The sequence below is a fragment of the Artemia sp. Qi Xiang Cuo genome, chromosome 3 (genome assembly GCF_049724085.1).
Source record: "Artemia sp. Qi Xiang Cuo chromosome 3, ASM4972408v1, whole genome shotgun sequence".
Lineage (NCBI taxonomy): Eukaryota > Metazoa > Arthropoda > Branchiopoda > Anostraca > Artemiidae > Artemia > Artemia sp. Qi Xiang Cuo.
In genome coordinates this window covers 38,863,782-39,002,729 of record NC_142796.1, presented here as the reverse complement: position 1 = coordinate 39,002,729, position 138,948 = coordinate 38,863,782, and the positions used below count along the sequence as shown (strand labels likewise).

The following is a 138,948-nucleotide window of genomic DNA, read 5'->3' as shown; positions in this document are numbered from 1 at the left end:
TTTTTAAATATCTCTCTCACTATGACTGTGTTTCTGAGTGGTTGTGCTACCATCTATAACTGGTCTAACCTAAATTCAACGTAACGAAGCATGAAGTCAAAATGAATAGAACTTGGATTTTATGACTGTTACCTGATGTATCCGATAAAAACTTTGAAAACGAATTTATTCTTTCTGGTACTTAGATTTTGTCACTTTTATCCGATGTATCTGACATGTGATGTTGATAATGCATTTAAGGGATATTGATAAAGCATTTATTCACTCTTATACTTAGATTTTGTCGATTTTATCCCATGTATCTGAGAAAGGGATGTTGATAAAGCATTTATTCACTCTGATACTTAGATTTGTCAATTTTATCCCATGTATCCGAGAAAGGGATGTTGATATAGAATTTAATCACTCTGATACTTAGATTCTGTCAGTTTTATCCGACATATCCGACAAAGGATGTTGAAGATGAATTTATTCACTCTGATACTTAAGATTTTGTCAATTTTGTCCCATGTATCCGAGAAAGGGATGTTGATATAGAACTTAATAACTCTGATACTTAGATTCTGTCAATTTTATCCAACATATCCGACAAAGGATGTTGTTAAAGCATTTATTCATTCTGATATTTAGATTTTGTCAATTTTATTCAACATATCCGACAAAGGATGCTGAAAAGCATTTATTCACTCTGATATTTAGATTTTGTTAATCATAATTGTTTTAACTGATAAAAGATGTTGATAAAAAATAGACTATTCACTCTGATACTTATATTTTTCAATTTTATCCCATTTACCCGAGAAAGGGATGTTGATATAGGATATAATCAACCTGATACTTAGATTTTGTCAATTTTGTTCCATGTACCCAAAAAAGGGATGTTGATATAGAATTTAGTCTATCTGATGCTTATATTCTGTCAATTTTATCCGATATAGCCGACAAAAGATGTTGATAAAGAATTTATTCACTCTGATACTTATATTTTGTCAATTTTATCCCATGTATCCGAGAAAATGATGTTGATATGGAATTTAATCACTCTGATACTTAGATTTTATCAATTTTATCCGATGTAACTGGCAAAGGATGTTGATAAAAAAAGTATTCACTCTAACACTAAGATTTTGTCAATTCTAATCTATGTATTCGAGAAAAGGATGTTGATGTTGAATTTAATCACACTGATACTTAGATTTTGTCAATTTTATCCAACATATCCGATAAAGGATGTTGTTAAAGCATTTATTCATTCTGATATTTAGATTTTGTCAATTTTTATTCGATGTATCTGACAAAGGATGTTGATAAAAAAAAGCTTGTTTACTCTTACACTTATATTTGGTCAATTTTATTTGATATATCTGGCAAAGGATGCTGATAAGAAAATTATTCACTCTGATACTTAGATTTTGTCAATTTTATCTGACATATCTGACATAGGATGTTGATAATGAATTTATTCACCCTGATACTTAGATTCTGTCAATTTTATCCTATGTATCCGAGAAAAGGATGTTGATATAGGATTTAGTCACTCTGATACTTAGATTTTGTCAATTTTATTCGACATATCCGATAAAGGATGTTGTTAAAGCATTATTTCATTCTGAAACTTAGATTTTGTCAATTATATTTGATGTATCTGACAAAGGATGTTGATAAAAAAAATTATTCACTCTGATACTTATATTTTATCAATTTTATTCGATGTATCTGGCAAAGGATGTTGATAAAAAAAAAATTTCACTCTGATACTTATATTTTATCAATTTTATTCGATGTATCTGGCAAAGGATGTTGACAAAAAAAATTACTTGCTCTGATACTTAGATTTTGTTAATTTTATCCGACATATCCGACAAAGGATGTTGATAATGAATTTATTCATTCTGAAATTTAGATTTTGTCAATTTTATCCGATGTATCTGGCAAAAGATGTTGATAAAAAAATGTATTCACTCTAACACTTAGAATTTGTCAATTTTACCCTATGTATCTGAGAAAAGGATGTTGATATAGAATTAAGTCACTCTGATACTTAGATTTTGTCAATTTTATCCGACTTGTCCGATAAAGGATGTTGTTAAAGCATTTATTCATTCTGAAATTTAGATTTCGTCAATTTTATTTGATGTATCTGACAAAGGATGTTGATAAAAAAAATTTATTCACTCTGACACTTATATTTTATCAATTTTATTCGATGTATCTGGCAATGGATGTTGATAAAAAAATATTATTCACTCTGATACTTAGATTTTGTCAATTTTATCCGCCATATCCGACAAAGGATGTTGATAATGAATTTATTCATTCTGAAATTAAGATTTTTTCAATTTTATTCGATGTATCTGGTAAAGGATGTTGATAAAAAAAATTTATTCACTGTGACACTTAGATTCTGTCAATTTTATCCTATGTATCCGTGAAAAGGATGTTGATATAGAATTTAGTCACTCTGATACTTAGATTTTGTCAATTTTGTTAATTTTATCCGACATATCCGATAAAGGATGTTGTTAAAGCATTTATTCATCTGAAATTTAGATTTTGTCAATTTTATCTGATGTATCTGACAAAGGATGTTGATAAAAAAAATTTATTTATTGTAACACTTATAACTTGTCAATTTTATTCTATATATTTGACAAAATATGTTGTTAAAAAAAAAATTATTTCCTCGGATACTTATATTTTGTCAATTTTATCCAAAACATATCATTAAGTTTGCTGAAAAAACATTTATTCACTCCATTCCCTAGATTCTGTCAATTTTATAACGTTTATATGGCAAAGGATGCTGATAAAAAAACTTATTCACTCTAACACTTAGAATTTGTCAATTTTATCCTATGTATCCGAGAAAAGGATGTTGATGTAGAATTTAGTCACTCTGATAGTCAGATTTTGTCAATTTTATTCGACATATCCGATAAAGGATGTTGTTAAAGCATTTATTCATTCTAAAATTTAGATTTTGTTAATTTTATTTGATGTATCTGACAAAGGATGTTGATAAAAAAAAATTATTGACTCTGACACTTAGATTCTGTCAATTTTATCCGATGTATCTGACAAAAGATGTTGATAAAAAAAATGTATTCACTCTAACACTTAGATTTTGTCAACTTTTTCCTATGTCTCCGAGAAATGGATGTTGACATAGAATTTAATCACTCTTATACTTAGATTTTATGAAATTGCTATATTGTCTGTCTAGGAAGCGACTTCAATCGATAATGAATGTTAATAAAGAATTTTTTCATTTTTTTTTAATAATTTCCTGAATTAAATTTCTGTATTGTGTATCCAAGAGGTGAATTCAAGAAAGAGTTTGTTACTTACTTACTTACTTACTTACAATTTTTTTCATAATGATATATTCAACAAAAGATGTTGATAAAGAATTTATTCATTCTGATAGTATTTTCGTGTTTTTTGCAAGCCATTCGTACTGTACCTTAAACGCATTCAGATATTTCGTTGACAAACAAATTTTGTCCGACATATCTGACAAGTGATGTTGATAAAGAATTTGTTCAGTATGATACTTAGATTTTGTCAATTTTATCGGATGTATCTGCCAGAGGATGTTGATTAAAAATTTATTCACTCTAACACTTAGATTTTATCAATTATATTCGATGTATCTGACAAAAGATGTTGAGAAAAAAAATTAATCACTCTGACACTTAGATTTTGTCATTTTCATCCGACATGTCAATTTTAACTGACATATCCGACAAATGATGTTGATAATGCATTTATTCACTCTGCTACCTAGATTTTGTCACTTTTATCCGATATGGATGCCGACAAAGGATTCTTATAAGGCCTTTATGTACTCTGGTACTTAGATTTTGTCAATTATATTCGATGTAACTGAAAATATATGTTGAAATAAAAAAAATTATTCACTCTGAAGCTTAGATTTTTTCAATTTTATTCCATGTATTCGAGAAAGGGTTGTTGATATAGAATTTAATCAATCCGATACTTAGATTTTGTCAATTTTATCCCATGTATTCGAGAAAGGGTTGTTGATATAGAATTTAATCAATCTGATACTTAGATTTTGTCAATTTTATCCGATATACCCGAAAAATGATGTTGATAATGCATTTAGAGGAAGTTGATAAAGCAATTATTCACTCTGATACTTAGATTTTGTAAATTTTCTCCCATGTATCCGAGACAAGTATATTGATATCGAATTTAACCCATGTGATACTTGTATTGTATCTAAGATATCCAACAAAGAATGCTGATAAATCATTTATTCACTCTGATACAGATGTTTTGTCAGTTTTATCCATCGTATCTGATAAATGGTGTTGATACAGCACTTCTTCACTCTGGTACTTATACTTTGTAACTTTTATCAAGCAGATCCGACAAAGGATGCACATTTTGAATCCGTTCCATAAAATAGTTTACCATGTTCTTTATTAATATTATAGTTATTTTCTTCTCTTACTTCTTAATCAGTAGATTAATCATTATACCATTTTGAGTCATACACAATTTTTACTTGTGTGTCATCGAAAGACTCAATATGCTATTCTTCCTTAGTTTCTCTTGGTTCATTGACTTTTTGATCAATGGTAGTAACATTTGCTGGTCCTTTGTTTTTCACCTATTCAGCTTAATATTCCATGGTGATATTTTCTACCAATGCTCTTTTTATTTGTCTGGCAATTTTACTGTTTATTACCGGAATATTTTTACACCTGTAACAGTTTCGGAACGTAGACAAGATATGGTTTATGATATTAGTAGAAGAGTAGGCCTTTCTTTTTTTAATCTTCCGTTGAATGCTAATACCCGAGAGCTGACGATAGGATGTATCAGTAGGTAATGTGTTACCTGCAACAGTAGCAAGGGGTTGTCATCTATCATCAATGATTATTTCTATGTTGGCATTCTCTTTGAGTGCAATCATCTCTGGAGATCTCAATCTTGCATATCCACCAATATAAGAGTTGAATTTTTTCGGTACTCCAAAGAAATTTAATTCCTTACTGTCATGACAATGCATGCATACATTTCCAATAGTGCTACCACTTGTACTTGTTTCATTGTTTAAATACTTCTCCTTGTCGGCATCCAATGCTACAATAACATTGTCATGTGAACACACTTTATTAAAATGCTCCATCTTCACTTTTTTTAAAGATATGACTTATGTGTTTATCGTTCCATCGCGTAGAAAAATAATGATATAGTATATGCAATAAACTAGATAGTGTCGATAACCCGCCGTAAAGTACCAGTGGGAAAGCCGCATCGTGTCTCTGAGCAAGAGTAGAGTAAAATTTTTATAGCAGCAAACATATTTTGTAATTTTAAGATACGTAAAAAAAAGTTGAATAATTTTGAACTCCAAAAAATTTTTTTAGTCCAATGAAAAAAAGTGCTACTACAAACGTTATTTTTCTAATAGTAGATGTCATGACTAACATGTCTATACCGTTCTCATATTGAGTTTAGAAAATATTAAATGTGTTTTTTTTTGTTTTAAGTATGTTTCATCTCATTCGAAGACATGTAAAAAAAAGTTGAAAAAAATATCATGTTAAAAAATAATAAAAAAAAGTTAAAAAAATTCCAAAAAAAAATTAAAAAAAATTGGGGGAGGGGGCCAAAAAGTTGGAGGGGAGGGGGCGCCCTTCCAGTTGGGGGATAGGGGACCTTTAGGGGGTTGATGTTTCTGGTGGTTAGGGTCGTTGGTGCTTATGATCCTTAATTGTTCGTACTCACATACACCTTACCACTTGATTTACAAGGATTTCTAAGGATTGTTCTGAGTTTCATTATTAAAATTATTTTCTTACCATCTACATCTCTCTTAATATCAACTTTTTAATATACCATAACGTTAGACTCTATTTTAAATCGACAACACTGTTCAAATGTCACTTGTGTATTATACAGAATACATCGAAGAAGTAAAGCTAGGTCAAGTCATAAGACCATTTATCATCGTTAACCATTTCCATAGATTGATATTGTTCCAAATTTATAATAAATAAGCTATGAGTTAACATGCTCTTCGGGGTTAGCTTAACTGCTAATCAGTTTAACCCTTTTTCTCCATCTTCATACGATCCAATCACTAATTAGAATCATTCACGCTACTATTATTCAAACATTAATTAATATCGTTCATAGAGTCCAATTCGCAAATGCTGAACCCTTTTTTATTTTTTTTTTTGCAAATAGAGTTATTTTTTGGTAAATGATTCAACAGCATATGGCATCAATTCTAGAAATGCTGCATTCTTAATCAAACTCGATGAGAAGCCTTTAAGCTAGAGGTTATCAAACTCTTTGACAGGTTCTACACACTCTCTTTGAAAAGGTTGACAATTTCTAGTTTTCGATTTAAAAAAAAAAGATTATAACCAACTATAAACCGGTATTTCTAGAATGAGACCATTCTTTGATTACGCAATTTGACAGTTTCTAGTTTTCAGTAAAAAAAAAAGAAGTTATGATGAAAGTGCGTCAAAAACCAGTCTGCTTGCGCTATATAATCTCAACCATAGTTCCAAAACGTGTTTGTTCACTTTATAGGTATATAATATGAAAGGCTTGATCGCTTTTTGCAATGTGCACGTCAAACTGCACTGTATATTCTTGTGTAATTCCATGTATATTTGATATCTATTACTACGATACTACTTATAATAACATAAAAGAATATAGTAAATGGGGGGGGGGTGTTGAACCCCCCAAAAATGTCCTCCACCACGAAAAATACCCCTCCACTTAGAAATATCCTCTTGACGGTTCAATCCTGACGAAAATTTACCCGGGACAATTACCCTTAACATCTCCACGCGTAAAATTAATTCGGTAAAGGGAAAGCGAGACATATAAAGAAATTTCGTATATGAATTCTTGCAAATTCACGCATCGTAAAATTTCTTCTTAAAATTTCATCTCCTGGAAGCTATTTAAAATTCTCCCAGCCACTATATTCATTTATCTTATTTTACTTTGTTTATGGCCGTATATTTGGATTTAAAATACACTTATTTGTCTATCTATCTAATATTCATAATAATTTTACCAAACACATTTTGCATGCAGACCCGTTATGCTTACCCCCCCCCCCCGCCTAATTTGCAAATCTATAGCGCAAATTTATTTCTAAAGTAACGAAGAAACTAACAAAAAAAAGGTCTGTTCTCGAATTTTACACAGCGTAAGCTTGAGTGAATGGCGCATAATACACAAGTAACAAAATTCCATCCCCCTACGGAAGTTGAAAAAGTAAAACTCAAATAAAATTCTCAAACTTGGAAAACCGTATTTTCCACGGGGGTTTACCGGGGGGGGGGGGTTCCACGGGGGGTATTTTCCGGGGGGGGGTATTTTCCCGGGGAGTATTTTCCGCGGGGGGGGGGAGTATTTTACGGGGGGGGTATTTTTCGGAAGGGTATTCGTCCGGTGGGGGGGGGGGGGTTGTAAAAACCGGCCACCGCTTTTAAACTGTTAATGGATCTAAACCTACAACACCATATATATAGTAGGTCCATTTATGATGACTATAGAATTAGACACACCCTACTATGAGTATGCCACATATTTTTACCTAATTAGCTTATCAGTAGGGACCCATTATCCAATACAGGGCTAACAACAGGGTGAACAAGATCACGTGCCTCTTTCTAGGCCAATCAAAGAGCTAGAACACTGGGCTAAGTGAAAGCAGAGCAGATTTCTGGGAATATCAGCATTGGATTTATGTAACAGGATGTTGTCGAAACTGCGTATTATCTGTTGACACAATTTCACCTCATGAAGATTCTTTTATAATGTATGTGCTTCGAGCCTAAGATAGTAGTTCTTTACTTCTCGGCTATGTTCGTTATAATAGACAAGTACACAATATGGGATGTGGGCGATATAAAATATTGTTTTTGGCAATGGAGTTGGCTAAAAAAGTTGAAATTAATAGAGTCATCGGTGTCAAGATGACCTTGTGACTTGACCTAGCTTTACTTCTCGACTGTGTTCTGTATAATACACAAGTACCATTTAAGCAGTGGTGTCAATAAAAAATATGCTGTAGCATTTAGTATACCAAAAATTTGATACTAATAAAGATTTAGATGTCAAGAAAAGAATTGTAATAAAGAAATTCAGAACAATCCTTAGAAATGAACTAGTGAGACGATTAAGGGTATGAACCATCAAGGACCGCAACCAAAAATGACCATAGCCACAAAGGACCTCAACCTCCAACAGTCCCCTCTCCCCAACCTCCAAGGGGCCCCCCCTCCAACTTTTTGCCCCCCCCCCCCATTTTTTTCATATACTTTTTTTGAAGTTTTTTTTACTTTTCTTAATTTTTTTAACACGATAATTTTATTTCAACTTTTTCTTACATGTCTTAGAATGTTCTCATTTCCGGAAACGAAAACCCAACTTTATTAAAAAATCAAATATTATTAATGAAATCATATGTATTTTAAACGTCGAAGTTCGTATTTCTTGAAACTAAAACCCCAACCTTAGTATAAAAATCAAGTTTTATTTATAAAATAAGAAATGTCTTAAACATGGATGTTTTTTTTCTGAAAACTAAAACCCAACTTTATTAAAAAATCAAATATTATTAATAGAATCACATGTATTTTAACCGTAGGTGCTCTTACTTCCGAAAACTAAAACCCAACTTTATTAAAAAATAAAATATTATTAACAGAATCACATGTATTTTAAACGTGTGTGTTCTTACTTCTGAAAACTAAAACCCGACTTTATTTAAAAAATCAAGTAATATTATTAATAAAATCATATGTATTTTAAACGTGGATGTTCGTGTTTCTTGAAACTAAAACCCAACTTTTTAAAGAAAATCAAATGTTGTTAATAAAATCAGGTGTATTTTAAATGGGAATGTTCATATTTCTGATAACTAAAATCCAACTTTATTAAAAAAAATATTTAAAGATGAACACAATCTTTTAAAAAATCAAATAATATTAGTAAAATCAGATTTATTTTAAACGTGGACGTCCTTATTTTGAAAACTAAAACCCAGCTTTATTAAGAAAAAATCATATATTATTAATAAAATCACCAGTATTTTAAACGTGGGTGTTCTTATTTCTGAAAACTAAAACCCAACTTTACTAAAAAATCAATTTTTTAATTTTAATTTTTCTGAATTGATTCAGAGTTCAAAGTGAATGTATCTGTCATAAACTGGATATTTTGTTAACATTATCAAACTAGTAACCTTTTTTCAATGAATTATAATCTCAGTGAAGCTATTGGAGTTTGCAATATTTGTCAAAGAATCATAGTTCGTGAGCTATAATAAAACATTTACTTAATCTACTAACCTAGCTTCTGGACATTTATTAAGCAGTGTGATTTTAAATAAATAGGACATCTGATATTTAGAGGCATTTACGCTACAACTGAGGTGGGGAAAGAAAAGTGAGCAGAGGGGGGGTGGAGAGTTGTTAGCAAGAGCCGTGGTACCCGATGGGCTCGCCCCTAAAATTGCGGGGACAAGGTAGACAGCCTTCAACGCTTCACTTACTTTTCTTGCAAGGTAACCACCAGAAAAATATTAATATATAGTTCAACCCTTAAATATCTGCCTAGAATTCGATATTATTAATTATCAAAGAAATTAGTGAATGTATTTTGGACTTAATCCAGATTAATGAAATGAAAACTGTGCTGGTATTGAATCCAGTTTTAAACTTTGTATCTAGATGCATGACAAAGGGTATTAAGACTGATATGTTCGTTAACAAAGGAATAGAGTTTTTGATCATGCCAGCATTATGGAAGCCAAAAAACTGCTGTGGACTTACTATGAGGTTGAACTCGGATATGAAGAACGATTACGCGAATGCAAAAAAGACTGTGATAACTTGACGGATATCGTAAAAGCCATATGGCACTGTTCAAAGGACAGTAAAGAGCTCCCGACTTTCGTTATTCTCGAACCGGAGTCTGTTCCCACGTGTGGTGACGAAATTGCAGTCTGTATTACTACCAAAGTGAACGAAATGACGAGAAAAATGGACAGTGAGCTGCAACAGTTTTCCCGCAAGTTAGATACTCTGAACAATGGTTTGAAAATTATTGCTGATTCCAAGAATCAGCATACAGCCTCCTCGTCAGTATCTAAAACGCCAAATGTGGAAAAACAGCTATTCTCGGTTTGTCGTGAAGAATATGCCTCCTGAGTTAGACGATCCAGGAAAGCGTAAGGACTTATAACAAGCTTGGCACAGGGTGATACAACATTAGCGGATGCAGTGCTCAGGCGAAGAAATAAGGAATGGCAACTGTCAGTCTATTCGAAGCAGGCCGCCGAAAAAGTCTCGGCCGCCCTCAAAATTAGCCATAAAATTGACAATCGACTTGTTAATTCCCAGTTCATCGGTATAGTGAAACGTCTCCCCAGCAACGTGACGGAGGACCTTCTGAAAAATCTATCAAAAGACTGTGAAAAAGCAATCAAGTGTGGCAATTCGCAAGCGTTTAAAATGTATTACCCCTCTAAAAGTGCTTTGTCCGCTGCCTTAACGAACCCGATTAAAATTGGTTTCGAACTATTCCGTCTAAAAGAATTCTGCTTTTTGCCTCGAAGGTGTTATCGGTGTCATCATGTGTGGCACATAGTGGCGGACTGTAAGAAAGCTAAAACTTGTAGCCGCTGTGGAGAAACTGGCCACACAAGCTCCCCTGAGAACCCTTGTCAAAATCCTACTCGGTGCCTGAATTGCAATTTGACTAGGCACACATGTTATTACTATGCCTGTCCTGATAACAGAAAAAACTTGAAAGATGGATTACGCTCCCAAAATGTGTAATATTCTGTCTTGGAATATAAATGGGAAAGCACTTGAGAAAACAGTTCTGCTTGATACTATGAGCCTAACAAATGAAGTAATTTGTATACAAGAGCACCTGCTTTCCGAGGACAAATACTAACCTGCTCAAGTTCTCAAGTTCACTCCAGTGTTTTATTCGGCCAGCTGAACGTGTGAAATCCAGAGGTCTGCCATCTGGTGGTTTAGCCACTTTGGAGAGAAAGTCTCTTCAGGCTGAACTTTTAGCATCAAGTAAACACTTCCTCGCTGTTAAAGTTCGCGATACTGTGATAATAAACGTCTATCTTCCTACTAATTATAGATCTAGCCACTCGGACAGCAAGTTCACGGGTGCATGTACTCAGTTAAGCCGTTTCGTGAAGGCTCAAATTCCTGGGAACACAAAAGTTCCATTTATAGGGGACTTCAACTGTGACCTACTTAATACCGAATCTGAAAGGACTCAAATCGTTATAGGTTCCCTTCCTGATCAGTTAAATGTCGTTGATAAGGACAAAACTTACACATTTATCAGTGTTGCCAACACCGTCTCATATCTTGACCGTGTGTTAACGAGCTTCCCGGTGAGTGACGAAGTAAAAGTTGCAGCTGATGGTTCATACTCTGACCATTTGCCTTTGTCATTGTCAATAACACTGGACTGTCCAACGTTGTCGGGTCCGTGCAAATCTCAATGGAGAGCATACAGAGACTGGAAACAAGTGTCGAATGATCTCTTTGCGGCTACTTCTGGGGATATCCTGAGTAAAATAGAAGTTCCCTTCCATCTGCTGCAGAGAAATACAAACTCGTATTGCAGTGAAAGTGAAATACGTCTGCAGATAAACATGTACTGTGCAGAAATATCGCATGCTCTGAGGATCGCGGAGAGTGTAGCAGTTCCTGTGAAGCGTATCCGTAATAGATCACAGGTGAAAGGGTGGTCTAGAAATCCGGAGCTAGCGGTGGCTTGTGTGTCAGCGAAGCTATGGCTGAAAGTTTGGCATGATAGCGGGAAGCCACGAAGTGGAATAGTGAACGAGATTCGAATCCATACTAAACGAAAGTTCAATAAAGCGTTAGATGCCCACCGTGCAACCCTCAAAGAAAATTTTGTGCAAAAGCTCAGTAGGAATCCGAACCTTTTTTGGTCGCTTCGGTCTAAGCCTGAAGAAGTCAAGCCTAAGTCTAATATTTCTGCTAATCAGTGGAGTGCTTACTTTGAGTCCGAGTTCAAAGCGCCTGATCCAGTTCTGCAGTCTAATTACAAGAATGAGCTGGCTTCTATGTTTACCGACACCTTCGACGATTTCTCAGTGTCACCGGTCACAGTTTGCCAGGCCGTCAAAAAGCTGAAAAAGGTATACTCGAAAGGCTGCGATAGTATTTGTGCTCTACATATTTCTTTAGGAGGTTATGTTCTTTACCATCATATTGCCCTTCTGTTTCAGATGATTTTGACACAAGGGATAGTCCCGAGTTGCTTTAGTCTGGGTTTGGTTATGCCGATATTAAAGAAGGGGAAGCCAGCCGAACAGCCTTCTTCGTATTGGCCAGTAACAATATCTTCAGTATTTTGTAAACTATTCGAGATTGTTTTGTTTGATGAGATTTACGATAAGTGTGAGATGCCTCCACACCAGTTTGGTTTTCGAAAAGGCCTCGGGTGCACCCATGTACTTTATCTTCTTGCTAACATATTACTTGATGCTCTTCTCTCACGAGAAACTTTGATCTTAGGTCAGTATGATAGGAGAGCTTTTCACTCTGGGATTCATGCCCAGATTTTGGTTGAGCTGTGTAAGCAAGGCGTGTGTTCTTCTATTGTAAGGTCACTACGTGATATGTAAACGAACTTCAAGCTTCGTATTCATTTGCAAGATGGTGAGCTTAGTGGGGAGATATCCGTACGTAAGGAAATTAAGCAAGGGGCTATAACATCTCCTACTTTGTATAATAACAGTGTTAATGATGCACAACAGGTTATCTCTCCGAGTTATATTTGCAAGCATATTGACTTGTCACTTCTGGGTTTTGCAGATGATATTTTAAATCTGTCTCGGTTGCTTTCTTCATTAGAAAATAATTTCTCGCGTCTTGAAAAAAGTTATGCTGATGTTGGTTTGCAGTTTAATGTAGAAAAGTCTGCTGTTTTGTTTTTTAATTTACCTGAAGATAATGCTACAGTCAGGCTTGGTGGAATTACCGTAACACCGTCTAGTCATATTACGTACCTTGGCCTCCCGATTGGTCGTAATCTTCGAGAGACCCAGTCTTTGCTTATTGAACACCTTTCTAAAAAAGTGCGCATTGCTAATGCGGGTGTTGTCATTAGCCGTCGCGATTCAAGCCGTAAATATTTGGCTCGTCTTTATAATGCAGTAGCTTTGCCTCATGTCTTGTACCTGTCTCCTTATTGGAAGCTCCTGAGTACACGAAACAAGAAAGACATAAGGTAGGTATTTTTCAAGTATGCCCTATACCTTCTTCAAGTGCCGCCTTTTGTTAGAAACCGCCATATTGCTGCGAAATATGGAATTGTTGAGCCTCTGAGTGCCGTGGAGGAGGTAGTTCAGAATTACGTGAAAAAACTAGAGCTCGTGGATCACGAGTGGGCCCACCTTCTCAAATAGTTGTGTTATTATGTAGTTCTTTCTGTTTGTATTTGTTTTTCTTGCCAGTTTTTGCTTTTTCTTTCTCTTGTGCTCTGTCTTTTTCTGTTTATTGTAAGACAGGTTATTAATAAAATTCATTCATTCATTCATTATTAATAGAATCACATGTATTTTAAACGTGGTTTTCTTATTTCCGAAAACTAAAACCCAACTTTATTAAATATTAAATTTTATTAATAAAATCATGTGTATTTTAAAAGTGGATGTTCGTATTTCTTGAAACTAAAACCCAAATTTATTAAAAAAAATCAAATGTTATTAATAAAATCAGATGTATTTTGAACTGGGATATTCATATTTCTGAAAACTAAAACCCAAATTTATTGTAAAAAATTGGATCATCCCCCACCTCCCCAAAAAATTAAAGTTAATCATGGGTTTCATACAACATACACCTATGAACGGCTATGAAACCTAGCTCAGAAAAGCGCGAAATAGTAAACCAAGCATCCCAAATCATAGGTTTCAGACAACATACACCTACGAAAGGCTAGGAAATCTAGCTCAGAATAGTCCAAAATAGCAAACTAGACATCCCAAATCATAAGTTTCATGCAACACACACCTACGAAAGGATCAGAAACCTAGCTAAGAAAAGTCTAACATAATAAACCAAACACCCCAAATCATAGATTTCAGACAACACACACACGTACGACTGGCTAAGAAACCTAGGTCGGAAAAGTGCGAAATAGTAAACCAAGCACCCCAAATCATAGGTTTCAGACAACACACATCTCCAACACACAGGTCAGAAAATTGCGAAATAGTAAACCAAGCACCCCAAATCTTAGGTTTCAGACAACACACATCTACAAACGTTAAAAAATCTAGCTTAAATGTGAATTTTTTATGCTTTAAGTATGTTTTGTGTCATTCTAAGACATGTAGAAAAAGTTGAAGTGAAATTATCATGTCAAAAAAAATTAAAAAAAGTTAAAAAAAAGCTTCAAAAGAAAAGTATAACACATGGGGGGGGGGCCCAAAAAGTTGGAGGGGGGACCTTGGAGGTTCGGGAGCGGGGACCCTTGGAGGTTGAGGTCCCAACCTTATTGGAAAAGCAAATATTATTAATAAAACCAGATGCACTTTAAACATAGACGTTCTCATTTCTGAAAACTAAAACCCAACTTTATTTAAAAAAATCTAATATTATTAATAAAATCACATGTATTTTAAACGTGGGTGTTCTTATTTCTGAAAACTAAAACCCAACTTTATTAAAATATCAAATATTATTAATAAAATCAGATGCATTTTAAACGGGGATGTTCGTATTTCTGAAAACTAAAACCCAACATTATTAAAAAATATGCAAATGTTATTAATAAAATCAGATGTATTTTAAACGTGGATGTTCTTATTTCTGAAAACTAAAACCCAACTTTATTGAAATATCGAATATTATTAATAAAATCATACGTGTTTTAAACGTGGGTGTTCTTGTTTCCGAAGACTAAAACCCAACTTTATTAAAATATCAAATATTATTAATAATATGTGTTTTAAACGGGGATGTTCGTATTTCTTGAAACAAAAAACCAACTTTATTTAAAAAAATGCAAAAATGTACCCAATTAGGCCTTGGATCAGCCCCCACATTCCCAAACAATATTAAAATTAATCATTGGGTTTCATTCAATATACACCTATGAAAGGCTGTGAAACCTAACTAAGAAAAGAGCGAAATAGTAAACCAAGCATCCCAAATCATAGGTTTCAGACAACATACATCTACGAAAGGCTTGGAAATCTAACTCAGAAAAGTCTGAAGTTGCACACTAGTCGTCCCAAATCATAAGTTTCATGCAACACACACCTACGAAAGGTTAAGAAACCTAGCTAAGAAAAGTCTAAAATAGTAAACAAAACATCCCAAATCATAGATTTCAGACAACACACACCTACGACGGGCTAAGAAACCTAGATCAGAAATATATGAAAAAGTAAACCAAACATCCTAACTTATGGTTTTCAAATAACAAAAATCTGCATACATTAAGAAATCTTACCTATATATGAATTTTTTTTATGATTTAAGTATATTTAGTGTTATTCTAAAGCATGAAAAAAAATATTAAATAAAGCTATCATGTTAAAAAAAATAAAAAAAATTCAAAAAAACTTCAAAAAAGTAAATAAAAAATGGAGGGATGGACCCAAACAGTTGGAGGGAGGGGGCCCCTTGGAGGTTGGGGAGAGGGGGTCTTTGGAGGTTGAGTTCCTTGGTGGTTATGGTCATTGGTGGTTGCGGTCCTTGATGGTTCATACCCATAATCGTCTTACTAGTTCATTTCTAAGGATTGTTCTGAATATCTTTATTACAATTCTTTTCTTGACATCTAAATCTTTATTAGTATCAACTTTTTAGTATACTAGATTACTAAAGCATATTTTATATTGACAATACTGCTTAAATAGTACTTGAGTATTATACAGAACACAGTGGGGAAGTAAAGCTAGGTCAAGTCAAAAGGTAATTTTGATACTGATGGCTCTATTACTTTCAACTTTTTAGCATACTTCATAGCCAAACAATATTTTATATCGCCCATATCCCATGTTATGTATTTGTCAATTATAAAGAACATAGCAGAGAAGTAAAGAACTGCTATCTTAGGCCCGAAGCACATACATTATAAAAGAATGTTCACGAGGTGAAATTGTGTCAACAGATAATACACAGTTTCGACAACATCCTGTTACATAAATCCAATGCTGAAATTCCCAGAAATCTGTTGTGATGTCACTTAGCCCAGTATTCTAAATCGGTGATTGGCCTAGAAAGAGGTACGTGATCTTGTTCGCGCTGTTGTTAGCCCTGTATTGGATACTGGGTCCCTACTCTTATCTACATGCTTACATATTCATCCATATTTTGAATATTTATAAGCAGTGTTTACAATAACGCAGTTTACTATAATAGTAACGTAATTTTTGCAACTAGTTAATTTACATCGTAAGGCAACATCTCTTTCAGCCGCAAGTGAATTGTTCCAAGAAGAAGCCTACGAATTTATCACGAGAAAAGAAGAAAAATTCAAAGATTGGGATACATTGTCAACCCAACGCAGAAAGAAGAGGGGCAAATGGTCTGGTTTTTAGGACGCACGCCTCGATTGTTTACAGCTGATTGAACGTCATAATAAAAAGGTTTTAGAATCTAGTTAGAGTAGTTAGAACATGTGTTAATGCAAACTTCCGTAAGTGCAGTAAAACAAAAACAAAAAAATTATAGCCCATCTAGGGGAGGGCGATCCCCCTCTGGATCCGCCACTGGATAGAAATGAAAAAGAATTTTTGAAAATTCTCATCAGTAGAAATCTGAAAAAGCCACTGCCTATGTCAAATTCACTATAGAACGTTCCTGTCGATAAATTTTGTAAAATGCTAGAAGTTCGAGGGGTTATGAAGGCTGTGTCTTTCATGTTCTTATTGACTGTACGTAAATCAATTAAAAATCGAGTATTTTCCCTGTTCAGTGCCTTATTTTTACTGACAGAATGTTTCCTTATAAGGAAAATAGGAGAAGTAAAAGAAGACACCCTTACCTCTACTAAACCGGATTTTAGCATAGCTTGTATGTGTTCTTCAAGCGCTAAATTCATTTAATGATGGATTCTAAACTGCTTAGGTAGTTTAAATTCTGTTTCGAGGCTTAAAAACCGTTAAATCATTTTTACATTGGTCATACGCTTGTTTAGAAAATCCATTTTTACTGTCTAAGAGCGATTGAACTAGCTCTTGGAAAACTATTTTGGTACGGTAAAAGGTTAAACTTAGAAAGAAATTCTTCATCCTCCAAGGTAGTCTCCTGACTGCCCTCGATTTATTTTACCTCGACAAAAGAAGTTTCTGAAAATACTAATAATTTTTGTCCATTTCACTGGACAATACCAAAATAATCATGCAAAATCATGCAAAATAATATTGTCCATTTCACTGGACAATACCAAAATAATCATGCAAAAACTCTTCATATTCAGGTTTAGGACCTATAATTAGATTATTTTCTCCGATAAAAAAGACATATTCTATTGCACATTTTTTTTAAGGTCAACGCGTATATCTGACCTCACTAATACACCCATATATGCTAATCCATGATTACAACCTGCTTAATCCTTAACCTTGGTCCCAAATTCTAACTTCCTTTCACGAAAGTGAAAGGGACTGTCCAGGCTTTCCATATTGTTGAACCCTAGAATTACGGCGAAAGGCAAATTGTCAACTACCAAAAATCCCCGAAAAGACTAACTGTCTTATTTATAAGAGGTAGAAACCAGTGGTAACCTTGCAACGCCTTTTACAGGTAATTGATGTCCTGAAAGCGTCGCTGATAAAGATACCATCCCTAAACAAATAATATTAATTTCTTCATACAATCTAGCCCTTTGAAATACTTCTCTAATACTCTTTTTTTTGTGAATACATCTTCTGATATTCTCATGTAATTCTTGTTTAAATAATTGCTACTTTATAAATTAATTCCTGGAAGGAGGAATTCAATCCCCGGAAAATTCTTAACTAACAAGAATAGCTCTCAAATTCTGCATTAACACGCATAGAAAATCCTACGACCGGCTCATTATTTTCATGTCTAACTTGCATAATATGTTAAAGTTTTTTGACGGTGAAATTTTATCAAGAAAAGCAGAGCACAGGGATTCTTCAAGCCCAGAAAAATGTGTAGCAGTCACATATTTTTCTAAATACGAGTTATACGGTACATCAGACATTAAAAAAGCGTACCTCTCGATCATAACTGATTCCTTTAATCCTATTAATCTACAAACTCTCTGAAGGTCTTTAAACCAACTAGAAATTTGTTGTGGTTTAATAAACCTTTTTATAGTGGAAAATGGATCAATGGTGCTATAAGCTACATGTTGGAATACTGGAGCTGGTGTAGCTCCTGTATTAACATTAGAAGCTTGCCCAAGGACTGAAGCTTCCTGTTTATCATTTTCCCGAGGTAGGGACACTACTTACCAAAACTTAAGCAACCAAGTAATCCTGCTTGAGTGAACTGGAACTGGACCAAATGCCAATTACTTAACTTAATTGTGTCTCTTTACTTATTATATATTCTAAAAATTATATACTCTAAAAATTAGCCTAAGCATACCAGCGAGCAGTGAAGGAAAAGAAATTCTAAAGAAAAATGATTTATGAGAATACTTAAAAGAAAATTTTAAAGGAACACAATTTATTAGAAAATAAGTACCAGAAATTACGAAAAGGATTTATAATCGCATCGCGTTTTCGCTGCCATCATTTTGTAAGGGGGGAGGGGTTCTTGGCAATGACTTCGTGACCAAACTCAGTCATGAGACCCGAATACCCCTAATTAAGCCTCGAATGAAAGAAATGAACCAAGTGAGAGAGATATCTTGATAAAATACTATCATCGTAATAAAATAGAAAAGACAACACAGGTATAACAAAAACTAAGATTTTATTATCAAAGAAGAGAATTTTAATTAAGTACTTTAAGTTAGTTCAAGTTCAAGTTCATTTAATTTCTCATTAAATCACTACAAGACAAAATAAAACTTTCAAAATATAAATCGATGGAAAACAAAATATTTACAGAGGGTGCCTACACAGTGAGTTATACTCGAAAACAGGCACCCTAAAAAAAAAAGAAATAATAATAATAATAATAAAAAATGATGAAAAGAAATAATAATACACTAGATATACTCGGAAGAAAATGAGACACCACACTGAACCCACAGCCCACACCTCAAATGAATAAATTACCACATAATTAAAAATTTATCAACAATAGCACCGGCCTACATGACTTCAAATAAATAAATAATTACCTATAATTACTTATTAGATATAGTTTGAAGTTAGCTTTAGAAACTGGAATAGAAAAACGCGAATCTATATTACTTTCATAAATATTCCAGAACTTTATTATTGAATTTTTAGGAGAAAATCTGGATCTTTCATTTCGATTTCCAGGGCAAGGTAATTTGACTGAACTTCTTCTTGAACAATAACTATTCTGGACAAAAGAAACTAAAGAGAAGTTACTAGAATTTAAAGCCAATGGTAACAATTCTTTTATTTGTTTTAGTCTGAAAAGGACACAATGTATAGGAAAGATTAGATCAACTGGCAATATTCTTAAAAATGTATAAAGGCTATTAGTAGGGGATTTATCGGGGAGGGAAGATGGGGAAGGAAGGAGTGCTTTTAACGTACGAAGGGCATTATTTTGAAGACGTTGAAGGGGCTTAATTAGAGATTTGAAAGTATTTAAATAAGCAATCGGACAATAATTAAAATAAGAATGGATTAGAGAATAATTAACAAGATACTTACAAGACTCCTTCCTGGTTATTTCCTTATAATCGAAAATTTAACATTAAATGTTCACAGTTTCAGATATAAAAGATCAATTCTTGTTCTTGTATTGGCTAGAAGTGAAATTTCATTATTATTGAAGAAAAGCAAGCGTTCTAACTAATATGGTAAGGCTAACCTGTTCCTGCTTTGAAGAATCTAATAAGATAATCTAAGAACTGGCGTACACAAGCCTTTGCAAGGATTTAACATAATAAAAATAAGAAATAGGAAGTGCCATGTTAGACTTACATTCTATATGCGTGCAAGATACTTGAGAAAAGCTATAACCCCAATGGCTTGCCTTGTCAGTGTATCTCTATATTAAACATTCATTCCCCCTTATTTGCCAAACAAACGAAGCTAAATTCAAACGTTCTAAGAATGGGTGTGTACATGTTTGCAAATAAGTTTGTCGGGTTCAAATATACTTTCAAAGGTTATTGGCATGAACCTGATTCTAGCAAAATAACATAGCAAGTCGGTATTAATTCTGAAATTAGAAGGACACTTCTTACAGTAGCAGCAGTATTAATAGCAATAGTAACAGGTACTTTTTTTGTTTTGGTCAACTGAACATCCCACTCATGATGAACCTGAAGTTTCCTCTTGGTATGATAAGCCGTTACAAAAATATTGCTGATACGCCCGTAACAGCAATCTGAATACACATAGTATGTTCTGATTTAGTTCAAATTTTCCGTCAAAGTTTCGTCAGATACTTTTTTCAGTATCCTCGGCCTTAGTAGCACTCGCTACAGAAGTATTAGTTTTAATGAAAGTAGTAATAGTACTTGTGGTAGCAGTAGAAGCAGCAGAAGTTGTAGTAGTAGTCGCGTGCAAATATTGCCTTTTTTGGTCAATTAATCATCTCCCTTATCATTTCCCGAAAAATTCAAATTAATATACTCAGTCATTCCTCAGTTACACCCTTTTAACAACCCTTAAACACATAACATGTTATGATTTAATTCAACACTCCCCTCAGCATCATAGGCAGCGCGCTAGCGCTGCCTGAGTAAAGAACGATGTGGGCACAATGTGTTTTTTTTTCTCCATACCCGGGCACTTTGTATCGAAGGAGTTGTCGTAGAAACTTCGAATAGGGCTCATTCGATTGCAAATTGGAGTGGCTAGTGCCCTTTTTAATAGTTGAAAGTGATTGGAGGGCAACTAGTCCCCTCCCCACGCCCATCATTCCCCCGAACACATCCAATCAAAATTTTGAGATAGCCATTTTGTTCAGCGTAGTTTATTTCCAGATAGAAAACATATTTTTGAGGAGGACACTCCACCACTACCCTCAGGGCAAGGGTTTTAAGCTATGCCCTGGGGGCATATAAGGTTTTATAGAAGGCGTTGTCGTAGAAACTTCAAAACAGGCTCATTCAATTGGAAATTCGAAGGGCTCGTACCCTTTTTATAGTCAAAAATGATTAGAGGGCAACTAGCCCCCCCCCCACGGCCATCAGTCCCCCAAACACATTCAATCAAAATTTTGAGACAGCCATTTTGTTCAACGTAGTTGATTTCCAGATAGAAAATATTTTTTAGAGGAGGAAAGGCAAGGGTTTTAAGTTATGCCCTGTGGGAATATAATGTTTTTCTAGAAGGCTTTGTTTTAGAAACTTCAAAAAAGGGTCATTCTATTGAAAATTCAAAGGGCTAGTGCCGTTTTTAATAGTCGAAAGTGATTGGAGGGCAACTAGCCCCAACCCAAGCCCATCATTTCCCCAAACGCATCCAATCAAAATTTTGAGATAGCCATTTTGTTCAGCGTAGTTTATTTCCAGATAGAAAATAGGTTTTTGAGGAGGATAATCCCCCAGATCCCTCACGGCAAGGGTTTTAAGTTATGCCCTAGGGGCATATAAGGTTTTTAAAGAAGTCGTTGTCGTAGAAACTTCAAAAAAAGCTCATTCGATTGGGAATTCAAAGGGCTAGTGCCCTTTTTAATAATCGAAAGTGATTGGGGGGCAACTAGCCCCCCCCCCCCCACGCCCATCATTCCCCCAAACACATCCAATAAAAATTTTGAGATAGCCATTTTGTTCAACTTAATTAATTTTCGGATAGAAAAAATTTTTTCTGAGCAGACTCCTCCGCTAACCTTAGGACCAGCGCTATAACTAATGCTCTGGAGGCGTTCAAGGTTTTTTTATTCAAATCTTTGTCGTAGAAACTAGAAAAAGGACTCATTCGATTTGAAATGCAGAGGGCTGGTACCCTTTTTAATTGTCGAAAGTGATTTGGGGGCAAATAGCCCCCCTCTCACGCCCACCTTTTCCCCAAACACATCCAATCAAAATTTTTAGATAGCCATTTTATTGAACGTAGTTGAAAGTTTTGGAAATTAGTTCTTTAAGGATGGCAACCCCTCCCCCCACAGCCGTCAGGGCACGGGTTGTAATTTATGCCCTGGGGGCATATAAAGTTCTTATTGAAAGCGTTTTCGCAGAAGATTAAAAAGGACTCTTTTGATTGATAATTAAAAGAAATAGTTAATTTTTTCATAGTCCAAAGTGATTAGAGAGTGCCTAACGCACCACTCAAGCCCACTATTATCCAAAACACATCCAATCAAAATTTGGAGCTATCCATGGAAATTAGGTCTTTTAGGATGATAATCCCCTCAGAGCCCTTAGTGCAAGGGTTGTAAGTTATGCCCTGGGGCATATGAAGTTTTTATTGAAATCGTTGTCGTAGAAACTTCAAAAGGGCTCATTCAATTGGAAATTGAAAGGGCAAGTGCCTTTTTTAATAGTTGAAAGTGATTGGATAGCGACCAACGCCCCTCTCAAGCCCTCCGTTTTCCAAAACACATCCAATCGAAATTTTGAGATATCCGTTTTGTTCAACGTAGTTGAACGTTCTGGAAATTAGGTTTTTTAGGATGATAACCCCCTCAGAGCCCTCAGTGCAAGGGTTGTAAGTTATGCCCTGGGGGCATATAAGGTTTATATAGAAAGTTGTTGTATAAATCATATACAGCACGATCGCGCTGCCTAAGTAAAGAACGGGGACACTCGAGCATGAGACAAGAAACGGGGACTAAGTAAAGAAGAGGACAGTCCCCCACAACCCCCCAGGGCAAGAGTTTTAAGTTATGCCCTGGCGGCATATAAGAACGATGTTGGCACAATGTATTATTTATTAATTTTTTCCTTTGGAGCAGGGCACTTCGTATCGAAAATGTTGTCGTAGAAACTTCGAAAAGGGCTCATTCAATTGGAAATTAGAGTGGCTTGAGCCCTTTTTAATTGTCGAAAGTGATTGGAAGGCGACTGACACCCCTTCCACGACAACCATTTTCTGAAAAACAACCAGTCTAAATTTTGGGATAAGCATTTGGTTCAGCGTAGTTGATTTCCAGATATAAATTATGTTCTTGAGGACAGTCCCCCACAGCCCTTAGGGCAAGGGTTGTAAGTTATGCCCGGGGGCATATAAGCTTTTTTACAGAAGGCGTTGTCGTAGAAACTTTAAAAAATGCTCATTCGATTGGATATTCAAAGGGCTAGGGCCCTTTCTAATAGTCAAAAGTGATTGCACGGCAACTATCCCGCCTGTTACTTCGACCTTTTCCCCAAACACATCTAATGAGATTTTATTCAACGTAGTTTTAAGTTCTAGAAATTAGGTCTTTGAGGATGACAACCCCCCCCCAGCCCTCAGGGCAAGGGTAATAAATTACACCCAGGGGGCATATACAATTTTTATATAACGCGTTGTCGTAGAAACTTCAAAAAGGGCTCATTCGATTGGAAATTGAAATGGCTAGTGCCCTTTTTAATAGTCGGAAGTAATTGGAAAGCAACTAACACCCCTTCCACGCCCACAATTTCCCCAAGCACTTCCAATAAAGATTTTGAGATAGCCATTTTGTTCCACGCTGTTCAAAGTTCAGGAAATTATACATTTGAGCAGGACACTCCCCCCACAGTCTTCAGGGCAAGTGATGAAAGCTATTCCTTAGGAATTTTCCGGGTTTTAAATGATGTCTTTTTAATAGAAACTGGAAAAGTTGCTTTTTTAATTTAAAATGTGATAGGGTGGTGTCATTTTTAAATGTCAAAAGTTATTTGAATGTAACTGACCCCTTTTTCATGCCAGCCTTTTTTCCCAATACATCCAATCAATATTTTAGATAGCCATTTTATTCAACGTAGTTGGAAGTTTTGGAAATTAGGTCTTTAAGGATGGCAACCCCTTCTCCTCCAGCCCTCAGGGAAAGGTTTGTAAGTTATGCCCTGGGGGCGTATAAGGTTTTTATTGAAAGCGTAGAAACTTCAAAAGGGCTCATTCAATTGGAAATTGAAAGGGCTAGTGCCTTTTTTAATAGTTGAAAGGGATTGGAGAGCGACTAACGCCCCTCTCACGCCCACTATTTTCCCAAATATATCCAATCAAAATTTTGAGATATCCATTTTGTTCAACGTAGTTGAAAGTTCTTGAAATTAGATCTTTTAGGATAAAAGCCCCCCCAGAGCCCTCAGTGCAAGGGTTGTAAGTTATGCCCTGGGGGCATATAAAGTTTTTATAAAAAGCTGTTATAGAAATTTCAAAAAGGACTCATTTGATTGGAAATTGAAAATGCCTTTTTAATAGTCGAAAGTGAGTGAAGAGTAATTAACCCTCCTCTTACGCCCACCATTTCCCCAAAACATTCAATCAAAGTTTAGAGATAGCCATTTTGTTCAACGTAGTTGAAATTTCTAGAAATTATGAATTTAAGGATGACAAGCCCCACAGAGCCCCAAGGGCAAAGGTTGTACGTTCTGCCCTAAGGGCATATAAGGTTTTTATAGAGTTGTCATAAAACTTCAAAAGGGGCTTATTCAATTCGAAATTGAGAGGGCTAGTGCCATTTTTAATAGTCGAAAGGGATTGGAGGGTAACTAGCCCCCCCTCTCACGCCCACCATTCCTCCAAACACATCCAATAACAATTTTCAGATAGTCATTTTGTTCAACGTAGTTGAAAGTTCTGGAAATTAGGTTTTTGAGAATGACACCCCCCCCCCCAGCACTCAGGGCAAGGGTTGTAAGCTATGCCGGGGGGCATATAAGATTTTTATTGAAAGTTTTGTTGTAGAAACTTCAAAAGGGCTCTTATGATTGGAAATTGAAAGGGCTAGGGTCATTTTTAATAGTTGAATTGGAGAGCGACTACCGCCCCTCTCACGCCCACCATTTCCCCAAACGCATCCAATCAATCAGGTAAGGGTTGTAATTTATGCCCTGGGGGAATATAAGGTGCTTATAGAAAGCGTTGTCGTTTCCAAAAGGGCTCATTCGATTGAAAAGTGAAAGGCCTAGTGCCCTTTTTAATAGTCGAAAGTGATTTGAGGGCAACTAATCTCCCTTTCACTCCCACCCTCCCATTTCTGCTCTTAAAATTTAACCAAATCAAAATAGCGCAAGTTTATCCAAGCTATCAAAGAAAGTAAACAGATTTTTTTTGCGAATGGTATCAAGTTTTCCATTTCAGGCCAACTTGAGGAGATATGAAACTAAATTAAACAGTACTATTTGTGTCCAGATTTTTAAAAGGGTGTATGTTGTTAAAAATCGCTGAAAATTTTTCAACAGCATACATATAGCAGGCCAAACTATAAAGTCTAAAAAACGAAAAGATTTTAAGTATTATTTTCTTTTTCCCTGAAAAGACTATGTCAATATAAAACAAACAGAAATTAATTAAAAAACTTATTCCACAAAACAAGTTTTTCAAAGAAAAGTAAAGAACTCCATTAAACAAAAAATGAGCAAAAATAAAATCAAATAACTTACCAAGCGAGAAACTACCACAAATCAGCATCGATAAATAAATGAAACACAAAACGAACAGAAATTACAATAAATAACCGAGTCAAACTCAAAACGAGCAGAAATTAACATAAGTTGGGCGCATAAGTTGGACTCATCTTCAAAGACATAATTCTCAGACTTCTCAACTACGTTGAACAAAGTGGCTATATCAAAATTGTGATAGGAAGTGTTTGGAGAAATGATGGGCGTGGGGAGGGGATGCCCTCCGATAACATGCGACTATCAAAAGGGGCACTAGCCCTTTCAATGTCCAATCGAATGTGCCCCTTTTAAAGTTTCTACGACAATGCTTTCTATAAAAACCTTATATACCCCCACGGCATAAGTTACAACATTCGCCCTGAGGGCTGGGAGGGGGGGGGGGTCATCTTAAAAGACATACTTTCCAGACCTTTCAACTGCGTTGAACAAAATAACCATCTAAAAATGTTGATTGGATGTTTAGGGAAAGGGTGGACGTAGGAGGGGGGGGGTAGCTGCCCTTCAATCACTTTCGACTATCAAAAGGGCACTAGCCATTTCAATTTCCAATCGAAAGAGGTCTTTTTGAGGTTTCTACGACAATTCCTTCGATACGAAGTGCCCTGTCCTAAGACAAAAACATAAATAATACATTGTGCCAACACCGTTCTTTACTTAGGCAGCGCTGTTGCGCTGCCTATGATTAATCAAAAAAACTTTTTGCATAAAATAAGTTTTCCAAAACAAAGTAAAGAACTTTTGTCCATTAAACCAAAAATTAACAAAAATAGAATCAAATTATGTACCAAGGGTAACTACCACAGATCAGTATCAATAAATAAATGAAACCCAAAACGAACAGAAATTAAAATAAGTCAAACTCAAAACGAGCAGAAATTCATCTGTGTAGGGTTCTAAACCCTATGCTTTCTGAAAGCTAGAATACAATTTGTACTTTACTTAAAAAAAATTCAAATTAAAAAAATGAGCATGGTAAGTTTTATATAAATATGCTGATATTTATTCCTTAAAATCTTAATTAATTTTTGATTTCTTAAACTTATAAAAGTGAAAACATTTATAAGAACTTTAAAAACTTCCATATGAAGTGCCTCTGGAAAAAAAAAAAATAATAATAAAACATTGGAACCGTATGGCCTTTACTATAGGCAACGCTAAGCGTTGCCTATGATATGAACAAACTTTCTATAAAAACCCTACATGTCCCCAGGGCATAATTTACAACCCTTGCCCTGAGGGCTGGGGGGATTTGTTATCCTCAGACATAATTTCCAGACCTTTCTGATAGGTTTAACAAAATGACTATATCAAAATTTTGATTGGAAGTGTTTGGGGAAATGATAGGCGTGGAAGGAGACATTTGCCCTCTGATCACTTTCGACTAATAAAAAAGGCACTAGTCCTCTCAATTTCCAATCGAATGAGCCCTTTTTCAAGCTTATGCGGCAAAACTTTCTATAAAAACGTTATATGCCCCAAGGGCATAACTTACGACCCTTGTCATTAGGGCTTGTCACGTTGAACAAAATGGCTATATCAAAATGTTGATCCGAAATGTTTGGGGAAATGATCGGGTTGAGGGGATTCTCCCTCTGATTACTTTCGACTACTAAAAAGGGCAATAGCCCTCTCAATTTTCAATCGAAAGAGCCCTTTTCAAGTTTTACGACAACACTTTCTATATGCCATTATATGCCCCCAGGGTATAAACTACAACCTTAGCCCTAAGGACTGGGGTGTGTGTCATACTTAAAAACATAATTTCCGGACCCTTCAACTACGTTCAACAAAATTGATACATTAAAACGTTGATCCGAAGTGTTTGGGGAAATGATGGGTTTGGGGGGGGGGACATTTACCTTGTCATCGCTTTTGACTATTAATAAGGGCAATAGCCCTCTCAATTCCTAATTTAATGATTTATTTTTGAAGATTCAACGACAATAGCAAAGACCTAATTTCCAGAACTTTCAACTACATTGAACAAAATGTATATCTCAAACTTTTGATTGGATGTCTTTGAGGAAATGGTGGGCTTGAGAGAGGCGTTAGTTGCCCTCCAATCACTTTCGACTATTAAAAAGGGCACCGGTGCTTTCAGTTTCCAACCGAATTAGACCTTTTTGAAGTTTCTACAACAAAGCTTTCTAAAAAACCTTATATGACCCCAGGGAATAACTTACAACCCTTCTGTAAGTTATGCTGTATGTCATCCTCAAAGACATAATTTCCGGAATTTTCAACTACGTTGAACAAAATGGCTATCTCAAAATTTTTATTGGATGTTTTTGGGGAAATAATGGGCATGGGAGGGGTGTTAGTTTTCCTCCAATCACTTTTGACAATTAAATTTCCAATCGAATGAGCCCTTTTTGGAGTTTCTACAACAACTCTTTCTATAAAACCCTATATGCCCCCAGGGCATAACATAAAACCCTTACCATGAGGGCTGGGGGGGTTGTCATCCTCAAAGACCTAATTTCCAAAACTTTCAACTACGTTGAACAAAATGGATATCTCAAAATTTTGATTAAATGTGTTTGGGGAAATGGTGGGCGTGAGAGGGGGGTTAGTTGCCCTTCAATCACTTTTGACTATTAAATAGGGCACTAGCCCTTTAAATTTTCCAATCGAATGAGCCCTTTTTGAAGTGTTTACAACATCACTATCTATAAACACCTTATATGCCCCCAGGGCATAACTTACAACCCTGGCCCTGAGGACTCTGAGGGGGTTATCATCCTCAAAGACCTAATTTCCAAAACTTTTTGGAAACTAGGTCGAACAAAATGGCTATTGTTGGGGTTCCACCCCTGTTTCTTGTCCTTTCAGATAAATGACCTGTTTTCGTTTTCTTAATTACATTTGCTTATAGTATAATTTTAAAAGACAGGTTAAATTCTCGTTGCTAAGTTTGAGGCGTCGCAATAAGTAAGCTTTGAAGTAAGTTCTATTTTTGTACTTCCTGATTTGGAGTCATTGAAAGATAAAGCTAAGAGAGTAGAATTGGTTTTGAATGGGGATTGGGATGATTGGCTGGGCCAAGCGAATGTCCACCCCTAAACAGTGGTGAACAAATTATTATATTTTTTAGTCTGCGCTTAGACCCCGTTCGGGGAGATATATTTTTGTGTGATTATTGTGATCCTTTTGGATTAATACAAGTAAGGTATTTTCTACAAACTGTGTACTAGTTTCCGTAACAGGCAGAGTAGGAATAGAGCTACGAGGTACCGTCATTATTATATTGACAGGGAGGTTTGTTACCTCCAAGGAGAGAGTTAGAGATTTTCTAGCCGTAACCCAAGGTGGGTACACTTGGCTTTAGAAAGTGGCCATTTGACCACTCGATCGCGTTATCATACCCTGGGACAGGGTATACTGTAAATTGAGTAGTACCGAACCCGATATTTGCAGAACCGGTGTGGTAGACACGGGAATCGCATTATAATTTGGGGCCGGGGCTTTCCCCTCCAATAAGCGGTGACACCCGGATATTACCACGCCAGTGGCGTTGTGGCCTACCGGTATAACACTGTTGGCTAAATACCACAAACAGCTATCTAAAAATTTTTATTGGATGTGTTTGGGGAAATGGTGGGCATGAGAGGGGGGTTAGTTGCCCTCCAATCACTTTCGAATATTAAAAAGGGCACTAGCCCTTTGAATGTCCAATCAAATGAGCCCTTTTTCAAGTTTCTATAACAAAGCTTTCAATAAAAACCTTATATGCCAAAAGGGCATAACTTTCAAACCTTACCATGAGGGCTGTGGGGGAATCTCATCCTCAAAGACAAAATTTCTGGACTTTTCAACTACTTTGAACAAAATGGCTATCTCAAAATTTTTATTGGATGTGTTTGGATAAATGGTGGGCATGGAAGGGGTGTTCGTTGCCTTCCAAACACTTTTGACTATTAAAAAGGGCACTAGCCATTTCAATTACCAATCAAATGAGCCCTTTTTGGTTTTTACGACGACACTTTCTATAAAAACCTTATATGGCCCCAGGGCATAACTTACAACCCTTGCCCTGAGGGCTGTGGGGGGTTGTCATCCTCAAAGACCTAATTTCCAGAACTTTCAACTACGTTGAACAACATGACTATCTCAAAATTTTGATTGGATGTGTTTGGGGAAAAGGGGGGCGTGAGAGGGGGGTTAGTTGCCCTCCAGTGATTTTTGACTATGAAAAAGGGCACTAGCCCTTTGAATATCCAATCGAATGAGCCAATTTTGAAGTTTCTACGACATTGCTTTCTATAAAAACCTTATATTCCCCCAGGGCATAACTTAAAACGCGTTTCCTGAAAGCTGCGGGAGTGTCCATCCCAGAAAGGTAATGTTTGTCTGGAACTAAACTACGCTGAGCAAAATGGTTATATCAAAACTTTGATTGGATATTTTGGGGGAGATAGTGGGCGCGGAGGGGTATTACTTGCCGTCCAATCATTTTCGACTATTAAAAAGGGCACAAGCCACTCCAATTTCCAATCGAATGAACCCTTTTCGAAGTTTCTACGACAACTCCTTCGATACGAAGTGCCCTGGTCTAAAACGAAATAAAAAAAAAAAAACATTGTGCCAACATCGTTCATTACTTAGGCAGCGCGATTGCGCTGCCTATGATTAATGCAGGTTTGTCTTTAACTGAATAAAATTCTAGTATTATCGACGTAATTTGCATATTGTCTATACAATCCATCGTTTAACAACATCTTTTCTAGGGAAGAGGGGGGGGGGGAGGGTGTTGTCCTTACATATCTTCCCTAACTAAAATCCAACATAGTTCTTAGGCAAAGCAAGATTAAGGATTTATTAAGACTTACTTTTCTCGTGACCTAAAAGAAAGCAGTTAGTGACATTCTCTAAAAAAGAACACGTTTAGCTATAGATACACATTATTTATGGTAATTTTTTTTTTGAAATAACAGATGAAATGAACAAATGATAGACACTGGGAGCTGCCAGAAGTTTGCCTTGTAACATAATGTGACAGGCATGTAATATAATAATGACTAGAAGGTATAGAGCGCGTAACAGCTTAGAATTTAATTTGTGAAGTCAAAAAGTAATTCCAACAATTTTTTTTTATTATTATTCTATACATGAGGTGGGATGTCCCCTCCTCGATTCTTCGCTTTTCACGTAAAAAGTATACATTTTGTCCCAATTCTTTAAGATCAACTGCTGAAACATTAAGGCCTTTGAACTAGAATAAGATTTTTAGCACGACAGTTTATCGTAAAGAGCAAGAGGCTTGGAGGGGACATCCCTTCCCATATATGGGACAAATTCTGTTTGTTTCAAATTTTAGCGTTGCTTCTTACTCTAAGTTGAATTTTTTATGTTGTTGTTTCATTTAATCTCAATGTACCCTTACTCTGGATAGTACATAGGAATGTGGAGGGAACACATTTTGGGGAATACACAGGAAAGTTCAGAAAAATAATTGTCCAAGAGGTCCATTCTAATTTCATTCTTATTCCTTACACTATATCGATGTAAAAGAATATAACCTTGGATTCTCACCCATCCGATTTGTTAAACCCGGATTCAAGCTTTTTCTCGGGTTCCTTTAGGTATACTAATTTTCAGTATTATGTATTATTTTTATGCTGTTCAAAACCAACAAGAACAAATCAATACTTTAAATAAAACATTCCGAAAGGCCCAAATCAAAGGGTGGAGTTTTCAAGCCAGTGTTGACGCTCTGTAATATTGGCGCATTTTCTTGATTTTTAGACTTCGTTTTAGCATTTGCTGTCGGTTTTTCCCCTTCATTTCAAACTCTCTTACGCTTTTTTTGTGTGCTGAAGACCAACTATGGACATTGTTTTGAAATATATGCAATTTCTTTCACTGGTAATCGCCTTAACCATCCCCCTTTTTTCACTAATAATGTCAGATTTTTCTTATTCCTCGCAATCGACCAATCCTGTCTTAAAAACAGCCTACAATTATAATTATAAAAGAAAATTTAACACCTCCACCCCCACACAACCTGGGCTTATCTGAATTTGATCTTAGTCGTTCTTTCCTGAAACCAGCGATTTTGATAAATAAACCACTACATGAAAACTAAAATCATCCTAAATTCTGAAAAAATTATAAAAACGATGTTGCTAAATACTAGGCCATAGAAATAAAGAAAGGGCAGAGTTCAAAACCCGGATAATTACGAACCAAGATATGTAGTGTGTAGCCATGGGCGCCAAAACGAGGCAGCATCCCATCCCATAGGAACAAATAAAGAACATCACTTTGCGACTTAGGCCTCTATTTAGACCCCTTAGGCCTTTTGCAACTTAGAACCCCTATGTTATTTTCCTCCTTTCACCTTGAATCTACTTAAAACCAATTTCATTGTAACCTGGTTTACACCAATAACGCAATTACGTCTTGGGAAAGTATTGCCCCCTCCCCAAAAAAAAGAAAAGTTCTTATTCAGCCAAAGTTTACAGACAACAGCTGCTCAATGTTATTTCCTTCACGATTAGCTTCTGTCAAATGGCAACTTTAACTTAAAAATCTTTTTGTACAAAAAAGGGGCCTTTGAAAAGTGTATCAAACCAAAGGAAGTATTATAGTGCTTTATCATTACGCCGTAAAACATTTCACGCTAGCACAATTGAAAAATAAACGTTATGCTACGTAATCTTACGGAGCAAATTTTTACTGTAAGCTAGGCAGTTCTAACTAGTCCCAAGCTCCACACATGATTTTTCGGATCCGAAAAATCATTCGGAACGTCCGTTTATGTTACGTTCCATTACTGTATTTTACGTTATAGAGAAGTCAACATAGTAGGAACAAAATGGATTTCCTTAATAAGCAATTAATAAATTGCTTATTAAGTTGATCACGCGTGAAAAGCAAGCTTTTCAAGCGTGATCAAAGCTTGAATCTCGAGCTCCGTTTCAAATTTTAATTTTCAGCATTTTGCTTATGATGATGATTGTGATGATTTTAGACCATTATTATGAGGGTTTTATGAATTTTTACGTTATCCTGGTGTAAGAGTACTCAGCTAAGTGTGAAAAATATACTTAACGTAACGTAGCTGAACCACTCAACATAGAAAATTGCTTTCGAAGCAAGAAAACCCTTTAATCATGGAAATTTAGAAAAGGTACATCCAAATTTTAGTTACCAGCTTATTGCGTCTCTTCAAAAAACTAAAAGCACCAAAATATGAGAACACACCATATGCCACAAAAAAGACCGGATCTAGAGGGGAGGCTATCGAGTTTCAACCCCAACACCCATAATTTTTCTCCCGACTCGTCAAATCGTAATAAAATGTATCTAAACAAATTTTTGACACGTTTTTTTATGTCTGTCTCGGCATTCTCCCTAAAGAACAGGGTGACTAGCACGTCTTCTTTTGTTTCAATATCAGTGTTGCAATTCAATCTGATGTTCACTTTCGTTTTTTCCACCAGTAAGTTGGCCAATCCTTCCATCGTGCTCATTTAAATGGTGATGTATACAACCAAATTCGAAAAGATTTGACACAACAGCTGTTGAATTACCCTGCCCATTTATTTGATTGTCCTTGTTCTCGAGTACATTTAAAATACTATCGATCCTTCTGACGGGATTGATTTCAAGTACTTTTTTCTGTTCTCACAAGATATTAGCCTAATGTATTGACTATCCTGGGTTGACTGCTGACCTGGAAGGTAATAAAGTATTTTCAGAGCACTACAGCAACTGTTTCATTTTATCATCTAAAGCAAGTCTGGCATTTTCAAGGGTGCACCTTTAAAATTAGTTTTCCGTCTTGTTGGGGCACCAGTGCTTTGAAAACGAGAGAAAACGCACTTAGTTAAATTTAGTATTGAATCCTCTAGTAAACATACACGCATTTACAACAGAAAATGAAAACTCAACGAAACTGACACAAAAAATTAAGCAAGAATCGATCCATAATAACTTCTTCAGTCCAAATCAGCAACAAAATATTTTGGGAAACACCTGCCGTTTTACTCCTTTGAAATAAAGCCTTTCAAGAAACGACAGAAATGAGACTCACACCTTACTGCAGGTAAGCCAATTTTACCAAGATATAGAATTCGAATTTCTTCACCTAAAAAAGAAAGCAATCATTCAATCACAGAGATTAATAGGACTTATTAACGGGATTTTGAAAGTAGGTTTAATTCACAAAAGGATTAATATATTAATATTCATATTATCTAGGTCACTGTGAATTGCATTTATATAGCTAGCAGGGGCTTGTATATCATTCGATCTCACGAATATTCACCACCATTTCATTTTGAAATGAATTGGAGACATTTTTGATTGTCAACGTATGCCAGGGCTCAACTTGTGCCTTATGATATCGTACAACGGGCACACCTAATTGGCTTAAAAATTAGAAAACAATAAAACCCCATTTATGGTTATGAACCCTCAAACTGTACTTTTACTAATATTAGATAAAGTCCTTGCCTGGAAGGCTAAGAGGTTTATATATCTTGGCTACCCCCGATAGATTGCCACCCCCTATCTAGGATGGGTTGCCACCGATTTGGAATTATATATTCAACAAAGAGTACAAAAAGCTCAGGCCGTCTTCGTGTCTCTTCCCAAGTTTCTGTGGATTCACCACTAGATAAGCAGCCCGAAAAAAAAAAAATCCAAGTGTCTTTTTTTAATTATTTCTATTGATACCTATACCAGAAAAATGAAGGGTTTCGGGAAATCCCTCCCTATAAATAGAATTTATAAGTCATTAAGACACTAGAATTGCAATGAGCATTTCTGCATTGAGGGAGGACACACACCCCTCCAAAAAGAATTCTAAGACTCTGTTTAGCTTATTTTTATCCTGTTTTCTGGCCGTTGTAAAAGATATATCTCCCGTCACGATTTTTTTTTTATATCTCAGGTTAGAGAATACAGGGAGAAAATAGTCAACCACCCCTGCTAGTGAGGGGTTTTAAAACCCTCTTGACGAGCCTTAACCACCAACTCCCCCCACCGCTAATGTTCCAGGTAAAATCTTTTGACCCCATTTTCACTAGTACTGTAAAAAAATAACATACCAAGATTTGCACAAGGAACATATACCTAGACTAAAAGAAAACAAAGAGAAAGATCGACACATAAGTTTTAAATTAAACCACATATAATTTATTAAAAATTTTATTTATCATAACTTAAAAAAACCTAACCAACCAATTTTAGAAAATTTAAAATTTAATTCATTTATCAGTTGACCATTTTCATTTTTATGATTTTATACAATGATTATAGAAAGTTCCGAAGTCTAATTTGAATGCATATTGACATCTACATTCAATATACATAGTTGATTGATCAGTTGTGGTCATAGTTTATTGATCTGTTCGACGTGTTCTACAAGTCCTCTCAAGTTCGTTAGTTAATCTATGAATGAAGCAACAGCAACAACCTCATCAGCTTGGGACTTTTTCCAGAAAGATAAAAATACTGAATATATATTGCTGGTGATTCCCCTTTATTCAACCTTTCTTAAATTATAAAATGGGTATCGTCGAGAACATACTTCCTTTTTCTTCTCCTTTCCTTTTATTAGCAGTAAAATAAGGCATTATAAATCGAAAAAACAAAAAAAAAATCCAAGGCACGTGAAAAGTCCAGCTTACGAGCCCATGGTGCACTAAATATGTACCGAAAAAGAGATAAAAAAAAATTAAATAAAAACATGTTTTAAGAAACACGAATTAGCAGGCAAAATCATGTACCGAATTTACTTAATTTGTGTCATAAGAGGATTATACTGATGATCAAGTTTTGGTTACAGATATTACGTTTGTCCGATAACCGTCTAGCGAAGGCGGCTTACAATAAGATATTGAAATCTTCTAAAGAGGCGACATGAAAAAAAAAGAAGAAAAAAAAAATATTAAAGCCCTGCTGAACAATACTGGCTTTTCGTAAGCATGGAATAAGAGCGAGGGTCCCATTATAAACCTGATGATTTCCTTAGTATGTTGGATTCGCGCCTTAAGGACCAGGAGATTCAGGTTTAGCTTATAGGTGGTGAGAGGTTAAGTGCTCTAAGATTTTATAAGCAGATTAAAGTAGTGTCTTTAGGGGAATTTTACTTGAGACTGAACCTACCATGGAGGGTACTGAAGAGCTGGTTGCGAGCAAATTGTGTGACATTGCGTAGGGGACGCTGAGATTCTTATGATAAAAGATGGCCCAGAGGTGGGTGCCCTTGCCCCTTTTGTGTCTGGAACATTTTATGAATAATTACCAAAGTTTAGAGAATTTAAGGAATAGCTTTTTAGGGGTGGTGCACCACGTCTCCCAGGGAGCTAATTATTGCGGTGGAAGTATTTTTTTTATATAGAGAATGTTTTAGAGGCACGGAAGTTATAATTTAGAAGTGTTGAGTTCAATTGTTGGATTTGTTAGTTTTTTATATGCATTTTTTTGTGTATAGGGCCACTGGTTTTTAAATACACGTGTATGTACTGAGTTAAACTTACATACAACCAAACATAGTATATAAGGTCATATTCAATAAGCTCCGAAAGATACTCCTTATTTTAATAAAAAATGATTATATAGACTTAATCTTTAAATAAAATAAAATATAAATATTATTTTAAAATAAAAGTATTTAATATTAGCTGACGTATAAGCTGAATATACTCTGTATATTCTACAAATACCCTGTAAGCTCAGTCAGAGTCAACTCAGCTCTGAATGGCTACCTTGAGAAATCTAGGGGGAAAACACGGGAAGCGTTGGATGATTTGCCCCCAACCATGCATTGCACTCCCGGCCGAAGGCATTAAATCAGGAGATTGGTAACTGCACAGTGCAGACCATTGGTCATCATGCGGAAAAGTTTTTTTTTAGTTTAAGAAAGTTATAATCTGACGCGTGAATGTCTTCAATCTGAAATAAAATACAAAACAAAATGATTATATTAAACAAACTCAATTTAGAAAGGTTAAATAAATCAAACAAAACATGAAGAGGAAATAAATAATAATAATTAATTTTTAACCTAGTAAAAACAACAAGACAAAAGTGGAGAAAAGTATTTTTGAAGAAATAAAGAGACCAAATAAAACAATAAACAATCCACTAGGAAAAAAAGAAATGGAATAAAACCTTGAAATGGCAGAAACTTAGTAATAGCAAACTCGGCCAACTCTTTATGTAACAGGGCTAGTTCTGCCATTATATCTGGAGCATTAAAATTCTGCAGAATTGTTCTGTTCTTATACGATGCTGGCAGATAAAGTAAAAATTTCAAATAACGAAAATAGACTGAACGAAGAGCTCGGATATCTTTTTTGGGGAAAATTTTGAAACAAAGCAGATAAAGATAAGAGGTGGAGTAGAGTGGAGGTCGCAATGGGTCGAGTACAGTTTCACTAGTGTTTTACGTATATTTTTACTCCTGTTGGTAACGAATTTTGAATACCCGATCTGGAGCTTAAATTTAGCGCCAGAAACTGTGCACGAACAAAACGACCGTAATTTACTTGTAATCGAGTTTCCCAACCATTCAACGGATTCAACAAAAGGTATAAAAAAAATTGACAACTAAGTGGTGATCTAGAAGAAGCCTTAACAATAAAAGAGAGGAACTCACGCTTATCAACATTCAGAGAAAGTCTAATAGTGGAAAAATAAGAGGCAACAAAATTAACAGAATCACAAAGCCCCTTCCGTGTCGACTAATTAAAAGAATGTCATCCGAGTAAGCTAGGTATGGAACATTACGGTTGGCCGAAAAGGACAATCTTCGGCAATCTGTCATCCTTCATCCGCAGAACGTGCCCTAGCTTTAGAAAATGGGATTGAACCACGCTTTTCGTACCGCCTACTGTTTGAAATACGGTCAGTCATCCCGGTACCCAGAACAATCCGCAGGCAATTTCTCTGGAAAACATCTAGCAAATCTTTATCCACTTTTCGAAGCCCCCGTGCTTCAGAGCCATGTTTAACTGCTGTCATCACTTTAGCTCCCAATATTCTAATCTTGGTTTGCAGACTTATCTTCCTATTCTTCCAAATTTTTTTCAACTCTGAAAAAACGCCATGAGCCTTGGCTATTCTACTTTTAACATCTTCACTGATCTCACAGTCTTTACTAATAATTAAATTTAAAAAAAAACACGATTTTTAAACTGAAAGCAAGGAGCGACATTAAAACGAACAGAAGTTATTACGTGTATGAAGAGGATTTCTCCCTCCTCAACACCTGGCTCTTTACGCTAAAGTTTTTTAGTACTTTAAAAAAGCTTCTTATTGTTCTAATTAAGCCACCCGTGATTTAACTGTCGTTCTTAAAGAATTGGGACAAAATTCAAGCTTTAGCATGAAGAGCTAGGTGTTTACGAGGAGACAATCCCCATCATACACGTAATAATTTCTGTTCGTTTTAAGTTTTAATGTTGCTCCTTACTTTCAGTTGAAAAAACTTTTTTTGTATTTAATTTCTGATCGTTTTTTAAATAATCCCAGGAAATCTGGCCCCGCATCCACGGAGAAATCCTCCTTTCCACGTAAATATTCTCTAGACAATTCAATCCCGGTGAAAATTGACCCCTGACAATTACCCTTAACAATTCCATGCGTAAAATTGAGACGGTAAAGAGAAAGCAAGACAAAAAGAATTTTGTTTTGGAAAACTGGCAAATTCCCACAGTGTATAATTTCCCCTGACAAATTCCCCTGCAAATTTTATAACTTAGACCTTTCTCATGTGGCTGCGGGGGGTCACGTTATATCCAAAGGCATAGTTATACGGCCTTTCAACTATGACGAACAAAATGGCTATCTCAAAATTTTGATCGGACGATTTTGGGAAAAAGGGGGCAAACGCATCCACGGCCTAGTTGCCCTACAATCTTTTTGGTCACTTAAAAACAGCACCAAAACTTTTAATATCCGTTCGAATGAGCCCTATCACGATAATCTGGGACCACTGGGTTGATACAATCACCCCTGGGAAAAAAAACAAATAAAAACGTATCCACGTTCTTTTTTCTGGCAAAAAATGTAAAATTTCTCATTTTTGCAGATAGGAGCTTGAAGGGGGATAGAACACAACCCTGCTTAGCTCCTGATTTAATACAAAACCAGCTGCTAACCTCATTTCCCACCTTAACCGCAGCGGTGTTATTCTCGTATACAGCACTAATCACTTTAATTATTTGTCTGGTATACCATACAAGGATAAGACCTTCGCAAAAGCTCTTCTACCAACATAATCGAATGCTTGCTCACAATCCATAAAAAGGAGAACCAAAGGTGTTTTATAACTCAGACACTTCTCAATTATTAACCTAAGTGAAAATTTGGTCGACAGATCCTCTATCCTTTCTAAAACCGCACTGTTCTTCTCTTATAGCTTTGTCTACAGCATCTCTCGGTCTAAAGAGTATCATATTACTAAGTAATTTGCTACCTACAGGGACCAGACCAATGTCTTGGTAATTACCACATTCACTCTAATCACCTTTTTTATATAGTGGTTTAATTAGGCTTCTCCAAAAATCGCTATGTACTTCCCCCTTTTCGAAAATCATATTCAAAATCTTCAGTAACTTATTTCTAACCTCAAAGCCACCATATTTAAGAACCTCATTTACCACACTATCAGCAACTGGAGCCTTATTATTTTTCAATTCTTTTAGTACTGTCGCTAATTCTTCCTCATAAAACAAATCTTCCTTCACATCCTAGGTATCACAAACTTTTTCATTTTCCTCTATATCTTTTCCTCTACCTCTATATCTTTTCAGCAACTCTATCCCGGTTTAGCAAATTCTCAAAATCTTCTGCCCATCTCTCTTAACTCTTTCCTTATCACTAATTGTTGCCCTGTTCCTAACTAGGACGTAGCACAATATCCCTCATTATCAAGACGAATATCATCAGGGGCCATGGCAATCATCGCCGTTTCTTCTTCGAGAGTATCGACATACTCAACGACTCCACTAGCTACCAAGTCATTCCAGCTGCAATAGCAAGTGATGAGTCATCCCGTGAGCAACTTTAACTAGGACAAGTCCAGATTGATTATTCCCCCTCAATTTATCAACATGCCAGTTTAAAAATAGACGGGGATAAAACCCCACCGCGTCTCATACCTTGCCTTACGCGAGTTGGAGAATTTAAATAAGGACCATCACTTGTTTTAAGCCGGAGAAAAGAATTTCCATACCCATACTTTAAAAGATAAACAATAGAACACTTTGTACCATTTGAAACCAGAAAATAAAAAGCTTGAGTGTGGACAAATCAAGAGCACATATATACAGGCCATCATCTCTTTTCGAAGCTCCGACTAGAAGCGAAGACAGAACTCTGTGTGCCTGCTGACAACCGAAACCCTTCTAAAACCAAACTGGTTTGTCCAAAAATTAACACTAGAATTTGCAAAAGGCAGCAAAAGATACTCATGCACTTTGCTAAGGCTATGGTTATAAAGCGATATGAAGAATATGAAAACGTTCAACAAGGAAACGAAAAGGAAACATATTGGTCAGTTTATTGATCCGTCATAGTTTATTAATCAAAAGGAAGTGGTCAGTTGGAGCATTTCGTTTTTTTTCTGATTATAGAAAGTTCAGAAGTCTAATGTGAATGTATATTGATTTTTAAAGCAAAACATTTGGCTTTTAAGCAAATTTTACGTATTTGTCCCAAGCTACGTAGCATAGCTACTTCTATTACAACAATACATTAACTATTTACGTATTTTCAGTCTGATTTTTAACTTCTGTGTGTTAGTTTCACCATCTCGGCAGTAATTGTTTGGGCACCGTTTACTTTTCAACAATTTTTGCATTTCGCAACGCACTTTCAACAAGAACTACACAAGTGCAATCTTCGTACAGGTAAAACAAAATCACCAGAGTACACAGACTCCAAGAAACTTCCAAACTCTCAGAAGACAATACTCAGGGTAGATTGTAAAAGGAGTCAAATTTCGCTTTGTCAATCAGATTCTATACCACTCTGTGAAATAACTGTCTAAAGTGGGACAACATTAAATTTTCTTATATTTCCGATCAAAAGAAGATTAAAGGAAGATCAGAAGGAGATGGATATATTAAAGGGAGAGGGGGATGATAATCAGGGAGGGAGAGAGAAAAGGGACTAGGAAAAGAGGTAAAAACGTTTCCCTATCGATCCATTTGAAGTCCTTGGGCCAAGGAGAAGCTAATGCCCAAATAACTGTATCAAGACAGAGCCCCCCCCCCCAAAAAAAAATAGAACCCAGAACAGATAAATAAAATATTATTGTCACACCATTTTGAAACACAACATAAGTTTTTGTGTTAAAGAAACCCCAATACAGAAGGATTTGGCCAGACAAAGGAGAAAGGGGAAGAGAAAGGTTATTTTATTTTAGTCGCATCCAAGAAAAAATCGAGTCAGATTAAAATTCTAAGTAAACAGATGGATCTTTTAAAACTCTTATACGTTTCTGCCATTTTCACCTAAAAATAGCCGCGTGTTCATAGACTGTATAGGTAATCACTTGCTACTTTTTGAGGTAAGAAAACTTGTATTATGACCTGGCATAGCCTAGTAGAGGCTTATCCGTTTAAGAATCGGTTTCCGGCACATATGGCACGTTTTAAGGGTTTGTGCACAGCTTTCACAAGTTCCATGACCGCAAGAAAATGCGACATTTTTTCTTTTTTCTAAGCAAATTGGACACCTAGTGGCCTCTTCCATCTCAGCAACACGTTTTTCCAGGTACTGTAAACGTTCCACAGCCCGAGAGCTACTTCCAGCATTTAATGAAATGCCATCTAGAAAGAGGATAAAATAAATAAGTTCCGTCAATAATAAAATGAAACCTTGAATGGAAATCAGAGAACAAGAATAGTTTCTACATTATACTTGAAACATTACCAACTTAGCCGCCTTCCCCTCTCCAAAAAAAAAAAAAAAAAAAAAAAAAAAAAAAAAAAAAAAAAAACGGATTTCTTACTCAATTGGTTTCAGCAAAATTTATCTGAAGATAATTTTCGAGATCTCACAAAAAAAAAGGAAAAAAAGATATAAAAAAGGAATGATTAACTTAGTAAATAGCCAACAATTAAAAAAAAAAAAAAAAAAAAAAAAAAAAAAAAAAAAAAAAAAACATGTGCTTCCTTTATACATAGCAACAAAAATGTAGTCGAGGTGTGCCCGTATCTTAAACACCTTGATTGCCCAACCTTGAAAAAAAAAATGTAGCCAAAAAAGAAATATATATTCCGTAAAATGAGCAAAGAAGACACACACCATTATCAGAAAAGAAATGATATAGCCCCACATACAACGGAGAATTCCATTAAGAATATATGAAATTTCGAAACTAAAACACACGTGGATCAATTCGTCGCTTTTGGAAGGGAAGGGGGTTGGATACTGGAGTAAAGCAAATATATTGCAGCAAAGCCGATACGGGATGCAGTATGAGGGCAGGTTCCTTGTAAAGCTCAGAGTTTATTTTGTTTTCTTGTTCTTTCTTGATATCTTTATTTTTGTGTCGTTGACTGGTGTGATTTGGTTAATTAATTGAGCCACAGTGGACAGGTCATTTGGCCTTCTAGTAATGGCTATATTTACAGAACTGAGTAGTGTGTTAATTCTAAATTGACGAAAATAAAGAAACGTATCTATCTTGATACTGACTACTTAAAAGAAATAAATTGTTATGTGTACGAAGAGGCGGAATATTTAGAATACATCGGCAGCGCATACATATAAACAAGATACCCGGTACACAAACCCTTATTTAAAGTCGCTAAAAGTTAAATAGCTTAAATAAAATGGTTTAAAATTTCGAGTGAAAGTCGTCGATCAAATTCTGTATGTATGGCTAATTTTAAACGCAAAATTTAAAATTAGCATAAATGTTATTTTAAAGTCACCGTGAAATGACTTTCCGGTGAGTAGGGATGCGATTACTTCAGATAAATTGAATGGTAATACTAAAGCTAGTACTGGCTTTCCACCATCTACTTGGTATAAACACCCTTTATCAGTTTACCGACGATTTATTATTCAGTACATCCTTTGACCCTTTCATTCTACTCGCCCTTTTGCAACTCCATCACCTATATCTCTTTTTTTTGTTACAGGCCTACATGTTACAATAACTTTGTCTGGCATTTCTAGTCCCGAAGTCTTTAGGTCATTACAAATTCAAATTAGTTCAAATTAAATTTTACGGTTAAGATTACAATTAAATGAATTTAAATTTAAGGCATTTAAAAGAACTTTAAGTCTGCCATAATGAACTTTAATGGCATTTTTAAGTGTCATCTGGCAACTGCCTTCCTTGCGTCTCATTGTCCCTCGGGTAAGCGAATTGATGAGTAAAAAAAACTCACCTTTTTGTAATTTATGCTGAATCACCTCTTTACACGTTAAACATTTTTTCATCCTAATTGCACAATCTAAGCAAGCTATTTTATGTCCACACGGAATAAATTGTACTTGATCACGAATTTCACAACAGACTATACATTCTGAGGGTTCTTCCACTGCCTCTTCCAAGTTCAAACCAGACATCAACTTCGCAGCAGCATCAGGAGCTGAAGATGTTGATGGCTTGCACTCTTTAGCTTCTAATAAGGGAGATTGCCTGCAAAAGACAAATAGATAATACAAAATACAGAAGACAGCTTTTACAAAAACGCGTAGGCAGGTTTCTTTGTAGCCACGCTTCTAATTCCGTCTCCTAAAGAGATATCGGGCAAGTAATATGTCTTGTATTGAATCAACCTTTTGTCATCTCCTAATTCCGTACTCATCTCAATTTTAACTGAGATTTTACGATTTTTTTTTAAATGAATTTTCAGCAATTATATATGGGTTATAGATAATTATAGATGAACATATAGATTGCCAATAAATACGAAAGCATTAAAACGAAATAAAAAACATATGTAAATAAAAAATATATAAGTAATGAACAATAAATAAATAATATCAAGTGACATAACTGTATTCACGTGCTGACTTTAGTCTCTTTTCTCATTACTCTGCAGTTTTTCGTGTAAATCCGTGAATTTTATCCGTGTAAATCCGAAAATCTGTTTTTCCGTGTATTTGTAAAAGATGAGTTCATATCTACACCATTAGTTTCTATCATAGACTCCTGGTGAAAATCACCAGTTTTCAGTTATTCACTACTAGCGAAAAAATCATTCTAAGGTTTTACACTGTATATCATAAACTGTTGCACCGGAAACCGTGCACCATAAATTCATCATCCAACAGTTCTAAATTATATGAAATATTGCTAAAACCGCAATCCACAATATTTTGTAATGGTCTATATGCTTTTTTCCGTAAAAAGGAGATACTAAACTAGTTGGTATGATTTTTATTTTACCTGACTTGTTAAATTTTGCGCTTTTACCCGGTTTGTAAACATGTCTGGTTATCACCTATTTTATATTATTAATTACATACAAAAAAGAAGAAACAGATTTTCTTCACTTAAATTACTTAAATTCACTTCACTTCACTTAATTTCAGCATTAAACCATGAATATAGACAATAATTTAACAATTCCCTCTTTTATAGATTCCTCTACTGAGGATGTCCTATATATTCAGAAGGTCTTGAAAAAATCTACTGAGGTTCTCAATAATAGAGTCACCAAAATTAACAAATAGTAACTTTAGAGAAACAAATTCCGTAGGCAACTAAACTTGTATCGCTTAAGACTATACATTTTTTTCACGTTTTGTGCCACCAAAAATGATAGGCCGGTAGTTCTTTGTAGAGTTTAATCCCTAAGAATTGAAAGACGGCTTTGATGGAATATCCTCCACAATAGGGCCAGTTTCATTTGAGTGTGCAACACTGAAAAAAAAATTTTTTTAGTACTAGTTTAAGGTAACTCACCAGAAAAGATGTAGACAAACAGTTTAAGCTACAAGTTGGGTTAATCTGGTATGTGTGATTATATGACATTGCGCTTTATTAATTTTTGTATCAATTATTATTGTAGATTCCCCTCTATGCATGTCCTATACATTTAGTAGGTCCCAAAAATTCAATTGAGGTGCTCAATTTGAGAGCCAAAGATTTTCCGATTGAAAGAATTGAAAGATGGCTTTGATGAAATAGCCTCCACAATAAAGTATGCAACAGGTCCAAAAAAGTATGCAACACTGAGCATGACAATTTAAGTACTTCTAAGTAAACCCTCCAAATTAAAGCTACCAAAACAGAAGCACACCAACAGTTTAAGCTTCAAGCCTGAATAATGTGATTACATAACATTACGCTTTATTTATTTCTGCATCAATCATTGTCAGTATAGAGGTCAATCATTAAACAGACACTGGATCACTCTAAACAGACATATAGACATTATATACATACAGACATTAAAGATCACTATAATATTTACAAATCAATCATTTCAGGCGTAAAAGTATCACCATAACTCCTAAAGATTTGAACCTGGCATTTCCACTTTGTTGAGATAATTGCCAAAACCGTTTTCTAAGCTGTTCTCATAGGGAGCATCATCAGGGCAATGCAAGTAAAATCACAGTTTGATTCTCCTGATCTAATCTTGCGCTTCTAATCTTCACTTTTAGAATAGCTCGGAAAATATTTCCTGACAATTATCTCAGATCTGTGAAAATATCAGACGAGACCTTTAGACAGAATAGCAAAACTATACATATTACATTTTCTTGCAAAATAACAGTGGCGACGATAAGGGGGAGGGGCATAATACTGTGTCCCACCTAGATTTGAAAAAAAAGTTTGTTGGGATATTTTCAATGAAAAATAAAACATTTCATCGAAAAAGACTCCGATCTAAAAAAAAAAAAAAAAAAAAAAAATTAGGAATTGATTCTACACCAAGAGGAAGTCCTTAAAAAAATAAAATATACTTTGCTACAAAATAGCAGTGACGTCGGGGGTGGTGGCACGGGACCTGTATCCCACCTAGTTTTTGAAAAATACGTTTGTTGGAATATTTTCATAGAAAAATGAAACATTCCATCGACAAATCCCTCCCCCCCCCTAATTTTTCAGAATTGGCCCTACAGCAAAATGAAAACACCATATAAAAAACTAAAATAAAACATCATGTTAACAGTAATCCGAAAAAGCATTTTTTAGTGGTTCTAATTGAAATTTACTTAACAAGCTTCGAGTACATACTTTTTCGGCATGAAGGACCCAAGAATGATTTTGACTTCGTTTTCAAGAACAAAATCCAGAGGCAACTTCTTGGCTTTGTTTGGTTTTGATGAATCGGCTCCTTTCTCAATTAAATAGCAAGCAATTGCGAGGCCAATAGCATCTAATCGACCTTGTTCTCCTAAATCGCACCATATCTAGAATACAATCAAATTATTTTTAATTTTATAATTAAAATATATTTTTTAATTATATTAAATATTTCATTAAATTTTGTAATTGATATAATATATATATATATATATATATATATATATATATATATATATATATATATATATATATATATATATATATATATATATATATATATATATATATATATATATATATATATATATATATATATAATATAATATATATACATAAATTAATAATCTTTGGGCGAAGTATCGTAATCTACCAAGTGTAGCTAGCCTATGGACCTATGAAATTTATAAGAAATGCTTACGGTCAGTTCTCAGAAAAGCTAAAAGGGATTACTTTAATCAAAGGCTTGCCGAAAGTGGGAAGGATGGAAGCAAAGTGAGGAAGACACTTAATTCAGTGTTACGACCGAATAACCAACGGCCTGAACTACCATCCAGAATTACGCTTGATGGGGAAACCTTTACTGAACCAGCATAAGTTGCAAAAGCTCTTCTACCTTCTTGGCAAAAATTGGAGAAAAAACGGCTAACACAGTGCTACCCCCCAGAAATTCCAACAAGGATTTTTTGGGCCCAGCGTGTGTCAAGTCGATTGTACTCATTCCTGTAAATTCAACAGACCTTTCGATGATTGTCAAAGCTTTGAGGGGAGCATCTGCCTCTGGTTTCGACCGCATTCATTCTAAAGTGTTGAAAGCAGTATTGCCGTCCGTACTACAAACTTTAACACATTTGGTAAACCTCTCTTTAGACACGGGCGTATTTCCATCACTCCTCAAGAAGGCCAGAATAGTTCCCCTCCACAAAGGTGACCCTCAGGACGACCTTTCCAACTTTCGACCCATATCTATTCTTTCGGTATTTTCTAAAGTGTTTGAAAAACCTATGAAGTACCAACTTTACTCTTTTCTGGAAACTAAGGGATTTCTTAACCAACGGCAATTTGGATTCAGACCCGGACATTCGACGGAAGATGCTCTGGCATCACTGAGCTTATTCATTAATAAAGCACTTGATCTGGGACTTGTCCCGACTGCTATTTTGCTTGACATAAAAAAAGTGTTTGACAGTTATGGATTATGGGATTCTATCAGGTAAACTAGAGCACATTGGAGTTAGAGGAGAGGCTATACGATGGTTCCTGTCTTACCTTAGTAGCCGGCGTGTTTATATAGAAGAAGATCCGCTGAATGACACCATTGTCAACTTCGGTGTGCCGCAAGGCTCAATTTTAGGCCCACTGTTATTCCTGGTTCATGTGAATGACCTAAGTTGCGTTCTGAGCCTAACTCCAGGACTTCACGGTGCTGCAAATTATGTTGCGACCTAGAAATTTCGAGCAACGATAACATATCGGATGAACTTGTAGCGTTCGCGGATGACACTACAATGGCCTCCTGTGACACCGACATGTCAGCGCTCCGGAGTAAATTTGAGATATCTTAGAAGAAACTTACATTTGGATGGATGCCAATCGATTTGTAATAAATGTTAAAAAATCTTGCGTTCTCTTCTTCTCAAGGATTGGAAATTTTCGCCCAGAAGTATCGAGAATAAAGGCTTCTCAGAACAATCAGACGACCAAAAACTGGCTATGCCAGGTACCTAGGTGTACTCCTTGACGAAAACCTATCCTTCGTACATCACATCCACGCTGTGGAGCTGAAGCTCTCCCGTAATCTTGGGATTATCAGGAAACTGAAACACACATTCTCTCAAAAAACCCTTCGTTTACTTTATAATGGACTTATCAAGCCTCATCTGCAGTATTGTGCGTCAATTTGGCAGTCAACATTTACATCCCACCTGAAAAGGCTTAATTCAATCCACAAACGTGCCCTGAAAATAATCGGAAATATGGACAATTTTCTTTCCCGTGAATCACTTTATCATTTATCATGCTCAGTTATCGTTTTCAAATTTTTGTTCGGATTTCTTCCATCAGCACTCCACAGTCTATTCCAGTTGGTATCGGAACAATATCCTAAGAACGCGAGATCTACCTCAAACCTTTTGATGAGACGAACACCTACAGTACGGTAAGATTTTGCACCGGACGTGGCGTGCGCGAAAGTGTGGAGCGTGCTTCCACAAGAGGTGAGATGTAAGAGCTCCCTTGGGTCTTTTAAAAATAAATTGAAAAAATATCTTATTGAATTTCAAAAAAAGAGTCAATTAATGATTGAGATTTTTTTTGTTTTTGTTTTAAAAATTATTATCATTATTATATCGGTTTATTTTTAGTTTTTTATTTATTTATTATTATTTTGTAAGGTTAAGGTAGCTATGCTCTCGGGGAGAAAGGGGAGAATCTCTTAGATAATGAATTGTATGGATAAGGGATGTGGTTGTGTTGAGGAGTAAGGTGAGAGTCGTAAAGCTTGATTAGGAGGAATCGTTATTTTTTTAAGGGACTCAACGTGCATTTTTTGCATAGAGAAGTTTATTTATGTTTAGTTATTTCTATTTTTTTAATAAAACCCGATTGAATTGAATTGAATTAAAAAAAAAATTTAACCAGATGGAAATATAGGAATCATAAATGGAAATAGAAAAACACGGAGAGATTAAAATATTAAAAAACTATTTAAATTTTAGTTTTATATTTAAATTTATTTAAATTTTAGTTTAAACATTTATTTAAAACATTAAAAGTTTTTTCTATATTTTCATTTGTTTAATTTCGATAATATATATATATATATATATATATATATATATATATATATATATATATATATATATATATATATATATATATATATATATATATATATATATATATATATATATATATATATAAATTTGAAATCAAATTGTCTTTATTTCGAGTTCAGCTGGTAAATTGCCATATATACCAGTATTTAATTTTAGGGTTGTGTGTTTTAAATGTTTTACATTTATATATACATATATTACATATTACATTTATATTACATTTATATATAAATATATATATATATATATATATATATATATATATATATATATATATATATATATATATATATAATATATATATATATATATATATATATATATATATTAATATAAAAATGTAATATAAATGTAATATGTAATATATGTATATATAAATGTAAAACATTTAAAACACACAACCCTAAAATTAAATACTGGTATATATGGCAATTTACCAGCTGAACTCGAAATAAAGACAATTTGATTTCAAATTTACCAAAAACCAGAAAATAAATACCGTTTTAGAGTGTGCACGCTGGATTTTTGAAAATTTATAACGTCTTTGACACAACTGACACAATAGCAGCATCAAATTTTTATTAGTTTCGATGTAGACGACATTAATAAACCCCTTACCGGCGTCCAAACTACTGAAAATTTTACTTTTTGCCCAGAAAAAAGTAGCAGGCAAGTGGAGGGAATGCACACAAATAACATAGTGATGGTAAAAATGGTAGCATGTTAACAGTAATTTTCGTTGCAGATTTTTTAAACGGGGTCCGAAAAACGTTTGTTAAATAAAAATTTTTTTTTTCTAGATATTAAAAATTTGTTATACTTATTGATTTTTGATTCTCTAAAATAGGGAGTGTTGGGAGCAAATGCCTGGCCGAGTCCACCTTTCTGCGGGCACCCCTATATGTTCAAAACCATATTAGGTGTCAGGTATGCAACATTGTTTTGGATTTATATTCATTTAATGTGAAGTTTGTTTACCTTTTTTTTGTAATGTACTTTAAGAAAAAAGAATAAAAACAGGTACATTTATTTACGTGCTGTCATCCCTAGAATTTATTCACGACACATCGTCCAGTCCACCAAACCCTAGGCTCAACGCCGTATGCAGGGTGTGGTGATAGTTTCAGGTATTCAACCCAACCAAAATTGTTTGTCCAACCCGTAAAAAATAACAAAAATGCATATAAACAAATTTTGATATATTTCTTTGTACCCCCCCCCCCCAACAGAAATCCTGGATACGCCCTTGCATGGACTATAAAAACAATGATTAGAACATGTTTTGATTTTGGACAGCTAATATTTACCGGATAGATCAAAGGAGATTCTTCTTGTGAAAGGGCACCAGTGGTCGTGGCATGTTTCTTTAGAACATAGTGCAATGGGGTGTTGCCTTCTTCATCTTGTACGTTTAGATTGGCCCCATGGGACACCAATAGTTGAACTATAGATGGATGCAACTATAAACATAGAAAATAAAATTAATATAAACTCAAACTTTATAATAAACAAGCTTTAATATTTTTAAAAAGTCTTAAAAGAGCATGATATTTAAAATCCTTGGTCTTTAAAAATCGAAAAAAAAATAAAACTTTTTACTTTGTAAAGAATACATTTTTTGGACGACACGAATCATGAATACTTTCATTAACCATCATAACTGCAGCTACTAGTATTACTCCATCATTCTAGTTGATACTGCTTGGTAGATGACGGTGGCCATCTACTGGCCACAATTTTGGCCCTGGGAAGTGACCCCAAATCTGAAACATACACTTAGCTGATGAACTCTTTTTTGTTGTTGATTAATTTTTTCAAACGTTTTTCAACCGTTATATTCATCCATTCGGTCACTTTCCCCTTAATGTATTGTTTGTTATCTGGGGTTCTTCAATAAGCGACAAAGCTTTATCTTTCTGGGGACCCTGGTTATTAGAAAATGGTTATTTACTTATTTATTCTGGTTTCTAAACATTTTGTAAACTGTTATTTAATTAAAACAAAATATTCTCTTGTATAGAGGATTAAATTATTTCGATCGATATTTGCACTTATTAATCACGACCTGGCTAGGCTACGCGAACTGTATTGCTTTTTAGGTCGATACTTCTCTTTTAGTGGCGTATACGTTTACGGATGCCACTAGAGGAGGGGAGGGGGAATCGCCTCCCCCTAGGAAAAAGGAAGACCTTTACTTTAAGACCTAGTCCCATACGGATTTGGCTACTTTTGCCCTTGGATGTGCTAGAAATCCAAGTCATATTTATTTAAAAGTAGATATTAATACCAAGGCCGTGCCCAAAGGAAAGGTACTGGGTTCAACCCCCTCCCCAAATTTTCGTTCAACTCATAAAAAAAGGTAACAAGATGTATATAAACAATTTTTTAACGCTTCTTATAAAGTTTTCTTACTAATCCCCCCTCCACCCCGAACAAAAGTCCTGGATACGCCACTGCCTGTCGAAGATACTACTACTTACTTAAACTTTATGACTGCTTTTCATTTTGCCTAGAACACTCTATCTGAGTTGGCTAGAAATGATAACTCGTTTGATGCCTTTAAAATAATTGCAAAAACATTTTTAATTTTTGATAGCATTTTATTATTACAATTATTTTTTTTCTTTAACGCTCACGGGAGGTTGATGTGTCTGGTTTAAAAGGAATTGTACATTATTTTGTTTATTGTGCAAGGCACATAGCTCGCCCTTGGTTTTCAGCGAGTATTCAGTTGACGGCTGATTGGTATTTTTCTTTTTAGTGTGTTTCATTTCTCTCATTTTTTGCTTTTGTCTCCTGGTTTCGTCTTTTTTTTCTCCCTGCATTCTCAGCCATACAACCTTGCTCTTTCTTATTTGATGTTGGATGTATTTTTTGTTTGTTTGATTAATAGATCTAACTTAACATATTTTAATTTATTAGCATTGAATCTACTCATTGGATTATTGCTTCCCCCACCCTCTGGCAAAGCTCCTGATGGTGTCTTTTTGTTGACTATAGCAACAATATAGCAAGCAACAAAATAAAAGTAAAAAAACAAGAAAAAATAACAAAATGAAAAAAAAACGAACAAATACAACAAGATGAATTTCTTTAACTACTTAAGAAACAAAAAATTTAGAGATGAATTGAGGGTGGGGGGGGGGGGCAATGTACCGAATTAAACAACGAAACAAACAAAGAATTACAATTCGTGAGCCGGAACAATATAGTTTTTTTTCCTATTTTTCTTTCTAATTGATTTTTATATTATAATAACCAGTACAATAAAATAATCTCTTAGCTTAATCCAGAGCTTAGACACTCTGTAAATAATGGAGAAAGCGCACACTGTAAATAATGGCGAATGGGCGTTGGTCTTCTGACAAAATACTTACACAGGAGGTTGTCAATCCTGGACGCATTGATTCATTAATTCGAAAAGATGAAAAAAGTCCAATTCCATTTGCAACACGGTCTTAACTCAGTTACTAGCTAAAAGAGTTTAAGTCCCTAAGCAAAAAAAGTGCTAACTCAATTACAAAAAGACAGACCATAGGTCTCAAAGTGAAAATACGTACAGTAAAGAATAAGTCGTCAAGTATCCGAGACTCTCTATTTTATTCATGTACTTAATCCATCATAAAACGAATCAGATTTAATTAAGTTCGATGAACTTATTCATAATACCACAAAATTGAAAACAACCATAAATAATGGACTGTCTATAAGTAGAACTGGGACGACGTCAAAGGAAAGCACTGTCTATCCATGGAACTAGAATGAGATTGCCGGAATAGGCTGTCTCTCCAAACTGGCAATACACTGTCAAAATAAACTGTCTATCCATAGGTCATTGAACAAACTATTCCAGCAAAAAGCTTAAGACATTATTTTTGCCGTTCCACAAAATCATAAAAAGATGCCGTTAAGCTATAAGTCACATTTGTCCTTGTCCTTGAAACTGAAGATAAACATGATTAAAAAATAAAACATGAAAACAAATCGTTTTTTCGAGTTTAACCCCCCCCCCCTCCCTCCCTTAGGAAAGATCTTTCTATGTTTCATCTTTGAGCAGTTGCTACTATAGAGGCAATTAACTCACCTGAGACACTGCCAGATGAAGAGGAGTATGGCCTTTGGTATTCGTAATGTTAGGATCGGCTAAACCCCGGACTAGGAGAAGTTCGGCAACTGGACGATGATTATTCAGTGTTGCCAAGTGCAATGGCCCAAATCCATCGTCTTTCAACATATCAACCAATTGACGGGATTTTAAGATAATTTTATCAGCCGCGCTTGAAACAAATAAATTATTGTTAATATCTTAAAAGTAAACTAAAATAAACTAAATAGCAACAAAAAATTACGCACTGTTACGACAAAATGTTACAAGTGCATTGCTTCAGGTAATACAAACCAATTAAGATTCTGGATGAAATACAACAAAAAAAAAGACAGAAAAGTCAGAAATAGTTTTGCATATTTTTGAATAAACTTTGATTTGGATTAAAGCCAACATAACGTCTTTATATTCTAGCAAGACTACGTAATTTCAGTTTGAATGAGACCCATTGTAGAAAGACCACGCAACGAGTAAAAAAAGAAGAAGGTTGAATCTCTTTAAAAGGGTGCAGCACATTACACACTGGCTGTATTCTATTCCAAAAAAAGTATGATTTTTGCAAGAAACACATTATTTTGGTAAGACAAATAAGATTGAATATGTTGGGCTCTTGTCATTGTATCATCTTTTTTTTACTATGTGGGCGTTAATATTCTACATATTTAGCATGCTCTTGAACTATGTAAGATATTATCTACGGTTGAGAACAAAATCGAATCCAGTGCCGTGGAGGGAGGGGGGGTTAGGGGGTTTGAACCGGGGCTACTATTCCTGAGCTAGGTATTATTATTCATATATATTGCTGTTGTTTTTCCAGGCAACACTATATGACGCCTACTTTGGTGAAGAAAATGCTATGATACTATTTCTTAATATAACACTCTTAATTAAACTTAATTTCACACTAAACACTCTTTCCAAATACAATAGTCGCTACCTTGAACTCTCCCCCAATAGGGTATATATAGCCCCATATAATATATATATATATATTCATTGTTTTTCATTGCTCCAGCAACGATCGCACCTCCGTCAACGGGGCCAACTGCGCTTTAGCCTGGATTAAATTGGGATAGGTTGTCTATATAGGATTGTGTGATTTTCTACTTAACCAAATCAAATAAAAAATTCATTTTGACCATTCTCGGTACTTTAGCAGAAGTAGTCTTTATGCAGGATTAGGTTTTTCCAAATCTTGAGGCTGTTCAATTCCAACAACGGGAAGGGGGGGGGGGGAAGCAGCGCGTTCATAAGGAAATTTTGACGGGAGGGTGGGGGCTTCCCCAATGAACAGGTTTAGTCACAATAAATCAAACATTTCGAACATGTTAATAGGTAGCAACATATTCATCAAATGAGAATTACTTGGTTTAAATACACCTGAGTATAAACAGTAGAAAATACACATAGGCCATGGGACAGGTTCTTTATATATATGGCAAGTTTTTTATGGGTCAAGGACCCCGTTGCCTCTCCCAGGTGGCACCGCTGAGGGGAAAGAGGGATGCAAACCAAAAACTAATTCCAATCGCACGAATTAAAATCATAGATTTATTCCCTGCATAAATGAATATAAGAAAATCATAGAAGTTCGCACGGAAGGAAATAACCTGCTGAGACTGGCAAGAATGAGAGATTTTTCCAGAAAGATTAAAAGGATATAGACACCTCTGGAACACCAAGGACACCTTGGCTAGTGACATGGAAGAAAACACGCTAGGAGGTCATAAAAACTCATGATGTTTGCCACCACAAATTAATACGTCTATGGTAGAAACCAACAATTTCCCATACTTACAAATGGTTTCCCTTCAAAGAAGCGTGATGGAGGCTATTAAAGCCACGAGAATTTTTTATAAAGAGATCAATACCAGGACATGCCACTAATAACTCAACTAATTCATCATTCTTTCGACAGATGGCGTCATGTAAGGGGGTGTCGCCAAACGAATCCTAAAAAGGAAAAAAAATTATTTAGTTGCTATCATCAAAACCAAAGAAAGTTCGAGGATGCAAACATCTTCGAAAATCTGCGGATAAAAAAAAAATAAAGAAAGAAAGAAAATAAATCGCAATTTAGCCTTTTCCGCGTTCGAAAAAAACATAAAAAAACAAATAGTAAAATTGATAATAAAATAAGAAAAAATGCAAATATGAAACAATTTGTATCATCAAAGCTCACAAAATTGTGGAGAAAGTCTATAAAATCTTTTATTATTAGCTTTTGACTCTTAGCACAATCAGTTGCAATTTTGATCTATGTTTGATCATTCTATTTGATTCTATTTCAAGGTTATTCTGAGGATCGAGCAATAAATTATGAATAAATTTGGTTAATAAACGACATCAATGCGAAGGTAGAAACAACTTTTTTACTGTAAACCATTGGTTCCCAACCGATTTTGGTCCATGCCCCACCTAGGAATTCCTGAAATCGTGATGCCCCCCTCGTACGATTTAAATTTTGTTATTCAAAATTTTACGTTTATTCACCTGGAGGAAGCTTTCAAGGCCATTAACTTGGTGTCTTTTTTTGGGGCCGTCCTTAGGGCATATTTCATAGTAATAAGAATATTGTCTGGATACAACACTTGTATCATAGGCAGCGCTTACGCTGCCTAAGTAAAGAGCGATGTGGACAAAATGTAATATTTCTTTTTTTCTTAGATCCTTCGTTAGACACTTAGACACTTCGTATAGAAGGATTTGTCGTAGAAACTTCAAAAAGGATTGGAAATTGAGAGGGCTAGTGCCCTTTTTAATAGTCAAAAGTGATTGGAGAGCAACCAGCTCCCCCTAAAGCCAATCATTTCCCCAAACACAATCCAATCAAAATTGAGATAGCTATGTTGTTCAGCGTAGTTGAAAGATCCGGCTATCTCAAATTTGAGATATCAATTATGTTCTCCGTAGTTGAAAGGTACAGAAATCATGTCTTTGAGGATGACGACCCCCAACCCTCCACTGAAGACAGGGCAAGGGTTGTAAGTTATGTCCCGAGGGCGTATAAGGTTTTTTTATAAAAAGGGCAGTCGGTTAAACTTCGGAGAGGGTTCATTGAATGGGTAATCAGAAGTTCTAGTACCCTTTTTAACAGTCAAAAGTGATCAGAGGGCAACCAGTCCCCCCCCACACACACCAATCATTTCCCAGACATATCCAATCATAACTTTGAGATAACCATTTTGTTCAGCGTAGTTGAAAGGTCCAGAAACTATGCTTTGAGGCTGACAACAACCCCATAGCCCTCAGGGCAAAGGTTGTAAGTTACGCCCTGGGGCCATCTAAGGTCTCTATAGAAAGGGTGATTGTATAAACTTCGGAGGGGGCTCATTGGATTGATAATCAAAAGTTATAGTGTTCTTTTTAAGAGTCAAAGTGATTGGAGGGCAGATACCCCCCCCCCCACACACACGTCGTATTTTCCCGAAATCCACCTGATATAATTTTAAGATGGTCATTTGTTGTCGTAGAAACTTCAAAAAGGGCTCATTCGATTTGAAGTTGAAAGGGTTAGTGCCCTCTTTAATAGTCGAAAGTGATTGGAGGGCAACATGCCCCCGCCCCACATCCATCATTTCCCCAAACACCTCCAATCAAAATATCAAGATAGCTATCTTGTTTGACGTAGTTTAAAGGTCCAGAGATTATGTCTTTGAGGTTGAGACAACCCCCCCCCCTATAACCCTCAGGGCAAGGGTTGCAAGTTATACCCCGAAGGCATATGAGGTTTTTATGGAAAGGGTGGTCGTATAAACTTCGGAGAGGCTAATTGGATTGGAATTCAGAAGAAGGCCTTTGAGGTTCACACAACCGCCCAGAGTATGGTTGTATGGGCTGTAAGCTATGCCCCAGGGGAATATTTTTATGGAACGGGTGGTCTTGTGAGCTTTAGAGGAGGCTCATTTGATAGAAAATGCATAGTTCTAGTTTCTTTTTAAGAATCAAACGTGATGGAGGGAAAATAGCCCCCCTCCCTCTACCTAACATCCTCTTTTCCCTAAACACATTCGATCGAAATTGCGAGATATCAATTTTGTAACCAATAGTCCAAAGAGCATACAACAATATCTTCAGTAATCAAATATAAGGAATATTTAGGCGGATGATCAACTAAATAAAAAAAAAAACTATGACCATTGAGAAGGCAAGGGGGTTATCAGCCCTACTAATGTTAATTTTGGCTCGTTTTGAGTTTGACTGGGCTATGTATGTAATTTCTGTTCGTTTTGAGTTTAATTTATTTATTGACAGTGATTTGTGGTAGTTTTACGCTTGGAAGATTATTTGACTTTATTTCTGCTGATTTTTGGCTTAATGGAGCTCATCACTTTTCTTTGAAAAACTTGTTTTTGGGAAAAGGTTTTTTCAATTAATTTCTGTTCGTTCTTTATTGACTTAGTCTTTTTTATGAATAAAGATTATCTCTTTTCGGTTTTTTCTATGAGAATCCATAGTTCGGCTTGATATTAGTATGTCGGGAAAAACTTTTTCAACAATTTTTAATCCTGACACAAATATTATTTTTTAATTTAACATTATACCTCCTCAAGTTGACCTGAAAAATAAAACTGAACATCATTTCCAAAAGAATCTGTGTATGCTCTTTGACAACCTGGATATACTTACACTCTTTATATTTACTTAAATTGTAAGAGCAGAAGTAATAATAGTCCCGGAAGCTTCAACTTAATACCCCCTGTCGTTCTCGATATACTGATGAAGTGTCTTATTGGAAACGATAAAACAATGCCTTTTGATTTATTTTTAAATCAGCATTTAGTTTTAAAGCCTAATGGGCCAATTGCATAATTGGGGGGGTTGGCGTGCCCAATATTCCTAAAGAGATAGTTGCTTGACCATTCTACTGTGCTGAAACAAACGGCTACCTCAAAATTTTGACTGGATGTGTTTGGAAAATCAATCTGCTGGAGAGAAGGGGTGCTTGCCCTCCAATCTCTTTTTACTGTTAAAAAGGGCACAAAAGATTTTAGTCTTTAATCGAATGAGCTCCTTTAAATGTTTCAATGATATTTCTAGCTATTATAGAGTTGTGCTGCCTATGATATTGCTTATATGCCCTTTTGAAAACCTGAATGCATACAGTTGTTTCGTTTAATTGAATCTCGCCCTAAACGTTCCCTAAAATTTTACCTTAATAACCTCAGTGTCATTAGTTACAGTAAGGCGATATATGTAGTGTTGGGCGATATAGGATATCGATATATCGCACCAAATATCGAATATCAAAAGGTAAATATCGATATCGAAAACGATATTAGTTCACCTGTTTCTGATATCTACCGGTGAACATCCAGCAGAAAAGATTCAACATAGAAAATTGTTTCGTAAATCCCAAGAAGAAGAATAATGTATTCAATCCGGTGACTCATATATGCTGATGCACACCATGCACAGCTGTATCCATAAGTTGGTATAACCTGTATTCAAACTACGTTTAGTGAGGGTGGACTTTCAAATATTGCTTAAAACCTCTGAAAGGCTTGGCTAGATAAAATACCTCCTAGGCTTATAGGCCTTGTTCAGATCACCCTCGTCACGATTGCCACCCCCATGCATTCTCAAGACCAGAAAATAATTTGCGCTTTACTGAAAACAAAATACGTTTTAGATGCTTTCACGTTGTTTTTTTTTACTTTAATAAAAAAAAAAATATTTAGACTTTAAGGAATAAATATCAGTATATGTTTATTAAACTGACAATCCATGTTCATTTGTTTTTTTGTTTTTTTTTGTTTTTTTTTTCAGTAAAGCGCGAATTATGTTCTGGTCTTGAGAAGGCCCTATCAGCCCTACTAATATTAATTTTTGTTCGTTTCGAGTTTGACTGGGCTATTTATTTAATTTCTGTTCGTTTTGAGTCTCATTTATTTATTGACAGTGATTTGTGGTAGTTTGCGCTTGGAAGATTATTTTACTTTATTTCTGCTCACTTTTGGCTTAACAGAGCTCTTTTTTTCAAAATTGTGAAGATTTTAGGGAAGTATTACATTTGCCATGTTGAACCGTGAAAATAACTAATACGTAAAATCTGTCAGTAATTTGTCAAATTCGTCATTCATCACCATTTCGTCAAATATAATCACACAATTTTAGGTTTGATAAGCTTTAATTAAAGTAACAGCACCATCAAATCAAAACATTAAATGCCCTCTGGACTCATCATAGGTATTATTCACACTTGAATACCGCGGGATTTGTGGTAGTTTGCGCTTGGAAGATTATTTTACTTTATTTCTGCTCACTTTTGGCTTAACAGAGCTCTTTTTTTCAAAATTGTGAAGATTTTAGGGAAGTATTACATTTGCCATGTTGAACCGTGAAAATAACTAATACGTAAAATCTGTCAGTAATTTGTCAAATTCGTCATTCATCACCATTTCGTCAAATATAATCACACAATTTTAGGTTTGATAAGCTTTAATTAAAGTAACAGCACCATCAAATCAAAACATTAAATGCCCTCTGGACTCATCATAGGTATTATTCATACTTGAATACCGCAACTTTCTCAGATTTTTCTTTTGTTTGTTTCAATATTGTGAAAATTTTAGGGAACTATTACGTTTTTCTCAGTACTGCCACGTTCAACCGTGAAGATAACTAAATCGTCAAATTTGTCACTAAATTGTTATTTGTCACTAATTCCTCACAATTCGCCAAATATAGTCACACAACGTCAGGTTTAGTAAGCTTTACTTAGTACCAAGGACATTAAATTAAATCATTAATTGTACTCTGAATTCATCTTATGTCTATTCTTACCTCAGAATCGCAGTTATCTCAGTTTTTTTTTTTTTTTTTTTTTTTTTTTTTTTTTTTTTTTTTTTTTTTTACATTGATAAGTTTTAATGGAAGTATTACATTTTTCTCAGTGTTACCATATTGAACCGTGACAAAAAGTAATTCATCAAATTTGACAACGCTTCTCGTTCATAAGAATTCAGACATTAAAAATGTGTAGACTCCCAAAGACAACTACAACTTCAAAGAAAATCTATACCTTATTAAGCTGCTTGGTGCCATTTGTGTATAGCTTATTTTTGGCAGATTTTTCCCCCACTCTTCTCCTTTTTTTTGCACCTGCTACTGTCAAGAATTGCATAACTGCATACGGAGGCCTTTTTCATTGAAACTGAAAATTTTGCTTTTTCATAATTTCTTAAAACATATACGATCAAGAAAGTTTCAACTTACCCAATTCATATAATCATATTCCGTTTCCATCATCGTTCGTATTTTAAGTTACTTTACATTTTTTTTTGCCTTTTAAAACAGTCACTTTTTGCTTTCATTCATTTCTTACTATATTTTAGATAGTCCTACGAATACAACATGCACTGAATTGAAACAAAAGACTTTCATCCTGTCTATTACAAGGTGTTAATTAACCATCTTCAATTTGTATCTTGTAAAAGTAGCTGTAATTAAATAATTTTGTAGTATTATTTAGATTTAAAGGCGTTGAATAAATAATGTATTATTTATAAAATTTGTTGTTTATAATAAGTAAATATTAGTTTGGTCTTTTTTTAATAGTTAAAGAGTCAACAAGTCACACCTTGGATATTCTTACTTTGAGTAAATGTGATTTTTCTGAGTAAGTTTGTTTAATATTTAATTTTTTTTTATTATATTATTATACATATTTTGTATTAGCATTTCATTTTTTAATATTCATTCTTTCAAAAACCTTATAAACAATTTTATAGCTACGTCATGAATTTTTTCCTGGTCATGTTATCAATTATTCGAATGGTCATTTTTGCTTACGGCAGGCACACAGCTGTACCAAAGTATTAAATTCCAAACACAAAATCACATACAGGCTGGTGGTTCCTGCCTGGCGAGACCTAACTGATCAATTTTGACCTAACTGATCAATTTTTACCGAACTGATCAACTTTGGTCTAACTGATCAATCACAATGGTTATTTCGCTGTGATTCAGCTAATTATCAGTTATTTAAAGTTTAGTTATTTAGATTATTTAGGGGGGGGCTTTTTAATGGCAGGTCCATCATTAGACCTGGGCACGAGATTTAAAACACTAAGACCCTTACAGGCTAGTTTTTTCTATCTGTGGCCCTAACTGATACCATTTGACCATATACAGTTTTCATTTGATTTTTGTATAGTGTTGCTTAAGATTTGTTATTTTTATTATTTAAGCAGCCATTTTTTTGGGGTTGGGTATAGCAACCCTAGAGCTAGGTATAAAATACAAGGGACCAAAACACATGCAGGAAAGAAGTTCATGTTTAACGAGGACAACCTGATATCGTTTGGTCGTCTACCCTTTCCAATTTGTTTACTAGTTTTGCCTACTTTTGTTCTGTTTGAACTTTGTACTTATTATTCGCAAATATAAAATCTATGATCATGGGTACACCAGCCTGTGATATAATCTATGCGCATTCTCTTGGTTCCAGGCAGGCTTCCTTCAATACTGGATCAATATTCGAAAGAAAAGACCACCTTATTCGCCTTTATTCAATAACGTCCTTACGCCTTTATTCACCCATGAAAATCATTACACTTTTAATTAACATATTGACTGTATTGTATAATGAGAAATACTTGCTTGGTTTAAAGGTTCCGGTGCCCCTTGTTTTCTTAGCTGAGGTACGCTATTGCTTTCACAGCTGAGATTACTGATTACTTGGAGTTTATATAGGTAGATAACCAATAGCGTGTAGCCAAACTCATTGACTTGTCTACATATTCCGCAAATAATATTGTGCCTACTAGAGCTTTTCTCAGCCATCGGAAAAACTGCAATCCCACTTTCTTCGGGGCAGGGATTCGACTTCTGGAATCGCTTATTGTTTTGTTTGGGACAGGGGTTAGCGGTGTGACTCAGTAAGCTCAGGCAAAGTCAACCAATTCCATATGGGTACCTGAAGAAAGCTAGGGGTAAAACAGATAAAGCGTCAGATGATTTGCCCCAACCAGGCATAGCACTACCAGCCGAAGATAGAGTATCCATAGATCGGGTACTTGTGCTACACGGAGCATTGGTCTGCATGTGAAAAAGTTTCTTAAAATTTTAGTTTTTAAAATTAAAAAGAAATTAGCTGACGATTTTTTCGACAATAGCAGCTCCGAGAGCCCCTATAAAATTGTTAGCAAATATTATTAGAGAATTTCTGCAAAGAATCAAATCACTGTCAGAGAAAACTGTCTGGAAAATTGAAGCGCAATATACGAAAATCGACAATACAACAAAGTAAGATTACTATCTTCTATACCATAAAAATTTATAGAGAACCCATGACTTTTTAATATTTCTTACAGCTAGCAACTTTTTTCCTTGATTTCCAACAAAATTCCAGAAATTATTTTCTAAGCTAGAAAATTATTTTCTCTTCTTTTTTGTTTCCCGTCCGATTACTATATTTCTGGGAGTTATCATTGGACGTTCGAGACACGGTTAGTATACAACAGTAATACATTTGCAAGGCATGCCTGTTGTAAAATTTAAAATCCCAACCAGACTTCACTTACCTGCATATTCAGACTACAATTAAACTTGATCAGAACTTTGACGCATGCCACGTGTTGCTTATTAACTGCTATATGAAGCGGCGTACATTTCCCTTTGTTGATTGCGTCAATTTTGGCACCTTTCATCAAAAGCATTTCCGTTAACACCTCCTTGTTTCTAAATAAGTATAGTAACTGATAAGATAAGTATAGTAACAAATCAAAGAAATAAAATATAAATATAAACAAAAAATATAAGAAATACAAATTTTGACAGAATGAAAAAGAGAAAAAAAAGGAGAGAAGAAAAATCAAAAATATCTTAGTTATCGGGCCAATAAAGCTAAGTCCGGACAGATGACGGTAATGTTTGCCAAGCAAAAAACAACCACGAAGGTCACTACATGCATTTTGGCTGCTAAATCTGATTGAAAAAATGATTTTGGAAGCATTTCTTAAAAAAAAAAGACAACTTTTATTACCTATCTTAAAAATATTACCAACAGTATATTTTTGCAGTACATAAATTTAAAGATCATTGAAATAAGTATACAAATAAATGTAAGTAGTTACATATTGAGCAGCCTCTATTGGTGAGCCCAATTCCCTTTACTGTTGGCTCAAAAGCTCTATTACTTTCCCACTTCTTCTTCTTAAAAATAATTCTTCTCTTACTATTTCTTTTTTGTAGTCCGTTTTAGGCCAGCAATTTTTCCTTAAAAAAATAAAGTGAAATCTCGACTAGTTGTTCGCAAATAAAATAAAAATTACATGACAACATCAACGTTTAGACTCCACAACTTCTATACGGTATTGTGACAATATGTCCATAATCGCATTTCCAATGTAAGCCATTTCGGAAATTCCAAATGAGTTTTTTTTGTAAAGTCATATCCCCCAAATTTTTTTTCTCAGTTACCTTTAAAGCGCGGAACCTTCCTCCAGGCAAGGTTGATAGAACATCATCAGGTTATAATGAAGAACATCTTCTATAGGAGCCAAGAGTTATTTTATAGGAGTATCTTAAATATGAACCCAACGACCCTAGTCCTAATTAGCCTAGTTAATAAAACATAATTTAAAAGCAAATATATCTGCCAAAAATTAGGAAATTTCACATTGGATTTAATTTAACTCAAAGCTTTAACTGAAGTCCAACTTTCAAGAATCATAAGCTTTTCTGATCTTTTAGTTTTGCTAGGTAACACCGTACCGAAATTAAAACTGGCGTTTTTCTATGTTTTATGGTAGTTTTATTTTCCTTAAACCACTGCTAAAACACTAAAAGTTTCTCATACTTGAAACTGACAAGTTTGATTTCTAATCAGTTTATCATACTCTCTTTAATTAAGATTCACTGATGATATTTTACTTCACTGAAGATATTACTGAATATTGACATTACAGAAGATATTACTAATATTACTGATACTACTGAATTACTGATAATACTAGATTATACTCAAGATATTACTTCACTTAAGATTTTAGTCACTGAAGATATTTGATTGCTATAGTAAGCTTCACCAAAAATGTCGCATACGGCCTTGTGCATTGGACGAGCGTAATTATGTGACTGGTATTCAGAAAAGATCATTAAAAAGATAAACGGCAATTTATAAAAACCTTAATAAAGATTTTATTTTTATTTTGTATAATTTTAATTTTTTTTTTTACATCCATCGACAAATTTAATTGGAAACAGTAAATACACAGTACATTACAAGATACATAGCATATTAGCAAAAGTATAGATAAAACGAATTGTTTATTAAAATTAGCCAAACGAAACTAAGAATAAGAAGAAATTCGTTTTGTTCGTCCAATAGCTTCCTTGGCCTTAAGAAAACCCATTCTCCTTTCTCCTTAAGAAACCCAATCTTTATTTCTCTAAATTTTAATTTTTTGATAAAGTGAAAAACAGAATAGAAAAACATTAATTCATTTATTATTTATACAGATTCTCGGCAGTACCTTGGCTACCTCTAACCAACAGCAAAGGAGTCGAAGATCCTCCCTACAGGGCAAGAGTGTGTCAGGTGCCATAAACTCTTGGCTCTGAAAGCTTCATAAAGTTGCCCCAGTTTACCTTATACAGCAATCAGGAAACTATAAAAGATTTTACCCCGCAGGGGGCGGGGGCTGGGAAAAAGCAAAAAATTGGTAATTACATAGAAATTACAGGAAAATTTCAAGAGTCTCAGGATTTCAGGGGTATGGAGAAATGTGCCAGTAACGATGTTAACTCCGTGGAGTTTTTGTTCATTTTACGAGCCTCGAATCGGTAATTATCCAGACTAGCAATATATGACAAAGCAGTTGAACGGCACCCACATTTTGGTATAACAAAATTCAATCAAGTCACGTAATTAATGACATCCCCCAATTTTAATTAGACGATTATAATCGGACGAAAATTCAAATTAATGAACAGATCTTTCAACCTTTGAATCTGATCAGTTTCTCAGTAAATTTAAATTACCAGGAATATTGAAAAAAAAAAACAGAGAAAGAGAATGAGGGGAAGAGAGAGAGAGGGGGGGAGAGACATTGCATCAAAAATACCAATGAAGGCAAGCAATTAATGACGCTCCGCGATTTCAATTAGACAAACATAATCAGGCGACAATTCTAAGTAGTGGACGGATTTTTTACCCTTTGAATTCGCTCAGTTTCCCAGGTTTTTTTTTTAAAGAAAATGAGGGAGACATAGGGGGAGAGAGGAAGATAGAGAGAGAGAGGGAGATAATCTTTACCCAAAAACTGCATAATGCAAAGCTGTATCTCCTTCATCGTCTTGAATTTCCACTGAAGCATTAGCTTGTAAGAGCGCTTTTACAACCTCGACATGCCCTTCGTGGGCTGCAACTTGCAAAGCAGTTTTTCCGTTACTTTTTTCATCAATCTAAAGCGGAAAAGAGAACAAACTTATTAATATGAATACAATCATTTAAAGTCTTCTTATAGAACTAGTGAGTAAGCTGTTTAAGAAGCTTTTAAAAGACTAGGAGTATAAGAAAGAAGCATTAAAATATATTTGCAACTGATTATTCCTTTTATTATATCTAAACACACGTTAAAAACAAGCTACTTGATCAATAGATCTGATTTCCATACATGTTATACAGCTTATGCAATTTAAAATGTGTACTAAATAAAATTAAAATATAGCTAGTGGTAACGGCGTAGGAAAGGGGTGCAGAGGGGGCGGACCGCCCGGGTGCTATCCTTGTAAAGGTGACAAAAACTGATCCAAAAAGGCCGTTTTCTTCTGTTTTTCGTGTTCCCTAGCCAGTTTGTTATCTTCATAAAACAATGCTTTCAAAAATGTTTCATTGCCATCTCGTATTCGTTTTAACATTGACCCTGGTGATAGTAGTTTTAATTAGTTATTTCTGTCTAAGACAGCCTTTAATAACTCATTACTCAATTTGCCTCATATAAATATCATAATTATTATAACATTACAAATGTAATAATGTTAATAGAACTACTATGTTTCAAAATATTGTATTTTATTTATATTTTAGTATGTACTAAGTTATTTACAATAAAACGTGCACATACCTGTATAAACATGTATAAAACGTGTTCTTTAAACGTATAGTTTGTTTTTCCTGTCACTCCTTTCTTCACATACTGTTAACATTATAAATGAGTTCTGTCAGTTCTATATTTGACACTTAGGAGAAAAAAATAAAAAAGGGGGGGGGGGCAGTTGAAATTCCGCACTGAGTGTCAGAAAACCTTAGAGGTATTGATTCATAAGCGAAGAGATTTTGACTTACAGTTCACTGTTATTCAAAAGTTATTGACTATTTTAATTGTACACTTAAGATTTTTCAAAATTTATCACTTCCATATAACAGTACTGCCATCTAAATTTAAAATGTAGATGTCACCGATGGACCCCCTACTAGAACCTGTCAAAAAGTGCAGGAACAATAAATTAAAGCTTTGTGTTAAGCCCTTCCGATTAAGACTGCCAATGGAAAAGCAGCATATGAGAAGCAGGTATATTACCTTCATTACTTCTTGTGAACGAAGACAAGGTTAACTTTTAAAATGTCAGCATAAAATCTTTCTTAAAAGGAAGGTTAATTTTCTTCTCAAAATTACTCTAAAGCTTAAAATTTCATTACAAGTATCTTACAATGCCTGCTGATGATGATGAACAATCGTGGACTTATCCAAACTAATCCACTGGTAGCGCTAAACTCGTCTAGAGCAAGTAGTCTCTTGCCGAGGTATATTTACTTAAAAGAATACAAGGGAGCTATGATTAGGACAGAAAATGTTTCAATGACTCTACCTCAAACAATACTCGTAATCTTCAAAAAAAAGTATTAATAAATAAAATAATAAGACTATATTCAAAAAGCACACGTAACTTATTTAAAAAATGAATAAATAAATTTATAATTGACGATAGAGGGAAAGCTTTGGTGACAGGGTTTTAATAGTTCCAGATATGATTTGCGTTCTCATGTTATTTGTTTTGTTTTTCTCTAGTAACGTTGTTTCTAAATTCATTCAAGAATAAATAGCACTACTAAGGCTGTTGGGCTGATAGCCCTCCAAGGAGTAAATACAACTTTACGAGCTATATGTCCTCTGTTAGGGAGATTCCTTTTATCTTGATGTGTTGTGATAAATTTGTCAATTAAAAACATATTCAACGAGGTAAATGCAAAAATTTAGCTAAATACTTAATTTTTACAGATTTGTCGACATAGATTTCGAAAAGAAACCTTGCAGGCCACTAAATAGATTTCGTAAATTCTATCAAACAGTGAATTAAATGCAACAATGCAACAATTAACAATGCAACAATGTTGCAACAATGCAACAATTAAATGCAACAATGTCATTGAGACACAATATACGCAGTTGGGAAGGGGAAGGGGATAGATCAAAACTAAATGGTACATAAATGCAACTACAAATGTATGAAATAAGTATTACACAAGCATCCTTATTTTATGCCTACTTTGCTGCTAAAAAGCTGGATGGGAGAAGGGGAGGAAGTAAGTATATCATATAATCAGTTACATCAATAATTATACCATTAATTTACATAGAAAATCAACCAAATCAGTTTACCTTCTCCATATTTTTTGCAAGGATTTCCTTTACTTTATCAACTTTTCCTTTAGCAGCTTCATGAACCAGCAAATCAATTTCATTCGACTGGACTTCAGGCGCCCTTCGTACCAAATCCATTTCAGGATGAATGCCTAAAATCAAAACTGTTATTCTGAATTCTTCAGAAACTATGAGAAGAATGAGGATAACAACTGAGCCGCCAATGGTTCAATTACCACTGAATCGCCTGGAAATTCAGCTAACTTGTCCATAATTGTAACGATTACTATTTTCAGGGTTTAACCAGAAAATAATCTACATACTTTACTCTTTTTTATCTCCACGTGAGAGGGCCAAGGCTCTTATCAATTCAACAGAGCCAAGATGGTAGAAATTTTGCATATTTTCCATTTTTTTGCACAAATATGAGTTTTAATTTTTAAAAATAGAAGTTTTGACGTTTATCAATAATTTATTTGTCTACGGCAATGTTGTAAAAACATAAAAATATCTTGAGTTCTTTCCCAATGTAAATTGTTAAAGCACGATTTAGCATCGGGAAACTTCGAAAAAAGTGAAGAGAAAATTTATTCGTTACATTGAAGATACTAAGCGATCAGATGAGCAAACACTAGTGCAAGAGTTTTTTAATCGAAAAGGCTCGCGAGGAGACAAATTCTAGGCTTCTCTTTTTGTTAAAGAGTCAAATTTCTAGCTCCGATCTCTAGAGGTTCTTATGGTAACTTATACAAGTCTAAGAGCTTGAATCAACAAAACCGAAGATTTTTTGCATTAGATATATAGCAACAACTGTTATTGATAGTAAGGTGTTTCTCTTTAGATAAACTTACCGGAGTCAGTAGCCATGTTATTTTTAATAAAATGTTTAAAATATGTCTATTCATTTTATGATATTATTTTCACTGTAAGCACTTTAATCTAACTTTACCTGTTAAGGAAAAAGAAGACCAAAATTTGTTGACAAATAATGTTATAGTTATTGGTGGTTTTAAAGTAGAGGCAGGCGTGGTATTGGGATAAAGCGTAATAAGTGATGATTCTTATTATAAAGTACTAAGGGCAAAAACCAATTACAAAATATACCAAAGACTAAAAGAAGTAAATAAAACAAATTTTGATCAACCCTCATCTGTAAGTACACTAAAAATTAACAAAATTATCTGCTAGGCCTACTCAAAAAATTGAACTCGTAAAAAAAAAAAAAGTTAAAAGATATAAACACCAAATGACAGTGAAAAAAGGACGAAAAGACTTAACCTTGAGTATTTATATAAATGTCATGGTTACCCAGCGCTTTCATTTTTACCTTAAAATATCATATTTTTCGGGTAGCCCAAAACAAAATTATTTTTTCATTTGTAGTACAACCAAGTGTTTCATCACACATAGTGGCTCATCTATGACTTTTTGGGGGGGGAGGGTGGGTTCAATATTCTTTTTAGCTAAACAGATCGGTAGCCTAGAATTTTACAAGCTTTTTTCTTTTCTTTATTTTGCTCAAAAGATTGTGGAGTCATGTTATATAATTGCCATCGGTAGCTCAAATTCAGGAAAATACATGGAAATGGGTTATACATTTAACTAAATAGGAAAAATCAACAGTTTTTCCAAGTAAAAATACTAAAAACTCAAAAATAACAAAAATTATCCTACTTATGAGGGGGCTTCTCGCCCGACCCTCTTTATATAAAAGATTGACGAGGGATTTACTGAACGCATTCTAGACTGCAACAAATAGCGCGTCAGTGAGTGCATGTGCTTTGTTTACGAATTTTACTGTGTTTTCTATTCATTATTGAAGCTTTTGATAAAATCTATACTTTTATCTCATTGTTATAGTGTTGGATGTTGGATGGTTCGTTCCAGAAGCATTGGGCAAAAAGTCAAACTTTAGCGAATAAAAAGGGGAGTTGAGAGGGGGGCAGCCCCCCTCAAACACAATCTCTATTATATATTTAACTTTTGGTAATTTTCATCACATAATTAAATATGAATGGGGGGGGGGGGTGACAACCGTCCTCGAAAACTCATTGCGGAGAGGCTTCAAAAATTCATGGCTTTGTGCGTGCCCCCACAATGAGAGTCACTTTGTACTATCTTTCGTTTGTGCTACACAAGTTCAAAGCACTGAGCAAAGAATTTCAGGCGGTTGAAACATGGATCCACAGGATTTTGGAGGGTTCGCAACTGATTTATATGTCGCTCCTCAAGAGTTTTATCGAACAAGAAAAGATAGCTTGCTCACAAGATCCATTCTAAGTTCGGTTTACCCCAGCTCATTTTCTTGAGCTTTATTATATAAGGTTGGAGCCAAATGCACTTTGCCAAAAGAGAAGCCTGTACAACATTGGTCTGTTGAGCTCTCAGATGAGCTCACACTATTGAACTTACATCCGGATGAGCTCTCTTAATCTTGCCGCAGAGTTGTACTTATAAACGAGCAAGCAGATTAACCACAACAATCAGACCTTGAACTCTTAAATGCTTGAGCCCAAATGCTGCCTTTTCTGGAGATGTGGGCACCCTCTTGTCTCTGCTTCAACTGTTTCCGAATTTACTACGCGACACTGAGCTGGACCGTAACAAAATACACAATTCAATCGAAGATCAGTGGTCCAGAGAAGAAACAAAATATTGCGATGATGGCAGGAAAAGAATTTTTTAGGAGAAAAAAAATATCCGCGAATACAAAAAAAAACTGGTTAGAGAGCTATCTGACTCTATGCTTAATTTTTGTGCTTTTACATTCAGGCGCAAGTCCCGAACTGAAATTTTCCGGTCTCAACAACCTGAAAACCAAAGTCAGAAGCAGACTGCTGAAAATAAGTAGTAGAGGCCTTAATGTGCTCCAAACAGCATATCCGCCTTACATGCAGCTATCTAATTTCTTGGAATGTGCCAGGAAAGATGCTAGTACCATCATAAAAAAACGGAAAGAAATTACCCAGAAAAGGAAAGAAGGAGAATACCCTCTAGAGGAAGAGGAAGAAACGCTCTTGAGCGACTGAGGCCTCATTCCAGGTCAGCCAAAAGTAAATGAGCTTTCCGTTCCAGGTCGTCCAAAGAAACTACAGAAGAAAGCTGGGAGTGCGTTCGGATCCTGGACTATGGTATTTGACTACAGTGAAGTCAACGGTAGTTCTGGCTATTTTAGTTAAAGGCCCAAACGATTGAAGTTAACACATTGAAAACTTCTGACAGAAAATCATCTTTCAACTATAAAAGTATTTAGATTGCTTATCTAACACATAATTTAGATGTTCGTTTAAGTAGGCAGCACATCAAACTTTTTATTTTACAAAGGCTACATTTCAAAAAATATAAGGGCAATATGTTGAATGGCACTATAGAACTTATAGTAATTCCTAAGTGACGTGTGAATCCCCAGAACGGTGGGAGGGCGCGGCGTCAGCCACGCACGCGCAAATTTTTGACTTTACTCTGTTCGACCAAAAATCCCTTTATTCGAGTCTCAATTTTCACTCGCTCGAAACCTCGGCAGTTGGCAATCCTGGTTCACAAGAGAGGATTCGTTTTTTGTTTTTTTTTCTTCTTTTTTTTTTACTTAAAGAAGGGGTGGCAGAACATAGCGTATGCGCCAAATTTGGCACAATGGCTGATTACAAGCAGTATACGGCATCATTGCGTTTGTAGTTAAATGTCAAATGAAGCACAGAAACGATTTGGTGATTAATATCTATAGTCCTTCTTCCAACCGAATCTTACTCTGGAGAATAGCTTTCAGATGACCAAAAATCCTCGCTATATTTCAACCATACTCTGAACATCACAGAATATACTAGAATCCTAGTTTTTATTAATAATATAAATCTCATAAGCTTTATAACTCACTTACAGCCATACTTACTTTCCCTATTTTGATTCGTCCCAGCGAAATTGTGAGATTCCGTACTGCCAGAGACATTGACGAGACACAAAGGATTGAATGTCCATGATTGAACACGACTGTGTTCACACGAATACGTTTGAACACGAACATCACCGTCCATATAAATCTGCATCACTTTCCCAACTTTTCCAAGAGTCTGAAAGATATACTTCATGTAATAAACCATTTTTCGAACATTTTTTCAGCTAAAACAGCTAGGAAAAAAAGCTTTTGGGGAAAACGAAACGAACTCGTTCCGACATTGCAGTACATATTTTCATTGCATGTCCGGAATAGTATATGGAACACTTTCCCTCTAATTTCAGAAGTTTCCACTCCATGGGAATCATCAATTGATTACTATTAAACATATACTCTTTTAGGGACGAAACCCAATTCACCACTCACGAAACAAATTTCGTTTTTTAGGAGGTGGAGGGGGTTCCAGAATTTTGCAGTTTTTCACTAAATATTCTTCTAGGCTTCAGTTACTGAACTTATTACTTCTTTTCTTTTTTCATTATTTGTGGCTTTCGAATGAATGCTTATGTACCGTATTTATCCTTGCAAAGGTCTCGGAAGTTATGAAAAAACTCATGTTTTATGTATTGTATCAGCAATACAACGTTCACACAATATGAAGTTACGTTGCTTATTCTCTTTATTTACTATATTTTCAACATGAAAATTAGACGTATACTACAAGCTATATTTAATAAAAGTTGTGTGATCCATTCATACAAATACAAATATATTCAAACTTAAAATTTCCATCCTTCTATATATCCTGACACTATATATCAAGCTAATTTCCACAAAGTGGACTTAAAAGTAATATTATTTTAAATATAAAAATCGGCAACTGACATGACCAGCTAAATTGATTCGAACTGAATTGCAGCATTGTTAATTGTGTAGTTGAAAGAATAAATAAAGTGGTACAATTTGAAACGTTTTGATCTTAAAAGAAGGCAGGTGCACATTGCTGCGTTTGTGCCTACAAGTAGGGGTAAGACAAAAGCTATCATAGGTGCAATATTGATTCTCTTCCTGTACTTAAACATCGCTATCCATACAAACCTGCATAACTGCATCAATTTTCCCCAAGGTCTAAAATAGCCTTTGCGGCCCTTTTCCAGTTATGCACCTAAATAGCCCCCAAAATATTTTCTCACTCAAGAAAAAGCCCTTACTGGAGATCCTTTTGACTGAACCACAAGATTTATAAATATAAACAAATTTCTCTTTCCACAACTGTCTTTCCCCAATTCGATATAAATATTTTTTTTTACAACCAGTCACTTATTTTATTAACAGTCAAACAAATAAATTAAAACAAACATCGAATCCTGAAAAAAATACCAAATATTTAGGGACCACGTCCCACCTCCAGGGCACTTAAAAAAAAAAAAAAAAAAAAAAAAAAATCAAAATAAGTTGTCCAAAAAAGAGTAAGAATAAATATTGACACAAAACCTGGCACGTGGAACGAAAATACAGATGAGCTTTCCGATAAAACAGACAGATCTAGACAGTTAACGCCCAATTAAACTAGATTAAATTCTGAATATTCAATACTGTTTTAAACCAGCCGAATTTTTCAACATAATAGCATAAGAACCTAAGCTATACATTTTCAAGCCCAAAAAATCAATATTCGTTAATTGATGTAATAATGTCAACATGATTTTTCATCAGATTTCTTTTCTACGACAAACGGTGAGGAATCCAAACAGCCCTAAAGGTGATGCAGTGCAAGTCTTTGGAGAACTATGGACAGGCAATCCAAACGAAGGCCTTAAAATCGACAACAAAGGTCAGTAGTTTAGGTACCCTTTTCATTATGTTGAATAATCTGACTCGCTTAAGAATCTCTAATACTGAAAGACTTGAGCTGAAACAGCAATTGTATTATAATAAAATTCAACGAAACCATACCGTTTCCATAGCATCAATCCATTCACCATGTCCACGTTGAAGCTCTTGAACCTTATTATTGTCCTTAATAATCAAAACTTCCTATCCTATTGAGAACACGGTAACTCGGGAAAGTGCTTTAGGATTTATAGTCCATCTATTGCTGCAGTGATCATAGGCCACTCTTATGTCTCCACGTTCTGTGATGCGGTGAACAACTCCCACTCTCCCTATCAACTACAAAATAAAAAAGGACCCTTTAAAATAGTAATCAAAGAATATTTGACTTACAAGATTTCTTGTATGAAACAATACGTATGGGTGTGACTATGTATACCTGATTACATCTAACATACGTCATTAACTTATAATGAATTATTACTAGCCCTGCAAAATTTTTGAATTTTAACATAAAAGAAGAAAAATGTTGATAGTGACCTGCAATGGTTCTTAATCTTTAACAAGATATATGACGACATTTAATGGCTGCTTTGCTAGTTACACAGGATTAAGCAAAGATTAAAAATTTCGAATCAATGCATCGTTATCATCATATAAAATAAAAATAATAAAATGGAGAGCCTGGTTATGAAGTAGTTTGCCCCATCTCCCTTAATCCAATATTCTAAAAAATACATAAAGGATTCCTTGTAGATTAACCCAGGGAAAAAAGTCTACTTCTAATTGACCTCAGCCAATCACGAGCCTCAACTCTACTTCAACTTTCCATTCCCTTGTTGACTCCATCGGGAAAATTTTACAAAAGCCTAATTTCTTTCACTATAAAAAACGTTTTCGCGTGAGTAGCACTGATGCGTCCTCTTTTTTCTAGGTCTTTCTTATCATTTACTAAGGAGACTGGCAGGTGGAGCATTCAACAGGGGGATTTTAAGCATCTGATAGCGGGTTTTTGGCCATGAAGATTTCAATGATCCACTGCTTATGTTTCAAAGTCTGTCTATTCCCAATATGCCATAAAAAAATACCATTTTAGGTGCCATATACCTTATATATAACCATTTACCTGCCATATAGCCTTATGATGGCTTTGTCAACAAAAATTTATACTAAACATCTAGATTTTAGCATTGGCTTTCGGATTACTTATTTAAATAACTTTCTACGATATTTTTGGCTCCTGACAGTGGAGGAGAAATAAGAAAAATAAAAAACGACATATCTACATTTCAAGCTCTTTTTCAAAATTTCCAAAGAATTGTTTTGTATTTAAATTTTACTGCTATGCAAGGCCGTATCCAGAGGGCGGGAGGGGGGGGGGTAGGAGGTTTGAACACCACCACCCTCTCCCCCCACCCAAAAAAATGTTGTCCAATTCTTAGAAATGTAACAAAAATGAATAAAAACAAATTTATGATGCATTTTTAAAAAGATTTGTAATCCCCCCCACAGAACAAAAATCCTGGACACGGTCTTGCTGTTATGATAAACGTAGATGACAGTTGTTATTCCAAAGTCGATTAAAAAAAAAATTCTTGTCAAAAATTTAATTAACAGCCTAATAAATTATTAAGCATCCAAACGCGTTCTAAAATTTCGGTTACTATGGGCCATTGTTTGCTCTTTATGAAGTTGCAGCTATTGCCGCAACCACGATAGGAAGCTTGAAACTTCAGTAAAATTACCTGGTTTTAAAGGACTATTATTTTATTACGAAAAACGACAATGAAAACCATTATTGAGTAAACCCGTTCACCAAGTAAATATCTCCCGGGAGAGAATTATAGCAGTGACTGGATTTATAAAAGAGGGTTTAAAAAGATGTAAATAATGGGTTTAAGGTATTTGTTTGTTGTTAGTAGTTATACCATTTATTTAAGTGTAAACTGGCTGTTGTGTTATATAATCATTGTAATGTTTGTGTATGGCCTAGCGGCTGAATAATTTATCTAGCTATCTATCTATCTATACCAAATTTGCAGCTAACAATAATAAAAATGAATAATTGCTTTTAAAAACTTACAAAATATTTACTACTGATGCAGAAAACATAAACTCAGTAATCATATTAAAACTAAGTACGATTAATTGAAATCCATGTTACTAAAAAAAAAAAAAAACTCGAGAGGGCCATTGATGTAATTTTTGATAGTCAGGAAATACACTATTTCTTATTTCACAAATTCCTAATGCCTCTGATGGGTGCCACATCTTTTTTGTAACGTCTTTCGACCCCTAGAAATTTTGCGTTATCTCCATGAGGAACGTAACCAACTTACGAATTATCGAGGTAATATACAGGAGTTAACTACAGTTTAAATTACCAGAAATAAACTTTGTTTCTGGGGCAAAAAAAGAAGACTTACTTCAGTCATTCTTTGATTCCAACCTCCGTGGTTTTCTTGTAGCCTTTTCAACGCTGTAATATCAACATCGACCTGTACACGGTCACCAACAGAAAATGTATTTGTTTCCTCCGCTGCCTCTCGAGAACCTTCAGGGGCTTCTAATGACCTTGGTATTACGGGACCAACTAGCTCTGTTTTCCCTAGAAAATGTCAATACTTAATAAACTGGCTACCGTAATTCGTATTGCCGTATTCATCATATTGTATATGAAGATGCAGTTTTTTTGTCAAAAACTGAAATTCATTTTAAATATTGTATTTTGTTAATTAAAAAAGTAGGCAGATTTAACAATTTCCTTTAAAATGGGCATCTTTACAGGCCAAAGAGTCTTTGTTATTATTTGGTTGAAAATAAATCTCATCTTGAACCTGGACAAGATGGGGTACTGGAACATCTATGATGTTCCAGTACCCCACTAGCAGAAGAAAAAAGGACACACCAGTGCTACCCATGCAAAAAACGTGACTTCCCTGTTGTCCAAGCCAGAAGGCTGTAAGTTTCCTGCCCTCGGCCTTAGTGATTCCAATGGTGTACTTTTTGCTTCGATCTGACGCCTTTTCTATGAGTTTCAGGCTATTTTTCGAAATATCCGTAAATTTGTTTACGAAATAACATGTTGCTAACATTTTACAATTAATCGAGATAATAGTTACCATTCCTGAATGGTAACTATGGTAACTAATGGTAAGAACAATTTTTTTTTCACTAGCCGATTTTTAACGCGTTATTTAATTTTCGGTTACAATAGGCCGTGGTTCATCGTTTACTAGGTTGCAGATACCGCTGCAACCATGATTATCTTCGTGCCTTAAAAAGCATAGTTAAAAAGGAATGAATTGGAATGATGGTTTATTAATAAAAGCAGACCTTTATTAGCGATAAGAGACACGAGGTACGAGATATGAAGTATCCCATTTTTCTTTTACCTATAGCATCGTTACAGAATGTAGATTTTAAAGGAGAGCCGAAAAAGAAAAAAAAATCACTGTCGAGTTTCTTGGATATTAAACATAAACGTGTTAACTTAACAGACTGTAAACAGTGTGTGATTTGGTGAGCTCCTTGCGCCTTTTCTTCCGTTTCACCCGCAAAGGTGAAACTTGGCCCAGTTTTTCATTCACCACTTTTGACTGTTAGACGCCAGGTAGATGTTTACCTGTTTGCAATACATTTTTTAGTTTGCAGGAAATTGAATTTTCAATTCAATTTTCCTTCATTTTCTTTAAAAAAATTAAAATTTCCTGTTTCCTTATTTGACATCGATTCATATAAATCTATGGTTTTTGCTCATATAAATCAATTTTTGTGAACGAGGCATGTTTGTTTTTTACCCTTCAATATACGACAAAAATTATCGAGCTCTGAACAAACTGACAGTCTTTCAGAAAAAGAGAACTAGTTGGTATAACTTATCTTTAACCAATTCCCTTTTATTTATTTTTTTTTTCGTACACCCAAAACCAACGATGAAATAAATTTTTCCTATTTAAAAGATTGGCATCAACTCTGCATAATGAAAAAGAAACCGCCGAAGTTGAATTTTTGAGGATGCTGCATTATTTGTTGTAAGAAAAGGAAAAATGAAGAAAAGGAAAAGAAAAAAACGAAGAAGGAAAAAAAGGAAGAAAAGAATATAGTGTCACAGAAAAAAACTAACCTTTGGAAGTGATCTATACGGAAGCAAAAAAGCGACTGATGAAACGTAGAATAAATAGATTATTTGTTCTATGGATATCTGCACCAAAAGAGATAGTGACAGTTCCCCTACTTATCCCAACCCACTCCCCGTAACACAATACGCCACCCCTAGAAAAGGGAGCGATATGTCATCTAATTTCTTGGAATAAGCTCCAGACCGATTGAAGTGGAGGTCGACCGACCCAGCATCTATGCAAAGGAGGGTCTAAGTCTGAGTAAGTAAGTTTAGCGAAATCATACTTTCATGTTTGTTATAGCAAATGGGTGTTACAGTTCAATACTGTTCTTGCGAAATTATAATCCAAAGTCAGTGATTCAATTTTATTCTTTCTCTTCGAGTGCATGTGTTGCAGTATCATTTCCTTGACTGTGTCCAACTTAATCCTAAATCTTCCAAATACCAATAAGATAACAAAAAAACATTTACCAAGTATCGCTAAATGGTCTATATAGCAATAAGCTCCAATTGCTTCTGATACACATGTAAGATCCACTTTTCCTTTGTGTCCGATTCTATAAATGTTGGTTTCTCCTGAAGGCCAATTAACGGACGCAACAGAGAAATTGGTTTCGTTTACCCAACCACGGACTTCCTGAACACGACCAACTTTACCTAAAAAAAAAGTTGTTCACCACTACAAACCCTTGCTGCAATAACAGATAAGTGTTACTACATCTTTTTTTTTTACAAGAAGATCCAAGTGCCATACCAGGCACATCCTGCTTAAAATAGCATTAAACGTTTAATCTTACCATCATATTTAGTTTTTCCCGGATTAAAAGAAGGGAACATTTAACTTGAGATCCATCAGGAGACTAGTATAAAATACGAAAAATCACAAGAACAAGACTAGCGGTGTTAGGGTCAAAAAATAAGAGCTAAAGTTACGGACCCGAACATTCTTTGTTTACTCAGCCATGCAATACGCCACACAACAAAGCTCGTTTCAATGAATCCAACTTGTATCTGCCAGGCCACATTCAGTAAGCTGGTTTTCATGGCTGGATCACTAGTTGTAGCCAAGCAAAGAGCGAACCGCGGTCGGTTCGCTTAGCTAAAAAATTATAGCTACTAACAGTTAAAATAGCTAAAAAATATTTGATATTTTTCAAAAGGAGAACCTACTACGGAGGTGTCTAAAATATTGAGCAATATTTTCTAGTTGATATTTATTTAGAAATAGCAGCCTTCAGTTCTATATGGCAATATATATTTTATATGCCTTTTGGACTCTATAATGACATAATTCTTCGTTCCATTGTAATTTTGATTTGTCTTCTAACAAAAGGTTTCGTTTTGCACCATTTTCGTCTGACTTTCAATTCGCATTACTTTCAATTCAATGTCGTTTTCATGCATGCGTCACAAATACCAAAACAATTCCACCCCTGGAAAAAATTATGTAATTTTCTCTTTAAATTGGAAAATTTAGATAGATGAATGTGACTGTAACCGAAACCAACAATCTACCTGATTGTTGACAGTTAATTCCGGGCTTTACAAGGGTGCTGTCTCCTAATTGCATATTTCTTGTGCTTCATTTTCGTTTTTCGTTCGCTGTGATTCTCGCTTTTGCTTGTCTTGTAACCGAAGATATAATATAGGTCTACCTTAATAATAGCATATAGGCAGAAAAATAAATTAAAGCACTCTGCAAGAAATCTAATAAAGGTTGGTGTTGTAATTGTAATCATACTAGCTTGATTTCGTTAAGATGCAAATTACTTAGCAGCAATGTACTAATTAGACCTTGATTCTGAAGATAAATTATAAGAGAAGAATTATGGTATCCTGTTTATATGAATTATGTTGATGGACTTGGTCCTAAAGAACATGGCTTACGCTGCAGGAGAGTATGACATCAAACGGATATGTAATACTATCCCAGATTTAAACCCCCTTTTATCTTCAAGTTCAATCTTTTTTTATTCCATGGTGCTAATTTACTAATTAAGTACAATGCAACATAACAAAATTTTGAAAAACTCCAAAATTCATGTTCACAGAAAGACGCCACATAGACTGAGTCACCACTTCCAAAAAGGGTTTGGGCGTCAGTCGTTAATGATTACGTCAAATAAATAGGTTGTGCTAGGTTAAGTGTTGGATAAACAATTAAGCATTACATGCCAAGAGATGGCCCGTTTATAGCGTTATATATATATATATATATATATATATATATATATATATATATATATATATATATATATATATATATATATATATATATATATATATATATATATATATATATATATATATTCTTCTCATCATACGTGCAATAGAACTGGAGACATTTCCTGAGTTTCACCCGCCCCCAAAAGAAGAAGTGGAACCCCTTTTGAAACATAATGCAGCTTATGCCCCCAATTCAATCCTATTACCCACAAGGAATCCTAAGCGCCCCTTCTAAGAAAATAAAATCCGGCGTGTAGAACCGTACTATATTTGAAATATTTACATTCTCTAATCAATGGGCTGGACCCCCACACCTCCCAAACAAAAATATTTCTTATTTTTTCCAACATATGAGGAGTTAAAACAATACTAACCGTACAAAAACAGGGTTCATTATTGTTCACAGAAACTCATCCCACTGACTGAACCCCTGAGTCAACAATACAAAGTAGGACTGGGCGTCAACTTGCGTAAATGATTGGGTCATATAAATAAGTGGGTTGTGCTAGACTAATTGTTGCATGAATTACTCGAGTATTGCATGCCTGCTTCAAAAGACAGAACAATCACACTACTTTTCGACCAGACTTGTAAAATGAAGCCATAGGTGTCCCGTACGTAAGCAGATGCTCCCCCAAAGTCCTTTGATTTCCACGAACATCCCTGTATTTCAGCATAACATTCATTTAATTTGCTTGTCCGCTGTTCTGATGAACTTGTCTCTACCCTATTCTTGCATGTGTACCTTATAGTTAACACTGCAAAACCTTTACGCCGGACAGCAGTAAATAATTCGTGGGGGGGGGGCGTACAAAAAAAAACTAAAAATGCATCAAAAATTTGCAGGTTTTGTGAAAATTTGCAGGTCCATCTCTTTTTGCAGGTTTTGTGGTGTTTTCAAAGATTTTTGATGGAGGGAAAGAGAATTTTAAAATAATTCTTCAAGATAACCCCAGTTTACTCCATCTTCCACCCTGCATACAGCTATGGGTACGATGTCGCTGGGCAACCTTTATCCACCAATACCACATAAAAAATTAACAGAAATGGCATAGTAATTCGGATTGCAAAAGTTCAAAACTCCTGGAACGATGACAGTTACCCGAACGAGATAATTTTGATTGGCATTTCCATTTAGGACAGTCAATCAGAGTAAGAGATTTATTGACATAGAACATTTCAAGAAAAACATATGCAACACTGTAAAAAAGTTTTTTTTAGAATTAGAGGTGGTCCTGCAGTGACGCAGTGGGATTGATCTCTGCTTGGTGATACTGGACCCGGTGTTCAAACTCAGTACCAGTAATCCGCTGCAGGACCTGGAATTTGTTTTCAATGATGGTACTATGCGGAAGCGTCTCCATACAAATCCAAACAAGAAGAAGAAGCAACACTATTGGTACATATTATGATTTCTTTTTATCTATTTGCTTTCAGCACTGCAATTTATTCTTTAGTATCCCTGCTGATAAGAGCAAATTAGTCTAATCACTAAATCTGAAGCTGCCAAACCTACACGTGATATTATGTTTTAAATAATACATAATTATTTCCAAATATTCAACATTCCTGTCCATTTTAAACTTGGTTGGTTCTGACCTGGAATGTAACCCCATACTGTTTAAATTAATTTGAAAAAAAAATCAAAGATACTTCAAACTGGAAAACCTTCTGATTTACGCCAAGAGGACGCATTCTCGATCGCAAGGGGTGAACTGGTATCAGTAACTTTATATGTCGGAAAGACAGTACTCGTACTTCTTAGTCGCAGCCTTTTATCTCTTTGCACTTCTACCACAGGGCACCCCTTCCAAAGTTGCCACTAATTTCATATTTCCAAATCATTTTTTAAACATGTATCTTACCCTGTTATAACAACTCAACCCACAAAAACACCAACAAAAGAATCGAACCAAACAATTACCTATATATTGGAATAAAGGTAGAATATTCCAAATCTCTTCTTTTCTTCATTCATTTTACTAGCCACACTTCCCCTTTGGCTGCTCAATTTTACATGTGGGGAGGGGGGAGGGGGAATTTTTCGAGGGGAGGGAGGGGTAATTGTCCATTGGGATTTTCCAGGGGGAATTGTCCGCATAGGAAAGATTTTGCAGACAGGATTGTCCCGAGTTAACTTTGCGAAGAATCCCATGTAGCTTTTTCCCCAACCACTCCGTATAGAAAAGGTGTTAGTAGAAACTTGGCAGGTACCCATTTGAATGGAAATCGGAAGTTCTAGTGCCAATTCTAAGGGTCAAAAACAAACAGAGATTCCAAGCTCCCTCCCGTGCTCTTGTTTACCCCTGGGCATCCAAGTAAGCCCCACAGCAAACGATTTATTTCCAGTTAAATTTTCCTCAAAATAGTTTAAGGGTTCAATAATATCCCTCCAGGGTAGGCACGACCATGCAGCCCCAGGGGCAAAGGCCTTAAGTTGGCAACTTGCCAGTAGTTTAGAAACATATTTGAAGTGAAAAAGGCAGAATGTTTGATCTGGATTCTCAGGCCGACTTGAAATTTTCAGGGATCATTCCCTGGGCCAAGGATACTACCCATTTGCTGGGAGACGTGAAGGCATAAATGGTCTAAAATAGATCAGAAGCATTTACTGTGTCTGATAAGTTTAAATTTTACAACCGTAAGGACATCCACAAGTTCCTAGGCCAAGTGGACCCTACTGCAATAAAATAGGTTGGGGGAAAGGCACCTTTTAAAAGGATTAAAACTTGGTTGAATTTGGGTGAAGTTAAGATATATGAGCCCTTGGATCAAAGGGCTCCAAAGCAAAAAAAATTGGTTCAACGGATAATAAGGCCTTAACAAATGACCAATTATTTCAGATCGTCTCCAATTGCTTTCAAATGGCTCATAGAAATTCACAGAATATTTGAAATACCTTTATTCCATGACTATCTACCATAGTTCTGCCTGAAAAGGGCTTATGCCAGCATTGCGTCTCCCTCAGACTACCTGTCTTGTCTTTTTCTCTAATTAGCCATGGCTTGATGGCAGCTTGATTTCAATTCAAAAATCAACAGACTCAAGTGTAAGTGTAGAACAAGTTCAAGTGTAAGTTCCTGGGCCAAGGCTCAAATGTACAAAGAAAAACTAAAATATAGACTAAAAACTGGGTCTGTGTAGAGCAAGGTGTTGAGAAGAGGACACCCCCTTCATATAAGTAATAATTTCTATTTGTTTTAAGTTTTTATCTTGCCTCTTACTTTCAGCTGAAAAAACTTGTTTCTTATTTAATTTCTGATCGTTTTTCAAATAATGCCAGGAAATCGGGCTCCACCTCCACGGAAAAATCACCCCTCCCCACAGAAATATCCTCTAGATAATACAATCCCGGTGAAAATTTACCCCAGACAATTAACCTTAAGATCTCCACGCGTAATATTGAGTCGGCAAAGAGAAAGCAAGACATATAAAGATAATTTCGTATAGGAATTTTGGCGAATTCCCCCAGCATAAAATTTCCCCTGAAAACTTCATCCCCTGGAAACTTCCCTCCCCACGGAAAATTCTCCCCATAACCCCCCCCCCCCCGCAGAAAATTCCCCTTCCAACCACAAAAACGTATGAATGCTTCCCAAGAACAAATACTATACGTAAACATTGGGCAAATTTTATAACTTAAAGACATTTCGCCAGGGGCTGTGGCGGGCCATATTTATCGCGGAAGGCATAGTTATTGAGCCTTTCAACTATGCTGAACAAAACGGCTATCTCAAGATTTTGATCGGACGATTTTGGGGAAAAGGGGGCATGGGAGGGGGCTTAGTTGCCCTCTAATCTTTTTGGTCACTTAAAAAGGACACTAGAAGTTTTTTTCCGTTCGAATGAGCCTTTTATATTCTAGGACCATGATCGATACGATCACCCCTGGGAAAAACAAATTAACACAAATCTGTGATCTTTCTTCTAGCAAAAAATACAAAATTCTACATTTTTACAGATAGGAGCTTGAAACCCCTACAAAAAGTTTCTCTGATACGCTGAATCTGATAGTGTGATTAAGATTCTTTGATTTTTAAGGGGTATTTCCCCCTTTTTTTCGAAAATCAGGCAAATTTTCTCAGGCTCGTAGCACTAAATTTAATGAAACTCATATATTTGGAATCAGCATAATAAGCAGAATCATTTGATACATCTATTTTTATCAACAATCCTTTTTTTTAGAGTTTCGGTTTTGACAACTGAGCGGCGTCACTCCTTTCTTTACAGTTCGATTCCACGAACTGTTTGATTTTTATCTCGGGAGGAAAATACATATTATTAATCTCAGCTTTTACGACAGAGGAAACCTCAACCACGATAAAAATTTTATGAACTGGTTTAGTTAAATATTTTATCAGTTAAACCCTCTATTTGCTGGATAACAGATATCATGATAGAACTACTGTCCTATAACTCTTGGTCACTCTTTATACTTCTGTCATTTTTATGAATAATATTTGTACAGATACCAGGTTTAGCTATACATTGCGAACGAAACATCAGTTTATTTGTTGTTAATTATCTGTTTTGTGTCACCTGTGTTTTGCGTTTTGACTATTTGTCACCGGTAAATAATTACGGAATTGGAAATACAATGAATACTTAATACAAAGTTTAACCAAGGTCATTAGAACCTCTAGGAATTTTTAAAAATTTGAATTTTTTTGCACAATATATCCCTGTTACTGAATCTTCGATTAAATGATAATTTTGGTCAATTTTATTTTTCAACAATTGTCCAGATTAGTGAACTGCTTTTGTCAGTGAACTAATTTTGATTTTTAATTAAAATCAAATAGTTGCGGGCATCAAGCCATGGTTTAATTACGGAAAAGCCAAGACAGATAGTCCTAGTGAGTGAGAGGCAAAATCTGGCATAAGCCCTTTTTAGGATCGCATAAAAATTATGTAATTTCACTTGTTGATGGAAAAGTCTATCATCCATCATTTCTAGGGCAGAACTAAGGTAAAAGTCACAGAGCTAAGCGATGGAAGATCAGATTGCTTTTGAGTTGACGCGTGACGGACAATCTCCACTAGACTTGTATGCAAAATGGGAGACTGAATTTGCTTTCAGATAGTTGATCCAACAAAAAAAATTCATTACATATTGGTTGACGAATAAGTTGCCTGAATTCGTAAGGCAGCAAGCATCTAATTCTCAATAGGGAGGGGAGCGCCTACCTAGAGAGTGAGGCGAATGACCCAACTCCCAATTCACGTTCTGATACAACTACATTTTTAAGTTTTTCAACTAAATCTACGTATTTACTTATGTAGGAGTTTTGGGAATACAGCAAAGGTTTGAAAGGTGTACACAGTCATTTTCTAATATTGGAAGCATGGGCGTCTGTGCAAGCTACGATAAACCTTAAAAGAATACCTTGTTTATGTAATTTTGGTAAAACATAAAAATTTCGGACAAAAGCTACCACGGGGGAATAATTTATTATATAATTGTGGAGTGATTCTACCGTTTTGTTTTCGGTATAATTATAAATTATCGTTACATATGTAGTTTTGTCGTTTAAGTGTGAATAAATTTTGTTGTCATAGTCTTTTGTATCCATGACAATTAGTGAACTCCTTTTGTCTGCTTTAGTTATTAAATAGACGGGTCTTTCCGGAGATTAGATAATACTTTTAGGTTTCGCGAAATTTTTGGCATCACATCTGTCGGAGACTTGGCTTTTTTTGACTGTTGTAAAGGGTATGAATTAGACAAGACCCACAAAATCTACCTGCTTCTGGGTTAGAAACAGATGCACAGCATTTTTGCAAAAAGGAATCTAGAGAGGAAACTATATCTGCCACAGGAACTTGTTTCGGTAGAAAAGAGAATTTTGGATCTTTTTCAAGTGCTTGGATTTCCTTAGGTTCAAGCATTTTAGAACAGGGGTCTCCAAACTACGGCCCGCGAGACTCTCCTATCTATATATAGAGATCTTTTAATCGCCAGAAAGGATGGCATCATATCATTTCACCCACTTTTCAAAGTCAATGAGCTGATATAGTGCCATTTAATGGAAGAGTCGACTTCCCCGCAGAGCATGTATGGCACAGTTACTGGAGAGAATATACTCAACTAATTCAAAAAGCATTTACTGATTCTAACTTGACCTGGATTAATTCCAGTTGCTTGGCAGTTGACAAAGGAATGAAAATGTGTGGCATTAAAAAACATTTGGACAAGCGAAGTAGATGTGTAACAAGAAACAAATTCCACAACCAATTTTCCTGCACTGTATTATTCACCAGCAAACTTTGCTAAATACATAGACATTAGGAGTGTAATGAATCCTGCACTGAAGATGAATTTAATAAGGTCACAGGGGTTCAACCGTATACAGCTCAGAGACATGTTGAAAGATACAGACACAGAACCGCAAGATTTATCACATTACACAGCAGTAAGATGGGTAATTGTGAGAATTCCGAGTACGGTAATTGAATTAAGAAAGGAAATACATGACTTCCTAGAAAGTAAAGGCAAGTCACTGCCATTTCAGTTTTATGAAGAGTGGGTATGCAAATTGACCTCTGCTGCAGACATTACTGGTCATTTAAAATTTCTCAGCCTAAAACTACACGGAGAGAAAAATCTAGTTTCTGATCTGTACTCACCTAAAGGCCTTCAGACCTAAACTTGTCTTGTTTCTGGAACAGGCACAAGCCAACAACTTGACGCACTTTTAGGAGCGCAAGGTCTTAGTGGCTGAAGCAACAGCTGAGTTCCCCATATCATTTGCATACAAGATCATCAAAGACATACAGAGTTTCAGGAGGGGTTTTCTGACTTGGATTCAAAGGGAGAGGAAATGGAGCTATTTCAAAATCCTTTGAAAGCAGATGTGGCCAGTTGCTTCGATGAACTGGCAGCTGGAGGTCATTGAGTTGCAAGCAAATGACCCCTGAGGACAAATTTAAAGAAGGGCTTTTGAGTTTTTACCAGTTTTTGCCCAAGAAAGACTTTGCTAATGTCAAAGCTTTCGCGTCATAGTACCTTTCAATCTTTGGAGAAACATATTTGTGCGAACAGACATTTTCGAGGATGAAATACGTGAAGAACAATTTGCGAGCTAACTTGCAAGATTATAATCTCAGGTCACCGTTGATGCTAGGGATATCAAATGTAAAGCCAGAAATATCTACTATTTTGGCACCCAGGAAACAATTTTACCAGTCCCAATAGTACAAGTGTTCATGTACAGTGATTTAATGTATTATTAAATAATATTAAACCCAATATCAAATAACATTAATTCTGTAATTATAATAATATGAAATAAACAATTAAAAACAATATCTATGTTTTGATTCGATTTCATTTGGACCTTTAGCATCAAACTGCTGTTGACAGTTAATGCGGCCCTCCACCAGAAATGTTCGGAGATCCCTGTTCTGTCATAAAAATTAAAAATAGTGGGTCCAGGAATGAATCTCGGAGTGTAGGTACGGTTACTCATTAAAGATCCATCCTTCAGACTTTCCAATTTTTTATTAAGTCGTTCCTTTGATAAGCGGAAATCATGACGAAACAAATTTGTCTCTAACCTAGTAACCTGACAAAAATCTACCGTGGACAGACTTTCAAATAAGAATTTTTCAAAACATTTTCTTTCCAAAGAAGTGATGCGTCTCTTTTGTTTTTTGTCTTTAAAAATATGAATTAATGTCTTTAAATGTAATGAATAAGCGAATTGCGTCTCTTCTCGGGTGTTTAAGTGTAATCTGTATCTTAAAGACTTGGGGATAATATTTTCATTTCTGCAGGATTCTAAAAATTTTTGTTGCTTAATTATATTATCGTGTTATTTGCAAAAATTAATCAAATAAAAGATATCATAGGTCAACTGCTTTTCATCAGCTAGACGTAAATAACGACAAAACCATACTGTCTTTCCATCATAAAAACAAACAAAAAGTAAAATAATAGGGAATTTTTAAGACAGTGTAACTTCCTCAAATGAATCTAAGGGCCGTCCTCAGCAAAACATGTATAAATAAAATAAGACTTGCAGTAAAATACGACCTTTAAAAGTAAAATTAAAAATCAAAACAATCACAGAATCATTGATTCGATTAAGTTCAACCAGGACTGATAGATATAACGAAAGGAAATGAGGCAATTCGTTCAGGTGAAATAAAAAATTAGAACACTTTTATAATGCTATTCTTGCCTTTTTCAAGGGTCTTTTAGTAACAGGTTAACTGGTATTGATTACTGCTTTCATTAATACATTTGTCAAATCGTTTTAATTAAATTTGTGTATAAAGCACTGAGTGAACACTTTCCCAAATCCCTATTCAAAGAAATATGAGTTTAATTTCTATTGCCTCACGAACAACCTATTTTATACCCAAGTCATTCAGGAGAATTTTTCAGAGGGAGTCAGAGGGAGAATTTTTTAAAAAGTAATGTATGGCTGGGGTTATGAAAAACATGACCGCTTAGAGCAAAATCAAAAGAAATATGTTTTTAAAGGAAATATCTAATGAGAAAAACTATAAATTTACGCAAAGTACACAGAACAGCAATGTTTAGCGTAAACAGATTTCAAAGAATTCGAAAATCTCGAAAGAGCTTAGGCTCCTTAAATATGAGTCAATCTAACACAAATAAGCACACAAGTGAAATTGCCATCGTTGAACCGGTTTGAACAGAAGTTTTAAAGTTGCCCATATTGAAAAACAAATTGTATTCCTGGTTAAAGTCAAAATGTCGTCAAGTGTAAATTCTGATGCAGCTTTCGCTTCTTCAAAATCCTGAATTCATCAATGGATGGCATTAAAAGAGGCAAAATCATCTCCTCAAGGACGCTTGGGTTGCCCGTTACATAACATCGCACGACTGTTTTCAGATGAGTGGTTAGCTGGTAATTATCGCCATTAGGCTACCAATTGCATAAAAGTAACATTACCATATTGGAACCCTAAACCGATTAGTTAATGCTTCGATTTTACGAGGATGCGGTTTCAAATCTTGGAGATGGCATTTTTCTTCTCTTTTTTTTTTGCAATCTTGAGGTTGCTCTTATTATGTCAGCAAGATTTGGTATAACTACATCCTGACCATCAGTTTATAGCATATGCCCAATTACTAACTATATGTACGAACGATGACATTTAATGTACAAGGGATACCAAATTGGTAAATACACAAGTTAAAACGATTTTCAAAAAATAGAAGTATTTTATATTCCTGACGACAATATTGAAATGTGCTGTGAAGTTAGGCACAAGCAATCACTTGAACGTTACGAGTTAGATTTTTTGATAGGGGTTACAGCCCCCTCCAATTCAAGGCAATGTTCAATTTTTTAAGAGCCCTCCCGCTAAACACTTTCATTAAATGATATTGTTTTTACTATTTTCATTTGATAATTACTCATTCACAGAATTGGTTCCAAGACAAGTATTTTCAATTACTTGGACTATCTGTCTTGGCTTGTCTCTTTCTACAATTAGCCATGTCTTGATGCAACCTACTGCAAAATACTTGATAACTTCAATTCAAATACGAAGATAACTTCATATGTGACACAGAGAAAAAAAAGGAGAACGAAAAAAAGACAAAACAAACGAGGGCAATTTTCAGCCTATGAATACAGAAAATAAAACATATATTTCAGCAAAGACCTCCGCTAAATCGTTCTCAGTGCTCAATGCGTTTTCGTAAAGGTTACTTGCAAAAGTTCCTTTTTTCTTTTACAGTAAGTCATTTTTCGCTTTCATGAAGGATTTTTTGAGAGATTAGTTTTGCTTTTATAGTGCAAATCACTTTTTTGCTTTCGTATAGGTTACTTCCAAGGACTATTTTTTTTTTCTTTAATAGCATACTCACTTTTTTCCTTTCGTAAATGTTACTTCCAATGGTTAGTTTTTTTTCTTTTATTTCATAAGTCTATTTCTTAGCACCGTAGAGGGCTTAGTAGTGGCAGCCCGTGGCAAAACCTTGGTTTCCCCTCCCCATCTAATATAAATTTTGGCCGAATTTTAACAAAATTTTCATTTATGAACAAAATTTTCGTTTATTAACAAAATTTGAAAAAAAAAACACAAAAAACATCGACATTAATTAAATATGATCTGCTTACTTTTAATTCAAAGAATGGTGATGAAGATATGGGAAAAATGAAAATTTTCGAATTCAATTTGCTTATACTTGCTGCCGATTGCGCCCTCTGCTTTATTTTAAGAGTAGCAAAATTAAAAAAATTACTAAATGATTATAACCGTTAAATTATTTATTTGAAATTTCACACCCCTAAATTTCCGCACCCAGGGCCAGTGCCCCCTCTGCCCCCTAACACTACATCTGAAGCTTAGAGAAGATCTTTGGTGAAGTATCTGTTTTGTTTTCTGTATTTACTGGTCGAATACTATCATTTTTTTTTTTTTTTCATTCTTCATATTTTCATACTAATTCACAAAATATTGCAATGGTAGTTTGTTATGCAGGCACCTTTTCGTCTTGAAAAAAAAAGTACAAAAAAAGAAGCCAAGCTTCGAAAACAGCTGAGTGAACTTCTTAATATATAAATGTCAACCAACAAAAAAAAAAGAAAAAGAGACAAACCATCGCCACCGTCTTGATTTCCCCAGTCCCAATCTGGCCCTCGAACAACTTTTGCACCAAAAAATATCCCTTTCAGAGGTGTTTTTTTAGAATGCTTCCTTGGTGGCATGAGACTCCTGAAAAAAAATGAATTAGAGCACCTTTTTAATCATTACTTTGTAGACATACCTGTAAAAAAAATGAGGGGAGGCGTTTTTTCTTTTTCGCAACAGGTAAGAAGAAACCCCCTGCCACCTCCCCCCCAGAGTTGGCCCGATTTGCACTTATGTGCTTAAACCTTATACACTAAAGCTCTAGTTGAAGTTCAACATATTTCCTAATGGGAAGAGGGAGGTACTTAAGGGATCAAAGGCGGAATTTTATACCTACATTTTCAAATTTCTAATGATAAGTACTTCAAATAAATATACGAGGGGAGAAAGCAAACCTATAATCTTCCTTTATTCGGCGTTCGAGCATGCATTATCCGTCTTGTCGGCTAGACACGAACTTCCCCGGATATAATCTCTAAAAACAGCAATAAATACTCGCCCGGCAACTTGTTAACTGAAACGCTACGGACAATTAAAAAAATATCAACATTAATCTTGTGTATTCCAATGTAAACATAGCTTATCTACAAATATTGTTCTCTACGTGTAATTTCATACTGTTTTTCCATTATCCTTACCTATCCTACATTTTACGGGATTAGCATATATAACTTGTCCGACGACTAATCCAGACCGTTTCAAGTAGTCAAGGAGGCACACTTGTGCCTCTATAAAGAGGCGACCCACCACAATGTTAAGCGATTTCAGGTCCTAGAGGTCGCAGAGAGACGGCGGTGATCGCATTTTGTAGCCCAAGCTCAAACTAAGAAACGTGCAAATTTCATCCTCCTCCAACTTTCATGGGGTAAACGGGGCCGGAAGTTTCGACCCTCCCACCACAGCCCCCCTTTAACGTTGTCCGAATGGGCTGAAATTTAGAGGTTAAGCTTTCCTAGGGCCCGGGAGCTTATCCTCGAAATTTCAGCTGAATCCGATCACTCCTTCCCTGTTTTCCAAAACCCAGATATAGCCACTTAATGTTCATTTCTCTTTCTTTTTTTTTGTTAGCCACGCCTACACGCCACAGTTGGCAACTGATCAGGGTGAACGAGGACTCAATCAAAGCCGAAATTGACTTGCAAGCGCTGTTTGATATTTTCAGACCAAAAAATTATCTCCCGAATTTACACTTAAGAAATAACTTGTTTTCCTATAAGAGCCCAGGTTAAATTTTCCCACCACAGCCCCCCTTTAACGTTGTCTGATCGGGCTGAAATTTAGGAGATAAGCTTTCCTGGGGCCTGGGAGATTATCCTCAAAATTTCAGCTCAAGCCAATCACTCCTTCCCGGTTTTCCAAAAACCAAATATCAGGTTTTGTGGGAATTTGCTTGCGTCAAAAATAGATTCCACATACTAAAAATACAAGTAAAATTGTGTCTCTTTGGTACAGCGATCGATACTCCTGACTATCAGGCAGAAGACCCGGGGTCGATTCCCTGTCAGAGGAAATTTTTTATATACTGAATTTAAAGTTTAAAAAACAAACTCAGTTTCTACTTAAATTATTTGAAAAAAACACGTTTTCTAAAGAGTTAAAGAGGCTGAGTTACAAGGTCGACCCTTAAAACACCCTGTCGAGAAAGAAAAGAATAATACACAATCATCTAACAGTTAGTCAAGCAATAATAAGTAATAGACTGTACAAAAACGTGCAGAAATTATTTGAAAAAAACTACGTTTTCTAAAGAGTTAAAGAGGCTGAGTCACAAGTTCGAACCTTAAAACGTACAGGGATTAGAAGGTACAGTTGGGGGCTGCCGCCCCCAAACCCCCGCTTTCGCAGCCTTGAAATAAAAAGAAAAATTTTAAACTGAAAGTAAGGAACGACGTTAAAACTTAAAACGAACAGATATTATTCCGTATGTGAAAGGGGATGTCCCCTCCGCGACGTCACGCTCGTTACGCTAAAGTTTGACTTTCTCACAACTATAATTTTTAAACAATAAAAAACTTTAGCGTAAAGAGCGAGGCGTTGAGGAGGGGACAGCCCCTTTCATATACGGAATAAGTTCTGTTCGTTTTAAGTTTTAATGTCGCTCCTTACTTTCAGTTTAAAATTTTTTTTTATTTAAAGGCTGCGAAAGCGGGGGTCTGGGGGCGGCAGCCCCCCAACTGTACCTTCTAATCCCTGTACGTTTTAAGGTTCGAACTTGTGACTCAGCCTCTTTAACTCTTTAGAAAACGTAGTTTTTTTTCAAATAATAATCACTGAAAAGGGGCACTAGAACTTTTGATTTCAGTTCTAATGAGCCCTCTCTCGATTCTCTACCACATTTTTGTAGATTGCAACTTATAAAATTCACAATAGGGTTCTATAATATGTTGAATTTGATGGTGTGATTTTCATTAAGATCGCTAGACTTTTTGAGGGTGTTTCCCACTTTTTCTAAAATCAGACAATTTTTTTCAGGATCGGGGCTTTTAATGAGCAATATTAAATCTGATGAATGTTACACATATTTGGATTTAGCATAAAGGCAATTCTTTTGATACATTAACTTTTATCAGAATTCTGTTTTTGTTAAAATTTCGGTTATTATTGGGCCGAGTTGCTCCCTATTTCCAGTTCGGTACCACAAAGTACTTAATATTACGTTTTTGTTTTTTTTTTTTGTTTTTTTTTTCAGTAAAGCGCTAGTTTCACAGAATTCTACAGGTATAGGCAGTTATTACGAGTCACTTCATTTGAGCTCTTTTTTTTAGTATGCTAGTATGTTGCACAGACTTGGTGCTACAAGTATTGGTGCTTTTAATCTTGAATGCTCAAAAAATGTTTAAACCAAGGTCATCGTTACCCAAGAGTAGGTTGAAGTATAGATCCTATGATAAAGGGGATCATAGACACAGACACAAAGCACGAGTTGCATTCCAAGTCCTAGAAGGATCAAAATGTATGGGAGGATGTCAGACAGAGTGCTGAGGTAGGCGCAGCAAAAGGATGGCAAACGGTCGACAATTGCGCAGGCATGTGAAGCTGAAACGCGAAATAACTTAAAAAAAACAGTTTGAGGTAGGATATCTAAAAAATAACAAACACAATTTTTAAACCATTTGCTTTTGGTAGAAATAGAGGAGGTAATAGAAAGATCTAGAAGAACTTGGGCAAGAGAGAATGGACCTGCAGGATGTGGTCGTGGACGAATTAGAAAAAGGGCAAGAAGAAATTGAGTACGAGAAATTGGAAAGGCATGATATTTACGAGGACGCGTTGAAAAATAAAACTGAAGAGGCTGGGCAGAACAAATTGGGCAGGCAGTTCCTTCGATTAAAACCACTACCTGAAGAATTATTAACAGAGAAGGAGTCAGGCATTCTAAATGCTCCACACGAGTCTCTGATACAAGTACCAAAGTCAACATCAGATTTTATAGGCCCTAAAATTGTAGCGAAAAAGTTTGTGGAGGGCACCAACCCTATGCTTAGGATAACTTTGAATATTCAGAAAATAGAAAGAAAAATAGATTAATTCTTAAAAAATATATAAGGAAAGTAACACCGTCACATTAAAACTCAAAACAGGCAGAAACTATCTATGTACACGGGGGTCTTCCAACTCCCTTTAGAAGACAAAAAAAAGTAAATAAAAAGCACTAAATTTGGAAATATCCAGAAAATTTGACGTTTTCCTGAAAAAAAATATGATTCGCAGAAATTCCTAGACATTGTAACTGCATCACAACAGCTGCATTACTAGCAAAAAATTGACTTGATTTTATGTCCCGTTTTCAAGTATCTGATGTAAGCTTTTGCTAATGTTTTCAACACACTCCAGTATGTTAGCACTATTTTCAACTGTACCTGAAACAAGATAGACATATGCAAATTTTGTATTTATTGACCACCCGTATATTACCAAGAGCATGAAGTGAAGAAAATGCATTTTATTATTTATGGGCAAAACTCAACTTTTAAGTTTTAAAGAACAAGTCTAAAAGACGGAATTTTGAAAACAATAGATACATTAAAAAAAGAATTGAATTTGTATGCTAATTCCAAATATATAAATTGATTTAATTCAATGTTACTCATCAAAAGCGACGAGCCCGAGAAAATTCGTCAAATTTCCGAAAAGGGGGGGGGATACCTCCGAATGCCAAGCGATCTTAATGAAAATCACATCATCCGATCCAGCATATCAGGGAACCATAATGTAGATGTTTCAAATTCCTATCTACAATAATGTGGAATTATGTGTTTTTTGCCAGGAAAAAGATCATGGATCTTTTTTTTCAGGGATGATCATAGCGAACCGATTTTGAATTTGAATTAAATTAAAATTTACTTTAAAAAACAATACACCATTTAACAAGTAGCCGTCCAAGAAGAAACAAAGCTCTGAGGTCGAACGGGTACAACAATCAATATCCATAAATTCAACTAAATAACTCAATATCAAGGCCGTATCCAGGGGGGGGGGGGTTACCCGGTTTGAACCCCCCCCCCGAAATTTTTGACCGACTCGAAAATAAGTCAAAAATTAGTAAAACCTAGGTAAAAACCAGTAAAATTAGTCGAAAACTGAGTCAAAAATTAGTAACCCCCCCCCCCCCCCAAAAAAGTCAAAAATTAGTAAAACCCCCCCTGAACAAAAATCCAGGATACGGCTCTGCTCAATATATAAATATATATATATATATATATATATATATATAATAACTAAAATAAATATCAAAAATTAATCTCTTTCATAAAAAAAAAATTATTATAAATGAAAACAAATGAAAAAAGACTACACAAACTATGGATCTTCATCCTCCCCTCCCAAAAATGCTCCATTAATCTTTTCTTTAATTGCTGTAGATGTTCAGCATTGTCCTAGAGGCTCGGGAGAAGGCTCATTTGAACTAAAATCAAAATTTCCAGTGCACTTTTTAAGTGATTGGAGGGCAACTAGCCCCCTCTCGTGCCCTCTTTTCCCCAAAGCCCTCCGAGAGCCATAATGAGATATCCATTTGATTCAGCATAGTTAAAAGGTCCAATAACTATACTTTTGGGATGATACGGCCCCCCATAGTCCCAGGGGAAAGGGTTGTAATATAGAAATTTTTGGGGATGAATTTTCTGCGGCGGGGGGGGGGTCCACGGTGAGAATTTTCTGTGAAGAAGGAAGCTTCCAGCGGAAATTTTACACTGGGGAGGAGGGAAAGGAAGGGGAATTCCTGGTATGATTGGAAAACGGTCAGAAAATAAATATTAAGGAGCAATATTAAAACCAAAGACGAACAGAAATCATTCCATATATTAGGGGGGCTGCCGCTTCCGCAACCTTCGCTCTTTACACTAAAGCTTGATAAATTTTTTTTTTTTTTTGAATAAGGTCCAAGCAGAATTAGAATTTCCAGGGTACTTTTCAGTCATCTTATCGTTATGTTTGGAATGAACATGTTTTTCTTTTGATTTCAAGGCAACTCTCATCCATTTTTTGCATATATACATTGCTTTGCAATTTTCGCTTGGTAAGGCCATTCAGTTTAAACAGCAAGGGGTGCTTAAAACAAGTATAAACATTGCATCTCTTACAATATCTTTTATTACAAACAATAACGAAAGATAAAAACACAACTATAGAATTTAACAGGATCTATTTTTAATCTATATTTAATACAAATATAGACAAGAATTTAACTAGAGTAATTCAGACCCCACTCTGTCAGTCCAGCTGGGACGTTCTTTAGTAAACCAGTTGAACAACTTGTACATCTTGGTCTTCCAATTGGGTCATTCCTAAAGCCAACCTTGACCCAATATTGGTTCTCTTGACCCAGTAGTTAAAGATCTAAGTTTCAAGCCTTCAAGATTATTAGGCTCTTCGACGTTTCTGAACAAAATGATTATATCAAACCTCTAGAGGTGTGAGAAAGGATTTCTAGGGGTTGATTTTACAAGGAATGTAAAAATAATTTCTATACAATTACCTAATATGATAGATACACATAGCTAGTCAAAGAGCCAGTCTGACAAAAATCATTAGAAAGCGTATAATTTTGTATGGGGATTGGGAAAAAAATATATTCCATAAAAAGAAATGTATTAAATATATTTTATCAATTTCAGGAATGTCTGGAAACGCTGTGTCGCATTGACCCTCCCCTTTGAGGAAGTTCAATGGGTAGAAGGGAAGAGCTTTTGTTTTAACAACCAAAATAGAAAGACAATGCCACAAATTGTTACGGTCAACAATATAATTAGAAAAAAAAACTTATTCAATATAAGCAAGTAACAAGTATCTAACAGACTTGTGACCACTCAGTGTAAATGTGCATAGAAAGAGGTGATTCACACAATATAATTTCAAGTCATCAACTAAATTTAAGAACAGTTAAATGAACAATGCATACAACCAAACATGTTTTGCTTCTTACTGATTCATCTATATCAGCTTCACATCCACGCACGCATGCTTAATTCTATTTTGGTGGGTCTGTCACCACACTAAAATCGTAATTTTTAAGGATTATAGCCGGTTTTTTTTTGTTGTTTTTTTTGCTTTCACATACTTCGCTTCTTTTTGCGAGTGAAAAGTTCGGGGCACTTGGGAGTAGATGAGGCTTAAGTCTGGAGCACAACCAAAGCTACAGCATTTTAGTTAGCTCATGTTTCAAGCCAGGTCGTTCTAGAGCTTTCAGCATAGTCCACATAAATGTGAAGCTAAATATTTTTTTCCACATTTTCTTTAGTGCTTTTGACTTTTTAAAGTTCATTGGTTTGTAGGTTTTTCTTCTTACCTTGCCATTATTTTTTCTTGTTTATTATTATTTTTGATGCCCCCTCCTTTTTATCTAAATTGGCAAAATGAATCGACATGAATGATATCCGACCCGACCAGTCTTTTTTTCAAGCACATTTTTTTTGTTTTAATGTGACTTGTTGTCATATTGAGTTATATTTATGTTAATAAAATGTTTGAATTGAATTTAATCGAAAATATACTTGGAAGTTAGGTAAAAAAACAACACATGTACAATAAATAATTAAGTCAGCATATGAGAACAATATAATTCAACAGACAGCTTACCCAACAGAATCAACCAACAAGTATCTAACAAAGGCGTGTGAAGTATCATGTTTATCGGCCATATAACAAAGGGTACAAAGATCATTGTTTTGGCAGACATTACATTTCCATAAGGTTCCTGGTATTCCATGCTTCCGACAATTATCACACAAAACTTCTGGATGACTTACACCTGAAATACAGGCGTTAAAGCACAGTAATAAACTAATCTATAGCACGGAGGTATGATTAATGGAGGGATCATTACCCCTAGATTTTGTAGGGACCGAAAAATAGCAAATGCAACATTGAAAATGAATAGAGTTATAACGCTATTGATGGCAAATGTGCTATACAGATTTTAACTTTAGAGGCGTTTTAAAAAATGACGTCGTAAGACACTCCCAAAAGAATCATTTTAAAAATAGCCTAGAGTTCATTTCATTTGCAGATTATCAGGGGAAATGCATGGGCAATCAGAAAAATGTTCTTCATTAGCAAGAGCAGACGTTTTTCATTACTCCCATTCTCATCTCATGGAATAATAATCAAATCCTAGTCAACAGAGAATCAAACAACCACCCACTCAGTTGCTCAACAGCGTTATCATTCCTCGTGAATCATGAGGGTCTACGCTGAGGGCCATCAGGCTTGTCTAGTTTAATTGCATAGTTTAATGCAAAACAAAACTTAGGAAAACGCATCAAAAATTTGTTTATATGCATTTTTGTTACGATTTTACGAGTCGGACGAACATTTCGAGGGGGGCTCAAAACCGCTAATCCCCCTCCACCTGGATAAGGCCTTGTTTTTTAGTGTTAGGTCCAATTTTCAATTGCTTTAAAAATTTCTAAAATCTCTTATCGATTTCAGAAGAATCGCGAAACACTGTGTCCCTTTGTTCCTTTTCTTTAAGCAAGTTCACGGATAGAAGGGATGAGCTTCTGTTCTGACTAGTAAATTAGAAAGGCAATACAACATATTGTCATAAGTCAAAATATGATTAGACAAATAGGCTACCCAACTCCTTTAATGTTTTTGAAGAAATAATGACCTTTCCCAGAGAGCAAAAACTATTGACGAGTTGTACACGGATGTTCAAATGTTTTGAAATATATATATATATATATATATATATATATATATATATATATATATATATATATATATATATATATATATATATATATATATATATATATATATATATATATATATATATATATATATATATATATATATATATATATATATATATATATATATATATATATATATTATATATATATATATATATATATATATATATATATATATATATATATATATATATATATATATATATATATATATATATATATATATATATATATATATATATATATATATATATATATATATAGTATAAATCCACAGTACAAAACACGAAATGAAAGAACTAATTAAAAACAATCATAAAAAAGAAACTTTAATATTCGGATATTTTGAAGATTTGTAGCCTTTGGAATTACCATTCTTAGTAGGAAACACAAAATGAAAATCAACTTCAACTAAGAGTGAACAAAATCAAAATTAGATGGAACTTCAGTTCAATTTACGAAAGAATGGTAAATATTAATTAGCATAAAGCTTTAGAACTTATTACTTTTAAGGTAAAAATTAAAAAAAAAACAAAGTTTCCAAATAGAAACTAGCAATGGAACAGCATGCCAACTTGACCTATAGGATCTATTATTGCATTAAATTTGTCAGAAAAAAACGGTTTCAACAAGACAAATCTAGTATGTTACTTTTGCCCCCCCCCCCCTCCAAATGACACTAAATGCATCATGCCCATTATATTACCTTATATGCTTCCATTTCTTCACTCCAATAGTGGAAAATTTTAACCCTGGCTAATATCTACAAAATGAATCTCAGAGGTGGTGTTACAGTCTTTTACATACTCTTACATGCATGAAGGCATTATTGTTCTATTCCTTTTTTTTTACTTTAGTTCATTATAGGTAAAAATCTTCTCCAGGAGAAATAGAAAATTTACTACCAATGTATAATTTTTTGGGTGCTTTGACTCTCCTCCCTCTAAAGATAGAAACAACTTCATTACTTTAGAAGCATATAAAGGATTTCCAGAAATTTCCAGTTTTTGTCTAAAAACAAGAGCTTTTTAAGGCAGTAGTTTGTATAGTAGCTAGCAGAGTTATTAATTATTCATAAATAGCAGATTTATTAATATTGCCGAAGGTAAGAAAAGGGCACAATACTCCTAAATAATATAGTAGAAAATATTTAATTCACAAGGCAGCTATTTGGTAGATGTTAATCTCTGTTAAATCTGGCAAAGCCTCGATGGCTCCAAAGTTTAATTTCAAGTGGAGCTTTATGAAGGAGTGTTCTAGTTTATCGCAGAATTATTGCCCTCAGACAAAGCCAAGTACCCCTGCTATGTTATGTTTAGTCTCCCACTTTCACAAGCCAAAGAGCCTTTGTGGGGGTCTAAAGTTCTGTAATTTTTTCTGTGCTTCTTTTAAATACAACTGATTGATTGATTGATTATCTTGCACAGGCTACTCATTCAAAACTTTGCTGTTTTTTTTAACAACAAGGTGGGATTGAACTCCCCAGAATTGGTTTTAGGCTTTTACTTTTTTCATAAAGAGAAACTGCAGTTATTTTCAAAGTACTTTACCAGTCGGAGCAACATCCATTACCCTAAAATTCTGTTACCCAATAATACATAATAGTTAACAGATAAGAGAAGACTGGTCCAACTAAAAGGCTTCGATAGTAAGGCGAAGTCTGACACCAATAAAGTTGATTTTAGGGCAATCTTTTTAAGTTTCTAAAGAGGAAGGCTCCCATAATATTCCTTTATATAATACCTATAAAAGTGGGGTTGGTTTTGAAAGTATTTTACCTGTGGGAGCATTATCCCAGATCCGTAGATCATAAGAATTCTGATATCCAATACGGTAGTTAGTTCTCCAGCCCATATCCCATTGGACAACAACAGTTTTATCTGGGAGATTTTCACTGCCATGCGTTCCTTTGTCAATCACTGTGCCAACAAATCCTTCACCGCCATCTTGATTACCCCACTTCCAGTCTGGTCCTCTTACCACCCTTACACCGATATCCATTCTTTAAAATTATTGACCTATAACAAAGAGGGGAAAATGTCAGTTATAATTTCAAAATTAGTCAGTTCATTGCACCATAGTCAACTCAGTAGCATTGATCATAGTCAATACAATAGCACTGCCTTAGTATAGAGGAAAGGGTCTTTTTTGTATTATCTTTTTTTCTCTTTCTACTTGGTATGGAAGGGTTGGTTAAATAAACTTGAAAGAGCGCTCATTTGATCAGAGTCCCAAGAACAAGGGCCGAAAATTATACAAGTTGCCAATTGTTAACACACAGGTTTTAGTAGAAACAATGTAGGTATGTTTTGCCTTAGCTGTCTGATTGGTTTGAAACTTTCATGAACTGTTTCCTAGGTCCATAGTGTCCCAAAATTTTCCAAGGAAGGGCTCTAGGCCAAAAATTTTTTTGGCTCTGCCTAGCTTAAAACTTATATCCATAAGTCCCTGGGCCACGAAGCCCTAATGTACAAACAATAGAGGTTAAGACCATATGCTCCCTCCCCAACCGGGCCAAAAGTAGCATTTCCTATCATATTGAAACTACTTATCATATCCACAGGTCCTTAGCCCAAACAACCACAATGCACAAAATAACTTACAAAAATATTTTTATTCCCAAATTCTTTGTTTTTGTCCCATTTGCTTAAGAACTTTCAGGAATTGTTCTTTTTACCAAGGGGACCTTTAGTTATCATGGAGGACATTGGCGACCAAAAATAAGTTGAAAAACTTCATAGGCTACTCTTATTGGCTTGAAACTGACACCCATAAGTCTTTGGGTTAACAGGACGATAATGTGCACAAGAAAACTAAAATAGTAATAAAAATAAAATACAGTGGGTGGACACATCCACCCCACAAAAATAAGTGATTTCTTTCTAGCCAGCTTTAAACTTATGACCTTGAGTCCTTAGTGCAATGGGGCTTGGTCAATTAAAGTGCTTAAATAACACTTGTTTAGTACTGGAAAGAGTGCCTTTGTATTTTTAACTGAAGTAGTTTCTATTTTATTTGTTAATTTATTTCTATTTTGAGGCAGGCCAATATGAAGGTTTTTTTTTATAGACTTTGATTTAAGCAAACTAGGCAAAGTAGCCTGTCCAAAATCTAGACAAATACAGCTATTATAAAAATCAGAAACTTATGCTAGGACGTCGACCTGAAATGTTCTATTATTAAAGTAATTTCTATTGTTTTATTGGTAAATAAATCTGCCAAAGACTTGTCGTCTATAGTCTCTTTAGCTGGATCCCACTTACTTATTGAAAAGTAGACGCACTTGTAAAGGTTTATTTATAACATTCGTTTAAATTATAAATCATTTCAGTTTTTTTTTTTAAGTAATCATTTACTATATTGTTAAAAGTTATCATATTAAAGCTAGCTTTCCAAAAAGAAGCAATTTTGCCATTCTGTTAATTAATACCATAAGAAGCTTTGTATTTTCGTATTTTGGTGTGAATGATATTTTTTATTTATTGTTTATTTTATTTAAAATAATCTTTATTCATTCCTTTATCACACTGCAATATCACGGGTATCGTCAAACAAAAGCACAAAAAAGAAAAGCACAAAAGAAAACACCAAAAAACATCACCTCGACTTCAGGACGTTGTTGTCGTAACATCTGACGTAGTAGCGCACGAAGGAGTTTAAAAATCTTGTCGAGTATGTAGGCGGGCATTCTAACACTTTTTTTCCCTCTTTCAGAGTTGCCAACCTTGTTTTGTGTGCGTGGGTCCCTGGATTAAACAGAGGCAGGATATATCAGTGTGTTGAGGACTTCAGGATATCAGCTCCAAACTTCATCAGTATTTCATGCCTCCTTTCATCCAGGGCTGGGAGCTTGAGTTTGCTCAAGCTTTGTTCATAGTTTTTGTACTTTGGCCCAAGAATTATTTTGCAGGCTCTCTTCTGAATTGTTTCCAGTTGGTTTCTGTGTTTCTTTGTAAACGACGGGTGCTAGACAGGACAGCCGTACATCATTACGGGCATGACTTTAGTTTTATAGCACAAAAAAAGGAGTTGCTCTGTCATTTCAAACCTTCTGAGATTTGCGAAGGATTTTAGAAAACCAACTTCTTTTGCTTTGACCTGACTGAAGTGATGTCCGAACGAAAGATCGTCAGTGTTTTTACTGATTTCTTTGTTTGGAGAGGTGCAGAGCATTCGTCTATGCTCCTCTTTTGCAGGAAGTTGATACGCATTATACAGCTTTTCACGAGGCTTAGCTGGAGCTTCACTTTATTAGCTTGATGTTGAACCTCTGCAACCAGGGGTATGAGTTAACTGGGTGTTTGTGAAAGGAGGTTTGTGAAATATTACAATGATCTCTAGTGTTTTTATTGTTTAGTTTATTTTATCCTGGCAAGGTTTTATTAGGCAATTTTCGCCTCAATCTCTAGTGTGTTTATTCATCATTTTATTTATCCTGTCGAAGCTTTATTAGGAAACTTTATTTTGCTATTTTTGACTTAGAGATATCATATTTGGGCCTTGCACACGAGAGCTATGTCTTGTTTTTGAATTAAATGAATTTGAATTTGGAGATGCAGCAGGCTTAGCGAAAGATCATCTGCAAATTTATACCTCTGTTTGTGTTGCCTCATCAGTCGGTTGATGACTATCACAAATAAGATGGGACCTAACTTGCTTCCTTGGGCCGCTCCACACGTGAGGTCTTGGAAGTTGGATGTTTTCCCATTTTCGAGTTGTATGCACTGTTGAAGACCAGAAAGGAAACCTGCGATGGTACATAAGAGAAACTACAAGACTTTCAGGGCACGGGCTTCGTTGATTAGTCTCATTATCAAGCAGATCAAAAACTTTCACGAAATCAGAAATGATTATTTCAGCAAGGGCCTCAGGATTTTCAAGGTGTTCTAGTAGATCATGAAGTAATCTGACCAGATAATGTGTTGTGCTGTGTCCTCGACGAAAACCAAACTGTATCGGATCGATTTTGCGTTCCACTTCTGCTAGTACATTGTAAAATAAAATCTTTGAAGACTTTTGAAATGATGGACGGCTTTCAAATTGACCTGAGATGGAATGGTGAGGTTGTTAATGTTTTCCTTGGAATTGGTTTCATCAATTCCTTTTTGAACTTATCTGGGAAAATACCTTCCAGTAGGCACTGGTTATACATTATAGCCAATAGTGTAGCCAGTAAGGGGGAGCATACATGTATCAGCCTTATAGGAATTCCACCAGTGTAAGAGGCTTTCCTAATGTCTAGATTTTTGAGTTTTTCTTGGACCTGGGAAACTGTGATGATAGGGATGGTTTCGATTGGACCATTCTGTGGCGAAGTCTTGAGGGGAGACTTTTGGTGGCTAATTTTTGAAAAGTGTGTATTAATTGTTTCTGCAGTTATATTCTCTCCTTGCTGGTCCCTCAGGGTGGATTTAGACTTCTGCTGTCCCATTAGTTTCTGTACAGTCGTGTGGAACTTCCTTGGATCACTGACTGGCAACTTAGCCAAAATTTGGTGTCTATACAGACACCTAGCTTGCTTTAGTAGTCTGACTACTATGTTTCTCTTCCGTTTATATTCGTCAGAGTGTGACTTTGTCTCATAAGGCATGTCTTGCTCTGCCATTGCTGCTTTAATTGTTGAAGAAACTTGATGAGGTAGGCCTTTTTTCGTGCCCACAACCACTAAACTTCGATGCCATGGTCCTTTGGTACTGCGATACCCAGAATCCTTTGAGGTACGTTTTCTTTGCAGTAGAAACCAATACCACCATCGTGCATCATGGGTTCTCCCGATGCGCTGCAGCGTGGGGAAATATAACAGGAATACTCGTCAATCATTTCTAAGGTACAAGACGGGATCCATGTTTCTGCCATGCACACGATGTCAATATCATGTTTCCTTAGGAAGGGTTCCATATCATTTACCTTGTTGTTGAGAGATCGAACATTTGACAGGGCCATTGTCGGAAAACAGTAAGATTTGATTGGCCTCGCATCAAAACCTGTTTTCTTTTCCCCTCTTTTCAGGTTGCAGGAAGTAGGATCAGGAGTCCCCAGTCTTAGATTGTGAGTGCCTACTGAGGTGGGACGAATGGTTATGTATTTTGAACCAGTTTTTGTTGTTGCCTCCATGTTTAAACAAGTTTTTCCTGTACTAGACTGCTGGTTGGTTTCAGATAAGGTCTCACCGTCGATTGGTGACTGTTTGCGAAGCTGTGACCAGGGGGATCCCTTTGCTGGTAAGTTGAACGAGATGAGATCCAGTAGCTGCGCCCTCGGTTGTGATTTTGTCTATGATCAGATTGATGGCGGTTTGTTCTTGTGTTTTTCCAACCATTTTGTTGTTGGAGAAAACCCTGGTGGTGGTTCTTGCTGGTAAGTATCTGAGCCAGTTCTGTACAAAACTCACGACCTCCATTTGGTTGATTATTTCGTTTCCGGCGGGTGGTAGTCTAGGGGTTGTCTCCAGTTTTTTATGTTTTTGTTTTATGCTGGTCAGTTTTTGGATTTGGGGTAGGTTTGATGTCTGCATGATAGTAATTGCAGTGTAATCCCCTGCTGCAAGCGCCTGCTGCAAATGTTTTGCACTTTCCAGGATGGATCCCTCCGCAATTTCCGGGAGCAATGAGGCAGCCTCTACTTGTTTGGTGGTCTTGGCAGATCGGCGGCAGTATTTCTTCATGACTGAGTCGGCCTTTTGATCCCCATTTACAGTGACCTTTTTTTTAAATAAAGCACAATTCTTTTGGCATTGGGGCATTTGACTTTGGGTTTTTCCTTAAAGAGTGGCCATAGTGGGAGTTTTGAATTGCATAGGAATTACCAGTTTTGCCTTCTACTTCGCGCAACTTAGTCTGAGCTACTGATTGAACACTGCAAAACTTTTCTAGTAATTAAAAGTTAAAGGGGTTCAGTCATTGTCCCCACACTTGAGGATGTGAGGAATTTCGTGGCTTCTCCTTATTTGTGGCTAAGACTGCATTGTCGTGCATCATTGTTGCTGTGTAGCATTTTTGGGGTGTCTATTATGATGGTTTGATATTCTGCGTTGGTTTCAGCGATTGAGCAATCAGCGATTTGTGCTCATTTATGATGCGATTCTTATTTTGGACTATTTGTACAAGGACATCGATCAGGTCTAAGGCTAGCGATTCTGTATTATTATCCTGTTTCATGGGTGTAGATGCCACTGGGACCTGATCCTATTTCTTGTAAAGTTCAAAGAATGTCGTTCCTACAGCGCCCCATGAGAAAGACTGCTTCCTAGACTAGTGGAATGCTTTAGTACTTTTTTCAGCCAAGAAGAATTTGTGGACAAATCAGCACTGACCGTTGAGATCTCGGAAGACTGGCTCGCGGGAATAGCAGGGAGAGTCGTTTTAATTCTAGTGTTAGTTGTCAAACAGCATCTGAAGGAGCTGATTGGCAAGTCAAGTGCATCAATCATGCTGCTAGATGGTGCTGCCAACAAAAAACAAATTTAAGCAAGTGGACTTGTCTTTCTCTGAATATTTGCTATTAGGTGGCACGGTTTTTGTTTTATCAGGATTTGAGGTATGTTTAGAGTTTACCTTGGAAGTCCAGCGGTTTGATTTGCTTGCCTTCGTCCCTTCAAGTCAAGCTTTCATGCTTGACATGGTACAGATGACAAAATCATTTGAGTCTTTTTTTTACATCATAGCTGTCCTTTATTGTCATGTCCCTACATGCTGCGTGAACGTATTTCTCACACTCGCAGCATTGCATAGAGTTTTTGGTCACTTTTTCCTTGCACACACGAAAGAAGTTTGGAGTCCCAGATGTTTTTACCACTCTCCTTACCATATTTCTATGATCAGGCCAGATGGCCAATTAGACGTGTAAAGGGTTTTAATGGGGTGAATTGGCTATGGGCTAACAACAGTTCACAGATCCAAGAGGAAGGGGGGGTCTTGGTTTTTCAATGAGCCAATGTCAACTTTAAAAGGTGGAGGTGGAGAGAAGCAAAATCGTGGTCAACATCATAAAAAAAACGTTGGGTAAAAAATTCAAATTTAAAAATTTTCAATATGTACAAATCTGGATCCCTAGTGGATATTCATATGTACAATTACATTTGTTATATCACATTTCTCTCTAAGTTATAATACCTTTTGCTTCTTAATGTAGCATACCGGTCGCTTCTTATCTCATGCTACTTGTTTCACGTGGGTGAATAACTAAAAGAGAATCAGCAGTTACTGCTCACCTAATCCCTGCAATTTAAATGAGACAACTCCTGGCAGGTACACTGGTGTTTGCGGCAGGCAACTGTCCCTCTTCTGCTTTTTTTATTCACGCTTATTTAATGGCAACTGCAGACATGCAATTAGTACTTGTTATAAAATATAGTACTATTAATCGAAAATTCCAGACCATCAATGATTTAAACTATGCGCCTATTAGGTTAAGGTAACTGAATTAATCATCACAGGCTTAAGATAAATACTAGTTATAAAAATTCTCATGGGAATCTGGTTGGAATTAGCTATTCAGTTAGCTATTCGCTATTCATTGGAGTTAGCTATAAGTTTGTTTATGTCATTAATAATCACTGCTCTGCTATCCAAGGCCAATAATCTGTTATTTCACTTATTGTGAAACTTCTATAATTGCTAAAGGTCATGGGCGCCCATAAGGGGAGCAGGGGGGGCGCCCATAAGAGGAGCAGGAAGGGGGCTCCCTGGCTGAATGTTGCTGCCTTATTTTTTTTATTTTTGTTCTAAGATTTCTATTATATAGCATTAAAAGTGCCAATTAGACGAGGTTTGTTCCCCCCCTGGAATTCAGCTTATGGGTGCCCATGCTAAAGGTCACAGAATAAATCAAAGTTAAAGTTAGTGAATTAATACAAGTTCAAATCAGGGTTTTGAAATTCAATAAATCCAAAAACAGGTGTTACCACTTTCAAGACTGAAACAAGACTTTATTTTACCTTCTATTGTCAAAAGAGGGAGATTTTGCTTTTTTGTCATTGTGACCATAACAAGCTAATGTAGTGACAAAGGAGGCCTGCAGAAAATTTTTCAGGGGGGGGCAGACACCAGAATAGCAGTGGTGGTTGGGGGTATGGGAATATATTCATAATACATTTTCTTAGGAATAAGTTCATTTTTAAGATTCATTTAGAAATAATTTTCAATTAAAAAGACCAACTAACTTTACATGCAAAATGAAACAAAACTCGATTTTATAATGGCCATGTAAAATATACCTCTTTCATAACAAGATAATTCTCCCCCTTGAACTGAAATCCCTTATATCTTCAGATATTTATGAAATTTCACAATAGCAAAAGAAAAATTATGTTCCATCTTACAATCCAGCTGGGCACCCATGGTAGTGACCTAAAGTAGTAAGTTACTTACACTAACCATTCCTTACTTTAACCCTTGCTTGATTTGATATGTCTTTATTTTCTGTCTTGTACTTCTTCCACTTTTTTAAAGTTTCATTGCCTGCTTCCTGCTGCCCAATTTAATAATATATCTTGTATTATTGAGCAATTGACTTATCATTTCCACACCACCAACAACTTAGAGATTCCTCATTCTCCATCAATATGGTCTGACTTCAACCCTCTGATAACTTGCAACATGATACAGAATATGCTTCTAACATCTGCAAAAAACTACCACTTGATTTGTATTTTCAAAAAGTATGTCAGAGAATTTCTAGTTAATAATTAAGTTTTCCCCACTTTTCCTTTGAGTTGATGTCTCTGGATTAGGTTGGATCTTCACCTTATATCAAATGTCCAGGAAGATAAGGTGGTAATGAGCATCCTGTAGAACATCTTGCTGGTGGTGTGATTTGACTATGGTTTGGTGGCCCAGGTTAGGGTGCACTCTGCATTGGCCAGTCATGATCAACTCCTTTCTTGAATGCATCTATGGTTTGGCACTAGATGGTGGCTTTGGAAAGGCTATTCCAGTGAGGGACAGAACATATAGAGAAGAAGTGCCAATGCTCAAATCAATGTTTTTTTTATCAAGCGTTAAGTAACAAGTCGCCAACCAAAAGTTATCAAGAAGCTTTACACAGCTCTTGTTTGTCCCCATCTTGAGTTTGGCATGTTGGTTGCCAACCTGCACTGTAAGTGTGATATGGAGATACTTGAGAAGGTCCAACGTAGAGCGTCCAAGCTCCCTTTTTACTACAAAACAAATCTCCTACAAGCAACAGCTAGAAAAGCTTGACCTGCCTACCCTAACAAACCATAGAAAGAGAGGAGATGTCATCCTCGCTTTTAAGATGATGACCAGTGACACATTCAAGCCCGTTTTCGATCACAGTGAATACACCAAAACACAAAGAAATCCCATAAAACTGCGTCAAAAATTTAGTAGAAAGAGTGAGAAGTTCAACTTCTTCACCAATTGTGTTGTTCCACTGCGGAATTGACTCAGTAAATCTACCGTGTTGGCCGGATCAGTTGATAGCTTCAGAATGGTGTTGACCATGATTGGAGCAGCAAATCATTGAAGATGCAGTGGGACAAACTAGCTTCATTAAGCAGGATTTATTAGGTACCACCCACCCCCTGTAGCCTCCAAATACACCTGGCCTCCGATACATCTACTGACACCCAACAAAGAAACCAAATTGTCCTGTATATATGAAAATAATGATGATCCACTTATGAACTGTGATACAAAATTGTGTTAACTGTCCTGTATATATATAAATAGTGATAATCCACTCACGAACTGTGACATGAAGATTATTGAGTCAATGTTACCAGGTGACATCTACAGGTTCTTCAACCTTAGTTGCTATTAAATAAAAAAAACAAGTTTTTTAAACTGAAAGTAAGGAGCGACATTAAAACTTAAAACGAACAGAAATTATTCCGTATATGAAGGGGCTTTATGAAATTGTTTTAAAAAATAAAGTTGTGAGACAGAGTCAAACTTTAGCGTAAAGAGCGAGGCGTTGAGGAGGGGACAGCCCCTTTCATATACGGAATAATTTCTGTTCGTTTTAAGTTTTAATGTCGCTCCTTACTTTCAATTTAAAAAACTTGTTTTTTTAATTTAATTTCTGATAGTTTTTTAGTTAATGCAGCTTTTATTTTGGCTCACCGTCATTGAATAAGTAAACAAAATTTTCATAAAAATTCTACTTTTCTTTTGCTAAATGGCTGTCTCCAAATTTGGTTCTGACGTAATTTACAAATTAACTTACGTAACGAACTTCTATCCTCCTGGGACCTGGTGTCCACGTCTGTGGACACCCCCATAAAATATTTTTTGTGCAAAGGCCTCACCATCTAGCAAAGATTTCGTTGTTTCAACGTGCTTTTTGGACCTGGAAAGCCATCTACGATATTTTTCAGAAAGTTTTTGCGACTTTTAGTGGTATTTTTACAAACTAGAAAAGGCTAAAATAAGGAGATGAAAACAAGCAAAGGTAAGAAAAAAGAAAAAAAAGAAAGTGGTGAGAACGAGTTCTGAGAAAAATCTGGTGTACTCTCTTGATTGTAGACAGTACTTAGATAGTTTTAAAAGCAGTTAGTTTGATAAGCGCCATCATTTGGAACTTGGAAAACCTCCATGTCCACGACTGTGGACAGGTGGTTCCAATCGAGTAAAAAGCTAGGTTTGATTTTTCGTAGTTCAAATCTTGATTCTAATGGGGATAGCAGAGGCCAATGATTGTTTTGTTTACTAAATTGGCAACAACCTAGCCGCTACTCACCCATAAGAAATTACCACCCCAGTAAAGTGTCCCCACCCCCCCCCATTCTGTGTCCCATAACCATTTATTCCTTACTTTAAAACAAACTTTTATTCCCTTTTTTGCAAATAAAATCCACCAAAATCACAATCCGTAAGTCTGCTAAAACTTAAACTATTTTGTATATATTATTTTTTCATTGTTGAATATTTGGTTATTTTATTTGTTACCCTTTTCATCTTTTTATATTATGACCTTTAAAATATTTTATACTTATGACCTATGTTTATGACTTTTGTATTTTGTATTTTCTGACTGTTACCTGTCGTGTTTTAGTTAAATTGGTAACTATGTTTTGTTATTGTATTATTTTGTTATTGTATTTTTTTTTTTAATAAGAAATGTAAATTTGGTACACTAGGGTTTGTGATAGTTCTTTTGCCAATCACTATCTATCCATCTATCTATCTAGATATTAGTTTCAAGATCACTGAACCTGTTCCTTTTTTGTAGTTTCCCTTGATGACACCCTCGGAATGCTCTATGAGAGTGACCTGGACCTCTGATTTAGATGATAACGAGAAATGGATAAAAAACCACTCCTTGTCGTCTTCAGACTGTGAGGGCGAACCAGGTGTTGCAGCAATTCCGTCATCAAGCAGTTATACTGTTCTTCCAGATGTTGAAAATGAAGAATCTAATGATGACGTACCCTTAGCAACCCGTGCCAAACGCTTGAAGGCTGACAAAGCAGCAGCAACCTTGTCCTGGAGGAGGTCTCGGTGGTTCGATAATCATCGTGGCCCGGACGTGAGCCCCGCTCATTTCCAGGACCACGACGACTGGAGTCCAGAACAATTCTTTTTGCAATATTACCCGGAGAGCTTCTTCAAACATACAGCTTTTTGCATGAACTACAACTATGAGTTGGCCCACCACAAAAGCTTGAACGTAACTCCAGACGAGCTGAAAATTTTGGTTGGCATTGTCATCCTGATGGGGAACCTCAAGTTTCTTCGGATCCGCATGTACTGGTCTGGGAAGTTCAAGGTGGAAGCCATATCACAAAAAATGAGTCGAGACAGATTCTTCACAACCCGGTCGAATCTGAAGTTCGTTGTTGATTCAGAAATCTCAGACGAAAAAAAAACAAAAATAGGCTTTGGAAGGTGCAGCCGATCCTTGACGACTTCAGGAATATCTATCTCCAGTTGCCACGTGACAGGAACTGTTCAATTGACGAACAGATGATACCCTTCCAGGGTATGTCGACTCTCAAGCAATATGTCCCTAACAAACCCAATCCAGTTGGATTAAAGAATTTTGTCCTTGCCAGCTCCTCAGGGCTGATACTTGACTTCCAAATCTACCAGGGAGCCACCACCCTGGGAGAACAGCTGGTAGCACATGGCTTGTCAGCTGGGATCGTACTGCGCTTGTCTGAGACCCTACCAGAAAGTACATACCTCTATTTTGACCGATTCTTCTCGTCTGTTAAGCTCCTCGACATGCTGGCTGAAAGAAAAATAAATGCGACCGGAACTATCATGAAGAACCGATTGGGTGCCAACGGCCCAACGCTTTTTACCGAAACAGAAACGAAAAGAAAGGGCAGAGGAACCTCTGTCATGTCTCTGCGCTCAGATAGAAAAATAGCCGTGACCCAGTGGTATGATAACAAAGTGGTTCTCCCGTCTTCAAACTGCATAGGTATAGAAGAGGAGACAGAGGTCAAACGGTATGACAAGCGCCAGGTGTCTTACGTGCAGGTCAAATGTCCACGAGTAGTCTCTGACTACAACACCTACATGGGTGGGGTCGATCTTGTGGACCGCATGGTCAGCTATTACCGATTTGAGACGCGTACTAAAAAATGGACTGTGCGTCTGTTTCATCATTTTGTGGATGCTGCACTAGCCAATGCATTTCATGAGCTGAAGGGCCATGGCCCAGAAGTTTCTGGTGACCTCAAACAGCTCATTGATCTTCGTTTCAACGCGGCCGAGTTTTTGCTCAATTCTGGAAGCTCAGAGTCACGAGGTCAAGAAAATAGCAACGAAGAGCCATTGGGTGAAACTCAACACCGTGTTTTCAGTGTGAAAAAGAGGCCAATCCCTCCACCATATGCCAGAGCTGCACTGCATCTACCAGAATTTTGTGACTTGGCGAATGCATCCCGGTGCAGAAGGCCTGGATGCTGCAAAAGGTCAAGATGGATGTGCTCGCAGTGTAAAATCATTCTCTGCTTGACAGGAGAAAACAACTGCTTCAAGAAATTTCATGAAGGGTCATGTTTTGTTTTCAACGTTTTGACATATCTCTTTTAATAGACGAAACAGATTTTTACTATACTCTTAGCTTGATAGGGACCCAATGTCCACACCTGTGGACATCCTACAGATGGAGGGAGGGGGGGTCAACTTTTTTTTTTAGTTGATCAATGGTCAAAATGATTTTTTTTAAGTCAACTACAAAGAAATGAACATAATCAGAAAAGTATTTCTATGGTCAGGTCTCAGGAGGCTATATTCGTATATTTTTCTTCTGGCAAAAAATACAAAGTTGCAGATTTTTGCAGATATGAGCTTGAAACCTATGTTATAGGGTTTTCTGATTCGCTGAATCTGACGGTGTGATTTTCATTAAAATTCTTTCACTTTTAGGGGAAGTTTTCCCCCTCTTTAAAAAATCAGGTAAATTTTCTCAGTCTCGTAGGCTTTGATGAGTAATACTAAACTTAATAAAATTCATATATTTAGAATCAGCATTATAAGCCCATTCTTTTGATACATTTATTGACATCAAAGTTCCTTTTTTAAAAGTTTCGATTAATATTGAGCCGTATCGCTTGTTTTTTTTTATTTTTTTTCTTTATTACATATATGTTATTACGTATATGATGGGGTTCTTCCCTTTGTCAATACCACGCTCCTTACGTTAAAAGTTTAAAAAAAATATGATTAACAAACCTCTGAATCACAAAGGGCATTTTATTAGAATATATAGCTCTTTTGAAAGCACTAAAAAAAACTGTAGCGTAAAGAGCGAGGTATTGACTTGGGGGAGAGCCCCCTCATATACGTTATAATTTCTGATCATTTTAAGTTCTAATGTTGCTTCTTACTTTCAGTTGAAAAAACTTGTTTTGTTTAATTTAATTTCTGATCGTTTTTTAAATAATGCTTGGAAATCCGGCGCCCCCTTCATAGAAATGTCCCTTAACCCAAAGAAACATCCTCCACGGAAAGATTCTCCCGAGTAACCCCCTCCTCCAGCCCCCCTCCCACCAGAAAAAAATTCTTCCTGAAAATGTCTGTATACTTCCCAATAACCAATACAATATGTAAGCAATGGGCAAAATTCATAACTTGCAGCCCTTCCCCTGGGAACTGTGGGGGATTAAGTTATCGTAAGACATATTTATTAGATTTTCGACTATGCTGAACAAAACGGCTATCTCAAAATTTTAATTGGGTGACTTTGAGAAAAAAATGAGCGTGGGAGGGGCCTAGTTGCCCTCCATTTTTTTGGTCACTTAAAAATCGCACTAGAACTTTTAATTTCCGTTCCAATGAATGGAATTCCATATTTTTGTAGATAGGAGCTTGAAACCTCTACAGTAGGGTTCTATGATATGCTGAATATGATAATGTGAATTTCATTAAGGTTCTATAACTTTTAGGGGGTCTTTCCCCTTTTTTCAAAAATCAGCCAAATTTTCTCAGGCGCGTAACTTTTGATGGGTAAGATTAAACTTGATGAAACTTATATATTTGAAATCAAAATTAAAATCTGATTCTTTTGATGTATCTATTGGCACCAAAATTCCGTTTTTTAGAATTTCGGTTACCATTGAGCCGGGTCGCTCCTTACTTACAGTTCGTTACCACAAACTGTTTGATAAGGTGCGATTTAAGGTAGTGGTAACAGATGACTTGTAGCTTCTTTGTGCGACCTCTTGTAGATAGGAGCTTGAAACCTCTACAGTAGGGTTCTATGATACGCTGAATATGATAATGTGATTTTAATTAAGGTTCTATGACTTTTAGGGGGTCTTTCCCCTTTTTTTCGAAAATCAGCCAAATTTTCTCAGGCTCGTAACTTTTGATGGGTAGTATTAAACTTGACGAAATTTATATATTTGAAATCAAAATTAAAATCTGATTCTTTTGATGCATCTATTGGTACCAAAATTCCGTTTTTTAGAGTTTCGGTTACCATTGAGCCGGGTCGCTCCTTACTTACAGTTCGTTACCACAAACTGTTTGATAAGGTGCGATTTAAGGTAGTGGTAACAGATGACTTGTAGCTTCTTTGTGCGACCTCTTGTCATACTTGCAAGGGATAAAGATTAGACCTGACATGAGAGCTTGTTTCCAAGCAGCTTGTGAGTAGTGATAGCATCTCCTCTCTTAATTTGATAGACTAGGGTGGGTTTAATTGGGTTGGTGGAATCATGTGCTACTCCACTGCCCAGCTTGAGATTTTGGGAATTGTTAAGGTAGGTGACTGGATTATGGACCGCTGCCTAAGTAAAGAACAATGTTGGCACAATGTGTTTTTTTTTCTCCATACCCGGGCACTTCGTATCGAAGGAGTTGTCGTAGAAACTTCGAAAAGGGCTCATTCGATTGGAAATTGGAGTGGCTAGTGCCCTTTTTAATAGTCGAAAGTGATTGGAGGGCAACTAGGCCACCCCACGAACATCATTTCCCCAAACACATCCAATCAAAATTTAGAGATAGCCATTTTGTTCAGCGTAATTGATTTCCAGATAACAAAAATATGTTTTTGAGGAGAACACTCCGCCACAACCCTCGGGGCAAGGGTTTAAGTTATACCCTGGGGGCATATAAGGTTTTTATCGAGGGCGTTGTCGTAAAAACTTCAAAAAAGGCTCAGTCGATTGGAAATTCAAAGGGCTAGGGCCCTTTTTAATAGTCGAAAGTGATTGGGAGCAACTACCCCCCCCCCACGCCCATAATTCCCCCCAATACATCCAATCAAAACTTTGAGACAGCTATTTTGTTCAGCGAAGTTGATTTCCAGATAGAAAATATCTTTTTGAGGAGGACACTCCCCCATAACCCTCAGGGCAAGGGTTTTAAGTTATGCCCTGGGGGCATATAGGGTTTTTTATAGAAGGCGTTGTCATAGAAACTTCAAAAAAGGCCCATTTGATTGGAAATTCAAAGAGCTGGTGCCCTTTTTAATAATCGAAAATGACTGGAGGGCAACTAGCCCCCTCCCCCCTTTTGCCCTTTTTAACAGCAATTAGTCCCCCTCTCTCGCCCATCGTTCCCCCAAGTACATCCAATCAAAATTATGAGATAGCCATTTTGTTCAGCGTAATTGATTTTTAGATAGAAAATATGTTTCTGAGGAGGAAACTCCCCCACAACCCTCAGGGCAGGGGTTTTGAGTTATGCCCTGGGGGCATATAAGGTTTTTAAAGAAGGCGTTGTCGTAGAAACTTATAAAACAGGCTCATTCGATTGGAAATTCAAAGGGATAGTGCCCTTTTTAAAACTCAAAAGTGATTGGTGGGCAACTAGACCCCCCCCCATGCCCATCATTCCCCCAACCACACCCAGTCAAAATTTTGAGATAGCCTTTTGTTCAGCGTAGCGGATTTCCAGATAGAAAATGTGTTTTTGAGGAGGACACTCCCCTGCAACCCTCAGGGCAAGGGTTTTAAGTTATGACCTGGGGGGCAGGTAAGGTTTATAAAGAGGGTATTGTTATAGGAACTTCAAAACAGGCTAATTCGATTGGAAATTCAAAGAGCTAGTTTCCTTTTTATAGCCGAAAGTGATAGGATGGCAACTAGACCCCCCCCACGCCCATCATTTCCCCAAAGACATCCAATCAAAATTTTGAGATAGCCATTTTGTTGAGCGTAGTTGATTTCCACATAGAAAATATTTTTTTAAGGAGGACACTCCCCCAGAGTCCTCAGGGCAAGGGTTTTAAGTTATGCCCTGGGGGCATAGAAGATTTTTATAGAAAGTGTTGTCGTAGAAACTTCAAAAACGGATCATTCGATTGGAACTTCAAAGGGCTAGTGCCCTTTTTAATAGTCGAAAGTGATTGGAGGGCGACTAGCCCCCCCACGCCCATAATTCCCCCAAACACATCCAATCAAAACTGTGTGATCGAGATTTTGTTCAGCATAGATTATTTACAAATCGAAAATATCTTTTTGAGAAGAACTCCCCCCTAGACACCTCTTTGTAAGGGTTCTAAAATATGCCGAGTGTGTAGCCAAGGTTTTTATAGAAGGTATTCTCGTAGAAACTTCAAGAAAGGCTCATTCGATTGGAAATTCAAAGGATTAGTGCCCTTTCTAATTGTCTAAAGTGACTGGAGGGCAACTAGCCCCCCCCACGCCCATTATTCCCCCAAAAACATCCAATCAAAATTTTGAGATAGCCATTTTGTTCAGCGTAGTTGATTTCCAGATAGAAAATATTTTTTGAGGAGGACACTCCCCCACAACCCTCGGGGCAAGGGTTGTAAATTATGCCCTGTGGGCATATAAGGTTTTTATAGAAGGCGTTGTCATAGGAACTTCAAAAAAGGCTCATTGGATTGTAAATTCAAAGGGCTAGTGCCCTTTTTAATAGCCGAAAGTGATTGGATGGCAACTAGACCCCCCCCACGCCCATCCGTTCTCCAAACACATCCAATCAAAATTTTGAGATGGCCATTTTGTTGAGCGTAGTTGATTTCTAGATAGAAAATATGTTTTTGAGGAGGACACTCTCCCACAGCCCTCAGGGCAAGGGTTTTAAGTTATGCCCTGGGGGCATAAAAGGTTTTCATAGAAGGTGTTGCTGTAGAAACTTCAAAACAGGCTCATTCGATTGGAAATTCAAAGGGCTAGTGCCCTTTTTAATAGTCGGAAGTGATTGGATGGCAACTAGCCCCCCCCCCCCACGCCCATCATTCACCCAAACATATCCAATAAAAATTTTGAGACAGCCATTTTGTTCAGCATAGTTGATTTTTAGATAGAAAATATATTTTTGAGGAAAACAATCCCCCAAAACCCACAGGGCACGGCTTTTAAGTTTAGCCCTGGGGGCATATAAGGTTTTTATAGAAGGCGTTGTCGTAGAAACTTCAAAAGGGGCTCATTCGATTGGAAATTCGAAGGGATAGTGCCCTTTTTAATAGTCGATAGTGAGTGACTAGCCCCCCCCCCCCCCACGCCAATCATTCCCCCAAACACATCCAATCAATAATTTTAGATGGCCATTTTATTCAACGTAGTTGAAAGTTTTGGAAATTTTGTCTTTACGGATGAAAACCCCTCCACCCACAACCCTCAGGGCAAGGGTTGTAAGTTATGCCCTGGGGACATATAAAGTTTTTATTGAAAGCGTTGTCATAGAAACTTCAAAAGGTCTCATTCAATTGGAAATTGAAAGGGCTAATGCCTTTTTTTATAGTTGAAAGTGATTGGATAGCGACTAACGCCCTGCTCATGCCCACCATTTTCCAAAACACATCGAATTAAAATTCTGAAATATCCATTTTGTTCAACGTAGTTGAAAGTTCTGGAAATTTTTTCTTTTAGGATAATAAGGCCCTCAGAGCCCTCAGTGCAAGGATTGTAAGTTATGCCCTAGGGGGCATGTAAAGTTTTTATTGAAAGCGTTGTCATAGAAACTTCAAAAGGGCTCATTCAATTGGAAATTGAAAGGGCCAGTGCATTTTTTAATAGTTGAAAGTGATTGGATAACGACTAATGCCCCTCTCACGCCCACCAAACACATCCAATCGAAGTTTTGAGACGTTCATTTTGTTCAACGTAGTTGAAAGTTCTGGAAATTCGGTCTTTTAGGATGATAACCCCTCAGAGCCCTCAGTGCAAGGGTTGTAAGTTATGCCCTGGGTGCATATAAGGCCATTTTGTTCAGCGTAGTTGATTTCCAGATAGAAAATATGTTTTGAGGAGGACACTCCCCCACAACCCTCAGGGCAAATATTATAAGCTATGCCCTGGGGGCACATAAGGTTTTTTATTTAAAGCTTTGTCGTAGAAACTTAAAAAAGGGCTTATTCGATTTGAAATTCAAAGGGCTAGTACCCTTTTTAACAATCGAAAGTGATTTGAGGGCAACTAATCCCCCTCTCACGTCCACCTTTTCCCCAAACACATCCAATCAAAAATTTTAGATAGGCATTTGATTCAACATAGTCGAAAGTTTTGGAGATAAGGTTTTTAAGGATGACACTCCTCCCTCACACAGCCCTGGGGGCCAGATTTGTAAGTTGTGCACCGGAGTCATATAAAGTTTTTATTGAAAGCGTTGTCGTAGAAACTTCAAAAGGGCTAGTGCCTTATTTAATAGTTCAAAGTGATTGGATAGCAATTAACGCCCCTCTCACACCCACCATTTTCCTAAACACATCCTATCAAAATTTTTAGATATCCATTTTGTTCAACACAATTGAACCTTTTGGAAATTCGGTCTTTTAGGATGATAACTCCCTCAGAGCCCTCAGTGCGAGGGTTGTAAGTTATGCTCTAGGGGCATATAAGGTTTATATAGAAAGTTATTGTATAAATCGTAGGCAGTGCGACCGGGCTGACTAAGTAAAGAACGGGGACACTCGAGAACGACACAAGAAACGGGGACTAAGTAAAGAGGAGGACACTCCCCCACAACCCTCACGGCAAGGGTTTTAAGTTATGCCCTGGGGGCATATAAGAACGATGTTGGCACAATATATTATTTATTAATTTTTTCCTTTAGAGCAGGGCACTTCGTATCGAAGAAGTTGTTGTAGAAACTTCGAAAGGGCTCATTCAATGGGAAATTGGAGTGGCTTGTGCCGTTTTTAATAGTCGAAAGTGATTGGAAGGCGACTAACACCCCTTCCATATACACCATTTCCCGAAAAATCCACTCAAAATTTTGATACAACCATCTTGTTCAGCGTAGTTGATTTCCTGATAGAAATTATGTTTTTGAGGACAGTCCCCCACAGTCCTTAGGGCAAGGGTAGTAAGTTATGCCCTGGGGGCATATAAGGTTTCTTATAGAAGGCCTTGTCGTAGAAACTTCAAAAGGGCTCATTCAATTGGAAATTGAAAGGGCTAGTGCCCTTTTTAATAGTTCAAAGTGATTGGATAGCAATTAACGCCCCTCTCACACCCACCATTTTCCCAAACACATCCAATCAAAATTTTGAGACATCCATTTTGTTCAACATAGTTAAACATTTTGGAAATTAGGTCTTTTAGGATGATAACCCTCTCAGATCCCTCAGTGCAAGGGTTGTAAGTTATGCCCTGGGGGCATATAAGGTTTATATAGAAAGTTATTGTATAAATCATAGGCAGTGCGATCCCGCAGCCTAAGTAAAGAACGGGGACACTCGAGACCGAGACAAGAAACGGGGACTAAGTAAAGAGGAGGACACTCCCCAACAACCCTCAGGGCAAGGGTTTTAAGTTATGCAGTGGGGGCATATAAGAACAATGTTGGCACAATATATCAATAATAAATTTTTTCCTTTAGAGCAGGGCACTTTGTATCAAAGAAGTTGTTGCAGAAAACTTTGAAAAGGGCTCATTCAATTGGAAATTGGAGTGGCTTGTGCCGTTTTTAAAAGTCGAAAGTGATTGGAAGGCGACTAACACCCCTTCCACGCCCACCATTTCCCGAAACACATCCAATCAAAATTTTGAGATAGCCATTTTGTTCAACGTAGTTGAAAGTTCTTGAAATTAGGTCTTTTAGGTTGATAACCCCCTCAGAGCCGTCAGTGCAATAGTTGTAAGTTATGCCCTAGGGGCAATATAAGGTTTATATAGAAAGTTGTTATAGAAATTTCAAAAAGTGCTCATTTGATTGGAAATTGAAATTGCCCTTTTTAATAGTCGGAAGTGAGTGGAGAGTAATTAACCCCCCTCTTACGACCACCATTTTTCCAAAAACCTTCGATCAAAGTTTAGACATAGCCATTTTGTTCAACATAGTTGAAAGTACTGGAAATTATGTATTTTAGGATGACAAACGCCACAGAGCCCCAAGGGCCAAGGTTGTAAGTTCTGCCCTGGGGGCACATAAGATTTTTATAGATAGAGTTGTCTTAAAACTTCAAAAGGGGCTCATTCAATTCGAAATTGAGAGGTCTAGTGGCCTTTGTAATAGTCGAAAGTGATTGGAGGGTAACTAACCCCCCTCTCGTGCCCACCACTCCTCCAAATACATCCAATCAAAATTTTCAGATACCCATTTTGTTCAACGTGGTAGAAATTTCTGGAAATTAGGTCTTTGAAAAAGACAACCTCTCCCGGCACCCAGGGCAATAGTTGTAAGTTATGCCCTGGGGGCATGTAAGAATTGTATTGAAAGTTTTATCTTAGAAACTTAAAAAGGGGTCATTTGATTGGAAATTGAAAGGGCTAGGGCCATTCTTAATTGTTGAAAGTGATTGGAGAGCGACTACCGCCCCTCTCACGCCCACCATATCCCCAAACACATCCAATCAATATTTTGAGATAGCCATTTTGTTTAATATAGTTGAAAGTTCTTAAAACTCGGTCTTAGAGGATGACAACCACCCTAAAAGCCAGAAGAGTAAGGGTTGTAACTTATGCACTAGGGGCATATAAGTTGTTTATAGGAAGCTTTGTTCTTTCCAGAAGCGTTCATTTGATTGGAAATAGAAAAGTATAGTGCGCTTTTTAATAGTCGAAAGTGATTGAAAGGCTCGACATTTTTATAGTAAAGATCGATGTGGGTATAATGCATTATTTTTTGTTGTTGTTGTTGTTTAGACCAGGGTACTTTGTATCAAAGGAGTTGTCGTGGGAACTTCGAAAAGGGCTCATTTGATTGAAAATAAAAAGGGCTGATGCCCTTTTATTAGTCGAAAGTGATTGGAGGGCAACTAATCCCCCTTCCACTCCCACCCTTCCACACCCACCCTCCCATTTGCCCATTACGTTTAAAAATTAAATGTTGCCTTAAGATTACATCAAAATGCACTGTGATAATGCTAATTCCCAATAAGGCATCTCAGCAATATCCCTAGAACGACTAAGGGTATTATGTTCAAACTTTTGGGGCTACTTCTGCTCTTAAAATTTAACCAAATCAAAATAGCGTAAGTGTATCCAAGCTATTAAAGAAAGTAAACAGATTTTTTTGCAAATGGTATCAAGTTTTCCATTTCAGGTCAACTAGATGATGTATGAAACTAAATTGAACACTATTATCTATTCCCTGATTATTAGAGTATAGGCTGCAAAAATCTGCAGAGATTTTTTCTTTAGAATACAAATTGTAAACGAAAATACAAAATCTTAAAAAACGAAAAGACTTAAAGTGTCGTTTTCTTGTTCCCCGAAAATAATCTTTAAATATAAAACTAACATAAATTAATTTAAAAAAAAACTTTCTCAACAAAGTAATTTTTTCAAAGAAAAGTAAAGAACTCCATTAAACCAAAAATGAGCAAAAATAAAATCAAATAATCTACCAAGCGTGAAACTACGACAAATCAGCATCGATAGAAAAATGAAACCCAAAACGAACAGAAATTACAATAAGTAACCAAGTCAAACTCAAAACGAGCAGAAATTAACAAAAGTTGGGCGCAAAATCTATGCCTTCCCAAGGCCAGAACAAAATTTTTACTTTACTGAAAAAATTCAAATGGATGTGCATTGTCAGTTTAATATACATATACTGATATTTAGTAATCAAAATGTTCATATTATTTGATTTATTAAAGTTATAAAAGTAAAATCATTTATATTTTTTCGGTAAAGGGCAAAATATGTTCTGGCCTTGGGAAGGTAAAGGGGTTTTGAGCCCAGCTTATATTAACTTCTGCTCGTTTTGAGTTTGACTCGGTTATTCATTGTAATTTCTGTTCGTTTTAAACTTTATTTATATATCAATGTGGGTTTGTGGTAGTTTCACGCTTGGTAGATTCTTTGATTTTATTTTTGCTCATTTTTTGTTTAATGGAGTTCTTTACTTTTCTTTGGTAAACTTATTTTGTGGAAAGTTTTTTTTAATTAATACATAAAAGAAGGCCATTTTTTATGTATAATCTTTTTTATTCAACATAATGTATCTGATAGAATCTCAGTTAATTTGCCAGAACAATTTAGTTAATGATTGTGTCTCAGGGGTGGTTTTGCATAATTTTCAAAAGTACTAACACTTTCTTGAATTTATTGAAAAAAAAATGGAAATAAATAAAATCATGAGTGTATTAATTTGACTTTAGTCCTAAAGACCACCAGCCAGGAACCTTTCCATTATCCAGTAAGACTAGAGTGATTTTGGTAGAACTGTGGATAAAAACCTTATTCAAAATTATGGTATTAACCAACAATTGGGACTATTGAGAAGGAAACATGTTAAGAAAATAATTCTTACTTCATAATATGCAGAAAAAAAAATGAAAATTAAAAATTAGAATGTAACAATGTTAAAAAACAATTATTATGTCAACATTTTGACTGATGAATTCGGAGCCTTCAAACTGGACTTATTAGGAGTTTCAACACATATCCCATGGGCAGGGAAAACATGAAATTAGGTGATACTTATAGAATTTATTTATTCAGACAGGAAGGATGGAGTGCTTAGGCAGGGAGTAGGGCTCTTGATGAAATAGGAACCTACTAAGCCTTTTTAAGTGGAAAAATCAGACTTTTATGCTGATTTCAATATATAAGGTTCATCAAGTTTAGTCTTACCCATCAAAGGTTTTGCATCTAAAAAAACTTGTCGGATTTTCGAAAAAAGCAAGAAACACCCCTTAAGGTCGTAAAATCTTAATGAAAATCACACTGTCAGATTCAGCGTATCAGAGAACCCTACAGTAGAAATTTCAAGCTCCATCTGCAAAAATGTGGGAATTTTGTATTTTTGCCAGAAAAAAGACAACTAGGCCCCCTCCCACGCTCATTTTTTTTCCAAAGTCACCCAATCAAAATTTTTAGATAGCCATTTTGTTCAGAATGGTCAAAAAATATAATAACTATGTCATTGAGGATGATTAATCCCCCACAGTCCCCAGGGGAAGGGCTGCAAGTTATGAACTTTGCCCAATGTTTACATATAGTATTGGTTATTTGGAAGTATACAGACATTTTCAGGGGGGATTTTTTCTGGGAGGGGGGGGGGGGTTACTTGGGAGGATCTTTCCATGGAGGAAGTTGTCATAGGGGAAGGGCCATTGCTATGAAGGGGCACCAGATTTCCCAGCATTACTTAAAAAAACAATCATAAATTAAATAAAAAAAAACAAGTTTTTCAGCTGAAAGTAAGGAGCACTTCAAAACTTAAAACAAACAGAAATGATTACATATATGATTGGGTTTGCCCCCTAGTCAATACTCTTTACCTCAAAGTTTTTTTTAGTACTTACATAGGAGCTATTCATTCTAACGACCTTTGTGATTAAGAGGTCATTCTTAAGGTATTAGAACAAAATTTGAATTTTAGTGCAAAAAGAGCAAGGTATTGACTAGGGGGCAAACCCCCTAATATATGTAATAAAAATATACAAATATAGAAGTTTGTTTATGTAAATTTATTACTAATGAAAACGTTTGTAAATAAACTTAAACAACTTTCAAGAAAGACAATTAAAAAAAAGTAAAATTAATATGCAAATTTCGTTTTAATTATTTATGTATGGTGAGCCAAAATCAATATCTGCATTAATTCAAAAATGTTCAGTAATTAAATAAAAAACCAAGTTTTTTTCACTGAAATAAGGGGCAACATTAAAACTTAAAACAAACAGAAATTATTCCATATATGAAAGGGGTTGTCCCCTCCTCAAGGCCTTGCTCTTTATGCTAAAGTTTGACTCTGTCTCACAGCTTTATTTTTTAAAACAATAAAAAACTTTAGCATAAAGAGCAAGGTGTTGAGGAGGAGACAACCCCTTTCATATATGGAATAATTTCTGTTTGTTTTAATTTTTAATGTCACTTCTTACTTTCAGTTAAAAACTGTTTTTTTATTATTATTTAATAACACAATAGATTCAGTCATCAATAGCACACAGTTGCCAAATGTTAAATATCAATAACACCATAGATTACATTAGCTCATCTGTTTTTGTTTATTTTTGGTGATAGTTTGTGTAGAAGGGAGCAATATAAAAAAAAAACAAGAGACCAAGTTGGCACCAGCTGGATTTTATTGTTAAACTACTGGGAATAGGTGATTTGAGTATTGCACTTACAACAGTTCCTATCTAGAATTTTCAAGGCAGAAATTTTTTTGGGCTATCAACAGTGTTGCTGCTAAACAAGCAAAAAAGGTCAAATAATGTTGACAGAAAGACCAGCTAAACAGAAACAATTATCCCCGCAAATATCAGGTGAAGACAATTGCGCCAGCTGTAAAACCAAATTAATGCCAGATTTATCTGCATTGAATTGTAATAATTGCATCAAGTGGCTCTGTATATCATGTGCAGATATACTGATAGCAAAATACAATCTCATTAATAGGTTGAGCAATGGAAAAGGGTTACATTGGCTGTGCCCATTGTGTGAAAGTGACCCACAGGCGCAACAGGGTATAACAAAGGAAGATGTCAACAGTATTATCAGTAGTGTTGTCAATAACTCTATGAAAGCACTAAATAAAGATATGGAGGTCCTTGTTGCAGGTGTTGTGCAAAAAGTAGACTATATTGAAGAGAATTTAAACAAAATGTGCATTGTTTAGCAAATGCAGACTGCAGTTGAGAAGTTACAGGATGAAATTACTTGTTTGAAGAAGCAGTTTCCAACTAAACAAGATCTTGCTGAATAAGTTGATAAGAAACTAAGTGAGTCTATAAGAAAAGACAGAGACCATCAACCAAGGAAGAACAATGTGATAGCCTTTGGTGTGCCCAAAAATCCTTTGTATAGCCATGATCAGCAATGCAAGGCTGACAATATTTTCATCAAACACTTCCTCTTGCATAAATATTCAATTGAAGTTTTTAACATACAACAACTTAGGCCAAGAAACCCAAACACCAGTACTCCAGCAGGATCAGCACCAATTGTCCCAGCATTATTTACAGTGAATAACCCTTCAATTGGATTTAAAATAGCCAAACAGTTTCCATTAGTGGTAGCCAATGTAGATCAGTTAAACAAAGACTGAGGAAGTAAAAAGCCTTGTAACAAATAAGGGATATGATATGGTGATGTTAACAGAGGTGAGTCCCAAGAATAGTAATACTTGATTAGAGGATAGTCATATCTGTATGGTAATTGCAGAAGGAGTGTATTGGTAATAGCTAGAGCAGAATATGATGTTAAAGTGGTAGATACTCCCCCTATTAATGATTATGTTGAGTTGGTCTGCTTTGATCTAAAGGTTCCACTTGACCCTGGTATGATAAGAATTTGCTTGTATTTATAGAAGCCCTTCAGCTCCATTCAAAACGGTTACAGAACAAGCCATTGCAGATCATTTTTGAAAAATTAATTACCTTAAATTGCATCTTCTAGCAACTAAGGTTGAAGAACCTGTAGATGTTGCCAGGTAATGTTGACTTGATAATCTTCATGCCACAGTTGGATTATCACTATTTACATATATACAGGGCAACAGTTCATAACAAAGGAACAATTAACACAATTTTCATATTTACAGGACAGTTGTTGGGTTCACTATATGTATTGGCAGCTGGGCATACTTAGGGGTTAAAGGGGGCAGGTGGCATCCAATAGATCCTACTCCATGATGCTGGTTTGTCCCACTGCGTCTTCAATGACTTGCTGCTCCAGTCACAGTCAACAACAACCTTGAAGCTATCAACTGATCTGACCGACACGGTAAATTTGCTAAGTGAATTCCACAGTGGAACAATACAATTGGTGAAGAAGTTGAACTTCTTGTGCTTTCTGCTAAATTTTTATGCAATTTTATGGGATTTCCTCATGTTCTGGTATATTCATTGTGATCAAAAATGGGCTTGATGGAGTCACTGGTCATTATCTTAAACGCAAGGATGACATCTCCTCTCTCTCTATGGTACATTGGGTAGGTAGGTCAAGCTTTTCTAGTTGTTGCTTGTAGGAGATTTGTTTTTTTTGCATCACATGAAGGTAATTTCCTAATAGCTGGGGACTTTTTCCCACAAACATCATGGAAAGATGAATTTGGTTATCATAAAGATGATGCAACACAACAACCATTCCTTGACTGTATACATGACCTCTCTATATCAAGCTGTTGATAAACCAACAAGATATAGAATCTTCCAGAACCCAACCCTATTAGACCTTATTTTCCTTAATAACCAAGACCTTTTGGAACACATTGAGTACTTACCCCCCATTGGTAAGATTGACCACATAGCTATAGAAATACAGCTCTGCCTAAAGACTATGACTAATAAATTTATTAAAAGGGTCTTCATAGATTACAATTCCATCAGGAGGGAACTGAAAATGGTGAATTCAAGTGAGCTTTTGCAGGGATCAGTAGAGGAGCAAAGGAAAACAATCAAATTTTCAAATTAACTTTACTTAGAATTCAAGACAGCAACGCTTTTGTATCTTACAGGAGAAAGCCAAAGACTCTTCCATACATGACCAAGCAAATTAAGAAGCAGCTCAATAAAAAAAAGGGATCTTGGAAAAAATTACAAAGCAACTGAAAGTCCAGACTAGTACAAGAAATTCAAAAGAGCATGAGATAAGTTGAGAAATCTAACCAGAAAACTTTATCAGAACCATGAAGCCACACTAGCCAGAGAATGCATGCATAGCCCAAAGAAATTTTGGCAACATTTGTCATGTAAAAGTACTTGTAGGCAATCAATATCTAAACTAACTGCTCCAGGAGCTGAACTAATACCAATGGAGCCATCCAATGGAAATACAGACATCAGATAACATTAATGGAGTAATCCACAATCCAATGGAGCCAATTGAGATTGATAGTTCAAATATCCCCAAACAACTTAAATTGCTAGATGTTGACAAATCAGTTGGGCCAGATAGGTTACATCCATGTCTTCTAAAAGAAGTTACTGATGACATTGCCAAGCCACTCTCCCAATTATACCAAGTCTCCCTATGTACTTCCCTCTGTTGGAAGTGTCAACAGATTAGAAAACAGCATTTGTCAGCCCTTTATTCAAAAAGGGAAATAAAGCCAGTGTAGAAAACTACCATCCCATAAGCATAACCTCTGCTGTTGCTAAAATCCTGGAAACTTAAAGCATCTCAAACTTAATGGGATACTGTTGCCAAGCCAACATAGTCTTCAACCAGGAAAGTCTGTAGAGACAAATTTCCTGGAGACTTATCATATTATAACAGGCCTGATTGATCAGGGCTTGCCTGTGGATGTCTTGTTGCTTGACCTTGCAAAAGCATTTGGTAAAGTTCCACATCCACACTCGAATAAAAAACATATCTCATGTAAAATTAATGGAGACCTTGTGGGCTGGATCTCAGCTTTTCTTACAGACAGAACACAGAGAGTGAGGCTTTTTACTGATGAAGGGGAATCGATCCTCTCTGAGAGATGTAGAGTCACCAATGGTGCCCTACATGGTAGTGTCTTAGGACCTATCCTATTCAATATCTATATAAATGATATTTTTCAGTTAAATAAAATAATCTTACTTTCTATGCAGATGACTCAAAATTGTTTGGTGCAGTCAATCATGAGTCACTACAGGCAGATCTTAACCATATTCAAAAATGGCCAACAACATGGCACATGAGCTTTAATATTGACAAATGTAGTGTTATTGATTTTGGCAAGTCCAACCCAGGGTTAAAATATACTATAGTCAACTGTAAATAACATTCAAGAGCAGCAAAGTGTGGATGAAGAAAGAGATCTTGGAATCATTGTTGACAACCAGTGTAAATTCCATTCAAACTACAAGAAGACTAGTGCCTCATGCAAACTCTGTCCTAGCACTCCTAAAAAAAACTATATCCAGTAGGTCTCTCTGTGTTTTTGTGAGGTTGTACAAGGCCCTTTTCAGACCAGTACATGATTTTGGAATGTGCATAGAATCACCAAGATACAGGAGTGATGTAGAGCTTCTGAAAGAAGTGCAAAGGAGAGCCACAAAGGCAGTATCAAGATGAGAGACAAGTCTTATGATGAACATTTAAAGGAGCTTAAGTTATCTATATTGGTTTATCAACAACAAAGAGCTGATATGCTTATGACACATAAGCTTATTATACAAGACCCCCCCCCCAATTAATTTGTCAATTTTCCAAAATATTGGGACTGACAGGAGGAGACATTCAAAAAAACTGTTCCACCCATCAGCCAAAATTTAACACCAACAAAGGTTTTTTTCCATCTGCCATGTAGTAAACCACTGGAATAGTCTGCCAAATAAAACAGTCTCAGCACCCAATAATAAAGTGTTCCAGAAGTCATTGGATGTTGAATGGAATGGTGTTCCCTAGAAGTACCATTGGGATGCATTTGATGTTTAATTATTCACATCATCAAGTATGGAGCATGTAACAGATCATGATGCATCTTAATGTTCTGAAGTGCAAACTAAGATAATTGATTAAGGTAATAACTTAGCTAGGAATTTGTTCTAGGATCTATAGGCTATAAAGCATAAAACTGTGATGAAACAAGTTTAAAGCACAGGACAGTTGCATTTTGATGGATACCAAGTAATTACTCGAAGTATAGAAATAAACTACCCTAGTTTCAATAAAAAAATTAATTTAATAAGTTTCCACTATTTTTTCCCAGTTCATATTATTGACTTACAAACAAATTAAACATACCAGTCAATGCCTTTTTTATGCTCTTTCCAAATATAATAATAATTTTTGTTGGATATGAATTTTACTCCCATTACTAGGGTAAAATACCTCTTTTCGGAAAGAACCACTTTTCTTCGGCATTCCGGAAAAACAGAGACGGGTTTTCGGACCGCCCCTTTTTTACTACTGCATGATGCACTCCAAGTGTAGTAACAGCATCCCCGCCTTTTATCTACCTTCTTGGTGAAAGACGTCATGAAGGAAAATTTGTACAAAAATAACTTAGGCTATTCAAGATAATTGGAAATAAAAACAAAAATATAGGTTAGTGGCAATGCAAATAAATATTGATGGTAAGTTACAAGCTGTTATTTCAGAAACAAGGTTAAGCATGAATCCATTTTTGTTGTGATTTATAAAATTTGACAGTGTTTTCAAAGAAACCAACAATTTTACACAAATAGAAATTTTCTTCTAATGGGCTAAATACAGAATTGCAGTACTTTTATGCCAAAAAGCCAGTGTAATAACATGGAATAACACGCACAAGAATGAAACAGACAAATTTTACTACTCTCCTCCCAACCCAAATGATTAAGTTAAGTTTTACCGGAAAGTTAAGTTTTAATCTATAGAATTAATTTTTTTTTAGTTTTTTTAACTGAAAGTAAGGAGTGACATTATAACTTAAAACGGACAGAAATTATTCCGTATATGAAAGGGGCTGTCCCCTCCTCAACGCCTCTCTCTACGCTAAATTTCAACTCTGTGTAGCAACTCTACTTTTAAAACAATAAAAACTTAAGCGTAAGGAGCAAGGCGTTGAGGAGGGGACAGTCCCTTTCATATCTGGGCTAATATCTGTCCATTTTAAGTTTTAATCTCACTCCTTACTTTCAGTAAAAAAAAATCGTTCTTTTTAAATCTAATTTCTGAACGTTTTTCAACTAATTAAGGGTCGAATTTAGCTAAATGTACATGAAAAATTAAAACAGGATTTGCATATTAATTTTTGACAGATTTATTCCGTATATGAAGGCCTCTTCCTTAATGCCCTGCTCTTTACACTAAAGCTGTTAGCACTTTTAAAAAAGCTTCCTATTGTAATTAAATAGCCCCTGTGTTTCAATTTTAGTAAACAGTCGAACTTTAGCATAAAGGGCAAGGTATTGAAGAGGGGCAACCCTTCATATATGGAATAATTTCTGTTTATTTTTCAAATAATACTAGTGGATCTGGCTGACCCTCTATGAAATATACCCCTCCACCTCACGGACAACTCATCTGTGGAAATTTCATACAATGTAAAATGCACCCTCTTCCTGTCAAATTCCCTCCAGCCAGTTTCATTTTCGCTGTGAATCCCCCCCCCCTCTCTGTAAAATTGCTTGCAGACAATTCAGCCTAAAATATTCTCCTTTGTATCCTTTCATTTGAATAAGACTTAAATCTCTAATCAGTTTCTTGATCTCTCCAGAAAAGCCCCCTTCTGTGAAAATTATTTCCCAGAAAGCAAAGAAAAAAAAATCCTGGGTATGGCCTTGTCCCCAGTGTAACATTTTCCCTAGAATATTCACAATTCAGAATTTTCCCTCCCCAAGGAACATTCTACTCATAGAAAACTATCCCAAGAACAGCCCCCCCCCCAAAAAAAAAATGTGCATACTTCCCAATAACAAATACTGCATGTAAACAATGGACTAATTTCATAACTTACAGGCCTCTCCCTTAATAACTTACAATGGGGGGGGGTCATTTTACAGCTAAAGAAATAAAGGCCGTTTTTTTTTGGGGGGGGGGGGGTTACACGAAAAACCCTCAAAAACGCATACAAAATTTGTTTTAATCTATTTTTGTTATGTTTTTAGGAGTCAAACAAACATTGCGGGGGAGAGGGGTTCTCCCCACGGACTGTGGGGGGTCATTTTGCAGCTAAATACATAGTTCTTTTATCTTTCAACTATACTGAACAAAATGGCTATCTCAAAATTTCGTTCAGATAACTTTGGGGGGAAATGAGCGTGGGAGGGGGTCCAGTTGCTCTCCAATCTTTTTGGTCACTTGAAAAGGGCACTAGAACTTTTAATATCCGTTCGAATGAGCCCTCTCCCAATATTCTAGGACCACTTGGTCGATACGATAACTCCTGGGAAAAAACAACCAATAAACACGCCTCCGTGATCTTTCCTTTGGCAAAAAATACAAAAGTCTACATTTTGCATATAGCAGCTTGAAACCTCTATAGTAGGACTCTTTGATATGCTGAATCTGATGGAGTGATTTTCATTAGGATTCTATGACTTTTAAGGGGCTTCCACCTTTTTTTTAAAACAAGGCAAAATTTCTCAGGCTCCTAACCTTTGACGGGTAAAACTAAATTTAATTAAACTTATATATTTGAAATCAACATAAAAATCCAATTTTAATGTATATATCTATTGGTATCAAAATTCCGTTTTTAAAGTTTCGGTTAGTATTCAGCTGGTTAGCTCCTTACTTACAGTTCGTCACCACAAACTGTTTGATAAGATTGGTTGTATAGGCCATATCTAAATTGTATACATGTGTCACAAATAAAATGTTAGGTTGAATCTCCGAGTTTTTTTTGAATTTAATTGGTAATTTTAGTATTAACATAAAAAATATATTAATGATAGCAAGACCGTATCCAGGAAGCAGGATTAGAGGATTGAACCTCCCCCCCCAAAAAAAAAAACAAATGTTTCTCCAGCACAGAAAGACGTATTAAAGATGCATAAATTCAGTTTTGAATTTTTGATATGTTCTTATTGCATCCCCCCTCCCCCAACAGAATCCTGGATACATCCTTGAATGGTAGTAAAACTAAAATAAACAAACTCGAGTTTTTTTTTTTATATATACAGGTGGACACATGTTTATACACTTTAAGCCAATTAGCCAAGGCGCTTGCACTGAAAATTAAAATAACAAGTTGATTATAAGCTTTTTAGTTGCAACTTGACATTGATGAGAGTTTATGGTGTTAAGCTGACAAGTTTAATGAACCAGAAGATATAACTAATCAGATAAGAACCCCAAGTTTTGGTTCTTATTTTATTACTGTAGCACTAAAGTGTGTATCCACAGATTAAAATTAATTATGTAGTTAAATGAATTTTCTTCTTTTTGTTCATGAACTAATTATATATGTTGTGATTTGAAAGCAGAAGCTTTATTCTGTGTGAATTATATATATATATATATATATATATATATATATATATATATATATATATATATATATATATATATATATGGGGGGGGGGAAGAGAAGTTCAGGTTTGGAATGGAAAATTTACCCGTTGTGGATGAGTTTATTTGGCACTTATGCATTATAACTAAACCAGCGCTATAGACTGTACAAGGAAACAAGACATGGAAACCCGTCAAACGGGTATTTCCCACCTAAATTGATTGCAAAGCGTGATTTCTCATTGCGTTTACAATATTTAAACGGAACTTGTACACAGGGACATACGCAGGGGGGCCTCCGAGCCCGGGCCCCCTCGAAATCTCACAATATTTTTCATTTTCCCATAGGCTAATTTTCTGATTTTTTTCACAGAATAATGGGTTTGAAGGATTTGGGCCCCCTCCCGAAATAAATTCCTGCGTACATGCCTGCTTGTACATTATAACTAAACCAGCGCTGTAGACTGTACAAGGAAACCAGACAAATGGGTATTTGCTAGATAAATTGATGGCAAAGTGTGGTTTTTTATTGAGTTTACAATATGTAAACGATTGTTTTTGGGGTTTAGGGGGGGGAGGTACTTAGGTTAGGTTAAGTATTTAATATATGCTATGCTTGTTGGTGAGGAAATCATTGGTAGAGTCTTTGGTAGACAGAAGAATTTGTTCGTGGATGGGGCAGATTAAGGCAATTTTGGATTCGTACGGAATGTTGGGTAAACGGAATAGAGGACTTGGTAGGAGTTAGCGAGTAGAAGAGGTATATGAACAGGTATGTTCTATTTTAGTTGATCAGGAAATTCAGAATTCTGGGTGTCAGATGAGAACATCTGACTGTCTTGGTTGGTATTCTAGGGTAAAAGAGGCGCGGAGAGAGGAGGTATGTTTTAAAGCTGTGCTATCTAGGGAGGGTATTATGTGGGCAATTTCTTGTACAGGTAATTTCATCCTGGTAATAAGGCTGGTATTTGTAACGAGAATGGGGTTGCACTATTGGAATCAGTTGGTGACCATCCAAGAGAAATAAAAAAAACTAATTTCGCGGCTCATCTACCAAGAATAATTTTAAAAATAGTTAAAGAAATTGCGTTCAAAAATGCGTTTCGTGTAACTGGGCTCTGTCCATTTGTTGCAGACAATATCAATTTTACAAAATGCGTTGAAAGGAATTCCTCTGTTTCTCTAGAAAATGAACATTCACCCTCAACTTCACCCCCCTTCATTTTGACCCCAGATCCTATTCCTGTCCCATCAACTTTGGGGTCAAATCTTACCCAATCACCTTCCTCGGGGTCATTATTAAGTAATATTGAACCCCTCGAATCATCTACTTCCATCCTGACTACATCCACAGCATCCTTTTCACCTCCCATACCTTTTCCAGCAACACACAGTCCTCTCCCAGTAGAAAATTCTCCTTCATCAATGAAAAATAGTTTTTTAACTGTTGCTGATCATATTGACCCCAAAGACCTCAATGAGTTTATGAGACAGAGGAATTCTATAAGGTGGGAGGGGGATAGAGAGCATATGCTACATTTTATATGTGGCGAGATGCATATAATTCTCTTCGTAACACCAGTTCTATGGTCACTGATTTACCAAACATTAAACCCAACACCGCAGAGAATAGTGGCAGTCATGCAGTATGTGTGCCAGCTGAAGTAAGCACAACAAGGAGGGAAGTAACTTCTATTCCGAGGACCTTGGTGCTGCCACATTGTAGCTCTGCAGCTATGCCTAGTTCCCCTTCTCTTTCTGTCACTGGTCCAATTGAAAAGTTTTTATCAGGTACAAGTGTAGAGGCCAGTGACAATGGAAGGCCTTCCCGGAAAATAAGTTGTCCACCTGACTCCTGTTTAACGCAATCTTCTTGTATGAGGTGGTTGCAAGAAAACCACAAAAAAAACAAGTGGCAAAAGGCTAACGGTGAAGATGACCAGTGGCTTTGCATTTATTGCAAAGAAATATACGGTCAAAGTGCAAAGCGCAGTTTTTTGGGTATTGTGTAGCAACCTTGAATGTGATAAACACATGCATTATTGTTGCATACCCAAGACACTTTTGGATAAATACCCAAAGCCATTTCTTAAATTTGTAAGGGCATCAGACACAGATTTTTACTGTGCCCCTTGTTTCACTATTCATAATCCTCCAAATTAAATCCACATCCCAAGCAATAGATAAAACTTTATTCTTCCCTTTTTTTATTACTCTATATTTTTGTATTTTAAGATTACTGTTTATTGGTTTTGTCTGGTGGTTTGCCTTTTCTCTCTTTTTTTATATTGAATATTGCACACTAGAAGACCCAGGGGAATGGGGAACCCTCCTCTGTGCCTTTTTCATGTTTTTCACTTTTTTAAAAAATTAAATTGTCCATTTGGTTAGTTATTAGTGCCCTGGTCACAGTATCCTAGCATGGAGTTGTTTAATTTCATTTTAAAGGACTTTTTTCCCAAGTTTTTTTTTTTCAAAAAAAGGAAAAAAAAAAACTGGCATTAAAGTTTCATTTGCTGGTTTTGCCTAGTTAACACCTTACTTTGGCTACAATCTTACAGCTTCCTGCACCTCATTTTTTTTTTATATTTAGCAGAGTATTTACATGTGATGATTAATAAAAAATTTTAAAAATATATTTGATTAAAAACTTCGGCAAAGAAAGAATCTGGACATTTCCCAACAATCCTCATATTGTTTGTAAATTTATTTTCTTTTTTCAATAAATTTTCCGTTTTATTTTCGTCATGAATTTTTCCATTTTCCTATCAGGAAAGTTTGGACTTATGTTTACAGAAATAGATTTGCATTTTACATCAACTTGAAAAATACCAGGATTAGTTGTTGTTTAATCCCTTTTCTTGTAGGGCCCACTGCAACATGTATGTGTATTTGGATTACATGTAATTTTTTTATTATAAATGGTTTATTTTTGTATATGATCACAAGATTTAAGTTCACAAATTACTCCCAGACAATTCAATCATTGCTGAAAATCTCCCAGGAAATGTTTTTGTAGACGATTCTGTCTGAAAAATTATCTTTTTGTTAAATTTAATTATTTTTATTTGAAAAAAAACTAATTTTGGATTGCTTTTCAAGTTATCTGATTACTTTTCAAATCTTTTCTTGCAGTCTTTTCTGACTAAAAAATGTACGTTTATTTTGATTACATGTAAATTTGATTTATTAAAAATGGTTTATTTTTATGTGTGATCATGTTTATAATGAGATTTGACTGTGTAAAGATTATTTTTATATGTGGTTATTTTCATTGCTTGACTATATTTTTGTATCATATTTAAAAATATATATTTTAAATATTTTATGATTGATGTATTTATCAAGAGCTTTGTTGAGTATAGTGGATTGCCTAGATTATGGGCTTAGACTAAGCTCAGTCCCTCATATAGGCTAGATGTTTTATCTTTTGTGAAGAAATTGAACCTCTAACCAAAACTATGTTTAGTATTTACACAGCATACAATAAAATACCGTCTATACGTAAAGCGAAGCCACTATTAAGCCAATGCTAAGTTATTATTAGCCTCACATATCACAGAAAAATTAGGTTGATCATAGTTGCAGCAATAGCTGCAATCAAGATCCAAGGCAACCTACAATAACTGCAACATAAATTATCACATATTTTAGGGGGGTTGTCCCCTCTGCATTACCTTGCTCTTGACGCTAACATACTTCAGAACTTACAAAATATACTTCTTATTCGAATTGAATTACTGGAGTTTCAGGAGCTGTTCTTAAGGACTAGGGACAAAAACCTTAGCTTTAGCGCAAAGAGCAAAGTATTGAGAAGGACTCAGCCCCACTCATATACAGAACAATTTCTGTTCGTTTTAAGTTCTTATTTTTCACTTTAATTTCAGCTGAAAAGAAAACTTGTTCTTTTTGCTAATTTAATATTGTTTTTATCCAGAGGAAAATTACCCCCCCCCCCCCATGGAAAAACCTCAAGACAATTCTAACCATGTTGGAAACTTTCCCTGGAATGATTGCACAAATTAAATTTAGTTGACAAAGTTGGCTATATAATACACACTAGAGAATTTTGATTGCAAATGACAAAAAGATGAGACAAGAAACTGGTCAAGCAACTTCTTTATCCCAGACAATTAGTTTTGGCTTGGTTGGTTGGAAAATAAATTGTAGCTATATTTTATTTAAGTATTTATTTGGTAATTTGGGTAGGTATTTAGCATATGCTATGAAACCCCCCCCCCTAATGTGCAAATATATAGCATTATATTCTCTGAGGCCAACCTGACTCTTGTACATGATAATGGTAATAAGCTTACCTAAGCTATGGATGTCAGGTATTGTTTTGAATTTGAACCTGATGATGACAGGCACAGGTCCTGTCGAAATTATTGTTCCAAGATAACACAATACCTGACATCCATAGCTTAGGTAAGCTTATTACCATTATCATGTACAAATATATAGCCCAAATCTGTTTCTAAACTATTATATTTTCATCATATTTTTTTTTTCATTTCCTTAGCATTCACCTAACTTCACTTCTCAAGTGTGTATTATATAAGCCTATATATACCAATTAAGGGTTACATCAGAAATTTTATTTATGATGTAAATGAGAGGTAAGCTTAAACTTTACCCTACCACCACCACCCCCACTCCCCCAATGAGCAAATATATAACCCTGAATTGGTATATATAGGGGTGGGAGTAAAATTCAGGTAAATATCTACCAAATCATATTATTGACTTACGCATAAAGTGAATATACCACTTGATGCCTTTTTTTATGCTGATTACAAACATAATAATCATTTCTATTGGAAATGAATTTCAGCCCCCCCCCTATATAGTCCTATTCAGGCAATATATTTAGAACTTAGGGGGGGGGGGGGTAAAGTTTGAAATAACCACCCATTGTCATACGATACTAAATTTTCCCCTACCTCCCCTAGTGTATAAATATATACCCTGAATTGGCATATAGCCTAAAGGGGGGAGGGGGGGGCAACAGAAATGATTATTATAAATTTGTAATCAGCATAAAAAAGGCGGTAAAGTTCTACCAAATCATATTATTGACTTATGCATAAAGTGAATATACCACTTGATGCCTTTTTTATGCTGATTACGAATATAGTAATCATTTCTATCAGAAATGAATTTCAGCCCCTGCCCCCCTATATATGCCAATTCAGGGTATATATTTCTACAACCTAACCCTGAATTGGCATAGGCTATATAGGGGGGCTGAAATTCATTTCTGATAGAAATGATTATTATATTTGTAATCAGCATAAAAACAGGCATCAAAAGGCACTTTATTCCTAACTCAATAATATGATTTGGTAAAACTTTACCAAAAAGGCATCAAGTGGTATATTCACTTTATGAATAAGTCAATAATATGATTTGGTAGATATTTACCAAAATTCATATCCAGCAAAAATGATTATTATATTTGGAAAGAGCATAAAAAAAGCATTGAGTGGTATGTTTACTTGGTAAAATTCTACTTTAGCTACTTTTGGCTATCTTGGAATGGGGTTAGGTTAGAAAAATGAAACTTTCAGGGATTGGTCTACAGGCTAAAGTATGTCCCGGGAAGGTATTTTGAAGTACCTACCTCCACTCCTTCTCCCTCTAGAGGGTCCTGAAATTTTGCTACATGACAGGTCTATACCCATTGAAATTTTGACAAAACAACATTTTACATTAATTTTCAGTTATCAGTTTCTTTTTCTCTGGCTTTAGCTCTGAAAATACAATTTCAGTTATTTGAGCAGAATTTTAAGCCATATAAATAGTTTATTTCAAAAATTTAGGAAATGTATTTGCATATCTTTAAAACCTTATAAATTGGGATTGAGCAAAGTTGTGAAGCTGAAAACATTTTTGTTGTAATTCATTTAAGCAGAAGATTTATTTTGCAAGGTTTCACTTCTATAACTCACATATTTTTAAAGGTCAGGACCCTCTAGAGGGAGAAGGAGTGGAGGTAGGTACTTCAAAATATCTTCCTGGGACATACTTTAGCCTGTAGAACCATCCCTGAAAGTTTCATTTTCGCAACCTAACCCCTTTCCAAGATAGTCAAAAGTAGCTAAAGTAGAATTTTACCGTTTACTTTATTAGTAAGTCAATAATATGAACTGCAAAAAATTTACCAAGTTTCCTTTGTAGGCTTAGCCTTGGTACCCCAAGTCAGAGGCTAACAATTTGGCTGACCACAAAAATAACTGGGTTATATTGAAGAAAAAGCAATGGCATAGAGTCAAGTAATACGAAAAATCGAAAAAATAAAAATGAATTAATAAAAACCTTAACAGAACAAAAAATCATCTAAATCTAGACGTTTCAAGCTTCAATGGGAATATTTTTTCCGCCATTTCTTCATATAAGGCGTTAAGACCCACCATTAAATAACGAACAGTCCAAAGATAGGTAGCGCTAAATGCCATTCCTTCTTTTAGCAACCAGTCCACCACCCAGAACATGCCCGGTTTATTCTATAAACGGCACATTCAGCAACAAATGGAATATGGTATCTTGCTATATGGCAGTTTTTAGACTGCTAATAAAAATTATCTTGAGATAATACAAAACGTTAAGGAAGCTCACGATCTATATCCCTCTGTGAAGAGTCTGAAATATAGTGCTCGTTCAGCGCTGCGAATTTTTCCTAGTAAAATATCTTAGTAAAACGTTGGCCAGTCAACATCAAATGCTGCAGAAGGAGATACGATCCTGGCCAAATTTCGGCTCCAAACCTCCTTGGCTATCAACTTAGCCTTGGTTGATACAGAATTCATTGCAAATCATAAAAAGGAAGATATTAAGAAAAATCTGGCTCAGTCACAGTTCCACCACATCGAGAATACAATATACAAAACCTCCCCCGTAAAGACTTTCCCCTCCCCCTATATTTTTTTTTGTG

General features: G+C 35.7%; 1 protein-coding gene across 1 annotated transcript; it reads right to left on the bottom strand.

Moving 5' to 3' along the window:
• Positions 1–33,527: 33,527 nt before the first annotated feature.
• Positions 33,528–138,425, bottom strand: LOC148954076 (E3 ubiquitin-protein ligase MIB2-like). Its single transcript, XM_089085819.1, is given in 18 exon segments — positions 33,528–33,793; positions 41,253–41,492; positions 43,065–43,318; positions 45,872–46,047; positions 50,085–50,237; positions 52,862–53,054; positions 54,681–54,835; positions 62,410–62,566; positions 65,145–65,293; positions 67,492–67,625; positions 71,363–71,540; positions 73,322–73,537; positions 75,625–75,806; positions 77,793–77,978; positions 90,130–90,245; positions 97,239–97,410; positions 100,135–100,374; positions 138,333–138,425. Coding segments are annotated over 16 exon segments (2,874 nt in total). The 5' UTR covers positions 100,358–100,374; positions 138,333–138,425; the 3' UTR covers positions 33,528–33,793; positions 41,253–41,262.
• Between the last annotated feature and the right edge of the window lie 523 nt (positions 138,426–138,948).